This window comes from Microtus pennsylvanicus, chromosome 9 (assembly GCF_037038515.1).
Source record: "Microtus pennsylvanicus isolate mMicPen1 chromosome 9, mMicPen1.hap1, whole genome shotgun sequence".
Lineage (NCBI taxonomy): Eukaryota > Metazoa > Chordata > Mammalia > Rodentia > Cricetidae > Microtus > Microtus pennsylvanicus.
The window spans coordinates 42,899,729-43,022,001 of NC_134587.1; the positions used below are offsets into that span (position 1 = coordinate 42,899,729).

Sequence of the window (122,273 nt, forward strand, 5' to 3'; positions counted from 1 at the left end):
AACCCTGACACTGAAGGACAGATACCAGTGGGTCCCCAGGGTTCACTGGCCAGTCAGTCTCCCCAACACATCTGGCTCCAGGTTCAGTGAGGGACCCTGACCCAAAAACACACAGTGGAGAGCAAGAAAGGGAGACAGCTAATGTCAATCTCTGACTTCCACACATACACAATGGCAGAGTACAGCCTTACACATGTACACCAGGTGCAGGAGCACACATGTATTCTTTTTTTGATTTTTCGAGACCCGGTTTCTCTGTAGCTTTTTGGTTCCTGTCCTGGAACTAGCTCTTGTAGACCAGGCTGGCCTCAAACTCACAGAGATCCACCTGCTTCTGCCTCCCGAGGGCTGGGATTAAAGGTGTGCGCCACCACCGCCCGGCTGCACACGTATTTTAAAAACTAATCTGCATCAACAAGATGGCTACCAGGGTAAGGTGCTTGCTGCCAGGAAGAGCAAAAGGAAAAGCAAACGAGAGCTGGAGAGATGGCTCAGTGGCTGAAAACACGTACTACTCTTTTTTATTGTTTTTGTTGAGCTATATGTTTTTCTCCACTCCCCTCCCTTCCTCTCCCACATACTACTCTTATAAAGGACCCAAGTTCAGGTCCCAGTACCCAGATGGGACACACTTCACACCTGCTGTAGCTCCAGGAAATCTGACATCCTCTTCTGGACTCCCCAGGCATACACACACACACACACACTTTAGAAATAAAAACGTAGGGACTGGAGAGATGGCTCAAGGGTTAGGAGCACATTGGATGTTCTTGCAGAGGTTCTGAGTTCAATCCCCAGCAACCACATGGTGGTTCACAGCCATCTGTAATGAGATCTGGCGCCCTCTTCTGGCGTGCAGGCATACATGCAGATAGAACATTGTATACATAATAAATAAATCTTAGGAAGAAAGAAAGAAAGAAAGAAAGAAAGAAAGAAAGGAAGGAAGGAAGGAAGGAAGGAAGGAAGGAAGGAAGGAAGGAAGGAAGGAAGGAAGGAAAGAAAGAAAAGAAAAAAATAGAAAATGACCTGAAAGAGAGCCTTTGTATAAACTGAGCATTTCCAATCTAGGGAGCGAAGTGAGGTTAGACTGAATGGTACTTGGATGGGATACCTCCAACCTCCGCAGTTCTCATACTGGTTATCATTGTCAACCTTAGTGGGTGGCATATGTCCCTCCCTTGACCCTCACTGTGACTGGAGAGTGCTCACCTGACATTTGTTCTACCAGTTGGGGCACCCCACACTCTCTGAGGACCTTCTAGGGTCTGTGCAGACGCTAGCCTAGTATAGTCAGACACATGGCAACGGCTCTCACCAAAGACACTTTGTGGCACTCCTTGGCTCACTCTGCATTTCAGGTCAAGATTTGTGTTCCAAGCCAGGTGGTGGTGGCGCACACCTTTAATCCCAGCACTCGGGAGGCAGAGGCAGGCGGATCTCTGTGAGTTCGAGGCCAGCCTGGTCTAGAAAGAGCTAGTGCCAGGACAGGAACCAAAAGCTACGGAGAAACCCTGTCTCGAAAAATCAAAAAAAAAAAAAAAAAGATTTGTGTTCCAAGATGTGCAGTTCCCTGCTGCTCCAGGACAAATATGAGACAAGTCGGAAATTGAGGCTGTGACGACTTTTTAATAGAAAACTCAGCCATCAGCATCTTCCCTGTGTAAAATACAGAGTGAAAGACATTATGGCCCTATTCGCGTATCTTCTCCGGGAAGGAAAAGTCTTTTCTGAGAAAGCGGTGAGATCCGTTCCTGTAGAACCGGGCCCTTGTCAAGGATGGGGCAGCAATGCTCCCTACAGCCATACTGAGTCAGGAGACCCCGTCCACGGGGACTGGCATCCAGCTCCCTTAGTCGCAGATGGATGGCCTGTTGACATTGTAGCTGGGATGAAAGTTAAGGCGGTCACAGTGAGTAATGTAATTGTCAGGACCCGTCACTATGCTCTTGTCCAAGCTGACATTAAGAGTATTACTCCGGAACATTCCCGTAGCTGCAACTTGTCTGGAAAACTTATTTGAAGATGGGTAGTACGCTTTCTGGAAGTGAAACAAGAGGGTTAATGGTGCGTGACAATATTCAAGCAGCCAGACTGGTATTTCAGAAGAAGAGTAAGAGTTTCTGAGAAAATATAACCTCTATTGCTAGGAAACACAGAAACCAGAGTGGGCTTTTGCCCCAGCCTTCCTAGTTTGTGCTTAATATGTCCAATATAATTAACAGTACTGGGGGTTCAGAGGTTAAGAGCACTGGCTGCTCTTCTAGAGGTCCTGAGTTCAATTCCCAGCAAACACATGGTGGCTCACAACCATCTGTAATGAGATCTGGTGCCCTCTTCTGGTCTGCAGGCATACATGCAGATAAAACACTGTGTACATAATAAATAAATCTTTTAAAAAAATTAACAGTGCCTTATTTCCACACTACACGGACAGCAAGAGAAGTTACATGATCACCCGTGTGCAACACCTCCACATCTAGGTGTGACAACAAGCATTAACCGGGGGTCAGGCCAGAGTGACACCCCCTACACACACACATCAAGATCCACTCCTGCCAACCATGCCACACTGGGCAAGTCACTAGGCCTCTGTAAGATTCAGGTTTTTCTTTTGTGAGTATAGTCACAACACTTGCAACACTCTAACAAATACTTAAAATTAATTTAGCAAGAGAAAAAGTTAGGAGGGCATGGTAGTCCATACCTTTCTTTTTTTACTTATTTATTTATTTATTATGTATACATATGTTCTGTCTGAGTATATGCCTACAGGCCAGAAGAGGGCACCAGACCCCATTGCAGATGGTTGTGAGCCACCATGTGGTTGCTGGGAATTGAACTCAGGACCTTTGGAAGAGCAGGCAATGCTCTTAACCACTGAACCATCTCTCCAGCTCCCAGGTAGTCCATACCTTTAATCTCAACATTCTAGAGGCAGTTCTCTGCGAGTTCGAGGCCAGCGAGGTCTATAGAGAGAGTTCCAGGACAGGCATGACTATATAGAGAGACCCTATCTCAAAATGAGAGGGGTGAAGAAGGGGAGGGAAGGAAAGAGAGAAAAAGGGAGAAAGAATATCTATCTATCTATTTATTGATCGATAGATAGATATAGACATAGATATAGATATAGATGATATAGATATCTGGGCCTCACTCCTGAGTTTCGGTCCCATGAATGAGCAGTTCTGATGCTTTGGCCCTGGCTGGGTGACAGTGACCAAAGCAAACTGCTTGTCAGGAGCCATTGAAGAAGAGTAAAGAGAGGCCAGACTGGACCCATGGTCCCTCTCAAGGGCATACCTCCAGTGCCCTGAGAACCCCCAAAGAGTCCCGCATCCGAGGAGCACACACTAGTAACCCTGCCTTTAACATAGACCTTCGAGGTCCCTCCTCCAAGCTACAGCAAAGGTTCCTGTCCTGGCTGTGAGCCAAAACCCTCTGGCAAGTGCTTTAAAGACCCCAGAGCATGAACCACTGGCCCAGTGTGTGGGAAGGGGCTGCCCTGCAGAGGCCTGAAGCACTCCTTGCTGAGAGTGTGGTGAGGGGTGAGGCCACCATGAGTACAGAAACCGGGGTGAGAACCAGCCTAGCTAGACAGAATCTAGCTAGTGATAGGGAGATGGCTGACTAACCTCCACCATGTAAAGAGAAATGACTTCAAGCGTTTTTCTTTTCTTTTTCTTTATTTATCCCTTTCTTTCTTCCTTCCTTCCTTTCTTTGCTTAATATTTATTTATTTGCTTACTTACTTATTTATTTTGTTTTTTTTTGAGACAGGATTTCTTTGTGTAACATCCCTAGCTGTCCTGGAACTTGCTCTGTAGAGCAGGTTGACCTCAAACTCACAGAGATCCACCTGCCTCTGCCTTCCAAGTGACAGAATTAAAGGTGTGCTCCACTACCGCCTTGCTCAGAGCATTTTTTAAAAGGCAAGTTTGTGATCTCCAGAAAAACTAAACATAAAACACAGTGTCCGGATCCCATCCCAATGCACACAGCTCCCCCACTGTCGGCACAGTGTACTGCAGGTGCACCTGCATCTGAGCCACTACTGCCCCTTGGTGGTTAACTGACAACATTGCGCACTCAGGGGCCCCCTCTTGGCCCTGCACACTCAGTGCCATTAGACTAGTGTATAAAGACAGATATCCACCTCTGCAGTAGCATAGAGAATAATACTAGGAAGTGCTCGCAGAGTGCAGTGTACTCAACCAGAAAGCTAAACAGCTAATGCCAGAGAACAGGACTGTAAGAAGCAGGGAGTAGCCACCTCCCTCCCAACTTGCCTGATACCCTCGGCTTGTGGTCCATTGCCTGCTAATCTGAATGTCAAATGCCACTGTTGACCAGAGCAGTGACCTTTTCCAAAGGCAGAAGCAGAAACTGGGGGTAGCAGGGGAGCTCAGCTGGTAGAACATTATGTCTGACACTAGCAAGCCCCAGCCCTTCATAAAACAGGCTGTGGAAGAGCACATCTTTAACCCAGCCCTTGGGAGATGGAGGCAGAAAGTTCAGGAGTTCAAAGCCACCTTCAGCTACACGGTGAGTTCAAAACTATCTGGGGCTAGCTAGAGATCTCAAAGAAAAAGACAAAGGTACTTATTGCCAGCCTTGATGACTTGGCATGGGTGCCCAGGACTCACACAGTGAAAGAAGAACCAACTCCTACACGCTGTCCTCAGACCTACATACGTGTGCCATGGTGCACTCCCACACAAGGACAAGGAGAATGCAATTTAAGAAAGCAGAAACAGCCGGGAGTGGTGGCACATGGCCTTCATTTCCAACCTGGTCTACAAAGTGAGTTCCAGGACAGCAAGAGCTACACAGAGAAACCCTATCTCAAACAAACAAACAAAAAAATGCAGAAGCAGCAGTACCCATGTACCTAATTCCCACAAAAACACTTCTCTGATTTGGGGACACTGATTCCAGAATATCTTTTAGAATAGTCTCTTCACAGGAGTTCTGTCACACAGAATGATGACATAACTAAATGATCAACTACCAGCTCTTCAAAAAAAAAATGGCAGCTGTTTGAGTAATGACCCCCAACATCCTCATTCCAAAGTGGGAGCCCTGGCGGTATGGGGGTGCTCCCTCACTCCTTTAGTGATTTCCCTGGATCTGAGTGACTTCAGTCACAATGGCATCAGCTTGCAACCTTAGCTCTGACCAGAACTGCACCCCAATGCACAAAGCACATCTCACAGTACAGAACATGCCAGAGAACACTTGGCTTCATTGGTTTGCCTCTGGGTGCCCGTGTAAAGGTGTGTGTGCCCATGTGAAGAAGTGCACACCTATCTGAGGGTGTGACTATAGAACAGGAGAAGGACAAGGCAGAAGCCAGTTTACTTGGACTTTTCTCTTTCTACTATATATTTTGCTCCTAAATGTATCCTACCATCTCTCTGCCTTGCCCCATTCTAACAGGAGTTAAAGTGCCCCATATTTATAATGGGATCCCAATCTCTGACTCCCCCAACTCTGTTCTTCTAGATGGCACCTCATCCTGGCATGTCTGGCTTTCACGTACCGGCATCTCGTGCACTGTGGGTGCTCTGCTCCCATAGGTCTGGTTACTGGTCCTGTACATAGAGACAGCCTCATTGGTCCTGTAGAAGAGAGACACACTCTGTTTCCCACTCCTTCTAAGCCAGTCAAGTCATAACCTGAAAGAATCAGATTGATGGAGTTCTTTTGGTGATGTCCCCAGACAGGAATACCATGCCAACCCTGCGCCCACTGTGGCCACTCTCTCCCAGCAGGCCCCTGGCCTCCTCTGCTGGCCATGACCTCTGATCCTTTCAAGGCATACCCCTACAGAACACCCAGCCAGCAAATGCTGGAGTTAGGAGCCTCGGTGGAACCTTGGTACACAGACTGCTACTGCCAGGCATGTAGCTACCTCCGGAACCACATCTCAACTTCAAGACCCTGTCACCCAGCAGTCCCTACACTTCTGATCCTCAACCCTTACAGAGGCCTAGTTTCTGTCCGCTGGAGCGGAGGAAGGTTTGTGGTTTATGAAGCTGCGGTCTGTGACACAGAGGCTACGGGTGGGACGCAGTTCTGCTTCCTACTCTGAGGCCTCAGCAAGCCGTCTTCTCGCTTGGGGGAAGGGCTTGGTAGCGTGCCTGCAGGCTTCCATCGTTTGCAAGGGAGCCACACTGCCCTGTGAGGTCACTTTCAGAGGAGTTCCAAAAGCGGAGAGACCCCACACACAACCTTACATCCATACGTGGTTGCTCAGGCAGAAGGTACACGACCCTGATAGTAATGGTCACACAAGGCACAAGGGTCCACCTCTGGCTTCTTTTCACCTCAGCGGTCAGGCACTTGGGAGTTTTTACACACATGGCTAAAGTTAGGGTCACCTGAGGCACCCTGCTGCCTGCCTGGAGGAGGTGACCCCAGTCCTCACCTGTAGCCATGAAACCACCCCGGGTTGTTGAACCTGACTGGGAGCTGCTCGCTCACGCGGTAGTAGTCGCTCGTCTTCTCTGGGGCGGGCTTAGCCTTTGTCTCCACCGGCTCCGTGCACTCTTGGGGGTTTTCTTCAGACATTTAACCTCCACAGAAAAGTAGCCCCCGACCAATAGCCAAGGCTGCGGCTGCAGCGACAGAGCGTCCTGTTGCTAAGCAACGATGTCACCTGACAGGGAGGAGGGGCGGTTCTTTGTGGACTGCTTACCCCCAGAGCTGTAGGCAAATCTAGAATCTTCCAGAGGGCGAATAACAAAGGGGACAGTGAGGAGTTCTAAGCTAGAACGGTCACGCGGTCACGCGAAGGAATCCCAAGTTTTCACGCTTCGGCCCCTCGGGGGTACCGCTGGCCTTTTTCTGCGACTGTTGGGAACATCCTGGTATCATCTCAAAATGCGATAGGAAGCAGATTCTGGGCAAATGAGACCTTAGAACCTGTGGCTTAACTAGCAAATTCACAGGTGCTTCCGATCTCTCCCTGAGCAAACACTCACTGGTCTGTCATTTGCTGGACTTGCCAGGACTTCTCCTTGGCCTCTCGCCCCATGCTCCCCACAACTCAGCCTACATTTAGATGCGAGATGTTGCTAAATTTAGGCCAAATACTATTGAAATGTTCAAATATGATCTTGTGAGCGGTGCAGGTATTTATAACATGCTAGTGCATGCGGGAGGCATATCTCTGAGTTCGAGACCAGACTGATGTACATAGAGTGTTCTAGGCCAGTCAAGGGTACATAAGTGAGACCCTGTATCAATGATGATGATGATAAGCTTTAAAACCAATAATAAAAGCCACTCGGGGCATAGTGTGGTAGTGTACTCGGAGACAGAGGCAGGCAGATATCTGTGAGTTCCAGGCCAGTCAGAGAGACTTTGGTTCATTGTTGTCGTCGTTCTTTAAAATAATATGGGGCTGGAGAGATGACCCAGTGGTTAAGGGCATTTATTGCTCTTGCAGGGAACCTGAATTCAACTATCAGCACCTACAACGTGACTCGCAAACATCTTTAACTTCAGTGCCTAGGGATCAGACACCTTATGATCTCCACGGGCACCAGGCACTCACGGGGTGCATATATATGTATATACATATACATATAATATACATATATATACACATACATGTAGGCAAAGTACTCATACACAAAATAAATAAACTTAAAACAAAGTTTAAAGAAAAAATGTGCCGGGCATCGTGGTGGCATATGCCCCTAATCCCAGCACTCGGGAGGCAGAGGCAGGCGGATCTCTGAGTTCATGACCAGCCTGGTCTACAGAGCTCCAGGACAGCCAAGGATTCATAGATAAACCCTATCTCAGGAAAACAAACATAAAGACCACTTTGAACCAGAGGGTCGCCTCCTCCTGACCAACTCTGAGAGGACGCTGCAATTTTACGTGGAGGAACACGCTGTAGATGAGTGTCCCACCTCACAGCTCGGCACCGAACACCAGCCACCTCACAGACTCGCCCTGGTGGATCCCTCCTGCAAGGTAGTGCTCAGAGGGAGCCGGGGGCGGTCCTCCAGTCCTGCAGGCGGCGCTGCGACCCCACGCTCTCGGCGGAGAAGGCGCTCTGCCTGGTAGGAAGCGTCTCCGCCACGTTTCTGTCCACGCGCCAACCATGGCGCCTTCTCCGGCCGTTCTGACCCGGCTGCTGTGTGCAGGTGAGCGCGCAGGACCCCCGAGACGGGAGGGACCCTGGGATCCGAGAGAGAAGGACAGGGATGTGGTCAGGGCGCAGTCCCACCGCCTCTCTCCCCGCAGGTGTGTGGCGCTGGCCAAGTTTCCTGCAGAAGGCGACCCCGGGCCCGGCGGGGCTGAATGGTAGGACAGTGTCGGGAGCTCAAGTCCCCGTGGTCAGCGAGCCCCAGGACGACGACGGTAAAGGCCAGCGGCTGGAGCTGGGTCGGGGAGCAGAATCGTGGAGGGGTTGTCATTGCGGGATCCCCAAACGAACCCTGTGCTAATCTCTCTTAAGTGGGGGTGGACGGGAGAATTGCCCCCCTTCCCCGCTGTGGCTTAGTAGCTCCCGAGACCAGTAAAGACCAGTTTTGGATCTGTTGATCTTGCTGGTCTCTTGGCGGGGCATTTGATACGCCAGAAGTCGATGAGGTCCCTGTCTCTTTCTCTTTTATCTGTGGAGACTAAGGGAAGAGATGAACAGGCTTTCCCCACACAGAGTCCTCCTCAAACCTTGGCTCTAGCCCTTTGCCGCCGTAGAAATGCACCTGTGTCTTCCAGACCTTTCCTAACATTCTTCGTTCTCCCCCTTGAGGGCCCCACTTCTAAGGGACCCTTGAGTCTTTGGTTGGTGCCACAGTGCCTTTCCTTCCTTTTCAGATCTCCAGAGCAGGATCCTAGATGTGCCCCTGCAACATTCGGACTTCTTCAATGTCAAGGAGCTGTTTTCTGTGAAGAGCCTCTTCGAGGCCCGAGTACACCTGGGCCATAAAGCTGGTTGCCGGCATAGGTAGCTGGCATAGACAGTGTGGGCAGGGCAGTGGGATCGGGTCAGGGTTGGAAGTGGGGGAGCGTTAACAGCAACACCAAGTGCGATGCTAGTGTTGATAGACATGGTGAAAATTGAGGGTCTTTACGGGCTGGAGACCCCTGAGTTTCTGCCACCCCAGTGGAGAGGTCCTGCTATATAGAACTGGAGTGGCCATAGAGAGCAATACAAGACAGAGTGTCAGGCCTGGGTTCTTGTTTAATGTGCAGTTGGCCCTCAAATCTCCGTGGGGGAAGGTGGGACAGGTTGAGCCCCACACCCGATGCTTGCTGATCAACTCCACAGCACTGTATCCCCATCCCGTCACTCACTAGACAGAGTGTGGTGGGGAGCAGACAAATGTAAATAGTACCTCACAGCCTGCAGTGCCCTCAGTTAAGATTCTGAATTGCTGGGGAGGAGATGGTTGGGGAAGGGGTAGCTCCGTGAACACTGTTCCACTCGCCATGGGGTTTTTTTGTTTTTGGCAGGTTTATGGAGCCATATATCTTTGGGAACCGCCTGGGTCAAGACATCATCGACCTGGAACAGACAGCCTTGAACCTACAGCTGGCCTTGAACTTCACCGCTCACGTGGCCTACCGCAAGGGCATCATCCTGTTCGTGAGCAGGAATCGGCAGTTCTCTCACTTGATCGAGAAGACAGCCCAGGACTGCGGAGAGTACGCCCACACGCGTTACTTCAAGGGTGGTCTGCTGACAAACGCACACCTCCTCTTTGGGCCCACAGTCCGCCTGCCGGACCTCATCATCTTTCTGCACACGCTCAACAATGTCTTTGAGTCCCATGTGGCTGTGAGGGATGCTGCCAAGATGAACATCCCCACGGTGGGCATTGTGGACACCAACTGCAACCCGTGCCTCATCACTTACCCTATCCCTGGCAACGATGACTCGCCCCAAGCTATCCAGCTCTTCTGCAAGCTTTTCCGGACAACCATCAACAGGGCCAAGGAAAAGAGGAGGCAGATGGAGGCACTGCATCGGCTGCAGAGTTCTAGGGGGTCTGAGGGCAGTGGGACATCTGCACCTGATAAAAGCCATTCCCCATGACGGGAACCTCTGCTCCCACACTAGACAGCCAAGCCTGTTCTGAGCAGGAAACTCCTGTCCAACCCTTCCTGTATCCTCATTCCCCATCCTCAGCATCAGAGTCCTATATTCCCAGATCTGGCCACCCCAGAGTCCGATCATCCTGAGTTAAACCTGGTCTGCCTTTTTTCTGGGAGCAAACTCAAGTAAAGTACATATCCATGTGGCCTCTGGCATCCACTAAGACTTGGACATAGCTAGCCAAATGGAAGGCACTGTTTCTCTCTTGTCAAGAAGCCCTTGCTTCCACTTTGGGTGTGTATCAGGTGGGTTTTCAATTAAAATTAATACTTCATTCTCTGTCAGAAATTCCGAGCAAGACAATACTGATGTCCCTCGGGGCCCCCAATAGTCGCCTCTAGATCTATAACCAGACTTAAAGGCTAAGCAGGCTCCTAGAAGGGTAGGAAGTATAGTCCCTAAGGAGGTGTGCTGCACCATTAAAGAGCTTACTGAGTTTGCTAATCCATTCAAGCAGTCGGAAATATGTGTAGGAGTGGATTTTAAGGTGTGGGATAATAGTGAAAGGAACACAGAAGTGAATCAGGCTGAGTTTGTTGAAAAGGACCCTCTGAGTGGAGATCTAGGTTCACTACAGAAACTCGCAGTTAAAATAAAAAAGTGTCCACAGTTTGCTTGAAAGGTTGGCTGAAGCATTTGTCAAAAGATGACCTGGGAGCACGAAGGTCCTTGTGCCCACAGATCATTGGGGAAACCAGAAATATTAATCACACAGATGTCTCCTCAAAGAAGGGGTAAATACCTGCTTTCCATGAAGAAGGCTGGGAGTGGATACTGTTATGACTTGGTGACCTTTGCTATCTGTAGAACCAGACCTCACCCAAAGTCCTCAGGATGTTTACCTAGACTTCCCCTCCTTAGACCTTTTTTGGTTTTTTGATTTTCAGTTTGGTTTGTTTGGTTTTGGTTTTTCAGGACAGGCTTTCTCTGTGTAGCCTTAACTATCCTGGAACACACTCTGTACATCTCAAACTCACAGAGATCCGCCTGCCTCTGCCTCCCAGAGTGCTGGGATTAAAGACATGCCACCACTGCCCCATTAGCTTTGTTTATCAGTCAATAGAACTCATCCTTAGGGGGAGATGTCACAGGTCCTTTAAAACCTGCTGACCTCTATATAGGCTATCTGGGTCAGAGACCAGACAGATTCTAGGCCCTTAAACAACAGAACCCATCTTCATGGTCACATGTACTTTGAGCTGAGTTTCAGTGTGATTATGCCTCCCTGTGCATCAGGGATTATACTACACCAGGAAGCTTTTTTTCCCAAATTGTACCATGTTTAAATGTGCTTACAATAAACCACCTGGTGTCAGATGCTCTAGAACTTGGAACCAGCACCAACTAAGTTGGACTGAACTGGGTTTTCCTTCGAGGTTTGTTTCTCTGCAGGCCTTGACACTTGCAGGGACCCCCATAGCATACTGAAAAGGAATTGGAGTTGCCTGATACCCTTGGTTTAGTGTTGACAAAGGGTTTTTAAAGTTCAGGGAAATTGCAGTGCTGAAGTGAGTATGTTGTGTAAAACAATCCTCCACATGGGAAGGCCTAGAAGACACACCCTTCACTAATCCTGTAAGACACAAAATGGTGAGGGGCAGAAGCACATTTAAGAAAATCTGCTGTCACGTACTGGCTTTGTGGGAGCCTAGGCAGTTTGGATGCTCACCTTACTAGACCTGGATGGAGGTGGGTGGTCCTTGGACTTCCCACAGGGCAGGGAACCCTCGTCTTTGGGCTGACGAGGGAGGGGGACTTGATTGGGGGAAGGGGAGGGAAATGGGAGGCGGTGGCGGGGAAGAGACAGAAATCTTTAATAAATAAATAAATAAGAAGATCTGCTGTCTCCCTTTTCCTTGTGCCAGACCTTAGGGCTGGAGATGCTGCTGCTCAGTTAAATGAATTAAATGCAATCAATAGATTTGCCAGGTGATCTGTCTTTAATCCCAGCACTTGGGAGGCAGACAGATCTCTGAGTTTGAGGCCAGAACTCAGAGATGTACAGAGCAAGTTCCAGGACAGCCAGAGCTTCACAAAGAAACCCTGTCTTGAAGAAAGAAAAAAGTTCTGTGGCAGGGGCCAGGTGGAGCACCAAAGGCAAGATGAGCATAGTTATTGTAATGAGCAGCACAGACAAAACAGTGTCTGGCCTGTACGGTCAGCACAGGCCAAGTGAGTTCTCTGGGGGCATGATTTGTATGGATCTGTGGTACCAGCTAATTAGTTATGGTGCTTCCAAGCATTAAATAGATAAGAAACCAGAACGTTTGATCTGCACAGATGGAAAACTTCTCAAATAAATGAAAGAAAAGCTATGTTGGGTCATGGCCAAAGGGATTCTCCACCTGTGGACCAATTTCCAGAGTGAAGGGGATGGCCAGGTTCTTCCATGGAAGGATCTTGATAAAATGCCTGAAAGTTTTACTGTTAGCCTTTCCCATTCCTTCCCAGAAGGTAATGCAGCCTTTGACAGGGTAACTACACTGGGGGTAAGGAAACAATTAGACTCTCCAGACCTACTGGATACTGGTTCTGAACTGACACTGATTCCAGTAGATCCCAAGAAACACTGGCCCTCCGGTTAAAGAAGGGATTTATGGAGGTCAGGTGGTTAATGGAGTTTTGACTAAAGTCCAACTCACAGTAGGTCCAATGGGTCCCTAAACTCATCTTGTGGTTATTCCCCCAGTCTCAGATTGTATAACTGGGATAGATAGAAGTCGGCAGAATTCTCACACTGGTTCCCTGATGTGTGGAATATGGGCTATCATGGTTGGAAGGGCTGAATGGAAGCCTTTAGCGTTGCCTCTGCCAAGAAAAATAGTGAATCAAAAACAGCACCGCATCCCTGGAGGAACTGCAGAAATGAGTGCCATCAAGGACTTGAAAGATGCAGGGCTGGCGGGTGGTACCCACTACATCTCCCTTTAACTCTCCTGTCTGGCCAGTGCAGAATACAGATGGATTGTCAAGAATGACAGTTGGTTATGGAAAACTCAATACTGACTCCAGCTGCAGCTGCTGATCCAGATGTGGTGTCCTTACTTCAGCAGATTAACACATCTCCTAGTACATGGTTTGCAGCTGTTGATTCAGCAAATGCCTTGTTCTTGGTACCCATCCATAAAGACCACTAGAAGCAGTTTGGCCAGGCCAGCAGTAAATCTTTGCTGTTTTACCTCAAGGATATATTCACTCTCCAGCCCTGTGTCATAACTTAGAAGGGGTCTTGACCATTTGTCTCTTCCACAAAATATTACATGGGTGCACTATATTGATGACATTGTGCTGATTGGACCAAGCAAACTGGAGGTAGCAACTACTTTGGACTCGTTGGTGACACATACGCACATCAGAGGAGGGGAAGTAATCCAACCAAAATTCAAGGGCCTACCTCCATGAAATTCTTAGGAGTCTAGTGGTGGAGCACATGTGGAGGTACTCTTTCTAAAATATAGAAGAAGTAAATGCTCATCAGAAGGTGGCTTCAGCTGAGGAGGTGTTCACTACAGTAATCAAGTAGATAGGATGGCCCAGTCTGTGGACAGTCAGCCTCTTTGCCCAGCCATTCCTGTCATTGCCCAATGGGCCATGAACAAAGTGGCCATGGTGGCACAGATGGGGGTTATGCATGGGTTCAATAACATGGACTGTCACTCACCAAGGCTGACCTGGCTGCAGCTGCTGCTGAGTGCCAGATCTGCCAACAGCGGAGACCAACAACATGTGTAGTGAAACTTTGTGTGTGATCTAACAAAGTTTGCCTGAAGATCAGAGTGCAGAACTAAGCTACCAGTTAGCCATAGGGCCAGGCAGTGGTGGCACACACACCTTTAATCCCAGCACTCAGGAGATGGAGATTGATCTCTGGGAGTTCAAGGCCACCCTGGGCCACCCTGAATCTATCTGAATCTATCTAAAAGAGACCGAATCTATCTAAAAGAGAAACAGCTCATGCAAAGGTGATCTCAGCACTTGGGATCACATGGCTTTAATCCCAGCATTGGGAGGTGGAGACAGTAGTGATATGGCTAGGTAGAGAGAGGAATATAAGATAGGAGGAGACAGGACCTCAGAAGCAATCTGAGGTTTCCTAGAGAGAGAGTCAGTCTGAGGATTTGTAGACAGGATCGCCCCTTCAGTCTGAACATTGGTAGAGGTAAGAACTCTCTAGCGACTGGGTGCTCTGCTTCTCTGATCATTCAGCTTTAACCCCTGCATCTGACTCTGACTTTTTATTATTAAGTCCAATTGGAATGTGTTTTATAGATATGACATCATTACCCAGGGTGACCAGCCATCAACCTGGTGGTAGAATGACTTCACTGGACCACTTCCCTGTAGATTGTCCTTACTGCAGCAAATACTTATTCTGACTATGGATTTCCCTTCCCTGCACATACTGCTTCCACCAAAACCACCACCCATGGACTTACAAAGTGCCTGATCCACTGATGGTATTCCACGCAGTATTGCTTCTGACCAGGGAACTCACTTCACAGCCAGAGAAGTGCAACAGTGGACCCATGATCATGGAATCCACTGCTCTTACCATGCTCCCCACCACTCTGAAGCAGCTGGCCTGATAGAAAGATGGAATGTCGTTTTGAAGACACAGCTACAGAGCCAAGTAGGTGACAGCAGCCTGGAGAGCTAGGGCAGAGTTCTGCAGAAGGCGGTAGATGCTTTGAGTCACCGTCCAAAATATGATGCAGTTTCTCTCATAGCCAGGATCTACAGGTCTAGGAACCAAGGGGTGGAAAAGGGAATAGCTCCACCAGCAATCACTCCCAGGAAAAATTTTGCTTCCTGTTCCCACCACCTTAAGTTCTGCTGACCTAGAAGTTTTGCTCCCAGAGGGTCGTAGTGCTCCTGCCAGGAGACACAATAAACATTCCATTGAACTAGAAGCTCAGACTGCCCCATCGGGTTTTCTGTGTTGCACGGGTCTCTCAAAGAAGGGGAGTTACCCCAGAATGTAATCTAGGCTCTCTGGCAGCAGGGAGGAACAGTTTCTGTGAACTGAACCTCAAACCTCTCTCTATTCAGAAGCACATGTACTGATTATACACAAAGGCAGTGTTTGGGGTACAACAAGTTCCTTACACCAAAGCCCTTTTCATCTATATGTTCTCTGAAGGAAATCTTCACACCCTACAACCTTTAGTCCTTACTGTGTACTGTTTGCAGTCCTCACTAATGCAAGACCTCCAAGTGTGCCTGCATAGTCTTGTGATCAAAATCACATGGTGGATGGAAAACTCCCTCAGAAAACAATTCTTTAAATCATAGAAAACACTCACTGTTCTCTACTGATCCCTTCAATGTCTAGGTACCTTCAACAATCACTAATACATTCAACTGTTACCCTAGATACACTGAGAAACAACTATTACATTCTACTAGATTCCCACTACAACCTCCTAGCCACTTTGGGCTTCTGATGCCCTTAAGCCAACAGGTTAAGAAAGGAATAACCTGATGTCAACCGTGGGTTTCCAAATGCGTGCACACACACACCTATACACGTCAAAACACATTTACACTACACATACATACACAAAGATAGAAAAGATACATATGCACATTTCTGTATGCCGAGAGAGAAGCAGAGCATAAATGATAAACACATTGATCACCAGCTCACGGCTCCCTTCATCCTATATCTTGTTTTGTTCTTTTTTTTTTTTTTTTTTTTTTTTTTGGTTTTTCGAGACAGGGTTTCTCTGTGGTTTTGGAGCCTGTCCTGGAACTAGCTCTTGTAGACCAGGCTGGCCTTGAACTCACAGAGATCCGCCTGCCCCTGCCTCCCAAGTGCTGGGATTAAAGGCGTGTGCCACCACCGCCCAGCTTCTTGTTTTGTTCTTCTTGGCCCTTGTGCTGGTTTCCTTGAACACTTTCCTATCTGCCCAAGTACCCATTCAAGTCACACATGTTCCAATAAGGAGTCCAAATGCACCTGCACTTCCTCCCACTCACTTCCTAAATGCACCTGGCTTTCTCCCACTCACTTCCTAAATGCACCTGGCTTTCTCCCACTCACTTCCTAAATGCACCTGGCTTTCTCCCACTCACTTCCTAAATGCACCTGGCTTTCTCCCACCCACCTAAATGCACCTGGCTTTCTCCCACTCAGTTCCTAAATGCACCTGGCTTTCCCCCATGCACTTCCTAAATGCACCTGCACTTTGTCTCACCATGGCCTTTCCCTTTCCCTCCCAGCGCTGATACATTTTTAAATTACGGGAGTCTCTCTTGTCTTTCCTCTCCCTTGCTTATCAGCAGCCCTCTCCAGGTCGGTAACTGTTACAGCTCTGAAGGGAAAGGCATTCTGGCAGTCAGGAGCCAAGGAATACCACAAAGTCACAACAAACCTTACACAATAGATTTACGGGGAAAGACACAAGGGTAGCTGCTTCTGCTCAGGAGAAAAGCAGCAAAGAACTGAGGGGAGCCAGGCAGTGTACAGGATGTCTTGAGGGCAGAGTTTTCAAGAGTGGCAATTTCCAGGGTAGGGATTGGTGTGTTTTCAAGTCCTGAGCTTGGCTTTCTACTCAGTAGGGCAAAGTTTGGCAGTCTGAATCTCAAGGGGCTGGGTTCTGTGGGCGGAGCCTGGCAGTTGGAGGTCCTCAGGGGCAGGGCCGGGTCACTCCCATGCCTTGAGGGTCTTACATTCCCCCAACTCCTTTTATGTTTACTATTGATAAACAATTGGGTCAGGAAGGGTGCAATGTTATCTTTAGATGACTTCTTGCTGAAAGGGGACATCAAAGTCCTTGGGGCTTGATCTTCACCACCACAGGATATAATCAGGAGTTACAGGCCTCTGACTCTATATCTAGCAGCCTGTGATCCTGTAATAGTAACTGATTAAAAATTATGATTAGAGAGCTGGAGAGATGGCTCAGAGGTTAAGAGCATTGCCTGCTCTTCCAAAGGTCCTAAGTTCAATTCCCAGCAACCACATGGTGGCTCACAACCATCTGTAATGGGGTCTGGTGCCCTCTTCTGGCCTGTAGGCATACACACAAACAGAATACTGTATACATAATAAATAAATATTTGAAAAAAAATTATGATTAGAAATCTTTTGGATCTGTTATTAAAGAAACCTAAGCAAGAAGCTTAAATATTAAACAAGAAGTTTAAAACAACTTTAATATTATCCACACTCAAAAGACAGTGGATCTCTGCTAAACTGAATCTGATGGCCAGAAATCCCAGAGATGAATTCTGAACCCTCGCCATCAAAGCAGCCATGGCAAGCTGCATTAGTGACAGTGACTGGCAGCTGGCAGTGGCAGAGAAATCAAAAATAAAACCTATAAACACAGAACACAAAAGTTCACACGCTCAAAGGAGATCAGTCAGAAACAAAACCTGTAGGGGCCACCATTGTTCTCCCTCATCAAGTGAGCCTAATCCGTTTCTGTCTCAACTCCCGCATTTGCCAGAAGACTTAAGAGTACAATAAAAAAACACCCATCGAGACAGACAAAACTTTCCAAGCAACCTGGAGAGGAAGCAAGGGAAGAGGAGATGGAGATGCCCTATACATACAAGACTCAGAGCAAGCAGGGTGGAGCTGCAGCCAAGACAAGGCTATGGAACTTCCAACCTTGAAGCTGAGGACAATGTGCATGCAAACCCTTCTGTTGTTACTGCAGAATCAAAGCTCATAGCTGCAGGGTCATCAGAAGTTCATAGGGCATCACATGGTGTTGTAAGGGGTCACTTGTTTGTTCCTGGCTGCTCAGCAGTGCAGACCCAAAATAAGAACACAGAAATTATACTTAATTTAAATAAATTATTGCTTGGCCCATTAGCTCTAGCTTCTTATTGGCTAATTCTTACATCTTTTTTTTTTTTTTGGTTTTTCGAGACAGGGTTTCTCTGTGGCTTTGGAGCCTGTCCTGGAACTAGCTCTGTAGACCAGGCCAGTCTCGAACTCACAGAGATCCGCCTGCCTCTGCCTCCCGAGTGCTGGGATTAAAGGCGTGCGCCACCAACGCCCGGCTCTTACATCTTTTAAAAAAAAAAAGATTTATTTATTTATGTATACAGTATCCTGCCTGCATGTATGCTTGCAGGCCAGAAGAGGGCACCAGATCTCATTACTGATGGTTGTGAGCCACCATGTGGTTGCTGGGAATTGAACTCAGTACCTTTGGAAGAACAGGTAGTGCTCTTAACCACTAAGCCATCTCTCCAGCCCTAACTCTTACATCTTAATTTAACCCATTTCCATTAATCTGTACATCACCACGAGGTCATGGCCTACCAGCAAAGTTTCAGTGTGTCTGTCTCCAGCAGTGGCTCCATGGCTTCTCCCTGACTCTGCCTTCTTTCCCCCAGCATTCAGCTCAGTTTTCCCCGCCTAACTAAGTTCTACTTTAGTAGAACTTAGGTCCAAAGCAGTTTCTTCATTCACCAATGGTATTCACAGCATACAGAGGGGAATCCCACATCAACACAGGGACTGATCATCAGCGGAGTCACAGAAACTCTGCCCCTTGCTCCTTCTGTGATAGAAACAGGTCGGTTCTCACGACCACTTAACAGAGGTGGAGAGTCTAGAGACAGAAAGAGGACATACTGGATAACTAGCCCCATCCTAACCTCCAGTGTTTCTCATTGCCGTCTAGAGTTGAGAAGGAACCACAGGACAGACAGATAGAAAACAGTGGTGAGCCATGGGTGAGCCTCAGGAGCTCAGAGGTAGGCCGTCCAGACAGATGAAGACGACCAAATCAGATGAATTAAGAGGACAAGAAATAGAATCCCTGAAGCTTGGGGCATATCTCAAAAATCATTTTGTTACAACACTGGACACATAGATACACACACACGCACATACCCATGGCCTAATACAAAATAACATATATTCTGCTTTTACGCCACTGGTTTTCCCAGCAAGGGTTTATAAATTAGAGGTACAAAAAATAAAAGCACTGTAAGATTCATATTTCCAAACTATCGACACAGAGTTCCCAGGAGGAGGGGTTAGTGCAGGATGGGAGGGAAGGTCGTGAGATGCCCCAGCTAAGCAGATCATGCTGCAGCACACAGCTCCAACAGGCTGCCGAAGTGCTGCAGCGGTCCCCAAGTGCTGCATGGCCCTGAAGTCATCATCTCTCAGAGAACTGACACAGGAGAGACAGGAGCCGCCATGTAAGGGTCTTCTGAACCTGGATTCTACTGCACTACCAGGAGGGAGAATCAACAAACTTGATCCTGGAAAAGAGTCTGTGCAGCTCCCCACGGCCAATTTTAGGGGTGGTCTCCTTCAACTGGCCCATTTGGCCTTCCATAAGTGCCCAACGCAGGCTAAGCTTGCTGATCACCAGAGAGGTGGGGTGGCCGTCAGGGCTCATCCCTGTTGTCCTGGTGACATAAAAGGCATCTTTCCAGATGTCATTGATTTGAACCTCCGAAGTTGTCACTGTGCCAGTGGTGTTGGTCAGGTGCAGGAGGACAGACGGGAAGGCTGGGTGCAGGAGGTAAAGGTGGTAAAGGCCAGGGGCTCAGCTCCTGGGGTGTCATCAGAACTGAGAGATGCAGCAGCCAGTGCTTCTGCCCAGAAGAGGAAGACAGACTTCTGGTCTGAAGTAACTGCAGAAGTGGTTGGTGTTTCCTTCATGTGACACGGGATACTGTGACTCCAGATGATGGAGCCAGAGCCACCATCCACCACCATCATCTTTTTCATCCCAACTCCATGCTGTCTGGTCATCAGTGAAAGACCCAGGAGTGGGCTGGCTGCAAACAGACAAGGACGCAATAAAAAGCGATATACAGAAAAGAAACAGAGGGTTGGAGCTACAGCTCAGAGGTTAAAAGCACTGGCTACTCTTCTAGAGGTCCTGAGTTCAACTCCCAGCAACCACATGGGAATTGAATGAGATCAGAACCAATGAGATCTGGTGCCCTGTTGCGTCATGCAGGCACACATGCAGGCAGAACACTGTATACCTATATAATTAATTAACTAATTAATTAAAAAAGAAACAGGCACCTCCCTCCCTTCCCTTGCACCAGCCACTCGAAACAAGCAAATGTTCTAGATAATCTTTAGAGTGGGAAAGCTGCTCGGAACAGCAGCCATATGAAGGTACTCTGCAAACCTGCACAGGCCATGAAGGCTCAATTTCCAGAGCGGCATAAGATTTTGTTCCCAGAGCAGGACCAGGCCTTGTCTGGTTGCAATCGAGAGGCTGCTGCAGTTGGAATCTGGTGCCTTTACCAACTGGAGAAGCTCGACTCCATCACTGTAATTATCGAGGAGCTCCGAAAGACTGACAGATCTGTGCTTCTCCCATTCCGGCTCTTCTATCTGCAGAGAGGGTGGTGCACTGTCTCGATTTTGGGCCTGAACAAAAATGTCCCACAGGGCAACAGCTTGTATGTTTCCAAAGCCAAATATGATGTAGACAGTCCCAGTGGTGGTGATGTAAACCTGGGGACCAATCAGACACCCCACTCCCATGATGTTGTACTTCACAGGTCAATCCACAGGACTCCCTGTCCAGTCAGATACCAGCAGAAAACACAGATCTGGCTGCAGTTCTCCAGTGGCCAGCACCACCAGATCTCTGACACCATCCCCATCCAGGTCTGGCAGCACCACAACTGGGGTACCAAGGTGCCATTAGACAGATGGTTTGGGTTTACGGCCCACATGACTTTCCCTGATGCTGCATTGAATGCACTGAGCATCTTCTTTTTAAAAAATATTTTTTATGGTTTATTTAACTTTATTTTATGTGCATTGGTGTGAAGGTGTCAGATCCCCTGCAACTGGATCTTCAGACAGTTGTGAGCTGCCATGTAGGTGCTGGGAATTGAACCAGGATCCTCTGGAAGAGCAGTCAGTACTCTTAACTACTGAGCCATCCATCTCTCCAGCCCCATGCACTGAGCATCTTGAGTGTCCCCGTCATGAGGCAGATGGTCTCTCTGACTCCTGGAGCCTGCTACACCCTCTGGGGCCCTACCACATAGGTAACTCTCCAGTTACTAAGACACTTGTTCTTCGTCTATTGGAACCCTCCCTGCTTCCTTGCCCCCTCCCACTAGGAGCTGCTTGCTAAGTCCTGCAGCTTCCCTAAGCCCTTCCTGGCCTCCACAACCATGCCCCTCCCATCTCTCAGCTTCTCCATGCCCTCCTGGGCTTCTTTCTTTTAGTTTCCACTTGGAGCTTATAAAACTCCCTTTGGCGGAGTTCATTCTGCAACCCTTCCTCTCTTCCTCCACGGACTCGGATTTTATTAAAGCCTTACTGTTACTATAAGCAGCTTGGCTTCAGTACAGTTCAATGGCCAAATTGGAATTGACAATTGGCTCAACTGTCAATGGTGGCAACTTCTGCCACCACACAAACAAACTTGCTCTCTCCTCTTCTGTTTCTTCCTATCTACACCTGTCTATGGGTAGCTCCTATACATGGATGTTTATCACCCCTCTAACCAACAGCCTGTCCTAACAGGGATGAGAAACTGCCAACTGCCATAGAGCAGGCTGTCAAAGGTTGATGGGGCCGGGGGAGTGCTGGAGAGATGGCTCAGCAGTTATGAGCAGCGACTGTTCTTCCAGGGGACTTGAGTTCAATTCCCAGCACCCACATGGTAGCTAACAACTGTCTGTAACTCTAGTTCCAGAGTCTGAAACCCTCACACAGAAAAACATGCCGGCATATGAAATAAAAATAAATAAGTTTTTTTTAAAAAGGCTGATCCAGTTCCCTATAACTCCCTATTCATCTCTTCTTCACCTGGACTTACTTACCCCATGCCTCTTTTCTCTATTTTTGCGATAATTCCTGTCCTGAGAAAAAGTCATAAAAACAGGGTTTATGAAAAATAGGATTTAAAATGATGCTTGTTTAATAAAAGTATTAAAGCTGCACCTTCATGTACTCATATACAAGAATGTACTTTATGCTAGTAAGTTTGTAACGAACTTTGCAACATAAGGGTCACCTGGGTGGTATTGGTTTTAAAAGGTCACGAAAGGTCAGGGAGAGCAAAGGAGACTCAGTACCATGTGGCAGGACTGAAGGACCTCTAGAGATCCAGGAGAGGTTTTCGGGGAAAACACAGCCCACTTACAATGACAGTCTAAGAGAGTGTAGAAAGTTTAAGAATGTTCTGAAGGTCTAAGAAAGTGATTTAAGACAATGAACAAATGTTTCAGATTGTCCCCCCTCTATGCCATTGTTATATTATGATTTCAAAGGTTCAGGAAGCCTATATCACTCAGTGGTTCAGCCAGACCACCGCTGTGGTGGGTCTGAAGGCTGCTCACCAGCAGGTTGCCAGAAGGAGATACTTGTCCCTGTAATGCTTTAATGGACTTCTAAAGCACCTGCCCCCTGTGCTTGCTTTCTCTATGCTCGAACAAGAAATTACTGTCTGCATTGGCCAGAGACTTATGGAGGCTGCCCTTACTGATCCTGTAGGAAACAAGCTGCATATTCAGGTAGGCCTTCTATCTTTTATACAAAATGGGGTATCTCTTATTTCCTAATTAAGGACTCCTGGCACCCCAGATGGGAGGCAGGGGTCACTAGTGCACTTTACTATAGGATTTATCACGGCTGCCCATCAGGCGAGATCAAAATACAGAGGGTACGCACCCTACTCTCTCAACCCCTAATTATAGACACGGTAGGAGAAGTGGCCCAACATTCAAAGGTTCTTTCCTCCCTAGCATCTCCCCTCTTGGACGGCACTGACCCTACCTCTGTCCTCATAGCCACTCCATCTCTTGTTTCAGACCTTAACTTCCGCATATCAACTCCTAAATATCACCCTGCCTGACCGTTTTGGAGAGCCCCGTAGGGTCTCCCTCCTGGGTCAAACTCACACGACCACCACTCCTAACCTTACCCATTGAACTATTGGACTGTCACCTCGCTGCTCACTAAGTGCTCTGAGCTGGAGGGTTGCAGCACAGAGCCAGCGCTACAAGCTGCTTTACGATCCTGAGCAAATCCATAATCTCGTTTGAATCTGTTCTTCCTGCGCATTGTTTCTCCCTTTCTGTCCTCTCTCCTAGCAGAGTCCTCTGCATCCATCGTGTTTGGCCGATACTTGTTCAGACTTGTTAGTGGGTCCCTCCTGGGATCCTGCGGAGGACAAGGGCGGCCTTTCCTGGAACCGCTAGGTCGAAGAAGCATGGCCACACGACTGGACTGAGGACAAGACAGAGCCTCTAGGAGAGTCTGAGAGCCGCGGTCAGGTTCAGTGCTCCTGGTTCTCCTTTTCCTTGACTACCTGGAAGGAAGTTTCTCTCTAAAATCGTTTCTCACATCTCTGCGTACACGCCGCCCTGTGTACCAGGACCTGCGATCCCTGCCTATGAGCAGGACGGGATTTAGAAGGCTAGAGAAGACACTGAGTGTTTTAAGCATTCCTCTAACAGGAAGTGTAGGGCTGAGGCCTGTGGGCGGGGCTCGAGTGTGGCTCACCAGGCCGAAGGAGGGTGGGGGGCGTGAGTGGGTGGGTCTCGGCTTTGCTCCGCCCGAGAGACCAGCTTTGCCCGGCTCCACCCCTTGTAGGACAGCGGTGAGTCTGGGGAGCCGCACAGTTTCTGTTTTCCGGGTTGGGACGTATTCCTTTCTCCGTCCTAACGCCGGTCAGCCCAGAGGGAGTGATTCTGTACCTCCAGGGAGCTCTACTCTGCCCCACCCGGTCCTCACCGCACCCACCGCAGCGGCCGAGGAGGAGATCCGGGAGCCAGTCCAAGTGGGCCAAAGTGCAGGTGCGCAGCTCAGGCTCAGCCTCCTGGAATTGAATCCGCCTTGGACCGGCAGGGTTTGCTCCAGGACTTAGGTCTGCGAAGCAGTTCTGTCCAGTTTGAGCCTGAGGCTAATGTGGCGGGAAGTGGAGAGCTTGGTAGGGAAACTAATGTCACAGAGGGCAAGAGAGGGAACGGGTTTGTAGGAAAAACAGAGCGCGCGGAACCCTAGCCCCCTAGGACCCGAGACCTGGGAACTTTCTCCAATTTCCGGTCCACCACAGTCCGCTAACCCTTTGGCGGTGGAGAAACACCAGGCACCAGATCTATTAATGGAATGCAGAAGTGCTTTTTGCTGTCTCCTACAGAATCCAGGCCTCGCCTCTCCCAGGTGACCAGGAATTGTTTTGTTTGTAAACAGAGACAGGGTTTCTCTGTCTTTGGAGCCTGTCCTGGAACTCGCACGCACTGTAGACCGGGCTGGCCTGGAACTCACAGAGATCCGCCTGCCTCTGCCTCCAGAGTTTTGGGATTAAAGGCGTGCGCCACCACTGCCCAGTGGCTGGGAATTGTTTTAGGAAAAATTCCAAGAACTAAAGTCACTGGGGATGCAGTCCCAATCTGATCCTTGGTGGTCCTTACTTTTGCTGATGATGAGTCAGCCTACGGACAGACAGACCACTCACTGCCTGGAGGAGACATCCTAGCTGCCCCTGAGTACTGAGACATGGTTCCTTAGTGAGCCCGAGGTCAGCTGATGGAGGAATCTAATTGGAACCTTTCTTTACAGGAGTTGAGAGCTCAAGATCGGCAGGTTTCGAGCCTGACAGACCTGGGAGGGAAGTGCCTGATTGTCCAAAGTCCTTGGGGTCGCTAAAGGTGCCTGGCTTCTGTACAGCACCCAGTGATGGCCCGCCAAAGACTGGCCCTGGGCCTGGCATTCTGCCTGCTTGCTAGCACAAGTCTCTGGCTCCTGTGGTGAGTTCCGGTTTGGAGTCTACTCCCTCCCTCTGCATGTCACCCCTAAACCTTGAATACTCATACAGTTTTCCAGGTCCTATCAACCTTTCGAGAGTCAGAATCCTCCAGCCCCAGTCAGACTACCTAGTATTGGCTTCTGTGTTTTGCCTTGATTTGACTTCCTAGCCTTCCTTTAACTTGCCACGTTTTCTGCCTAGACTGTCCTTCAAATGATGTTGATAAGGAACCCTGTTCGTGCTCCTAAAGTCACCCTTGTTGGTCTTGTGGGGTGCTATTGGCACTGCATGTCTCCTATTTGTGCGTGGGACCTGGTGTCAAGGACATGAGCCATGAGTGAATAGCCATAAGGACAAACAGCTACACACTAGGCCCTGTGCCGGATGCAGGTGTCCTCTGCTGCCAACACAGAGTGACAGGGCTTCCTCCCAACCGCACCACTGGAGGCCTTTGCTCCTGATAAAGTGCACCAAGTCAGCCCCTGAGGCAGAGCATCATTGACGGGTACTTTTTCTTTCTAGGGGATTTGCCAGGGACTGGCTGCTGGTCTCCTATGTGCCTTTTTACCTCCCCTGCCGAGACTCGTAAGTATGGGGCTAGAGGATTTGGGGGCAGTGTGAGCTGAGTGTATTTGGAGAAACAGGAAAGCTTTTAGGATGACATTGTCTGAGATTTCAGCCTTCAAGCCTCCTTCTGCCCTCAGTGCTTGCACAGCTGTGGGTCTTGCTTCTTACCTGCTGTGCCTGTTAGATGGGATGGTAGAGATGCCTCTCCTGGATGCTGCGTATGAGTAGCCTAGTGTCCTAGTGCATAGAAGGTGGTCAGTAAACAGCCCTGTTAGGAAGGAACCTCTTGCTTCATTTGTGTGGATGCAGGAAACCTAGTACCATTGGCTAAAGCCTTCCATACACGGTGAACATATTTGACAGCTAAAAGTGAAAAGATGGACCTCGTGAACTTTTGTGTTTTATAGCAGCTAAAGAAGACCAGGCTGGCCTTGAACTCAAAGATCCACCTGCCTCTGCCTCCTGAGTGCTGGGATTAAAGATGTGCGCCACCACCTGGCATAACACATTTTATGAAAAACAAAATATAGTAGTAGTATTTTAGTCCTTATTCAGATGTTTATAACAGGATGCCACAGTTCTGGCCCAGAGTCAAGGAGCTACATGTGCTGAATTTGTTGGTGACTATCTTACTGGCAAGGTCCCAGGGCAGCACAGGGTGAGAGGCAGAATGTACCTCTGTGTATATTTTTTTGGTCTCTTTGTCTTAATCCCTACCTGTCCTCGAACTCTCTAAGTCAACAATGCTAACCTTAAATTTACAGAGATCTGGCCTCCTGAGTGCTTGGGTTAAAGGAATGTATTACCAAACCTGGCTTTTATTATTAAAATTATATTTATTATTTATTTTTGGTCTGGTTTGGTTTTTGAGATAGGGTTTCTCTGTGTAGTCCTAGCTGTCTTGGAACCCACTCTGTAGACCATCCTGGCCTCAAACTCACAGAGACCCACCTGCCTCTGCCTCCTGAGTGCTGGGATTAAAGGAATGTGTCACCACTGCCCAGCTATTATTATTTTTAATGTGTATGGGTGCTCTGCCTACATGTATATTTATGCACCATGTACTTGGTGCCCTCAGAGGCCAGAAAAGAGTGTCAGATCCCCTAAGGCTGGAGTTGCAGGTGGTTGTGAACCACCGTGTATCTGTTGTATATACTGGGACCTGAACCCAGGTCCTCCTAAGAATAGCCCTCTCTCCAGTTCCTCTACAGGGTCTTATGTAGCTAGAGTGTCTGGCTTAGTCACTGTTTTGTTGCTAGGAAGAGACACCATAACCAAGGCAACCTTGAAAGAAAGTATGAAATGGGGGGCTTGTTTACAATTTCGTAAGTTAGTCCATTATCATCATGGTGGGGAGCTTGGCAGAACGCAAGTAGACATCTACATACTGATCTGCAGAAAGAGAGACTGGGCCTGGTGTGGGATTTTGGAACCCCAAGCCCACCCCCACTGACATACTTCCTCCAACAAGGCCACACTTACATGACCCCAAGAGGGACCATTCTTATTCAAACCACCACAGTGTTCTACTTAGGTTTCTATTTATTCCTGTAATGAGACATCATGACCAACCGTGGTGGTGGCACATACCTTTAATCCCAGCACTCGGGAGGTAGAGGCAGATAGATCTCTGTGAGTTCGAGGCCAGTCTGGTCTACAAAGCAAGTTCCAGGACAGTCAGAGCTGTCACATAGAGAAATCCTGTCTTTAAAAAAAAAAAAATGAAAAACAAAACATCATGACCAAAATCAGCTTGGAGAGGAAAGGGTTTGTTGGCTTACATGTCCCCATCATAGTCCATCAGGAAAGGAAAGGCAGGAACTTGGAGTTAGAAATTGATAAAGAGGCCATGGAGGAACCTGTTTACTGGCTTGTTCTGCAGGGCTTGCTCAGCCTGCTTGCTTTTTCTTTCTTTCTTTCTTTCTTTCTTTCTTTCTTTCTTTCTTTCTTAATGTCTATTTCTTTTCGTTCTTTTTGTTGTTGTTGTTTTTGAGACAGGGTTTCTCTGTGTAGCCCTGGCTGTCCTGGAACTCGCTCTGTAGACCAGGCTGACCTTCAATTTAGAGATCCACCTGACTCTGCCTCCTGAGTGCTGGATTTAAAGGCATGCACCACCACTGCTCAGCCTGTTTTCTTAGACCATCCACAACCATCTGCCCAGTGATAAATCAGTCATTAATTAGGAAAAAGCCCCCATAGACTTACCTACAGACCAATCTGATCGAGGCATTCTCTCAACTGAAGTTCCCTGTTCCAAGATGACCCAGGTTGTGTCAAGTTAACTAAAAACCTAAGCACATTGGCCCTGAACTCTGTACGCCTGAGGATGACTTTGAGCTCCTCATTTTCTTGCCTTCACTCCTGACTGCTGAGATCACAGGCCTGTGCTTCCTTGCCAGGCTCGTCTTTCCTTTCATTTTTATTGCCTTTAGATGCTTAAAAATATGAAGTTCTTTTTTGATGAGTGTGTGCAAGGCTCAAGGCCAACCCCTTGGCCTCCTGTGTGGAAGACAGGCTATCTTCCTCTGAGCTACACTCCCAGTTTCTGCTTCTGTATTCTTGTGTGTCATTCCCCAGTGGAGCTAGAGCATGTCTGGACTTGTGGAGAAAATGAAATCACTGTCAGGCTGCACAGAATGCTGGGTCCTGGTGTGGCATCCTTTTCCTGATTCTGATCGCCTCCTCGGAACCCCAGTATTTTCTGAACAGGGACACAGTAAACGGGGTTTAGAGAGTGGCAATTAAAGAGTAGAGGCAGATCATGAAGGGACAGGTACTATGCAAGTTCCTTTAAGAGTGTTGCGAGAATCTTTCTGGACTAAGCACTCTGACACGAGCGAGAGTGGAAAGGAGAAGATATGCCTCCAGGGGACCAAAGCCAGCACCACTCCTGAAAGGTTTCCGTCCAAGAGCCGGTTTTATACTCTAAAACTGTACGGCAGGGCGGGCAAGCAAGCGAGATTTTGCAGAAGCATATGTGGCAATCAGCAGGTGGTTAAGGGCAATGACTCATTGTTCTGGTTATTTCTCCAGGTCATCCTGTTTCATTCAGGTAGCTATCCAGGTAGCGAGTGAGGTCACGCTGGGCAAACAGGCAGTACAAGCAGTGCTTTAAGTAAATGCCTACATCCATAAATCTGTATCGAATAATTGGTCTCACCAGATTCTTAGAGGCAGGAACAGGGCAGGCCCACGGGTAGCCACTGTTTGCTGGACCTGATTTTAGACTGACAAAGAAAACATCCTTGCCGGGCAGTGGTGGCACATGCCTTTAATCCCAGTACTCGGGAGGCAGAGGTAGGAGGATCTTTGTGAGTCCAAGGCCAGCCTAGTCTACAGAGTGAGTTCCAGGACAGGTTCTAAAACTACAGAGAAACCTGTCTTGAAAAAAAAAGGAAGGAAGGGAGGAAGGAAGGAAGGAAGGAAGGAAGGAAGGAAGGAAGGAAGGAAGAAAGAAAGAAAGAAAGAAAGAAAGAAAGAAAGAAAGAAAGAAAGAAAGAGAAAGAGTAAGCTAGTTCTTGGCTTCTTGGCACAGGTAATAGTGATGATTGTGCAACGTTGCCAATGAGCTGTGCACTTGTGAATGATTGACGTAGGACCCGTGAGAGGCTCAGTCAGTAAAGCACTTTCCTTGCAAGTTCAGTCTCCAGAGCCTTTGAAAACAGTGGATATGATGGTGTGGACTCCCTTACAGTCCCCACGCCGACGAGGTGGAGCCAGGTAGATAGCTAGGGCAGCTGCTAGCCAGCCTAACCTATTAGGCAGTTTCCAAGCCAGCAAGAGACCTTGTCTCAAGGAAAAGGTAAGGGAACCCTCCCTCAAGCCCACATGCATCATCTCAGGTGTTTTCCTTCTCCCCAAGTGCCTCTCTTTCTCTTAACCTTCATGTTTAAGCGTGTATTAAAATGTCCTGAACAAATGCCACTCTCTGTCTTTGTCACCAGCAACATGAAGCTGCAGTTCAGGCAGGAGAAGTTGTTCCAGCCCGTGACACAGTAAGTCTACCGTTTCTTCCTAGATTCTGGCCCCAGGAGGGGGGACTGCCTTCCCTTCCTCACACTGACCCTTCCTGGTTACAGGTTCCAGTACCCTCAGCCTAAGCTGCTAGAACACAGGTAGGTGTCAGGGAATGGCCTGGTAGCGGCAGGGAGGGGAGCCAGAGAGAGCCAATGAGGCCAGAGGATGGTGGCGGTACCGATAGTAAAGGGGACCTGGGCGCCAGAGAGTCAGGGAGCTGAGCTCCACCTGCCACGCAATGACTGTGTGACCCTAGGCAGTTGGCTGTCTGCTCTGAGCTTTACCTTTTGTGGAGATCACAATATTACCTACTTTATAGGAGGTTGGAGCAGTAGACAGGGGTACTGTGGCATATGCTTGGATACTGGCTTGTCCCCAGTGGCTTATTCTGTCACCTTATAGGTACCCCCTGGTCTGCGGTGGGAGTGCTCTAGAATAATGGTTCTCAACCTTCCTATCGCTGAGACCCTTTACTACAGTTCCTTATGTTGTGGTGATCTCCAACTGTAAAATTATCTTGTTGCTACTTCATAATTGTAATTTTGCTACTGTTAAGGATTGTAATATAAATATCCGATATGAAGCCCCCAACCCCAAAGGGGTCACAATTCACGGTTGAGAACCACTGCTTTAGACACACTGTCTGTGCCAACTCCTAGACTTCCCAGCCCTAGCAGGAGGTAACTGTTATTATCCCACTTTCGCATGGGGAAACTGAGGCCCAGTAACTGGGCCAAGAGCAACCCAGGCTTCTGAACAGGGAGGCTTCGGTGGCCTGAGCCTCCCCCATGCCAGACCCACAGAGCTACTGACGCTTACCCCCTGGTTGGCACCCATCATCTCCGAGGGAACCTTCAACCCAGAGCTTCTGCAGAATATGTACCAGCCATTGAACCTGACCATCGGAGTCACCGTGTTCGCCGTGGGGAAGTGAGTAGTGGGCTAGGCAGGGGTGGGGCTGGGTCTCCTTGAGCCACTGGGGTTTGTGGTCTAGAGAGGTCAGTGTGGCCGAGTGCTAGGCAGTGATATGGAGGAGCTTTCTTTCTTTCTTTTTTTTTTCAAGACAGGGTTTCTCTGTAGCTTTGGAGCCTGTCCTGGAACTCACTCTGTAGACCAGGCTGGCCTCGAACTCACAGAGATCCACCTGCCTCTGACTCCCAAGTGCTGGGATTAAAGGTGTGCACCACCACTGCCCGGCGTGGGGGAGCTTTCTGATGTAGGGCCTCACCTGCCATGGAGAGGGAGGCGTGAGAAGCCTGGGTGAGGAATAGTGGAGTATGGGAAGGAGACTTTGTCCTCTCTGTCTCTCCTGGTCCCTACCTTGCCTTCCCTTTAAGTCTACCCGCCCTAGGACTTAAAGTACTGGCCAGATGACAAGTGGACCTCAGAGGTCAGGTGACCCCTAAAGATGGAGCCATGTCATCCATTGTGCTATATGTCCCCCACCTTCCCTGGATTCTGTCCCATTTGCTTCTCAGTGACTGTCATCCTCCTGGTGCTCAGTATTTGTGCATGTAAAATGGTCATGTTTCTGAGCAGATTGTTAATGCTAAGATCAAAGATAACGGGAATACCTAACAGAGCAGTTTGGGTTTAGTAAATGCCCTTGTCTCTAAGCCCGATGACCTAGGTTTGATCCCCAGAACCCATTCATGGCGGAAGGAGAGAACTGATTCCTGAAAGTTGTTCTCTGACCTCCAGAGGCACACCATGGCATGCGTGCATGCATGCACAAAACAAATTAATTTTTTAAAATTTTACAGAAGACACTGGGGAGGACAGCTCAGTTGGTAAAGGGCTGTTCATGCAAACACTGCCTACATTCTATTCCCAAAACCTACATAAGAAAGCCAGACCCCACAGCGCATGCCTATAGTCCCAGCCCCGGGGAAACAGATAGGAACATCACTGAGGCTTGCTGCCTGGCCAGCCTTGCCAGATTGCTGAGGTCCAGATTCATTAAGACCCTGTCTCAAAAAAATAAGGTGGCAAGCAACTGAGGAAGATGTTCGACCTCTGGTACACATGGGTGCATAAGCACACACACACATACAGATGGTTAAGGATCTGTCTCAAATGGGTGTCATCCACTGAGTATTCCTGATTAGAAACACTTGGGCCAGCAGTCTCTCCCAGTATAGATTTTAAGATTTGTGGAGACTTTAATAATTACAAATCTTAATCTAAAACTCTGAAGCAGGGCTTTTCGATGAGGGGTATTCAGCTTTGACAAGGACTGTGGGAGTTTGACAGATGAGGACACCAAGGTAAGACCTGAATGACTCCTTGAGGTGGAGAACTAGAATCTAGACTCCAGCACGTACTGGGGACCCGGACAGTGACGGACAGCATCACTATCATCCCCAGTTGACAGAACTGTCATTCCTAGGTACACCTACTTCATTCGACCCTTCCTGGAGTCAGCTGAAGAGTTCTTTATGCGTGGGTACCAAGTACACTACTACCTCTTCACCAACGACCCTGCAGCCGTTCCCAGAGTCCTCCTGGGCCCTGGGCGCCTCCTCAGCATCGTCCCCATCCAGGGTCACTCCCGGTGGGAGGAGATCTCCATGCGCCGGATGGAGACTATCAGCAAACACATTGCCGAGAGGGCTCACAAAGAAGTGGATTACCTCTTCTGTCTTGATGTGGATATGGTCTTCCGTAACCCATGGGGCCCCGAGACTTTGGGGGATCTAGTGGCTGCCATTCACCCAGGCTATTTCGCTGTACCTCGCCAGCAGTTCCCTTATGAACGCAGGCAAGTTTCCGCTGCCTTTGTGGCAGACAGTGAGGGGGACTTCTATTATGGTGGGGCAGTCTTTGGGGGACGAGTGGCCCGGGTGTATGAGTTTACCAGGGGCTGTCACATGGCCATCCTGGCGGACAAAGCCAATGGCATAATGGCAGCCTGGCAGGAGGAGAGCCACCTGAACCGCCGTTTTATCTGGCACAAGCCATCCACAGTGCTGTCTCCAGAGTACCTCTGGGATGACTGGAAGCCCCAGCCCCCGAGCCTGAAGCTGATCCGATTCTCTACGGTGAAAAAGGATACTAACTGGCTGAGGAGCTGACAGTGGAGCTGAGACCCACCCAAAGCCCAGCCTTGCCCACCTCAGTCTACTGGAGGAGTTCAACCAGGAAGGTGACTGGAGAGGAAGTGTAAACTGTGAGGGGCTGTGCACCCACAGTCATACATTGTTCCGATACCAGTGGTTGGACAAGAGGGAGACAGGGCCTGGCAGGCCTCACAGCTACCCAAGGCATGGATGTGTCTTTCCAGGACTGGCCCTGGCATCCAGCCCTGTTCGAAGTGCCTGGTGGAATGCTTCTGCCCTCATGCTGCTTTTGAGTTGTGTTTTAATCTGTAGTCTTGGGGATCAAACAGGGGCCGTGCACACTGAAGGGAAGTGCTCCTCCCCCGAGCCCCGGCCTGCTGCCTTGAATCTGCACTGTGATATCCTCGTCCCGAGGACCATGCTGTTCCCCCAGCCACGTGTGTTCTTCACTCCGGGTCCCAGAGCTAGCTCTGAAGCGGAGCAGGCTTAGGTTCCTTCTGGTCACCTGTATCCCGTGAGGTACCTCACTCTCAGGGACTAGATGTCTGTCTGTGGTAGCTTCCAATAAAGATGGTGTGATCTAGGTCCTGATCAGGGTTTTACCTGCACAGTGGACTATTTTGCCAGTCAGGATAGTTCTGGGGGACACAAGTGGACTGAATTTCAAACAGTTCGTGTTGGGAGAGGGTGGGTTAATGGTTATTCCGGGAGACTGAGCCCAAGCTGGCTGCTTCCACAGACCTTGTTCATCCCAGTCCTGGGAGCCTGGGCGAGGTGAGGTCCTGTGGACAGATGTGCCATACCTAGAGAGCAGCGGTGCTTATCAGCTTCATTGTCCCTTCAGTTCCTGCACATATAGGAGGTGTGCTTGTGGTCTCCTCTGTATCCATGACCACTATGCCTGTGGGAGGCCACCAGTGTGTATGGGGCTTCAGGATGGTGAGATGAATAGGCTAGGTTGAGAGGGTGTTAACAGCCTGGGCCCAGAGGGCCCTCAGAGGCCCATAGAGGCCAGACAGAGATGCAATTAGACACTGATTGAGAGCTTGGTTACCTAATGCGCACTTCCCTAGGCAGCAGTATCCTCTCCATGGTAGGAAGCAACATGGTGGGTTGGGGTACACTCCGAAGTCATGGAGGCACCCTGTAACCCACCCATCCCCTGCAAAGCTGGAAGCCATCTTGAGCCTGTTTTTCTTTCTTTCTTTCTTTCTTTCTTTCTTTCTTTCTTTCTTTCTTTCTTTCTTTTGAGTTTATTATTTATTATGCATACAATGTTCAGCTTGCATATCTGCCTGCAGCCCAGCAGAGGGTACCATATTTCATTATGGATGGTTGTGAGCCATCATGTGGTTGCTGGGAATTAAACTCAGGACCTCTGGAAGAGCAGCCTGTGCTCTAAGCCGCTGAGCCATCTCTCCAGCCCCCTTGAGCCTGTTTTTCTATACTTTGTTATTGATCTGCCAAGCAGAAGAACCCTAGGGCTTCTAGACAGTGAAGCTGTAATAGACCCTGCCTCTGTCTTTGGAGGTGAGCATCTGCCTGAGGCTGCCAGGCCTGGAGTAGTCCTGAAGCAGAGCTGTGGGAAGAGGGCAGGCTCCACCTTCAAGGAATTGCTCTTTGAAGCAGGGGGTTTTGAACAGGGAAGCTAGAGAAGGCCTCTGAATGACTGAGGCCTGAGGCGGGATTAGCCAGCAGGGGAGGAGATGGTACCTGATCTCTTTCAGCCAACTGAGACCTTCAAGCAATTCCTATTCACGGCATGGTCCCAGACACTAGGTAAGAGACTGAACCCAACTTTTAGAAGCAAACCACCATCCTTGTTGCTTTCTGGAAGAGGCAAAGGGTTGGGGTGGGAGATGATCCAGATAGGAGCCTGGCCCACCGTCTCTGAAGGTGTCCAGGGGCAATCCCAGCAAGGAGCCCTAGACCTTTTTATAGAAGAATCAGATTTGAGGTTTGTGGAGTGATAAGCACACAGTTCCAGGACAGACTGAGGTTCTGTGGGCCAGAAGGTTTAAAATCACACAGCATCCTCTTCAAGAAAGGTGAGCAGGCCAAGCAGTAGTGGTATGTGCCTTTAATGTCAACATTTGGGAGGCAGAGGCAGGTGGATCTCTGTGAGTTCAAGGCTAGCCTGGTCTAACGAGGGCTACACAGAGAAACTTTGTTTCAAAACAACAAAAGAAAGGTGAGAAGCTTGGTGATAGTTCAAGGTTAGTAAAGTTCTTGCCAAGTAAGCACAAGGACCTGAGTTCAATACCCTCAATCCATTCATCTTAGTCAGGGTTACTACTGCTGTGATGAAACACAATGGCCAGATAAGTTGGGAAGGAAAGGGTTTATTTGGTTTACACTCCTATGTTACTCCTCATCATTGAAGGAAGTCAGAACAGGAACTCAAGCAGGGCAGGACCCGGGAGGCAGGAGCTGATGCAGGGGCCATGGACGGATGCTGCTTACTTGGCTATGGTGGTTTAAAATCAAATGGCCCCCAAAGGCACTATTAGGAGGTGTGGCCTTGTTGGAGGATGTAGGCTTTGAGGTCTCATATATGCTCAAGCCATGCTTAGTGTGACATACAGTCTACCTCCTGTTTCCTGCATATCAACATGTAGCAACTCCCTTTCCAGCACCGTGTCTGCCTGCACACTACCATGTTCATCAACATGATGATAATGGACTAACTCTGAAAATGTAACCAACCCCAATTAAACATTTTTCTTTTATAAGAGTTACTGTGGGGCTGGAGAGATGGCTCAGGGGTTAAGAGCACTGACTGCTCTTCCAGAGGTCCTGAGTTCAATTCCCAGCAAACACATGGTGGCTCATAGCCATCTGTAATGAGATCTGGTGCCCTCTTCTGGCCAGCAAGCATGCAGACAGGCATTTTCTTAATTGAGGTTCCCTCCTTTCCGGTGATTGTGTCAAATTGACATAAAACTATCTAGTACACCATGTTTTGCTTTGTTTAAGAAAAAGCTGGGGCTGGAGAGATGGCTCAGTGGTTAAGAGCATTGCCTGCTCTTCCAAAGGTCCTGAGTTCAATTCCCAGCAACCACATGGTGGCTCACAACCATCTGTAAAGAGGTCTGGCGCCCTCTTCTGGCCTTCAGGCATACAGACAGAATACTGTATACATAACAAATAAATAAATATTAAAAAAAGAAAAGAAAAAGCTGGCCCATTGCCTGTGGCTGGTGAGGCCACGTCATTAAACCAATAGCATTTCTGGCTGAACTCTATTTTTTTTTTGTTTTGTTTTTCGAGACAGGGTTTCTCTGTGGCTTTGGAGCCTGTCCTGTAACTAGCTCTGTAGACCAGGCTGGTCTCGAACTCACAGAGATCCGCCTGCCTCTGCCTCCTGAGTGCTGGGATTAAAGGCGTGCGCCACCATCGCCCGGCTCCTGGCTGAACTCTAAACACACATCCGGTCCCATACAGGTCCCATACAGGTATAACACGCCTTATACCCAAAGATAAGTGCAGCCCTCACCCCTCACCAGTGCTGCCTCTTTCTACAGGGGATAAAGAGCATCACAACTGGTCAAAATGCAAAGAACTTGCCAACTTTGCCCCAGTTGCTATGTCTTTAGACACAACCTCTACACCGAAGGCTCAGGGAACATCACAAAAGAGGGTGTGGAAAGACTGGAAGAGCCAGAAGACCAGGACAGCCTATGGGTGGATGTCTGCTTTGAGACAGTGTCTTTTATGTTTGACAGGGAAGCAGCACCCAGAAAAATCTCAACAATATCGTTGCCTAAACGAGACCTCAAAAACAACACCACCCTGACATGCCAACAGGATGGGGGAATTCTCACAGGCTTCACCCCTAGAAAGAGAACTAGAGGCGGTTGATGGTAGCTGGGGGAGGGCAAAGCAGGCTTCTTCAGGGATAAACTCCCTGAAAAGGTAGCCAGTCTGAGAGGTTGGCTCTAAACACATATGACAATATTAGACGAGCCCAGCAGACTGTATTTATAAACTGTGTGTGTCTGCGTGTATAACAATCCATTACAATGAAAGAATAAGCCATGGCTTTGAGCAGTGGGTCAGACATGGGAGGAATTAGAGGAAGAAGAGGGAGGGAGAAAATGACGTAATATGAAATACCCCAAAAAGTAAATTTAAAAAAAGCCGGGTGTGGTCGAACACACCACTGGCCATTCAGCCTAGCCTAATAGACAAGCTGCAGGCCAGTAAAAAAAAACTATCTTTAAAAAGGTGGATATTACCTGGGCATGGTAGTACACACCTTTAATCCCAGCACATGAGACAGAGGCAGGTGGATCTCTGTGAGTTCAAAGCCAGCCTGAACCCTGTCTCAAAAAACAAAAACAAAAAGCCAGGTGGTGGTGAAGCATGCCTTTAATCCCAGCACTTGGGAGGCAGAGGCAGGAGGATCTCTATCAGTTGGAGGCCAGCCTGGTCTACAAGAGCTAGTTCCAGGACAAGCTCCAAAGCTACAGAGAAACCCTGTCTCGAAACAACAACAACAACCCGAAAGAAAAGAAAAAGTGAATAGCTCCAAGGATAACCCCTGAGGCTGTCCTGTGAACTCCCCTCACTATTGCCCCAAACAGACAAAATGATAAATGCTGACAAAGGTCAGCCACAGAGCCCCTGCCCCAGGTTCAAACACTGTCCCTTTGTGGCCAGCAGCATCCACTATCATGGCTGAGCTTATAGGACCCGGCCACACAGCTCTGCCCATGCTGCTCCCAGGCCAGCTCTGCCAGTGGACAGAGGGGAAATTTCCTGGGAATTGTTCTTCATGGCATATCTCCTGGGAAGCCTGCCTTAATTTCTGCTGCTTTCCTGAGTGGGTGCTTTTCTGTTTTCCCACAAATTCTCAATATGCAGCACCATTTGCTGTACTTTTAAGACCCCTCCCAAGCACTGCCCCCTAGACAGCAGTTGAGTTTCCCCTGGTACCTGACTCCACGGTCTCAGTGACTAGATGAGAAAACCTGTTTAAGAATTTGTTTTAGGACCTGGGCAGGGTTGGGCAGGTCACCCACCTCTCAGAACCCCATCAATGGGATGATGCCTAGGAGACCTCTCGGCACCTGCCCTTCTTGGACTGCGACTTTGGCTGCTCCAGCCCTGGGCCATCCAGGCAGTAGACTGTACTTTGGAGGCAGCTCAACAGCTTATAGCTTCATGAGCCACCGGAGAGCAATGAAGCAGGTATCTGGGGTCCATGCTGGGCTAACAGTGTCCACTCAATCCCCCCCCCCCTCCAGTCATCCTCTTTAGGATACCTTGGCTCTGAAGAGAGTTCCTGGACAAGGCTTTGGACCTTTAGCCTGCAGTAACTCTCAACTAGTTGCCTGAAATTACCGGGCACCCTAAAACCCTAGCTCCTCAGAGTCCCAGCACATCTCCTTGGTTCCTAGACAGCACAGCCTTGGGGGCCTGTTGACCTTGGTTCAAAACCATGGTTGAGCCTCACTGTAACCTGTGGCAGGTAGGGTCATGGGTGACTCCCGAAAGCCTCTTTCTTTCATTGAAAGATGGTTAGTGGGCTGGAGTGACAGCTCAGGCTGAGTACTGGCTGCTCCACCAGAGCAAAAAATAAATAAATAAGAATAAAAGAAAGAAAAAGAAAAAAGTTCAACCTGCAGAAACCCTGGCGTGGCAGTTACTCTGAGCAGAGGTGGCTGCTATAAGGGTGGGGACGGTGAGGTTCTGAGCTGGGCCCACACTGTTGAATCCTCGTACACTGAAAATGTCAGCTGTCCCACAAGCAAGGAGGAGATCTCAGCCAGTGTGTTAGGCAAGGCTAGTCCCCAGCTGGACCTCGTGTTTGTAGCTGATTCTTGCCAGAACGTGCACCTGGGGTCTCAAGGAGAACGCAGGTTCGATTCCCAGCACCCACAAGGCAGCTCGCAACTGCCTATAATTCCAGTTCCAGGGAACCAGACACCCTCTTCTGGCTTCCTTGAACAATGCATGCACAGCTGGAAATGTATCATACATATAAAAAAAATCGTAAAACATTTTAAAAGAAAAAAAGTGGGTTAGTGATTGCCCCTGTAAGTGTGCTTCAAAATAAGACAGGGAAGTGGGGGTCCTCCAAATGGGGGGACTGACACAGAGAATATCCCGGCTGGGGCCAGTCCAACACAGGATGGAGCGGTGAGTGATGCTTCTAAGTCTCCCAGACACAGCTGGATGTGGCTGGTTAACTGTTAATGTTGGTGCCACTGCTCATTATAAATGAGGATTTTTGTTTATATATTTTATTTATCCACCAGGCATTGGTGGTGCACGCATTTAATCCGAACACTTGGGAGGCAGAGGCAGGCAGATCTCTGTGATTTCGAGGCCAGCCTGGTCTACACAGCGAGTGCCAGAACAGGTTCCAGAGCTACACAGAGAAAAAAACCTTTCTCGAAAAAAAAAAAGTATTTATCTAATTTGAGACAGGGTCTCACTCTGTAACCCTGACTGACATGAAACTCCCTACTTAGACAATGATGACCTCGAACTCAGGATGGCCTGCCTCTGCCTTCCCAGAGCTGGAATTTAAGGTGTTCATGCCTGCCGGGCGATGGTGGTGCACGCCTTTAATCCCAGCACTTGGGAGGCAGAGGCAGGCGGATCTCTGTGAGTTCGAGACCAGCCTGGGCTACAAGAGCTAGTTCCAGGACAGGCTCCAAAGAAACCCTGTCTCAAAAAACCAAAAAAAAAAAAAAAGGTGTTCATGCCTACAACCAGTAAGGTTTATTTTTATTAATGCGTATGAGTCCATGTGTCTGTGTGAATCTACGCTGGTGCCTATGGAGGCCAGAAGAGTGTTAGAGCCTCTACTTGGGTGCTGAAAACTGTACTCGGGTTCTCTGGAAGAACAGCAAGCATTCTTACCAGCTGAACCATCTCTCCGATTTCTAAAACAAGGCTTAATTCTGCGTGCCCAACAGCTCCTTAGTAGCAGTGACTCCCCACACCCCAACACCTGCTCACCCCCAGATACAAGGCGCTCCTTTTAGGCTCCCTCCTAATCCTTACACAAGCAAAGGAAAACTTGGACGTGGAAGGGATAGGAGAGATGGAGGTCCGGGGAAGGACCTGATCTTCCGGCCAGTCTCAGAGTCTATTGACACCAGCTACCCGCCGAGTTGAGTCCTGCAGGTGGTGTGGGGGTACCTGGGTGATAAAGTGTCCAGGCTCTTCATGTCCACCCAGCCTCAGCACCCGTGACGGTGATTCTAAACCCTGCCAGGAGGGGAGTACTGCGTAGGGCACAGGGCCGAGGGACGCGAGAGACCAGTCCTCCCGAGCACACGGCGCGCGGCGCGTGCGCGCGGTGAGGCGGGGTCACGTGCGCGCGCCTACCGGCACCGCGCGCGCTAGACCGACCTCCCTGCGCCTTGGTGCATTCGCGTGCCGTGCGCCCCGCGAGAAGACAGGCCGAGCGCGTCCCCGAGCTCGCGCGTCCCCGAGCTCGTGCGCCGTGGCCCGCCCCTCGCACCTGCGGGCGGGTTGGGCGGGACCGGGGCGGGGCCGCTCTCTCCCCGCCCACCCGTCCCGAGTCCCGGGAGCTCCGGCGGAACCGAGCAGCGAGGCCTCAACGGCCGGGACCGTGGCGAGGAGAGGCGCGGCGCAGACAATGGGAGCGGCATTGGCGAGGGCCGCAGAGCCCCGGGCCTGGCGGGGACCGGAGGCCGCGCCATGAGCTCCGCAGCCGGACGCCCCGCTGCGCTGCGCGCGGGCCGAGGCGAGCGGCCTCTGCGAGCCCTGGGCCGCGCCCTGGGGCTGGCGATGAGCTGCCGAGGCTGAGGATGATGGTAGATTGCCAGGTGAGTCGGCTGGGGGCCCTACAGCCGTGGGTGTGGACGAGACCGGCACACACCCTGAGAGCTAGCGGGGCCGCGTCCACGCAGAGTGTGCACTTACGCTGTTCCGCGTCCTACCTGTCTTAGTACAATCGGGAAACTGAGGTCTGGAAAGAAGCTCGCCAGGTGGGCGGGGACCAGAGGAGAAGGGAAGACTTCCGGCCTCTTTGGTCAGGGCTCAACCCTAGCGTGGGGTTTCCTTTGGGAATGAGAGTCTCCTGAAGTCCTGGGGAACACTGGCCACCCCTCCGTATGGAGCCCACCCAGGCACGAGCGCACACCTCTGCTCACTCTAAAAAGATCCTACAGACTTCCTAGGTTTCAGAGGAGGGCGGGACAGTGAAGAGGTGGTTGAGATGGAAGAAGGAAGAGGCAGGAGGCAGCTCTGTCTTAGGGCTGAGGCGTCCAGTCTCCTAGCAACATTGGGGGTGCCCATTGTACAGGAGGCGCTGATGGACAGACGATGATGCTAGGATTCCCAGGGTCTGTTTGACAGAGGCCATCCTCAGACCAGTCTGGAGGGCAGGGCGAAGACCCCTAGTGTGGAGGGGCCTGCAGAGAAGATCTCACTTTCCTCCTTTGCAGATTGGGGTGCTTGGTTTTTGTGAATCTCCCAGGATCCCACGGGCTTGTGGAGTGTCTGTTGGCTTTGGTTCTCCTTCAGTGACCCATTACCCATAAAGGCTCTAGGAAAATGCCCCCCCCCCGTGGACTTCCTGAACAGACAACAAGCAGCCCGAGGGTTTGGATGACTTAAAGGCTGGAGTAATGCAGAAGGCGGCAAAAATCTAGACCATTCCTCTAGGGTCCAAGGACAAGACCGCCCTCACTGGAGTATGTGGTCCTTATTTGGAATTGGGGTCAAGTTATTGCCTAGATTCAAAGAGGAGGCCTCCTGAGTGTGCCAGAGCCCCAAAGCCATCATAGGGAAAGAGGGGACGAAGTGAGGCTTCTGAGGTCTTTGTGGTAACTCCTGGAACCTACAGGTCCTGTTCCTCTGCCCAGCTGTGGCCTGGGAGACCTGCTACCTTGACAACATGCAAACAAAAGGTTGTGTTTTGTTTTCTGGGTTTCTTGCCTGGGGCTGTAGTGCTGGTACTGGCCACCGGGGGGCAGCAGTGTCAGTGTCCTCGATGGAGTAACTAGAACCTGGGGACAGAGTTCCCAGAGTCATTCTGTCCCACTTTTCCAGGTTTCCCCCATCACTAGCATCCTCAGGGTGAGCTGAGGGTAAGGGCTCTAGCTTCCTCTTGTCCTTTCACTCAGTGCCTTGCACGCCTGAACTCGGACCAGTGATTGCCTTGCTTCTGGGTGTGGCTCTTAAAGTGATGTCTGTAGGCCCTGCCCTCTGGGACCGCCTAAGTATGCAGGAGAAGCAGAGGTTCTGCTTGTCCTCCAAGGTGTAACAGCCTGTCCCTAACTCACAGCTAACCACCCCCAGGCCTTGGTAATAATTCATTTGGATTTGAGTTACTGCACCCCGGCTGGTTCTTCTGGGAAAAGCCACACCAGAGCTCCTTCCAATGCGATTGGCAGGATGCAGCAGGGCCTCAGGCCTCAGTTCCATGTGATCATGAGAGCCCTCTGTAGGACAGCGCATAACATCAGGACTTGTTTCCTCAGAGTCGAGCAGGGACGGTGGAGGATCAGGAGGAAGCACAAGCGAAGACAGCAGTAATTTTCTAAACAGAGCACTGGTAGTGACCTTGTAGCTGCAGTGTTTGTTGACTGGAGGTGTTGGAGTCTACTGATACATAGGCAGAGCGGAAGACTAAGCCTCTGGGAGCTTTATGCCAGCGTGGCATGATCTTATTTTGCTAGGTTGTAGACCGGCAAATGAGACTGTCCTTAGAATACTGCTCCAGGACCAGGCTTGTCTGGGTTTGTATTCCTTGCCATTTCCCATCCCCACCCATAATTCTTCTCCCTCTTAAGTTTGTGCTTTAGTCACAGATGACATCAGCCCTCAAGTGTTACGGGTGTCGTCTTATATACACACGGTCAAGTAGATGCCAGAACGAGCCCCCGTTGTGCTCACAGAGAGATTAGACTGGCCCTGAGAGGCACAGCAGCTACCCAGGAAAACGCAAGGGTGACCCACATGGCCTTAAACATCTAGAGCTTCAAGGACTAGGGCTATGGAGACACAGAGGCTGGTCGTCCCAGCATTCAGGGTGGCTGTGAGCAGCAGGATCTCCCGCTTTCACCTACCATTACTTTCCCCGTTTCCCATCACCCCTCTCCACACACACTGCTGTCACTTTTCTTTTCTTTTTCCATTTTCATGTATGTGTGTTATGCATATATGTGGAGGCACGTATTTTATTTGTTTATTTGTTTGTTTGGTTTTAGTGGGGTGTTTTGGTTTGTTTTTGAGACAGGGTCTCTCTACATAGCACTGGATATCCTGGAACTCACTATGTAGACCCCTGGCTGACTTCAAACTCAGAGATTCTTCTTCTAATTGCAGGGATTAAAAGTGTGCGCCAGTACGCCAGCTTGGACACGTGTTTGCACGTGGGTAGGCATGTGTGTATGGTAGGTGTTGTTTTCATTGAGGCAGGGTCTCCATTACTGTGGCTGGTCTTGCTAGCTAGCTTGCTCTGGAGGTCCCGCTTACACCTTTAGAGGCTGATTTATAGACAGGTTGCCATGCCCACTAGACATTTGCCTGTGTCCTGGAGGTCCAGATCCAGTCCTGGCCTGGCACTTTAACCTCTTAGCCACCTCCCCAGCTTCTGACTTTGATGGAAGTCGCAGAGGTGGAGGTCCATTCACCCATTTGCTTGTACCTCTTGCAAGCCAGGACACACCAAAGACAGGGAGAGTATAGTTTTAGTTTATTTGTTTTAATAAATAAAGCTTGCCTGAAGATAAGAGGGTAAAACTAAGCCACTAGAGGCCAGGCAGTGGTGTCACACACCTTTAATCCCAGGATTTGGGAGATAGAGGCAGGTGGATCTCTGTGAGTTCCAGGCACCCTGGGCTACACAAGATCAATACAGAAAAGATTTAGGTGGTGGCGGCTCACACCTTTAATCCCAGCACTAAAAGGGAATGTAAGATGGGAGGAGACAGAGGCTTAGCTCTGTCTGCAGTCGCCCAGCCTTGGTAGAGTTGACTTCTCTAGTGGCTTGGCTGTTTTGCTTTTCTGATCTTTAGCTTGAACCCCAGTATCTGTCTCTGGGTTTTTATTATTTGTGCTACAGAAGAGCAGTGCAGAAAGCGGTCTCCTGGGAGATGTCCCGAGGGTAGGCGTGACAGTGAAAGGAGGGTGACAGGCTTGGCTGGTATGTTGTGTTAGTGTCCTGCAGCTGCTCTAACAAGATGCCATGTACTGGATGACCCTGCACAACAGAAACCTGATCTCATGGTTCTAGAGGCCAGAAGCTTAAAATCAAGGCATCCGTACCACTGAGTCCTCTCTTAAGGCTGCAGGAAAGCGTGTCTTTCTTTTCTCGTCAGCTTCTGGCATGGCCATAGGCCTTAGCTTTAGATCCTCCTAAACATGGCACTCCAAGCCCTCTGCCTCCACAGGCTGCCTCCCTGTGTCTCTGTCTAGTTGTTGCCATTACTGTAAGGATATTGGGTTAGGATGGGCCCTGACCCTAGTGCTTGCCAGTCTAACCTCATGTTGACTGTACGTACAGGACCCAAGATCGTTAGGTAGGACAAAGCTTAACCTGTAATGAGGTCAAAGTAAAGGCCAGATTCCCTCAAGTATTAGGGGAGCAGCTGGAGGCATGAGGCTTAGAGGCTGCCAATGGTAGCACCAGCAGGTGGCGCTGTGACTTCTGGTGTCCCCACTTCCGTCCAGCATTGTATTGCATTGCGCTGCTCTGAGTTTCCACAAAGGGCTCATCTGGTTGCCAGGAGACCAAAGCAAACTGTCAAAAGGTCAGGAGTCTCATCATTGATGACACACACTGAAGGAAATCAAACTAGGCAGGTAGCTCGTAGCTGTTGAGGAGGACATCTGAGCTCACCCCACCCCCCCCCACACACACATGCACACACCTTCAGGCCAGGGCTTTGCTTCACCAGCCTCCAGACAACTCTCCTGTTACCACAGGCCACAAGCCCCAGGTCTGGAAGGCTTCAGGAAGTAGCCTTAAGAAAAGTCCTATACCCATGCAGTATAGGACTGGAAGGGATCTTGCCTCAGCAATTTCAACTGTCCCAAAAGGAGGTGTGCTCCTGGCAGGTTACAGTGTGGTCTTCTTTTTTTTTTTTTTTTTTTAAATATTTATTTATTTATTATGTATACAATATTCTGTTTGTATGCCTGAAGGCCAGAAGAGGGCGCCAGACCTCTTTACAGATGGTTGTGAGCCACTATGTGGTTGCTGGGAATTGAACTCAGGACCTTTGGAAGAGCAGGCAATGCTCTTAACCACTGAGCCATCTCTCCAGCCCCCAGTGTGGTCTTCTTAAATGCCCTTTGGTATGCAGGTTGTTAGGACAATGTGGAATGGGCTGCAGAGTGTCTGGAGTGGAGGCCATTTCTCACTTTCACCCTTCTTTGGCCGCACCCCTGTTTGAATGGTGCTGGGTCCAGGCTCAGCCCTGAGCTCGTTAACAGAGTAGTTAATGGAGAGTTGCGCACATGTGGTCTCAGGTGGAGAGTGCTGAACAGGTTATAACACAGGGCAGGTATATGGGGCCTGCAGCTGGTCTGATGGGAGAGGGTGTGACTGAGGTCTCAGTACCTGGGTTCAGCTTCAATCAGCCATCCAAAAGTATGGCGGGTGAGGATCCCATGCCAGGAAGGAACTGTGCTCTTTAGGGGCATGCTGGGAGTCCTGATACCCGCATACACTGTTGGTCCCTTGAACCTGCACTGTAGCAGCTCAGAGCTCTCTGAGGGGGAGGGTTGGCAGGGTGTGGGGACAACCCCTAGCTGGGTAATGGCAAGCCCCAGGTGACACTCCTTTGCAGACAAGCCAGGGAGGAGCCAGGCGCCCGCTGGAGCCAAGAATGCCTTTCAATTACACAGGGCTTGCAGTGGTCAGAGCCCTGGCAGGGCGGGAAGGCCCTGAGGTGGTGATTAGCAGGAATGGAGATGTAAACAAATTAAACAGTTTTTTCATTCCTCTAATGCTAATGAGAGCCTCAGCTCTGCTTTCTGTGTTTTGCTGGGGTTCAAGCCTCAAAAGAATCCTCTGTCTTAGAGGATCACAGTGGTCCTTTCCTATAACCCCAGCTGAGGCAAGAGGGTTATGAGCTCAAGGTCATCCTGAGGTACGTCGTGAGTCTTAAAATAAATAAACAATGAACTCTGAGGAGTCTTTTCTTACCCGTGAGGAGTCTTTTCTTAACGGTGTGGATAGGTGGCTTCCTCGCAGGTGGGGTGGGTTTGGGGGAGCCTCCAGGTTCCCTTACGGGTAGCTAAGCCAGCCTGAGGAGGTAGAGATGAAGGATTGTGGCATTCCCCCTAAAAATGACAAGCCCCAGAAGAAGAGAGAGTTCCCATGGCAACCTAGCACAGTTGCTTGGCAACTGCAGTCCCCCAAAATACCTGCAGGAAGACTTCCAGCTAGGGGCTTTCCCACAGTCTATGTGTGGCCCTTAGTTCTGAGTTTGCTTGGGTACCTCTCATGGTTGGTCCACCCACACCCTCTGCACAGGACCTAGCAGCCCTCGCCCCCTGGATCCTTCCTGAGGGAAACCCCAGTCTAGTCCCTCTTCCCATCACCCCAAGCTGCAGCTGCCAAGCATCAGGCCATCCCCTAGCAACAGAGGCCATTTCCTGGATACCTGAGTGACAGCTGGGCAGTGGTAGAATGTCAGTGCCAGGCATACAGGAGCTCATGTAATACAAGACTGAGGTTCTAAACCAGCTGACTAGCCAGACGACCCCCCCATACTTTTCCTTCCTGATCTGTTTCTCCATCTGTGGCTCGTCATCCCCTTTGCCTGCCAGTTCATTCTATACATAAATACTACCCCATGAGTTACATGGGGATTTACATGGGAAGTGAGATATTGGGCCCAGGGCCTTCACTTGCCTGAGTCCATCTCACCTGGAAGATTTCAGGGCTTCAGGTGAGGCTTTGGATACACTGACTGTGGAGCTGGACCCCAGGCTTGAATCCCAGCTTGAGGCTAGTACTGGATATCCTGACATGATTGCTAAGCCAGTCTGTTTTTCATTTCATTTTTTGAGAAAGGTACACCCACATAGACCAGGCTGGCCTTGAACTCACAGAGATCTGCCTCCCAAGTGCTGGGATCAAAGATGTGTGCCACCATCCTTCAGAATCCATCTGTGTCCTCTTTCTCCTTTCCTTTCTGCAAGAGAATTCCTACTCCTGCCTTCCCTGCAAGGGGCTGTGTGGCTGTGCATTCCCTTAGGTGCTGTGTTCACTTGTGGAGCCCAACCCTGTGCTTGAAGGCTGCCCAAGGACACAGCCAAAGAAGAGGCCAGCATAGCTGGAAAAGAAGAGGCCTCTGACCACCTGGAGTGGCCTCACAGCGTAGAGGAGAGGGCAGGATGGACTGGATGGGTAGGGTGAACTTTAGAATGGGGTGGATGTGAGGAGATGACCTCCAGACTTTCTGACTGGGTGTGGCAGTGAGATGTTGGTGACTCCCTGCCCCAGGAGGGAGCCCATACTCCTGCTTGATAAGCTTGGGCTGCAGCTTGTTCTTGGATCTGTTAGACCAGAGGGGTGTGTACAACTTCCACGGGTGGGAGGCTGCTGTGATGTCATCTGCTGTACGCTGGACACACTTGCTCTGTTCACAGGAGGGACAGAGGCAGAATTTGGGTAAGCCCTTGGTGGGTGTTTGCCCAAGAGGAGAGGCAAGAATGGGGTAAACAGTGGCCAGGATTGTCCTACTTATACCTTCCCAGCATGGAGGGAGTAGAAACCAGAGCCTGAAGCCCAAACCCACCTCTGTCTGGGCACCCTACCTTCTTCACAGCTCTGCCTGCTTGGCTCTGTAGCGCTGCCTCTTACAAAGGCTGCTGGGAGGGGTCCTCTCCTGGAGAGGGCAGAGATTTTTCTCTTGAGTGCCACCTGCAGTCCTTTATTACCAGAGGAGATGGGGAGAGATGGGTCTGTGTAGCCCACCTCCTCTTCCACCTCTTTGGGGATTCCGTCCTGGCCTTAGGTGGCCTGACCCAGGAGACTGGGGATGAGTGATGGCCCAGTAAAGTTCAGACTGGGGGGTGGGATGGGGTGGGGTATTGAAAGGGTATTGAAACCTTGGGTCTGCTCCCACCTGAACTGGATCCATTTTAAAAGAATTCCTGCCCCTCCCACCCATGCCTGGCTGAGGCCCAGCCTTGATTGTCTGCACCATCTCCTGTCCCCTGTCACAAGGAGGGGTGGGTGCTAGCAGGTCTCTGGAAGTCAGAAGGGAGGATCAAATTAGGTTGGTGGAAATCCTGGCTTGGACTTGAGCAGGCTCTTTAACCCCATCCTCTGTGACCTCCCTGTACACTTAGACGTGGCGTGTGTGTGTGTGTGTGTGTGTGTGTGTGTTCTACCAGACACCACACAAGCAGGCCCTCCAACGGTACAGGGAGTGTACTCAGCACTGTAGACAGATGGCTGCAGGGTTCTCCAGAAGTGATTACTCTTGGAGCAAGCAACAGGCAGGGACACTTGCAGGCCCAGAATTGACTCCACAGATTTTCCCAGAAAGACCCTGTGAAGTTGAGTCTGTTGTCTGAGCCATTTGAGGTGACCTTGCCATCATCCACTGCCTCCCCCAGGCCAATTTCAAGCCTCGGAATATCCACGCTGCAGGTTAGACTAAAGAGGCAGCTGGTTTGCCTGGCTTGAATTAAGCCCTGAGGGCCATAGAGGTGGCAGCTGGAGGCTGGAGGGAGCATGTGGGCAGGCAGTGTCTGGTGGGAAGGGGCTAAGACTCATATTCTCAAAATCTTTGCAATTCTGAGAGTATCTCCTTCCCAGCAGCCAGGGCCAGGACATCCCTTCACAGAGTGCTTGCTTCCACCACTGCTCCCAGCAGCCCTGTCAGGAACAGGTGCTGGACACAAAAGACCAGATGTAGGGGCCGAGGGAGGGAGCTACCAGGTCACACTCTCTCCTTGTGGGGAAGATGCCGGCCTCCCAAGCCTCTGGGCCTTCAAGATGGAGCAGCTGTGTCTTTGGCTGCTTTGGGAGATGTGGGATCAGTGTGTGCTCTGTGTGCACATGCGTGACTGAGGATCCTTTCCCCGCCTTTGGACGCTCAGGCCCACATTTGAGTAACTATGGGCCCTTGTCATTGTTAATCGCTGGTGTATATGTCCCCAGACATGACAGGCCTGCCGGTGGCTGAGCCTTATGTGGAAGGACAAGTATCTGTGTGGGGGCTAGTGCTGAAGGGGGAGAGGGAAATACATGATCACATCCTAGCTGTGGGGTGGGGCTGTGAGCCTTTGCCCTTAACTGCCCCAGTGTCCATTTTCCCATCTGTTCATCCGTTGATAGTCATTCCCAGACACCCAGCCTTTCAGTGGCTGGAAAGGGCTCCTCCTAGCACCTTGCAGGCATAGTTATTCTCTTACTCCATGAGGGCTTGGAGACCTCTAGCAGGCCTCAGCAGGAGGGGGTGCCTAGCCTTTGCTGTTCCCTTGTTAAGTTCCCAGATATGGACAGACAGATGCAGAGCATCTGAGTTTTGCTTTCAAGAAAAGCGCCAATGCAGATACAAAGCCTAAAGGTTGTAGAGAGCCAGCGGGTAACAGTGTCACCAGCCCTGTTTAGGGACTGCTTTGGTGGGAAAGTTCTGTGGGAAAAGAGCAGTAGGCGCTAGCCCTGCCATCTAGCAGCCTGCGGGAGTCTGGAGCCCTCTTCAGGCCAGGGCAACTCGGGAGGTCCTTCTAAAAAGGGCTTCCCAGCCCTGGGCTGCAGGCTGGTGGCAGCTCTGGGCACACAGTGTCCCTGGCTTAGTAAACAGTCCCCCGTACCACAAGGGCCCATTTGTCCTGACTCCTGCAGTTCCTGAACCCTGGGTGATCATTGCCTGCTCGGCACAAGGGCCTGGCTGTGGGTTCCCCTCACCCATAGATTCTTCAACCTCTCTGGCTATCCCTTGGTGAGGTCTTCTCCACACAGGCCAAGCTGCACCAGAAAACCCTTTACTTAGCTAGTGGCCACACACTCTCCCTAAAACTGTTTCCGGCCAGCCAGGAAGGAGGGTGATCCCTGCCCTGAACCAGAGCTGACTTGACATGCCAGGGCAGGCTGATTTCTGGGAAGGGCCCTGCTGTTGTTCTAAGGGAATGTGTGCCTGCTTCCCAGAAAGCCTGGCTGCCACCTCCTCTACCTTCCTTTGCTGGCCGGCTCCAGCCTTGGTGTTTTGCTTCATTCTCCTCTGTAGCAAAATAACACCTCCACGGGAACAGGTGGGCAGACAGTGTGCCCTTCCTCCTCCATGAAGCTCCTGATCTGGAGGAGTTCTGAATAGTCAGGAACTTGAAAACCCAGGAGCCATCGGATCACCTGTTCATGTAGGTGCTTGTGCATCCACCGTGCCGGGAGCCCCAGCTGGAAGGAGGGGCAGTTCTGGAAGGAGGGAACACTGCAGGATGTGTGCTGTGTTACGCAGGTGTGCATCCATTTACCTGCCAACACTGTGGGCAAGCACACTCTAGCTGTGGGTAAGGATGAGAAATAGGACACTTGTAACCGCTGTACCCATGAAGTGTGGGGCTTCCTGGCTGGTTGAAAATTGCAGTGACTTCCTTTGTACCCACCCTGTTCTATTTGTTTGTTTCCCTATAGCATTCTTACCTTCAAACATGTATTTTGCTCATAGTGCCCTAGGGTTGCAGGGCAGATGTGGGTTTTGGGGGGGGGGTGGATTGTGTTTTTTTGTTATTGTTGTTTTTGTTTTGAAACAAAACAAAACATGTAACTCAGGCTGGCCTCCAACTCCATATGTAGCCAAAGATGCCCTTGAAGTCCCCCAGCTCCCCAGAGCCAGGGTGGTAGGTATACACCATCCAGGGCCTCATGCATGCTGGGCAGCACTCTACCAACTGAGCAATGTCCTCCAGCTCCAAAGGTGGCTTTATGTCTCTTCTGCTTGCTGGCTTATCGCCAGCTCTTGAACAGGCACCCAATAGGTGCCAGGAGACTTCACCAGGCCGACGTGGGTGAGCTGCTATGTGGCCCAGGGCCCTGTGGTCTTAGGTGGCCAGACCTCGCTACAGATCTTGCTCCCTTCCTACTTAGGAAGAGAAACTGAAGAGGTTTAGAAACTGGCATTTGTCACCGAAGCCATGTTCAGGTTACATTTTGCAATGGAGGTGTCATACCTCTGAATTAGCAAGAATACCTGATTCTTCCCAGGGAGAACCAACCCGGGGCAGCTTTGGGCTACCATTTTTTCTGAACAAGTGGCTCATGTGAGGTCCCGTTCTTTGTCTGTTGAATATTCCTTTTGAACATACAGCATGTCTGAGGCAGAGATTAGCTCTTTTTGTGGGCCAAGACCAACAAGGAAAAGAGACCCAACAGCCATCAGGTGCTTTGGAATTCTGTCCTGACCCCAGCTCACAGCTGCCACTTGGATCCTTCCAGTTGGGCAGAGGCTGCTGGCAGGGCATCCTGGGGGCAGGCCCAGGGCGGAGGAGGCAGAACTAGCCCTAGCTGCATGGAGAGAAACTTCAATCTTGGCAATACTGAAATCTATTGGGCCCAAAGCCAGTGGGAGTGGCCAAGGGCAGGGCACAGATTCTCAGGACCTCCCCTTCTTGGCAACCCACATGAATAGGTGGTCTGGTAGAATGGCCAGCCAGCAGGCAGGCAGCCAGAGCAGGGGAGCCCTGCTGTGAGCCAGGCTCCCAGGCTTTTCCCAGCTTCCCCACTCTGGAGCAGGTGTGGCCTGTGCTTGCTGTGCTCCCAGCCTTCCTGGCCTTCCCGGTAAAGAGCAGAAGGCAACACCCCCATGGCTCTATGAACCTTCCCATAAGTCACTTGGAGGCTCTGGCCCTTCAAAAACACGGGAGCCCCTGAGATGCTCACCCTGCTCACAGATGGCACTACAAGGACAAAGGCACCCTTGGCCTTTTTTAAAAAAGGCAGGGATTGTGGGAGGGAGCGGCTGTGTGGCTGTGAGGGAGCCTTTCACATTGTGCCTGGGCACATTGTATGATCCAGTGGTATCTGCACTGGGTGGTTTTTGTAAGTGAGGACACCCTGAAATCACTGAACTGAACTGTTCTGTGGGCAGAAAAGATTTTCTCTTTGAACCTAACAGTGGTAACTTCAACCAGGTTAGGGGTAGTGGTAAGGGTACATGGAAGTCAGAATCCCAGCCCAGACTTCATCCGTACGACAGACCACCCCTCTCAGTGACACAGACCCTGCAGCCCTGCACCTGTCAATGCCACAGGCATAAATACTTTGTCATCTTTAACTTGATTCAAAGTAAAATGGGCAGCCCAGAAACTGAATGGGTCTGAGCATCCCCTTAGATGTGGTACTGTGTGACCAAGGCAGATTGTTTACTCTCGTTGGGCTTCCCTGTTCCCTGCTGTACAGTAGTGATAATGACTGTCTTTTCAGCAGCCTGGCCCAGACTGGGCAAGAAATGTTTTGTGTTCACTGAGAAGTGCTAAAGGCAGGGCCTGATGTGGGACCAGGTGACTGGGGACTGGGACTTCAGAAAGCTCCCATCTCCAGACCCTCTGTGGGTAAACATTATGTTCGGGCTGCAGGGTGCAGATGTTGGCAGTACCACTTCTGGCCATTTGGTCAGAGCCGAGAGTTAGAGGTATGCCTGCAACCCAAGGCCTACACTCTCCTTGGCCTCAGCAAAGACAGTGCGTGTACACGCAGCATGAACCACAGGAGCGAGCTGAGTGACTTGATGATGGTCCCAGTCCCCGGTGCATGTGGTGGGGTGGGGATGGAGGGCTGGGGGGCTGTCCTCTCCCTCCCTCACAGGAGTGTCAGGCCAGCAGGCTGCAGGAAAAAAGAGGAGCAGAACCAGGGCCCCAGTGAGCCTCCTGAACAGGATGTTGTACCGAGTAAACAGCTTCTGGAGGAGTCACCACTCAGCTGAGTCACAGCTCCTAGCGACAGCCACTAGCTGTTTATAAACAATGGGCTCTCACCCCTCAAGGCCTGCCCTCAACTGTGAAGGATAGGAAGACACTCCCCAGCAGTAATATCCCCAGAAAGTGCTAGCACCTAGGCCGAGACAGCACAGGCTTATGTGAGTGGTTGGGGACATAGTCCCAGGGCTACTGGTGTGGAGAACAGGACAGATGACACAGGTGTCTTTGGGGAGTGGGCATGAATTGCGTGTACACAGGCATGTAGGCAGGGGTGGTGCGCTGTCCCTGTGGCAGGGGCTAAGGAGGTACCGCCCATCCTCACAGCCCCCAAAGCCCACTCGAGGCTCTGGAAGCTCCTGTGGCCATCCTCGTTCCTGGCAGTGACAGTGACAGTAAAGTGTCACGTGGTTCCCGAGGGCCTGGAACAAAGGGCCTGCTCTCCCAGGCCAGCCTTGTGAAAGGGTGGGGCTGGGAGCATATGGATGGGAGGAGAGGCGGGAGGCCTACTGGCTCCTCCCTCCCTCCAGTCCCTCCTCCTGGAACCCCAGCTTCAGAAGCGGCAGCTGGTCCTTCTGGTCCTGTTCTTTGACCTGGCTGTGACTCAGACCCTCCAGCCCTCTCAGCCACCTCAGAGCTGCTGCCCCAGGCAGCCCTGCCCTGCAGGAATAGGAATAGCCCCAGGATCAAGCCCTGCAGCCTAAGCTAAAGGCTTCAACAGGGTCAGGAAATGGGGGTACTAGGCCTGGGAGGCTGGGAGGGATGGAGGTGTTGGGTAATAGGAAGTGTGCATCAGAGGCAGACATTGTATCTTTTTTGGTGGGGGTGGTTATTCGAGACAGGGTTTCTCTGTAGCTTTGGAGCCTATCCTGGAACTTGATCTGTAGACAAGGCTGGCCTCGAACTCACAGAGATCCGCTTGCTTCTACCTCCCAAATCCTGGGATTAAAGGCACCCCGCCGCCCAGCCAGGCATTATATCTTGCACAGGCTTGGTGGTCAGGAAGTCCATATAAGCATTTGTCCATTAGAGGTACTAGGACAATACCATTGCCCTCCTGGCCCCTTCGCACTTCCTCCGCAGGCCTCTTTGAACCTGAACAGGTTCACATCATAGGAAACCCCTGCCTCTCTGGTAAACCCGCACCAGCCAATGCCGGTGGCTAGGTGGGCAGTACAGGAGAGAGAAGGACCAACAAGGAGAACAGCCAAGCAAAGGGGAAGGGAGGGGATGGAGCAGAAAGCCATGCTGGGCACTCCAGAAGAAGAGGACCAGAGCCTGGGTGAGCCAACCTGCATTCCCCCTCAGCTGCTCTCTCCCAGGGAACAAGTTTTCCTGGAGATAGCCATTCTTCAAGTAAAAAATTTTACTTTTACATCAGTGGCTATTTCATAGTTATTGGTGGAGGCCCAGTTACAAGGCCGTCCTGAGTGCTGGACAGACCCAGACTGTCAGCTGAGGCTCCCTCTGTAGTTTGGAGTTCAGCTATGGTACTAGTGTTGCCCAGGCATTGTCAGCTCACATCTGTTCTCTCATGACCTTGCCACAGTATCCCCAGGAGTATTAATGCATCTTACACTTGAGTGCTTAATGCTCCAAGCCTGCTGGTACCAAACTCTTGTGTCATTTACCAGGGCCGCTGGTGTGTGGGGCAAAGCAGATGACACAGGTATCCTGAGAGAGTGAGGAGCTGCTCAGAGCCTAACACATGGTAGGTTTGCAGTACCTGTGCTATGGGCCCATTTCACACATGAGAAAATGAGGTCCAGAGATGCTAAGCCTTGGTCTCAGGGTCCCAGAGGCCTGAGCTGGCTGATTTACAGCCTACGGGCACTGCTTTTTCCAAAGGTCAGGGCTTAGTGTCAAAATTTGCCAGAAGCCAGAGTTGACACCTGGCCTCCCAGGGCGCAGTGACAAGGAGCAGGAAGTGTGTCTGGCACACAGAGAGGCAGCTGGAATTGTTGCTGTGTCTCAGTGGTCTAGGAAGTCTACTGAGTGGTGGGCTGCCGAGGACACAGAAGCTGTGGCTGAGGCCCCATTCAGAGCATTGTCCAGGCAAATGAGGACTTGGAGCCTCTTCTGGATGGGGCAGAAACCAACTAGTAGAAGGATTTTAGTGAAGAGATGGAGTGGGGGCAGGGAGGTATGGGCATGACAGCTTCAGGGCCCCTGTACCATCTGTCCTTGGTTCTTAAGCTCCTGTCCAGTCTGGCCTGACCCCTCCCCCTCCCCCAGAATTCCCTCTGCATTCCCAGAGAATCCCCATCCCAAGGTCCCTGAGATCCTTTCTTCCATGTTAGAGCCTTCTGGGTGAGTTTAGGGTGAAGATCTTATCACAAGACTGGGAATGGGGTGGGAGGGAGCAGCAAGAGGTTGGATTCAAGTTCGAAAGTCTCTATATGTGCCTTGCCTTCTCCCATCACAGATGGGTGGGGGTATGTGTGCCTGCAAGTCCTGCAGGAGGCGGCACCAAGCATAGACAAGAACCAGGGCTTGACCCTAACCTTCCCCAAATCTTTGAACCATCTGGTCAGTCAGTCACCCTATACGCAGGGGCCACTGGGAGAGCTGTGGTGCTGGTGGAGCTCATCCTGGAGGCTGGGGATGGATGTGCCTCTGAGGATGCTGTAGACTCACTGCACCACCCTTGCTTCCTGCCTCTGAAAGTGCTAGGGCCCAGCCTGGGTCCCAGGAGGGTGAGGAGCCTGGCCTTCATCCTGGTGTTGGTAGGCCTTGAGTCAGGTCTCAGGATGCAGATGGAAGCAGCCTGTAGGCCTGGCAGATATGAGCCAGGGAGCCCTTGGGCTAGTCTCTTCCCTGAGCCCCAGATCTGTGTGTCGGATGGCAGTGTTGAGCTTGTTTAATGACGTCTAGTGTTTGTTTTCCAGTAAAACCAGAGAGAGGGTGGTGAGTGTTTCTCAAAGCCTAATGTACTAACTTTGCTGCTGCCCCTTTCCTGATGGGTTGCTCTACCTATGGTCTCTTCTGAGATGCGGCAGTGGCAGAACTTGGTTTTCACTGCCCTACTTGATGGCATGAGCAGCAGGCAATCCTGGCTTAAAATGAAGTTCTGTGCCTGGCATGGTGGCAGCACCTGTAATCCCAACATTAGGAGTTCAAGGTCATCCTTGGCTTCATAGTAAGTTAGAGGTCATCCTGGGCTACACTACGTGACACCATCTCAAAAAAAAGTCCATATCAGGTAGAGGGGGGTGTGTGTGTTGGGGGGAGCCTTGGTTCCTGTCCCTGCTTGGTGCTGCCTCTTGTAGACTTGCAGGCACACACCTGAATCACACTTGTCTCTGGGCTTCCTTCAGTTCTGTGTAAGTCAGGAGGGCTTCCCTGCTGTCTCCCATAGACATGGCTTGCTTACTTGGTGACTCTGCTCCTGACAGGAGACTCCAGTATGGAGACTTCCAGGCCCCCCAAGGGATATCAGCAGGGATGAGGTCTTGGGGAGGGGAATTGGAGGAGAGAGCTGGGTCCACCTAAGGGATGTTAAGTTAAGGCTAGAGCTGCTGGGCCAGCCCAGAACAGAGCCCTGGCCACTCATCCTTGCCTGCCCTCTGGCCTGGTACAAGTGGGAATTCCTGGCCCTGCCCGTCACAACAGCAGGTATGACAGCCATGCAGGTGACAGCAGGCCTTGGCACTCCTGGTGCTCAACTCCATTGGGGCAGGCGGGCAACAGGCACACTATTGGAAAGGAAAGCCTGCCAAAGAGCCCACTCCCCCACTGGGCTCCCATCCTACCATGGCCCGGGAAGCAGACCGGGTCCATGCCAAGCCTACTGTGCCCAGGGGGAGGAAGGGCTCAGTGTTCTTTGCCTGTGTCTCAGTGGTGACTGCCAGGCGGTGGGCTGTTGCCCGCCACACCACTCTCCGCACTCCCACTCCACCAGCACCTTGGCTGGCACCCCTGCTGGCACCTACTACTGAGGTGAGTGTTTGCTGGGAAAGGCTGTCACAGCCAAGGCCAGGGCTGTGCTGTGGGAGATGGCACCTTAGGGCTCCTTACCCTCCTTGTCAGAACTGGTTGAAGGAGTTTGGTAAGAAGCACAGGGAAGCTCTGTCTCCTGGACCCAGTGTCAACACGGAGGTCGGGGTGTTGTGCTCATGCTACCTGTGTGAGCTCTGGCAGCTCCTCTCCCCGGCCACGGCGGGCAGCATGCCTGTGACCTCTCACATGGCAGCTTGTGTTGGATGGTGCTTCTTGGATTATATGGGCTTTGTGTCTTACCATCTGCTCCTGGAACTCTGAAAACTGGCTGGTATGTTGTGGTCATTGTTATGTTAGTGTCCCCAGTTTTCTGGGAGAGAAACAGACTCAGAGAGGTGACTCAGAAGACAGAGCAGGGAATGTGGCTCAAATCTGGTTCCAAATCCTCAGGACATTGTCCTCTTGGCACTTGGCTGAGTGTGTGAGAGGAGGGTAGAACTGGCAGCCTGCTGCCCACCCTCCAGGGAAGGGGAGAGAATGGGTGTCTGATGTCAAGGCCTCTCTGGGTGTGATGGGCCCTTTCCTGCTATGGGACGGACATGACTGCATCCTGATTACCAGGCTTGGGGACTGATAGGACTGTGGGACACATGGGGCTGTTGGTTCCTTCACCTGCCATACATGCTCAGTGACTCCCATGACTGCCCCAACAGCTTATCCCTCAGGTCTTCCCTCCATTTCTACCTGTGTGTTTCCACTGATTCTTCTCTGCCTCCATCTCCCTCAGGTGGCACTTACAGCTTTAGTGCCGTCGATGGCTCCTCAGGTGTTGGTCTACAGTGGGCATTCGTCATCAGGGTGGCCTTGGTTCTTGTTCCATGAATAACATGTCTCATGGTACCAAGCAGACTGCTCTTTGCCACCTCTGAGTGTCCCCAGCTTGGAGTTGAATTGGTGGGACAGAGAGCCACCATCTTCCAGGGGCTCTATGAGACCCAGTGAGGTTGATTCAGAATCCATGTGTCCTTACACGGGCCATTTCCATTGCCCCAGGTTTGGTGAATATTTTTTAACATTTGTTTAGTGTGTGTGTACACGTTTGTACAAACTTTTTTTTATTATTTTTAATTATATTTAAATATGTGTATCTGCATGTGGTTATGTCCATTTGACATCAGAGGTGTTAGATCCCCTGTAGCCAGAGTTACAGTTGGTTGTGCATGCAGAGAACTGAACTCAAGTCCTCTGCCAGAGTTTAACAATTGAGCCATCTTTTCGGTCCCTCTAATTAATTAATGTGTGTGTGTGTGTACGATGTATGTGGGCCCACTTGCCACAGCGCATGTGTAGAGGTGAGGGAACAACTTGCTGGAGTTGCTCTCTCCTTCAGACTCTAAGTGGGTTTTCCAGGGATCACACTGAGATGGCCAGGTCTGCACTGTCTTCCACTCACTGAGTATCAGCTGGCTTTGTTCCAGTTTCCATGTGAGGTCAGAAATGTGTGGTAATGATGTCACATCCTTCCACCCAGTGCGATCTCCTGTGAGGTTAGATACTTAAGTTCCCACCTCAATGTATGGAGAGGCCACTGGAGGCTGCAGGGGACACAGGATAGCTAGGCCTGTCCCACTGTGCTAGCCGCACCCACTCTGGCTCCGGTGCATCACTTCCCGCCAAGGTGTGTGCTCACACACCCACACAGGGCCACCCCAGAACCCAGGCAGGCCAGGAATGATGATACTCTAGTCAGGAAATGACAGACGACCTGGGCCTGGCCACACCCTATCTATGTCCTCCCTCCAAGCACTCTAAATGCAGAACAGCAGATGGGCGGGCAGGCCTTTACCTGCCAGCCAGGGGTGAAAAGTTGTCTGTTGTTCTGAGGCAGGATCTTGCTCTGTGGCCTAGGCTGGTTCCAAATCCATAATTCTCTGACCTCAGCCTCTCCAGTGCTGGGGTGACAGGCATGTGCCTAAACAAGAGACAAAAGGATTTCTACTGGTGCCCAGCCTGGCTGTTGTCCTCACTGGCTGTGGCCCAGTCCAGGTGTGAAGAAGTATTGACCCATGTCTGTGGTTGCCCTGACATTGTCTGCTGCTCAGCAATTGTGGACCTGTGCTCTGGGGAGCCAGTGCAGAGGCAGCCAAGGTCCTGAAAGGCACTAGTGACGTGTTCACTATGGTGGGTGAGGAATCATGTTTGTCCTAGTTGGGGGAAGCCCAGACTCTGGGGACCATAGACAGTTGTACAGATGGGATCTTGGAGAGGCTCGTTCATCAGGGAACCAGGGATTGTGTGAGGGCAAGGAGAAAAAAAGACAACAATTTGACCTGGACACACCTTACTCCTCAATCAGGGATTGTGTCCAAGGGTCTGTGGCAAACTCAGAGTGTGTGTGTGCCTAGTTAAGGTCACAGGTGCTACTCAGCTTCCCCTGAGCCTCTGATCCCACGCGGGGAGATCCCACGCGGGGAGATCCCACACGGGGAGGCAGCTGGTGTGAGTGGGTTACCCAGAGCTTTGGGAGAAGCTTGGAATTTAGATTTTTATGTGAAGTCACCTGACCTTTTACTGTTGACTCAAAAAATTTAAAAACACTTTGCAGTCCAAACAAAATACACATGTGAGCCACACTTGGCTTGCTCCTGGTCTCCAAAGCTTTTCTCTGTGAGGAACATCCTACTGTGGAAGGTCAGCATTGTTTGAGGGGCTCGTTATGCCCCCAGCGAGGAGCAGATGCATTTCCAGGAAGACCAGGAGCAGAGTGAGGAAAGGGGAGAGATTCCACAGAACTCACTGCAGAGGGAAGCAGAGTTCTCTAATACCCCAAGTGTTAGGGTTAATGTGAGCCTTGTATTTCAGACTCACCCAGGGTCACTGGGGCTGTCCCAGCCTTTCTCATGAACATGTGGGCATTGGAACTCAGTTTCCCGGGAGTCCACCACCTGAGCCCAAAGCAGGATCTCTTTCCTGTGGTATTGTAAGGATTGTGTGAGTGACTAGGCAGATGAAGAACATAGGAAGTGGCTCAAATCTAGCTCAGGGTCAGTATATCCACCAGGTCTATAGCTTGTGGCCTTCCTTCAGTAGCTGCTGGGAGCCCCAGGAGCCTTAGAGGGTGATTCTCCAGCCAAACCCTATTTGTTCTTTTAAATTTTATTATGGAAAATCTCAAATAGACCCAGGGTAGAAAAAATGGCATAAAGCTTTAACAAGGTCAGTTCATCCACAAATCCCAGATACATGGATTCAGCCATACAACTCATATGGTAACCCCATACCATAGTGGCAGCTAAGAAACAGTGTCCATGTCCAGCCAATGCCTTTAATCCCAGCACTTGGTGGGCAGAGGCAGGTGAATCTCTTAAGTTCCAGAGCTATGCAGTGAGACCCTATCTCTTACAACCAAATAAGAAAGGAAGGAAGGAAGGAAGGAAAGAAAGAAGCAATGTCCAGTGCCAACAATATGCAGTACTCTTCAGCTACCCGAGGTCAGCCTGCTCTGAAAATATTAAATGGACAGTTCTAGAAATAAAAATTAAATCTCTTGCTGTTCTGAGTACCTTTCATCTCTACACCCCGCCCAATGAGAAATCACCGCTTTGCCCGTCGTAGCCACACTAGACTGTACTTGCTGATCAGCCACTGGGTTACTGCACCAACCATTTTGGTATCACACAGAGTTTCCTGTTGTCCTTATTTCAGGATCCTGCTGGGCATCTTAGACTGCATTGACCTCAGGTAGGAGGGGAGTCTTTGTTAACAGTTGCTTTGTTTACAAACCCACACACTGGCTGGTGTCTCTTCTTTTTTGTGTACCCCCTCCATATTTGTTGGAAAAAGAAAAGCCTGTCTGCCTGTCCTGCAGGCTGTATTTCTGTAGGTTGTAGGCTGGCGGTCTGTCTAGTGTGTCCTTCTGACCTGTTGTTCCCCCAAGTGATGGTTAGGCTTAGGTGTGGGTTGTATTCTTTCGTGTCATGTCACATGCCGTCCTTACCCCCTCTTTTAGGATGGGCCTGCCCTTGGTAGCGTGGGGATGATCATGAGGGAAGCTTACCGGGCCTTGGGGAGTGCTTTGCATGCTGGGAAGCATCTCGCAAGTCATAGCCAGTGCTGAGGATGACAAGGATGTGATCCCTGCAGGGTCTAGGGCATCGGGCACACCGGGCACAGTGTGCTGTCTGCCAGCTTTCTTCTCTTCACAGAGGACATGAGGACATGAAAGAGAACCAGAGGAAGAAAGGGGTTGAGCTCTTGGGCCATGGGAGCTAGGTTTTCTGTGTATCTGTATGTTTGTCTGTGTGGCTATGTCTGTGTGTCTGCCTATCCATGTGTATGTTTGTATTTCTGTATCTACATGTATGGTACCCATGAGCAGGCTTTCCAAGAGGAAGGATGCAGCAGTGCAGAACAAGACAGAAAGGGAACCTGAACTTGGTAAAACAGGTGAACAGCAACCAGAAGGGCTGAGTAGATGGATGGGACCTCCACCTTTCTGTCAGTGGCCACCACATGCAATTAGTGAGACAGAAGCCAGTCCAGCTACCACGTGAGGCTGCAGTGTGATTAACTCCCAACTCCAGCCTCCTAGGGACTACCCCTTCCCTGCAACCTCTTTGAGGCTGGAAAGGTAGTGCCTCAGATCTAAGTATCAGAGAGAAGCTGTCCTTAGAAAAAGGTCAGTGGTCACAGGCAACAAAGCTGACCTGGTGCTGGGTCTTTGGCCCCAGGATTAGGGCTTAGGAGAAGCCCTCAGGAAGTCAGGCAGTTAGTGCCGCCCTGCAGGTCAGCAGCACAGCTGGTCTTCCCTGGAGGCAAGGCAAGGCCTCTGAGGCTTCTGAGCAGCCTCCATCTCAAGCCAAACCTGCTTATCTTTTTCTTAAACCAGCTTTATCACAGGACCCTGCTCATAAAAATACTTTAGGACAGTTTGAAAATTCAGAAAAATTTAAACCTTGGGGCTGGAGAGATGGCTCCAGAGTTAAGAGCACTTCCCGTTCTTCCAGAAGACCTGGGTTCAGTTACCAGCATCCATGTGGCTCACAGTGCCCCCTTTTGTTCCCCTCAGACACCAGGTACACCTGCAGTATACCCACATGAATGAAAAATAATCATACACATAAAGTAAGCTTTTTGAAAGTGTGATGGTGCATCCTTTAGTTCCAGCATTCAAGAGTTAGAAGCCGGTGGATCTCTGTGAGCTCCAGGACAGCCAGGGCTACACAGAGAGACCCTGTCCTGGAGAAAAAAAAAGTATACAGCCTCACCCAGAGGTAGCATTTCTTTTACACAGTAGGTCCCATCTAGTTTATGCATGTCTCCTCTCCCAGTAGAACTTGGGCTGGACACTCAACCCAATATTCAGGGTTACCCTTTCCCGTACTCTGGTATATGAGCACATAATCAGTGATCTCGTGACATCCTCTTGTCACACACTTGCAGGAAGTCATTTTCATTACCCATACTTTCCAGTTGAAGAAACTGAGGCTACAGAGCTAGGGGGTGTGGTAACTGGAATTCTTGGGAATTCCAGTTCTGACTTCAGCAAAACAGCATCAGGGGCACCACCCACACATCAGTCAGACAGCACGTGCACACGGTATCCGCAACTGATGACACGCCCCTTGGAGACCACGCCCCTTCCGCGGACCCCGCCCCCAGCTGACATCAGCGGGCCGGGCAGCGGGCACAGAGCGCAGGCAGCGCAGAGCTGCGCTGGGCCGGCCCTGCGCCCGCGCCGCCCTGGGTCTCGCGGCCCACCGGCCGCCCGAGCCACTGCGAGCCGTCCATGGTGCAGCGCATGTGGGCCGAGGCGGCCGGGCCCGTAGGGGGCGGCGAGTCGTTGTTTCCTGGCTCCCGGCGCAGCCGCAGCGTGTGGGACGCTGTGCGTCTAGAAGTGGGCGTCCCGGACAGCTGTCCGGTGGTGTTGCACAGCTTCACTCAGCTAGACCCGGATCTACCGCGCCTGGAGGTGGGTGAGCGGGAGTGGGGGTGGGGTTCCTTCCACAGAAATCTCCCTGCTGCACCAGCTCCGGGGCAGCAAGTTGGGCATCACAGCTTCCAGCACACCCTGAGCAGTAGTTAGCGACAAGAGCTGGATTTCCGTGTCCCCCTCAGTTCATCATGCCAGTGCCTGCTTCTACCCATCCCAAGTGTGACAGCCCCAATCTCTGCAATCAGGTTCAGGCAGACCGTTAGGCCTCTCCGCACTGTCATTGTTTACATGCCTGGTGCGTGAATGCTACAACCACAAGGGCCTGGCTTCATTTCACACCCTTGTTAATGGGACTGGGGACAAGAGGAGGCCACACAATACAGTGGGATCAGCCAATGGTTGGGTTGATATAGTCCTAGACTCCCCAGAGATGAGTGAGACCTCTGGGGCTTCTGGATAGCTACCACTGAGTCAGATATAGGTCTAATGATTCCCGAACATCAAGGCTGCTCAGAGGGGGCAGTTGAAAGAAGGGGGGGTAGGGGTGGAGACTGATCCCCAACTTGTGGAACCAGGTGTCAAGGTAGTGAGAGGACAGGGCTTCACTGAGGCCTGTGATTCATTTCTGCCTGATTAAAAAATGTGCCGACATCCTGACTTTGTAACGGAGTCTAGGCAGATTCAGAGAAAGGAGACCATTTGCCTTTATGTATGACAGGAGGTGGGGGTGATATGTGAGGGTAGGAGCTTGTTTCTAGCATGTCCTGGGCGGGGCCTCTGCCTCCCACCTCCAGTGTGCACCTGCCATCATGCCCAGAGGTAGTGCACTCCTGAGGCAGTCCCAAATCCTGCTCTGCCTAGAGAAGGCCTGGACAAAGCATACTTCTGTGCCCAACTTGGGAACTTTTGGTTAGGGAACCCCCAGGCCTGGAAGGCCTCCCAAGCTTGGCAGGTGTCCAAGCCAGGCATCTCATTCACCCAGTGGTCTCATCCTCATGGCGGCTGGGGAGGGACTCCAGGGAACATGGTGGTGGGCGGCCTGCCACAGCCCTGCGCTCATCTGGCTTTCATTATGTCTGGCAGAGCCCCAGGCTTTGTGTGCTGGAAGGGTCTGGCCTGATCACTCATGGAGGGGGCTCAGGCTTCTCTCTGGCTCTGGCTGTCTATACCCCTGAGAATTGCTTGGAGTGGCAGGGTGGAAAGTTCTGCCCCTGCACAGGTTGTTGCTATAGGTGCCTGCTCTGCCCTCCCTCTCCAGGCCTCCATGCTGTCCTGTCACTGTTTAGACATCAGAGGGGAAGCTTCTGGCTGTGGCAGGAAAACCAGGGTCCTGGCAGAAGAGGAGGCTGTAGCCGGAAACTGAACACAATGACCATTTAGCATTTGCCTGGGGGAGGGGGCAGGGAAGTCCCTCTCTGTTTTGCCAATAATTCCCTCCCATCCCCATCCTGGAGCTGATTTCCTGATGGCAGTCCCAGGTCCAGAAATGAAGCTGACCTGCTTAAGGTCTCTGGGTTCTCTGGAAAACACCAAACTGTCTCTGCTTTTCCTCTTCTGTCATTGTTTCCCCAGCCCTGGGGTTGCCAGATGTCCTCACACATCTGGGCATCTGCCTGCCATCTCAACTCTAAGTTAAGCCACTACTGACCTAGCTTGACCCTCCTCAGCCCGTGCTTTTTGGAGGTCATGAGGTCTATGCTCCTGCCACAGGCAGGCTTCGGCGCCAGCCTGGCAGGAGTGATTTGTGGCTCTGTAGCATTTACAGGCAGCAGGCCCTAGCACCATGTTCTTCCTGACTTTGACAGACCTCCAGTTTAGATGCCAGCGCCATCTGCTAAGAGTCTGGAGGGCAGAGAGGTGAAGTCCCTGACCTAGATAAGTATGCTTTCAGGAAGGGTCGTAGACAGGACTTCAGCACAAGCCGTGTTCTCTGGGATTGGGGATGGGGTGCCTGCTGCCTATAAGAGCTGGAAGCGGGACAAAGCAGAAATGGCTAGTGGACAGTAGAAGGCAGCAGAAGCTGGGGGCCCTGGTTGGGTGAGAGCTGGGAAAGCTTAGAGGAAGGTGAAAGTACTTTACATTTGGAGACCCTGAGGACAGTGGACCAGGAATTTAGAATAATAGCAGCCTAGGGCTAGGTGGAAGGGCCTGGGTTAAATAATTTGCATGCATTTTGTCCTGGGGGGGTAGGGCTATTAATAGCCCATTTGACAGATGAAACAACTAATTCGATTGCACAGAGTCAATAAGCAGTGAACTGCAGAGGCAGAGGCCAGACCGCCTTCTCACCGCGGCAGCTAGCCTGTGAAGCCTGCAGGTTGTGTGGGTTGGACACAGTGAAGTGGGGGTTCTCCTTCTGGACGGTCTGGTCTCTTGATCACACTGTGTGCAACTCTTAACTTACCCTAGGGTTCTTTTGTTCCTTTGGCACTGGAGACCCAGAGACGTAGGGAGGGGTGTGTGTGTGTATACACAAGATAATCTTTCAGAGGGACTTCCTGGCTGACTCTAAGAAGGCAGCCTCCAGGAACCTGAGGGGACTGGCCATCACTGCCGGGCCCCCAGGACCCCCGTGTCCCACTGTTGCTTTACTCAGAGACACAGTAGAGGATGAGGAGGCCCAGACCAGACTGGTACTGATCCTCTGCGCTGAGAGAGACCTGCTGGTCCGTTTCCTGGGAGTCCCAGGGCAGCTCTGGAGCAGGAGGAACCAGATTGCCAGCAGGGCAAGAATGGGGGCTGACTCTCAGTGAGGTGACCAGACAGTTTTCAGGTCTGTGGGTTGTGGAGGGGGTTCCAGAAGGCTGCACTCTGAAGGGTCTCAGTTTGCACCTGCCCTGGGGTTGAGCTTCTGTTATCCTCACAAGTGCTGTGTTATCAGGCATACACCCCAAGGAAGCCGCCCCCAGCACAGTGAGAGTGAGAGACTGAGATTGGTTGAGGCCCCGAGCAAACTCAGTTCTCTGGAGAAAGGACAGCCTGAGGGCTGCTCACTGAGCAGGGCACAGGGACCACAGAACTGCTGGGCCATGGGTGTTCTGTTAGCATTCTCCCCTCCCTTGAGTCTTTGCCTGCAGCTGTTGTCCTACCGCTGCACCTGCAGGAGTTCTGCCCTTCTAAGCCCAGAGGTGCAGAGCCTGAGCTCTGTGGTGAAGGCAGCTGTGCTCAAAGTCCCAGAGTTTCCTTCATCTGTAAATGGGCATAATGCTAGTTACTCTTGGAGTTCTGGAATGGACCAAATGGAGACAGATGACCTGACAAGTACAGTCCACAGAGCCTGGCAGTGACCACAGCTAGCTTTTCTGACCAAGCGACAAAGCCCAAGCCTTCTGGATGTCTGGGCTCCTGGGACATGTGGCCTGGCATTTGCAGCGTGGCATCACAGGCTTTTTCCCCAGGACATGAACTTAAGCCTTTGCTCAGAGGTGCAGGTGTGAAACTTGTTGTGTACCTGAGGAAGTCATTTCTGTCCCCAGTCCTCCCTATGACTAAAGCTGGACCCTGCCCTGGTGTTGTGCCTCTGATAGAAGCAGCAGCCAGCTCTGGGTGTGTCCCTCCAGGCCAGGGATCAAATCCTTGTCCTGGCTGCTGTTTCCTGGATCTGCCTGGATCTAGGCCTCTACCTGTCTCTACCTGGCTGTTCCTCTTCTTTTGGGCAGCATACTGGAAGAGTCGCATGCACTAAGTGTAAAAGGACTGGTAAAAGAGGTGCCCGAGTCAGCTGGACAGCATGGTCATGGTCTGTGGTGTGGGTCATCCCAGACCTGGCCAACAGTGGCCATTTTATGATAAGAGCCAGTTGCAAATGGACAGCAGGACCAGGTAGACAAAGCTGGGTTTACTGGGCAGAAGGGATGGATCTCCCCTCCCCATCTGAGCTTAGTTTTCTTTCCTAAAATGCTAATTTGACCAATAGCTGGATTCAGGCTGACAGGGAGGGCTCCTGGCGACTGAATCTGACTCTGGAAAAGCTCTGCACAGGCTGAACGCAGGGCTTTACAGCCTGAGGTCTTGATGCTCCCTTCCTGCCACGGCAACCAGACACCCACAGTCCCCAGCTGAGGCCGACCTCTGTGGCCTACAGGTTTGGGGATTACCTAGGGCTGCTATGAGGGTTTAGCATCTAGAGGACTCTAATACTTGATATTTTCATTATCCCTCTTCTACTGGGGCTCATGGTCTAAGAGCCAAACCAAGGCCTAGGTTTGAGGAGTCATGTACACTGTCTGTTTGGCCCCTCCCCTGGGCCTTGGTTTCTACCTCTAAAATGGGGAGAAGACAGCCTGAGATTGCTAACTAGCATGCGGACTGCTCTCTCCCTCTTCTGGAAGCTTCATTCAAGGTCCAGGACTCTGAGTGAGCTGCCATTTGGGTCCAGTAGTCCCAGGTGGGCCTCTGACAGGTGGTTCTCACAGGTCATCCGCTCAGGTGGTACACCACGTATTGTCTGCTACCCTTACTCGTCTGCAGCCCCCCCATCCTGTCACCTGTTAGCTGTTGCTGCTCTCCCAGCCCATGGCTCAGCCAAACTGGGGTTGAGATCCTTCCTGACATATGGTACATGGGTTTGGTCCTGTGGGTCCTGCGTGGCCAGAGCTATAGGAGGCCTGCAAGGGCCTGCTAGAGCCCTGAGGTGAACTAGTGACTCGGTGGCCCTGGGCAGGTGTAGAAATCACCCTGAAGGTTTAGAATCCCCCTGCACCACCAAGTAGGCTGAGCCTCTGTAAGCGCAGAGAGAAAATGTGATCCTGTGCTCTGAAATCTACCATGTCTGCCAAGGCCTGAAACAGAAGCAGCCACTGTCTGACTGGACACCCCACGACCAGCACTCTTCAGGGAGAGATGACAGGCCTGGAGTCCCCATGGGCCCCTTGCTGCTTACTGTTCTGGGCTTGGCCTGCAGCTCGCTCTCTCTTTTAGCTGGGCACACACATCCTGCTGGCTGCTACCCTGAGAACATTAATCGGGTGATACCACCCAGGCCATGTTTTCTCTCCCCATTCTGGGAGCTCTGGACTATGCTCAAGAGACAGTGATTGGGTGGGGGGCTGCTCACAGGACCCCCCAGGGATACTGTCACCCCCAAGTGACTGACCCAAGTGTATTACACATAGCTGCCAACTTTGTCCCAGGGCCCTGGGGGCCTTGCACATGCTGGGGGGAGGATGATCCTCCTTAAGGACACAGCCAACCATGTGGCATTCCTTCCTCGGAGCTCGGAGGCTTCCTGGATGCCTGCCGCAGGCGGACAGGCAGGCAAACACTTTTGCTGTATCAGCTGTTCACTAGGCCAGCTTACCCCTCTTCTCCCTGGTCTGCCTGAGTTATCCCGCCATGTGCTACAAAGGTAGCCCAAGGTCCCTGCCCTTCCAGCCTTAGGGAGGATCTTTAGACTGGGGAGAGGGGCTCTTCTCTGCTTCTTTCTAACCAGGCCGGCGGCATCTGTCTTCCCTGGGGGTCTGGCAAAGGTGCCCACATTCAGCATTGTAGGGTGGGCTGGTTCATTTCTGCTGTGGTTGCTTTAAGGAAATGGAGCAGTTCCCATCTGTGTGACAGGGTATCGACTCCCCAGAGGAAGGCGTGTAAGACTCTCGGTGCCTGTCAGCACCCCCCTCACCCAGCTGGCAGAATGTCCCCCCTCAGGTGGGGGAAGGGTACAGGGATCACATGACACTCCCACAGGGCCCAGGCCAGCTGCTGGACTGTCAGCTGGAGCCCAGGGCTGAGAAAGGACTTGCTTTTGAGCCCTGCTCGAGCATGGCCGCTGTGCTACTTGCATCCAGCTTCTTCGGGTTTGCCTGGCCAGGCAGGGTACATTTCTGTCCATTGAGCACCAATAAAAAACTTACTGTACTGGGCTCCTTGGGCTGAAGTCCAGTGTTGTGTGGTGGGAGAGGGAGTTTCATGTGTGAGACCCTGACTTCCTGCTGCTGGCCACCTGGGTGTTTAGGACACTGACACCAGATGTGGCCAGACTCCTTAGGAAAGGCAGACTCTCCCAGCCTTGACTACCAAGAACCTCTGAGGAGGCACAGTGGGTGGTGCAGGGCCACGGTCTCCTTTATGTCTTCTGAAAGACTTTCTAGATTCAGGCCAGGGGTGAGCTGATGACAATGTCGCTGGTCTCTTAAGGCTGTGGGCCAGAATTGCTGAGGTATGTGAACCTTCTTATTACATACTGACTTCCAGGAAATAGACTTGGCCTTGTTTCCAGAGAAGATAGACAGCCGTGAGCCTAGTGTGGTGGCCATGGCTTTACTCTTGGTTCAAAGCCTAGAGTAGGAGGTCAGAAGATCCAAAAGTTGTTTCCAGGCTTCCCAGAGCCTGTGAGGATGGATGGCAGACACGAGAGCTCAGGTGTAGCCCATATCACACTGGCCCCCAGAAGGGTCAGCGGTGGGACTCTGGGTAGGTAAGCACTTTGGCCAGAGTCCTCTGGGCACCACAGCGAACCTTATGGTTCACATAGGGTGTGGGGGCAGTAACTCGTACCTGCTAGCCCCTCTCTGAGCTCTGAGAGGTTGGTTTATTTACCCTCCATCCCAGCTATAGCCCTTCCCTGGACCACAGGAGTTGAAGAGATATTGGGGTATCGGGAAGCATGTTTACTTTCTGTTTGGGGCTCTGAGAAGCAGACACATGACCCCCTCCTTTCTCAACTAGACCTCATGATTTGGGCTTTTGTGGAACCCCAGCATTGTTGCTCTTCCCCATTCACGTGAGAAAGAACAGCCAGCCGGGAAGTCCCGTGTTGCCCAAGAGGTCTCAGCAGCATGAATGAGCAGAAGGGGAAGGAAGCAGTCAGATGCGGCCTGCGTTTGCACCTTCCTAGACCCGTGTTGCTGACTTTAGGGCTGAGCTAGGAGAAACTGCCTGATGCTGCCGAGTCAAGCAGGAACCTCAGACTAGACAGAGATGAGGGCGAAGGTGACCCCAGGCCTTGGGCTCTGGGGCTAGGTTTTACTGAGGGCCAATGGCACCTGTGACCATGTTAGGACTTTGGGATGGGGACTTTGCCATATGCAACAAGACAGTTTGACTTGGATCAGTTACTCCTGCCACAACCTCCCCTTACCCTTCTGCAAAATGGCTGGATAACAATACCTGTCTTAGAGGGAGAATAGGGGTGTGATCCAGGACTAGGCAGGAGCAGGTACCTGAAGTGTTGGTCTTTGGTGGGAAGGGGAGTCCTGGGCTCTCCATTAACTTCACACTGGAGGTCTCGGAGCTGCTGTCTGTGTCATCCCCCTGCATCAGACCCTGATAACCTGGTCCGGCTGCTGGCCCATGTCTTTCCAGAGCTCTACGCAGGAGATTGGGGAGGAGCTGATCAACGGGGTCATCTACTCCATCTCCCTGCGCAAGGTTCAGCTACACCAGGGAGCCACCAAAGGCCAGCGCTGGCTAGGGGTGAGTAACGAGAGGAGACCCTCCCCACCTCTCTCCTTCCCTCCCCCAACCCAAAGTCCAACCCGTGCAGAAAGGCCCTGCTGACTTACCTACCTACAAGTGAGAGACACCATTGGCGTTGTTTCGTATTTCCCATAAGGCCATGCATACTTGAATATTTTGCCTGGTTTAAATACTTGTCTCCAGATGTCAGTCCTACACCTTCCTCCTAGTCCTATAAATCCTCACATAGTAGGGCTGCCCTCTGTCCCCAGGGAATAGAAGTTCAGGCTTTGTACATTGTCTTAGCTAGGATTACTATTGCTGTGAAGAACCACCATGACCACAAACAAGCTGGGAGGAAAAGGTTTATTTGACTTATGCTTCTACATCCATATCCATTACTAAAGGAAGTCAGGGCAGCAGCTCAAACAGGGCAGGAACCTGCCATCAGGAGCTGATGCCGAGGCTATAGAGGGGCACTGCTTACTGGCTTGCTCAGCCTGCTTTCTTATAGAACCTAGGACCACCAACAGAGGGATGGCACCACCCACAGTGGACTGGGTCCTGCCACATTAATCACCAATTAAAAAAGTGTCCTACAGGGGCTGGAGAAATGGCTCAGAGGTTAAGAGCACTGCCTGCTCTTCCAAAGGTCCTGAGTTCAATTCCCAGCAACCACATGATGGCTCACAACCATCTGTAATGAAATCTGGTGCCCTCTTCTGGCCTGCAGGCATACATGCAGACAGAATATTGTAAACAAAATAAATAAATAAATTTTAAAAAAAGTGTCCTACAGGCTTGTCTATGGCACTGTTTTAGGGAGACGTTGTCTCAATAGGGTCTCCTCGTCTAAGATGACTCTAGGCTGTGTCAAGCTGACAAAATTAGCGAGCGTGTATACACTTCTGAAACTTGCTGTCTCCGAACACACCTCGTGGGCCCCCTGAGCTCAGCAGCTCGGCCTGACCTAGCCCCATAACACTCCAGAAGAAAAACCTGCTGCCACAGCTGTTGAGCGTCATTGCTGTTGTCCCAACAGGATTCTTCTCTGATCACTGAGCTTCCTCAGGGAATGCTCTAGGTCCTGATAAGGCCAATCCCTGACTCTGGAGTGAGCCTGTTTTCCCACTTCTAGGATGGGCTGTTCAGTTTGGACACCCCCCCCCTCCAGTATGTTAGATACTCTTGTCACTCACCTAAAAAACTACCCTGAAGCGCTCCACGCCTCATATTTTACTTTAAAATCTGAGACCCTGCCAGGTGGTGGTGGCACACACCTTTAATCCCAACAGAGGCAGGCGGAGTTCTGTGAGTTAGAGGCCAGCCTGGTCTACAGAGTAAGTTCCAGGACGGCCAAGGCTGTTACTCAAAGAAACCCTGTCTTGAAAAGAAAAAAGAAAAGAAAATCCAAGACCCTTTGCCAGAGACCCTCTTTTCCCAGCTTTGGCCACATTGTACTGCAGGTGTGTAGGAGGTGATCTGAGTTCCAGCCTCCAGCTTTCCTGAGACCACAGCCCTGCCTCTGACTGTGTCCTTCCCTTGTCCACCCAGTGTGAGAATGAGTCGGCCCTGAACCTCTACGAGACCTGCAAGGTGCGCACGGTGAAGGCTGGCACTCTGGAGAAGCTGGTGGAGCACCTGGTGCCTGCTTTCCAGGGCAGTGACCTCTCCTACGTCACCGTCTTCCTGTGTACCTACAGAGCCTTCACCACCACTCAGCAGGTGCTGGACCTGCTGTTCAAGAGGTGAGCACCAGCTCCAGACCCAGGGCACCCTTCCTCTTGGCTGGGTCTTGAGAATACCTTGTTGTCCCTGCGAGCCCCAGTTTGATGGTAAACATTCTCATAGACTGTTGTCAGGACTGAATTAGCTGGATCCTGGCAGTGCCACCCCAGTCTGAGCTGTCAAGGCCCGTGTGGGTCTTATATATATGGCTATCCTTTCTTCCATTGAGAAGCCATTTCACCTGAGTCTCAGACTAAACAGTTCCCCACTTAGAAAGGAGGGGAACCTTGACCTGGATATACACAGGCCCTGTGGTAACCGACTGAGAGGCCCTGGGTCTGCCGAGGTGTCCGAGTGTATAAAACATGTGCAGCCGTGTTGCCAGGCACTTGTCTGTGGCAAGAGCAGAGAGTCCCTGCCTCCCTGAGGTCCCTTCCCATCAGGGAGTTGGCCAGTAACACTAGGCATCATAAGCAGGTACGGTAGATGTGACGCCCTCACGGCCTCCTCTAGATATGGCTGCATCCTCCCGTACTCCAGTGAGGATGGTGGACCGCAGGACCAACTCAAAAAGTAAGTGGACTTTGGGTCAAGAGGGGGGAGGTTTGGGGAACAGGGCTGAGCTAACCATAGGTCCCACACTTCCGATTCATGCTGGTGGGCTGAGGTCTAAGGCTCCTCCTGCAGCAGGAAGAAGACAGAGTTCAGGGTGGAACTAAGCATTCAAGGAGCAGAGAGGACGGTGTGTGCGTGTATGTGTGTGTGTGTGTGTGTGTGTGTGTGTGTGAGAGAGAGAGAGAGAGAGAGAGAGAGAGAGAGAGAGAGAGAGAGAGAGAGAGAGAGGTGCGCATATGGGGTACCATTCAGAACCAGCTACTACGGGAATTCTTCCTAGCACAGCCTAGCTTGATAGACACTCAGCTTCACTCCTTGGTAAGGGGTTCAAAGAACAAACCATGTGCCTCAGGAAAACACAGCCCACACGTGGCTCACAAAGAATAGGTACTGAGGTAGTCCCAGTCACTGGTTAAGGTTCCTTGAATGCCGGGTAAGAGGATAAGCCCTTCCTGAATTTGCATTCAGGCAGAGTTGAACAGGAGTAGGGGCGTTCCCCTAAAGAGCCTGGAGAACTGTCATCCTGTTGATGATCAGTCTCCTATGGGAATTCTCTGTAGCCTCTATCTCGTTCCTTGGCATGCCACAGTCAGGACAGCCAAAGGAGACTTGTGGGTGGAAGCACACCACAGGGGTGCTGTGGGAGGGTGGGAGGAGAGGCCATGCCTCTGACTCTGTTGCCTGTCCCCAGTGCCATCTCCTCCATTCTGGGCACCTGGCTGGACCAATACTCAGAGGATTTCTGTCAACCTCCGGACTTTCCCTGCCTCAAGCAGCTGGTGGCTTATGTGCAGCTCAACATGCCAGGCTCAGACCTGGAGCGCCGTGCTCACCTTCTTCTGGCCCAGCTGGAGGATCTGGAGCCCAGCGAGGCTGAGCCTGAGGGTGAGGAGACGGGGGAAGCTACACAGAGCCTGGTCGGAGGGGCCAGTACTAGTTCCCACCACAGAGAGACTCCAGGACTGGTACTGGGCCAGGAGCTAGAATGCGCCTGGGACCAGCAGGCGGTGTACTGTGACCTGGGTCAACATCTTGTTGGGGGGACAGGTGCCTGTCTCTCTGACAGGCAGTGGTACTCTGTCCTTGGAAATGCTCTGGGCAAGGCACCCATGTTGGACATCTTTTCTCCTGCAGCCCTGTCCCCAGCTCCAGTGCTGTCTCTGAAACCAGCTTCCCAGCTTGAGCCAGCTCCAGCACTGCTTCTGGCATCCAGCCAGGGTTTGGCACCAGAGCCAGCGCCAGAGCCAGTACCAGCTTCTGAGCCAGATCCATCCCTAGGACTAGCACTGGCATCCAGACCGGTGGTGGCACCAGCTTCTGAGCTGGAACCAGCTCTAGTGCCACCGCTAGAGCCTGAGCTGTCCCTCGGACCTGCTCTGGAGCTGGAGCCGGCTCTGTCACAGGCCCTGGAGCTGGAGCCAGCTGCTGTGCCTGCTCCTGCACTACAGCCTTCCTGGTCTTTGCTGGGAGCCACAGAGAATGGATTAGATGAGAAGCCGCACCTCCTGCTATTCCCTCCAGATCTGGTGGCTGAGCAGTTTACGCTGATGGACGCTGTGAGTGACTCAGTGGGGTAGGGCAAGGCTGACTTCCTTTTATATTCTGCTGTCTAGACCTGTTTTCTGGTTCAGAGCCTGTGCCCCCAGGGCGAATCCCAGCTCCACTGTTAACAAACACGTGAATAGGACACATTACTTAATCCCAAGTAATTCCCCCTGCTTGGTGGTCATGAAGTACATGCATTGTGCACTTGAGCATGTGCGCACACACACTACACACTTAAGGATTTGGAGCAGATAGGAAGTGTGGTGGGCCTGACCTCTTAGGGATGGAGGCATGCTCACCAAGATACCCATAGGCCCTTGGGCCACCCCCCTGGAATCCTATCTAGCCTCAGCACTTAGGAAGTGCTACCTATGTATTGGAGACAGACAGACAGAGGACAGACTGTAACCGATGTGTTCACTGGGGAGGGGGCAGCAGATGCTCTCTGAGATGAGCAGGCATGAGCCACTGGTATGTGCCCCTGCCTTCTCCCCATCATAGTTCCTACTCTCAGAGGTGTAGTAATAGGAGCGGCGGGCTGCGTTCCCGGCACCCGGCCACCCCCACGGCTAGCTTTACCCGAAAGAATTACACGGAAACTGTATTCTTTTAAACACGCTTGGCCCATTTCTATCTAGCCTCTTCTAGGCTAGCTCTCGCATCTGGACTAGCCCATTTCTAATAATCTGCTGTAGCCCACGAGCTGGCTTACCAGGAATGATCTTAACCTGCGTCTTTCTGGAGTGGGAGAATCATGGCAACTCCCTGACTCAGCTTCTTTCTCCCAGCCTTCTGTTTTGTTTACTCAGCCTACCTAAGGGTTGGCCTATCAAATGGGTCTAGGCAGCTTCTTTATTAATAAGAAATCACTCCCACATCACAGAGGTCAGGTGGAGAGGTAAGGGTCCCACGGGGCTCATCCTCACTCTCTGAGGTCCAGCTTGGGCCTGTGGGCCGAGCATTGCACAGTGACACTCATCCTTCTCCCTAGGAACTGTTCAAGAAAGTGGTGCCCTACCACTGCCTGGGCTCCATCTGGTCGCAGCGGGACAAGAAGGGCAAGGAGCACATCGCACCTACCATTCGTGCCACTGTGGCCCAGTTCAACAACGTGGCCAACTGTGTCATTACTACCTGCCTTGGTGACCAGAGCATGAAGGCCCCAGACAGGGCCCGGGTGGTGGAACACTGGATCGAGGTGGCCAGGGTAGGCTGCAGGGGGGGGCTGGGGATCTCTTCTTTTTTCTCACAGACCTCAGGGCCACACAGCCCCCTGCCAGGTGCACACTCCCTCCTGGCACTGTGCACTTGATCAGCTGCGTGAATGAGTGCCCCTGGCATGCCCTCTGGGAGCTTCCTGGCATTCTTACGGCGGCCTCAGCCTGGGACTCCCCTCACAGACTCTTTGTCTCCAGGAGTGCAGAGCGCTCAAGAACTTCTCCTCCCTCTATGCCATCCTCTCTGCTCTACAGAGCAATGCCATCCACCGCCTAAAGAAGACATGGGAAGAGGTCTCCAGGTAGGCCTTCCTGTCCCCTGCCCCTGCTATACCCTGGGATCGCTCTACCTTCAGTGAGCCCCAGCAGCAAAGTCCAAGGGGCGGGTCCACCGGTGAGCACAGTGTAGTGTGCACACCCTGATAGAGCCGGGTGAGAGTTTCGTGCTTGCACACAGCCACAGAACTGCCCAGCTGAAAGCAACCCGTCTATAGTCCCCAGTGGAGCCATGTTTAAAACATCCTTCTCCAGCAGCTTAGGGTCTTTGGTGTAAAAGCAAATGGATTCTCCATCGTGCCTGCCCCAGTGCAGACTCTTCCCAGCTGTTGCCTTCTTTCTGTACTTCCTTCAGGGACAGCTTTCGAGTGTTCCAGAAACTGTCGGAGATTTTCTCTGATGAGAACAACTATTCCCTGAGCAGAGAGCTGCTCATCAAGGTGAGGAACCGCAGGGAACAAGGGGATGGCAAACTTCCGTGCTTGACAAAGCTTGGACAGGTGGCAGGCATAGAAGGAACAGGAGGCCCCTAGTAATCTGATGTAGTGGGGACAGCCAGCCTGGCTTCTGCAGGAGGATGAGCCAGCCAGATTAGCAGATCTACAGCTTCCTGCTGGGATTTAGCCACTGGCAGACTGATGGGCAGGCGATGGAAGGGGGTGCAACTACCTTCTTTCCTGAGGCAGTTCATTCTGTCTCTGTGATGCCAGGCCTGTCAGGGTTGGGGGTCCTTTCACCATGTAGTCCCAGGGTACAGATATGCCTGCATAATTGGCTTTCCCCTTTGCCCTGAAGCGGAAGCTGTTGGCTATCATGAGGAATGGTGTCAGGCTACCTTGTCCCTTGAAGCCACAGGAAGCACAGGCAGCTTAACATCAGGGACTGATAAACATACCTTTCTGTCTCACCCCAGAACATTCTCACCCCCACCCCCACCCCTAAAAGGCAGCATTATTCGTGGGCCCTGCCCCTGCCATATTGGTCAGGGTGAGGCAGCCCTGAGGAGCTCTGTATCCTCTGCTGAGGGCCCTGTGGAGCAGGGAAGCACTGGTCTTGGGCTCCACCTGGCTGCTGGAACAAGGAGTTTGAGACACCTTGTCCCTCTCCCATTATGACTGAGCTCAGTTAAAGATCCTGCCACATACCAAGGGGCCCCAGGACAGGACCCAGTCAGTGGGCTGCACTCCTCTGAGTCCTTGTGGGGTTCTGCACAAGTTGCTGCCAGTCTCTATGCCTGTTTTCTTGTCTGGCAAATAGAGGGTACTGAGGTTACAGGAGGCGATGCTATCTAAGGGAAGAGAATGCAAGAGATCACTGGACTTGTTTACAGGAAACAAGTCAGGATGGCACTGGGTCTGGGCTTTGAGCCCGCGTGTCTGCAGGAGGCAGGTGCAGGGTCCTCTGAACTTTGAAGGTGAGGACTCGAGTGCAGGAAGGCCAGGCCCGGGCTCTCCCTCCTCCACCATGAGTGCTAGAAAAGGAGACCGCTCCAGAAGCACCAACTGTAGCAGAAGGCATGCTGGGCTAGTACGGGACCTCCAGACCCAGGGTCAGAGCACAGACTGGAGTCGGGAGGGAGAAAATCTCATTCACTCTGCCTTCAACCCTGGTAGGAGGGAACCTCCAAGTTTGCCACGCTGGAAATGAACCCTAGGAGAGCCCAGAGGCGGCAGAAGGAGACAGTGAGTGAGCTGGAGGTTGGGAGAGAAAGGGTTCCCTTGGCCTTTATCTTCCTTGCAAGGTGACAGGCTACATCTTGGGGAACAGAACAAGACTCTGTACCATCAGAGTCAGGGCCCCAGCAGCTCTTTGGGGGAGAGTATGAGCAGGGACCACTTGATCTGTCCATTGCCAGCTTGGGATGGGAGGACCTGGGAGAGATGGGGCAAAGGCTCTCGGGCTGCTCCAAGTGCAAGGCCCTGGTGGGGTTGTGGTCAGGTGAGTAGGGGAGAGGAGCACCAAGCCTTCCTTATTTCCCACCTGATGTCCCAGGGTGTCATCCAGGGCACTGTCCCTTACCTGGGCACATTCCTCACTGACCTGGTGATGCTGGACACTGCCATGAAGGACTATCTGTATGTGAGTGAACCTAGGGCTGAGGTGGGCTGAGGGTGGGATCCTGAGGCCTTGGAGGCCCCTGCTGACCCCTGAGCTCTGGTTCTCATGAGAACTTGAAGGTTGCCCCCGTGGCGAGCCCTCCAGAGCTGTCTGACGGCAGAGCTGAGAAGTGGGTTGGCCAGACTTGATGTGTATGATCCTCAGATGGTGGCTCTCTACACTTCAAGGTCAAACTGCCTGTGGGCCAAGCAGGGCCTTCTAACTCAGAATGGGTTGGACAAAAATGTCTACAAATCTCCCCTCAGGTTTATCTGAGGTGGTGCCTAGGGCCAGGTACCCGTGCTCCCTGCCCCCTAGTGGGTGCCTGTCGTAGTGCAGAACAAAGTAGGCAGGACTTTAATGGTGGAAAGGGCTGCTTTCTTATGGATGTTGGCTGTCTGTCTTCTAGGGGAGACTTATCAACTTCGAAAAGAGAAGAAAGGTGAGGCGCTGCCACCCTCGGGATGGGGAGGGGCCAAACGTGCATTCCATCCTTGTGTTGATCTCTGGTGACATCTGGTACACCCTTCAAGGGCTGTACCAGGGGAGCTGGGAGGCGGCATCCAGGACAGCTTCCTAGGTGTGGCTGTTTGGACTGTGAAGCAGGAAGGAGCCTGAGTGGGTGTAAGTGGGGGAGTAGCCAGAGAAGACCTAGCAGCTAGCCCCTGCCCACCCTCATAGGTCCATCACCACCCTGTCTTCCTTGACCCAGGAGTTCGAAGTGATCGCCCAGATCAAGCTGCTGCAGTCCGCCTGCAACAATTACAGCATTGCTCCGGAGGAGCACTTTGGAGCCTGGTTCCGAGCCATGGACCGGCTCAGTGAGGCTGAGAGGTGAGGCTGTAGGCCCTGGGCTGTCACGCCACACTGTTGTCTGGTGATGGCTGTGTGCCCAGGCTCCAGCTTCCGGGCTAGCCCTGGTTGGGAGCTCCAGCTTAGCTTCTGGTAGCCTCACAGCCAATTCTGCCTTAGCTACAACCTTTCGTGTGAGCTGGAGCCTCCGTCCGAGTCAGCCAGCAACACCCTCAGGAGCAAGAAAAGCACAGCCATTGTCAAGCGCTGGAGCGAGTAAGTGCCTGGGCCCAGGGGCGCACAGGGACCAGAGGAGCCTCGGGGCTGTGGGCTAGGAGAGCCAACTAAGCTGGCTCTAGGGTCTTACCCTGACACTGCCAGCCCTGTCAGTCACAGAGTGAGTTGAATCAGCTCTCTGGTGCTTAGTTTACACCTCTCTGAAATGAGACGATCCCACAGATACCCAGGGAGAACCAAGCACTGGTAGACCAAGACTCCACATATTTAAGGGTGGTGTCCTTGGGAAGACCCCTTGACATAAGCCAACCTTTTCCTTCAGCCGCCAGGCTCCCAGCACTGAGCTTAGTACCAGTAGCAGTGCCCACTCCAAGTCCTGTGACCAGCTCCGGTGCGGCCCCTACCTCGGCAGCGGGGACATCACTGATGCTCTCAGCGTGCACTCAGCTGGTTCTTCCAGCTCTGATGTGGAGGAAATCAACATGAGCTTTGTCCCAGAGTCTCCTGATGGCCAGGAAAAGAAGGTGACCACCCATGTCCCCACCCCTCCTTATTGTTGTATCTCACACTGTGTCCAGCAAGGGTCCCAGAAGCCCCAAAGCTGACCTCCAGCTTTCAGGGCCCTTCATGATTCAGGCTGCTGTTGACACTGCTGTCCTCCACAGTTCTGGGAGTCAGCCTCCCAGTCATCCCCGGAGACCTCTGGCATCAGCTCGGCCTCCAGCAGCACCTCCTCTTCATCAGCCTCCACCACACCCGTGTCTACCACGCGGACCCACAAGCGCTCCGTCTCAGGGGTCTGCAGCTACAGCTCCTCACTGCCACTCTATAACCAGCAGGTGGGCGACTGCTGCATCATCCGGGTCAGCCTGGATGTGGACAACGGCAACATGTACAAGAGCATCCTGGTGAGCAGCAGCAGGGCCTCCTCACGGGGCCCAACTTAGCCAGGACGCAGACGTGCACAGACACCTGTGTGTGACTTTAGTCTTTAGCATTGACCTTCTAGGTTTGAAAAAATAGAAGTAACGGAAGACTTTGGTCAGCACTCAGGGCTTGAGAGGTGGGAAAGGAGCAGTAAGGAAACTGTGGCCTGTAGGTCATCACGTCTGAGGCAATGGACGGGAGAGAGCTCCGTTAAACTGTAAGGCCCTTGACTTTCTTTGGTGACTTGGTCTGCTGACCAAGATGGAGGCAGGCTGCTGAGAAGGCTGCTGTTGCAGTCCAAGCTCAGGGAAAGGGAGGCCAAAGCAGGCTGGTGGCTGTGGGCAGAGTCAGTAGTGTTAAAGTATGGGTGTTATTTGAATGTGGAGCCAATGGGATTGCTCACAGATTGTAGGTGGGCACACAGGGAGGCCCTTTCTCACCTGCTAGGGCTCCAGCTGCAGTGGAGCCAGCCCCTCGGCCCCAGGAGCTGCAATGCTCTTACTCACATTCACCTGGGTGACCCCGTGACTGAGTCCTGAGCCAGCCTGTGCCACCTGCCATCACAGTGTCAGGGTAGGACAGGATGTAGGTGACTAGTGGGCATTGGCTGGTTCCTCCTTAGGACTGGAGTGGAAATTATTGGCTCCCCAGGCTTGTAATCCTCTTGGGACACATGGCTCCCAAGGCAGTGTGGGAGTTGGTGGCAGGCTTCTGTAGGAAAATGGGGCTGGGGGCAGTTGGGAAATGGCCATCCTCATATTATGGGGGCCACTTTAAGGAAGCAGAAGATGGAAAGGTACCCATATGGGTCTCTGGCCACTGTGCCCTGGGAAAGCATTTATGACCTTTGTCTTGATAGCCTGTCCCCCGTTTCAGGTGACCAGCCAGGATAAGGCCCCGACTGTCATCCGAAAAGCCATGGACAAACACAACCTGGATGAGGATGAGCCAGAGGACTATGAACTAGTGCAGATCATCTCAGAAGATCACAGTAAGTCAGACGGCTGGGCTCTAGGCCAGGGCAGAGGGGCAGGTCAACACTGTCCTTTACCCAAGGCCAAAGGCCTGAGGCCCTAGAAAGCACAGTAGCAGGTAAATGTGGGCATGGCACCTACTGCGACCTGTCTCGCCCCAGCATCTGCTGGGCCTCCACACTAAGATGTAAGAGTTGAGAGAGGCTCACTCTGGGGTCTGCTGGAGGGGACATTGTCTTGCTCAACTAAGAAAGCAGGTTATCAGAAAGAATTTCCACGTGTTAAAATCCACACATGAACACAAAAAGCACACATACTGAGTCCCATGTTCTAGAAACTAGGAGAAGGATGGAATCAAGAACAGGCCTGGGTTGGAGAGTTGGCTCAGTGTTTGAGTCTGTACTGTGTGCTGAAGAGATGGCTTGGTGGTTAGGAGCAATTGCTGCTTTTCCTGAGCATCCAGGTTCAGTTCCCAGCACCCACATGGTGGCTCACAACCACCTACAACCCCAGTTCCAGGGATCCAATGCTCCCGTCTAATCTCCTTGGGTACCACATATGTCGCATACACATACGTGCAGACAGATACTCATACATAAAGTTAAACCTTAAAATCCTAAGTGTGTGTGTTCTTGCAGTTCCCAGCACACTTATCCACTGGCTGACAACCTCCTGTAGCTCCAGTTCTAGGGGATCTGATGTCTTCTTTGGGTCTCTATAGATACATGCACATAATTAAAAATAAATAAAAGAACCAACCCGCCAGGCAGTGGTGGTGCAGCGTCTTTAATCCCAGCACTTGGGTGGCAGAGGCAGGTGAATCCTGGTCTACAAAGCAAATTCCAGGACAGTCAGAGCTGTTACACAGAGAAACCCTGTTTCAAAAGCCCATTCTCAAGGAGCTTAGAGAATTCCAGTCACTCTGTGCCTATGTCCTTCTCCCCATACGGAGGCTCTGACCAGCAGGTTAGTGCTAGATAGAGATCACCAGAGAGGTCACCATGCTGCCATCACACTGCTGGTGTGAGTCTGACACCCACATCACTGCCTGCCCCAGTCAGCAGTGATGCTCATGACATCTCTTGACTTCTATCGTTTTGGTTTTATGGACTGGGTGAGGGGACCCCCTGCCTTGCAGAAAGCAGGCCTACAGAGGCAGACACAAGGTCAGTAGGAGCAGCAAGTCCAGCTCAGTAATGATGGACAGATTCTAGGCCAGAGGAGAGTGGTGGAAGTTGGACCTAGAGGAAGTTTCTGCCTCCTGCTGGTCCATAGAGCCGTTGTGAGTAGTAGGGGAGCATCAAAGAAAGCAGTCAGATTTCCAGGAAGCCTGCTCTGGCTGGAAGTCCCAACTATTAGAGACAGCCATGTGGGTGGGCGGCACAGAGAGACTCTTGGCTAGAGTCACGGGAGAGGTTCTTGTTGGTGGCCTGGCCTGGAGGAGCTCTCAAGTGGCGGGCTTATCCCATCCCCATGATCACTCATTGTTGCCCTGCTCCCCTCTCACCAGAGCTGAAGATTCCAGAAAATGCCAACGTGTTCTATGCCATGAACTCTACTGCCAACTATGACTTTATCCTAAAGAAGCGGACCTTCACTAAGGGAGCTAATAAGGTCAAGCATGGAGCCAGCTCCACCCTCCCTCGTATGAAGCAGAAAGGACTCAAGATTGCCAAAGGCATCTTCTAAGGACGTCTCCCAGGGTCTGGCTGGCTGAGGACTAAGCACTTATAGACTAGAGTGGCCCAGGCCACACAGGTACCTCTGCCTACCTGCTAGCCCAGACTACCCCCAGACTCCAGTTTCACCCTAAACCTCTCCTGCTGCCGGGATTGACACCTGCCACTGACAGGCTGACCTGGCCTCCGGGGACCACTCGCCGCCTTAGGTGCCTTCTGCTCTCTGGAACCAGAGGACTAGCTGACTTTTGCCAAGGAGTGCTGCCAACTGGGCATGGTACCTTGCCTGCCCTGGACACTACCCTCCACACTTTCCTGACACCTCCCCAGGTGCAAATCACTGCCACCCATGCCCCCGGATGCCCCAGGGCACCCACACACCCAGCAGGGCTGACCACTGCATTCTCTCCTTGTGCCCACAGGCACTGGCCTGGGACCTTCATGGAAGTCCTGGCCTTTCCTCCCATACTCTAGCCTTTCTCAGGCTGCACCAAAGATTCCACCTTCAGGGCCTACAAAGCGAGGGAGTCTCGCCCACCACGAGCCCCAGCCCTCCCTTGGATCAGAGAGAGAAGCCCTCTCATGGACCACCCGGTTGGTATCGAATCCCATACCACTGAACGTGCCATGCAGCATCACTACAGCCTGGGTCGTACGAGACTACATGAAGTGGGAGGCTGCGGGGAGGGAAAGATGACTGAATATTTGTATAAAAAGTAATAAAGTTTACTGATTGGGGTGGGGCAATATTTATTTGTTGTAAATAGAAAATGCTAGACTTGAATATTATATTAAAATCCCGTTTCTACTATGGCCTGGTCACTGTGGTTTGTTCTTTTTATTTTCTTGCTACTAGAAGGTCCTCTGGCTCTCTTTCATGGAGGGTTCTCAGTGGATTTCATGCAGGCATAGAAGAGCCAGCTGCGCTCCCCTGGCATGCTAAAGGAAACACTCCTCCAACTTGCATGTGGCAGACTGGCTAAAGAGGTGTGTCTATGCTGCTGGCCTCTCAGCACTCCTAAGCATGTTCACAGGAAGCATAGCACAACCTCCGAATTGTTGGCACCTGAAAACAAACGCTTCCAGGGTGCAGTCTCTATAGAAATGGAAGATTGGGGGGCTGAGAAACGGCTCAACAGAAAAGAGCACACACATCTCCCTTCACTGTGGAGGGCAGTGCCCAGAGACAGGCTTCCCAGCACCTATATCAGGTAGCTCACGACCACCTATAATTCCAACGCCAGGGGATCACACATGCAGCAAGTACTCATACACAAGCAAAAATAAATATTTTTTAAAAAAATACATAGAGAAGCCGGGTGGTGTGGCACACACCTTTAATTCCAGCACTCGGGAGGCAGAAGCAGGTGGATCTCTGAGTTCGAGGCCAGACTGGTCTGTAGAACAAGTGCCAGGACAAGCCCCACAGCTACACAGAAAAACCCTGTCTTGAAAAACAAAAAACAAAACAACATAAACTCTGTCTCAATAAACTAAAAAGAGAGAGAGAGAGAGAGATCGCAGATTGTGAGTGTGAGCCAGCAAGATGGCTCAGCAGGTAAAAACACTTGTCTCTAAGCCTGACAACCCAAGTCCCTGGGACCCATGTGGTGGCAAAAGAACCAACTACAGCAGAAAGAGCGATCTACCCAACCTGCCATGCGCCCTGCAAATGTCCACCCTGAGACTGTGGATCTCAGTTCCGTGTTTACTGTGAGACGGTCACAACATCTGGAAGAAAATGACTGCAACTGTTGCATCTTTGTGTTTATTACTTGATGTAATAAAGCTTATTTTCATTTTAAAAAAAAAAACCAACTCCTGTAAGTCGTCCTCTGGTCTTCACAAACACCATGTGCTCTTGCAGAGGATGCAGATTTGGTTCCCTGCGGCGGCTCACCACCACCTGTACTTCTAGGAAACCTGGCGCCCTCTTCTGGCCTCCTAGACACGTGCAGGGAAAACCTCAAACACACTGAAGTAAATCATCTCGTCTACTGTGAGGAAAGGCCCTGAGACTACAGAAGAAAACCCAGGATGCTTACCGACATCAACCTTGGGCCTCCACATGCACACCCCGATCATACACAAATATGCGTGCTCCACACACAAAAATGGGGGGAAACATGTAGCAGATAAATGGAAAACAGAATCAGGTTCTTTGAAAAGATAAGCAAAATTGACAAACCTGTAGTTAAATCAGCCAAGAATTTAAATAAAGGACCCACGTCACTCAAATTTGAAAGTGAGTGCATTGCTACCAACTTTGCAACAATCAGAGGAGTACTTAAGGTCCTGGAGCACCAGCAGCAGGCGGGGCGGGGAGCACATAGACTGGCCTTAAGGGCGTATGAAATGGCATGTCACAAGGGGCTGGGAAGGAGAGTGGAGAGCCGATGTGAAGTGGAACCAGAGTTTCTTTCTGTCTGGGGTGATAAAGAGTTTGGGAAATAGGCAGTGGTCTAGCTCCAGAGAAGCTAGGTAACAAAGAGGACCCTAGAGGGACACGTGGATTTCCCTGGGAAGGGGAATAGGTGAGATCTCCTGGGTAGCGGACACACGCGCGCTAGCACACACACACACACACACACACACACACACACGAGGGATCTGGTTGATCAAGTTGGGGCTGATACGGAGGGGGAGAATAATGAAGGAGATCTTGATAGAGGGGATCATTTTGGGGAGAGGGAGAAACCTGGTGCCAGAAAATTCCCAGGAATCTCCAAGGATGACCTTCAGCTAATGACTCCAAGCAATAGTGGAGAGGGTGCCTGAACTGGCCTTCCCCTTTAATCAGACTAGGGACTACCCTAATTGTCATCGTGGAGCCTTCTTTCAGTAGTTGATAGAAGCAGTTGTAGAGATTCACAGCCAAGCACTGGGCTGAACTCCAGGAATCTGGCTGATGAGAGGGAGGTGGGATTGTATGAGCAAGATGGGGTCGAGACCATGACAGCGAAACCACAGAGGTAGTGGGCCTGAGCTAATGGGAGCTCACGGACTCTAGACTGACAGCTAAAGAGCCTGCATGGGACCAGCCTAAACCCTCCACACATGAATGACAGTTGTGTAACTCGGTCTGTTTGTGGGACCCCTGCAATGGGACCAGAGTCTGTCCCTGCTGCGTGAGCTTGCTTTTTGGAACCTATTCCTCATGCAGGGACGCTTCCCCAGCCTTGATACAGCACCAGGAGCTTGGTCCTGCCTCAACTTGATATGACATGCTTTGTTGACTCCCATGGGAGGGCTGCCTATTTCTGAAACAGAGGAGGAGTGGATGATGGGATAGATGGAAATTGGAGGGAGGGAACAAGAAGAAGAGGGAGAGAAAACAGTGGTTGATATGTAAAATAAGTGAAAAAAAATTAAAAAAATACCAAAAGAAAGTAGTAGTGCTGGGGGTACAACAGTGTAATTCTCCTGCAAATACTTCAGTTAGCCTAAGACATAGATTTTTTTAATGTTTTATTATTTATTATGTGTACAATGGCTGCATGTACACCTGCAGGCCAGAAGAAGGCATCAGATCTCATTACAGATGGTTGTGAGCCACCATGTGGTTGCTGGGAATTGAACTCAGGACCTTTGGAAGAGCAGTTGGTGATCTTAACCTCTGAGCCATCTCTCCAGCCCCTAAGACATGTATTCTATCACAATAAATAATCTTTCAATGTGTAGGGAGTATGTGCACACCGGGGGTCAGAGGACCACTTCATGGAGTTGGTTCTCTCCTTCCACCTTTATGTGGATTCAGGCTTTTACCTGCTCAGCCATCTTGCTGTCCTGTTTATTACAATTTTAAAAATTTTACCAGCCTGAGAGATGGCTCAGCTATTAAGAGCACTAACTGTTCTTCCAGAGGATCTAGGTTCAATTCCCAGCACCCACTTGGCAGCTCACAACTGTCTGTAATTCCTGTTCGAGGGGATCCAACTCCCTTACACAGTCATACATGTAGGCAAAACACCAATGCATATAAAATACAAATAAATGATTTTTTAAAAATGTATGCTTGCAGACTGAACACAATGGTACACCCCCGTGATCGCAGCACTTGGGAGACCGAGGCAGGAAGATTATGAGCTGGAGACCAGCCTGAGATAGATAGCAAAACTTTGACTCAAAATATAATTATTTAATTTAATATAAAAAGTATTATAAGTCCTAGTTCATAATTCTAGATTCTTGGAAAGCTGATGCAGGAGGAGCCCTTGAGCCCAGCTTCGAGACCAGCCTGGACAATACAGCAAGTCCTAGGTTCGAAACAAAAGCCACTTGCAAGGATGGTTTCCTAACCAAAAGGAAGCCTTCCTACAGCTGTGGAGGAAGGGGAGCATTTGAAGCTTGCCTGAATGTTTATTGGATCACAGTAGGGACATGTAGACTTCAAAGTCATAAAAGTCTTAGGAGGGGCCAGGCCTTGGTGGCACACATCTTTAATCCCAGAATTTGGGAGGCAGAGGCAGGCGAATCTCTGAGTTCAAGGCCAGCCTGGTCTACAAAGGACAGGACAGCCAGGGATGTTACACAGAGGAAACCCTATCTCAAAAAACAAAAACCAAACCAAACAAAAAGTCTGAGGAGGGAGTGGGAGAAGAGGGGGAGGAGAAGGATTACCCACAGACAAGCAGGACCCTGGCCAACCCCTTTCTTATGGAGACACTCCCTGAGACATCAGCCTCAAGGTTCTATCCCCTGCTGGCACCACACATAGGAAAGCCAGAGTACAGTGCTTATGGCTGTAGTGTGTGTCTTCCTATTAGCATTCCTGAGGCCTGTGAGCCAGGTTCTAGCTCCCTATAGCTGCCTGTGCCCATGATGGCCCTCTCTCTCTGGCACATATGCTGCCAGGGCTGGAGAATGACCCTGATGAGTGATTTTCCAGGATCCCAGGGTGCCTGCTTCCTGCCTACAAGAGACTCCTGCCCCATGTTTAACATCTCTGGTGCTGTGTGTTTGCTCCTAAGCTAAAGATAGTCCTTTGAGACAATGAGGGCTACTGAGAACTCAAGAACAATGGCAATGGGTTTTTGATCCTACTGCATGTACTGGCTTTGTGGGAGCCTAGGCAGTTTGGATGCTCACCTTACTAGACCTGGATGGAGGTGGGTGGTCCTTGGACTTCCCACAGGTCAGGGAACCCTGATTGCTCTTCGAGCTGACAAGGGAGGGGGACTTGATTGGGGGAGGGGGAGGGAAATGGGAGGCGGTGGAGGGGAGGAGGCAGAAATCTTTAATAAATAAATTAAAAAAAAAAGATAGTCCTTTGACTTCCACAGCCTGAGGATTGGCAGGGATGAACCAAGTGTCCGTCGCTATCGACTGAGGGTCCCTCCTTCCTCCAGGCTGTTTCAGGAACAAAAACCAAATACCAGGTGGGCACAGCTAAGGCTTTATTGAGAAAGGAGAACCTAAAAAGAGGAAGACCCTGGGACCAAGGCTTACCAGACATTAGAAGCCAATAACGACAGGCATCTGAGCCTCGTCTGTTGGGGACACAGGGGCAGCCTGGGAATCATCCACAGGGGGCACAGGGACAGCTTCTGAGTCATCCTCAGGGGGAGGGAGGGTCCCCTGTTCATCAGCCACTGTGGGCAGCACCTCGTACGTCACAGCCCAGTATTTCAGGAACTTGGCTCTCAGGTGCTGCTTCATGGATGAGCTAGTTATCGACTTAGTGATGTTCAGGTAGTTGCCGTTCTCCACGGTATAAGGGTACCAGTGTGTGGGCACCTGTGAGTTGCCCATGTTGGGATCCCTACAGAATGAGAAGAGACTGAGTGGGGGCTGAGGACGACAAAGAGACCGAATGTGTGAAATGTTACTTTGACTATAGAAAGGTGCTACATTTGTTTATGTTGTGGGGTATTTAACTATGGGAAGGTGCGTTGCATTTGTTTAACTAAATGTTGTTGTTTTTTTCACCTTGCCCGCCTGGTTTGATAAAGAGCTGAACAGCCAATGGCTAGGCACTAGAGGAATAGGTGGGGGGGGCAGGCAGAGAGAATAAGTAGGAAAGAAGGAGAGAAGAGAGAGAGAGAGAGAGAGAGAGAGAGAGAGAGAGAGAGAGAGAGAGAGAAGGAAGGAGAAAGGGAGACGCCTGGGGCCAGCTAGCCAGCCAGCAATGGAGGTCACGGGAAAAGTAGGACATACAGAATGAAAGAAAGGTAAAAAGTCCCCAGGCAAACTGTAGATGAAGAGAAACAGGTTGAACTAAGTTATAAGAGCTAATAGGACAAACATAAGATAAGGCCGAGCAGTCATAATTAGTAATAAGTCTCCATGTCATGACTTGGGGGCTGGGGGTCTGAGAAAGCCTGCTACAACTGGAGACCTGTGCTCACAGACAGCTCTACACAGAGACAGGTTGGCCCTCTGAGCCAACATTTTGATGCTCAGTCATGGTGAACATGTACTTGGCCTTGGGGCTGGGTCAGCAGCTCTTCTGCCCATGTGCAAACTGGTTACCAAGGCTTGAGGATAAGAAGCTTGCCCAAATGAGGGGCTGGGCCAGAGCCCAGGCTTACAGGGCCACAGGAGTCCTCAAGTTTGCTACCCTTGGTCCTAGGCTCAACCCCACACCTTACCCACTCTTGGCAAAGTTGGTCCAGTAGGCAATCATGGCCTTGGAGACACTCCTTTCTTGGGCCCGGTAGCCCAGTGGAGTGGCGAAGGGTTTTCCGAAGACATACTGGAGGTCATCGGCATGGTCAGCCCCCATCCATTTGGGGTAGATGGGCATCCGTGAAGGGTGGGAAAACAGGTAAGAATAGGTATTGGCACTCCTGAGGGTAACAGAAACAGATAGGTTGGGGGGAGGCTCCATTGGGCGGTAGGCCCTGGAGAGAGGCCAGAAGGAGCAGGGCAGGGACTGATGGACCCCCAAGTCTCACAAATTGGGGTATGTTTGTTTGAGACAGGGTCTCTTTATGTGGCCTTGGCTAACCTGGAACTTACTATGTAGACCAGACTGGCCTTGAACTCAGAGATCTGCCTCCTGAGCTGGGATTATAAGTGTGTGCTACTGTGCCCAGTTCTCAACTGGAGTTTTTGATGCCCAGGGAAAGAAAAGCTGCAGCCATGTTCACAGATCTGCACTTTCATGGTTCATGTCTCCACTCTGCAAAATATTCAGAGGGCTCTTCCCATAATTCAAGGTTAAGGATTTGTTTCTCCCCATCTGAATTCATATGTCTCACATGATTGGACAAGGTATATGCCTCTATTACCCGTTTAATCTTGACGGATGTGTAGCCCAGAGCTAAATTCATTGCTCAGTTAGCCAAGAGGCCTTGGTCAAAAGCCACAGCGGCCTAAGCAGCCTTCTCTCAAGAGCCTCCCCCACACACCCCTTCCCAGAACCTCACTTGGCATGGGCTCTGTGCTGGGCCAGAGCCATCTCTGTGGGGATCAGGAAGAGGGCGTCAGTCTCAAAGGCCACCACTGTCTTCTTCTTATTCTCCTGGGATGGGTCCTGGGCCCAGGACTCGGTGTAGATGCCAAAGGTGGCTTGGGCACCCTTAAGCCCCTTTCTGACGGTGCTTCCACTGACTAGCCTGTAGAAGTCCTCCCTGCATGGGGATGGGGGAAACAGACACTGGACCTGCTGCTGGTGGTGGCAGGAGCATATCTGTCTGCCTTTACCCCAACACAGCACCCACCTCCTCACGCTCACCCTGTTAAGCAACCCCGCCTCCTCCCCCCACCTCGGGGCTAGCCTCCCCCTCCCCAAGCAATGCCTGTTCCTTCCCAGGTATTATCAGGTGCATCTGCCCTCCCTTGCTCACTCTGTGATATCCTGTTTGGACTTATCGACGGCTGGCATGTCAACAGTAGCAAAGAGGTGGCCGTCCATGTCGTTAGTGCCAGCCAGGTAGTCAATGTCAGCGGCATTGGCATACAGATTGATGGGGTCATCAGGGATGAAGTCTCCATCGACAACAGGGGTGAAGCCCAGGTAATACCAAATGGGGTCTGAGTGGAGAGCCAACAGGTCCTTATACTTTTAAATGCCTGCCGGGTCCTTCTCTTGACCTTTTGTACTAAGCTTGACCTCTTTCTTCCTTTATCTGACCAGACCAGGCAGGGTTCCTTAGCCCCAGCCTCAGGGACTTTTTGGGCTACTGTCAGCTTGTGATAGGGATGACTGTCCTATGTGTAGGCTGTCGAACTTGTCCCTAGCCTAACATGCTCGACATCAGTGGTACCCTTCCCTGGTTGTGATAGGTAAGAACGTCCCCAGACTTTGTCTCATGACCATGGGGAGAGTCCACTGCTCCACAGGCTGGCGCTGTCTGCTCTCCTGCTTCAGTGTCCCTGTGCCCTCCCTCTTTCTTTGTTGAACCTACACCAGGGAGGAGGTTCCAGTCTGCTGGCCACCATGTATGAGGTCTGCCTGCCCTCTAGGCTTGCCAGTTGACCTGTCCTTGGGCCCAGCACAGTGAGGCTTCCTTCAGTGGCTCCCCAAACAAAATAGTTGGTTTGAGCGGCAGAGGTGCTCACAGGTCAAGCTTTTGCCTATCACGCATAGGCTCAGGGTTTGCTCTATGATACAAGAGGGCAAGAGGAACCAAGGGCACAAACGCTAAGACCGCTGGACTTCACTTTGGAAAAGTAAGCAAAGAAAACAAATTCCATCTCCTAGGCTGACAGGCTGCTTCTTCGTGTTTGCTGGTAGCAGCTCCAGCTTGAAGGTCCAAACACCACAGGAGGCATTTGGAAATTTGCAAATGATTGACACATTAACAAGAAAGGTAGAGAGGCCCTGGGTCTGGGTCCACACATCTTCCTGAAACTATGTATGGGTTCATGCTATCATGTTTTTCCTTCCTTCCTTTCTTCCTTTTTTTAAAAATAAGATTTATTTATTTATTATGTATTCAAAGTATTCTGCCTGCATGTATCCCTGAAGGCCAGAAGAGGGCACCAGATCTCATTACAGATGGTTGTGAGCACCTGTGATTGCTGGGAATTGAACTCAGGACCTCTGCAAGAGCAGGCAAAGCTCTTAACCACTGAGCCATCTCTCCAGCCCTCTTTATTCCTTTTTATTTATTTTTAGACAGGGAGTCTCACTATGTGACTCTGGCTGGCCTCTCACTGTGTAGACCAGACTGCTGGGATTAAGGTATACACCACCACACCTGGCCGTGTTTGGCTTATTAAATGTCTCTGGAGGAATGGAAGAAAGATCAGTATAAGCCCCCTTTACCACTGGGGCCTGCTAGAGGGAAGTGACAGGAAGTTAGGGACACACTCAGCCTTGGCCCACAAGGCCTCCCACCCCCAGCAGCTCACACTTACACTCCTGCTGTTTCAAGGGCAACCTGTAGGCCAGTGTCAAGGCCCGGGGATCCGTGACCTTCAGACACCCAGCCAACTTGCTAGTGTCGTCTGTGGGGCATCCCACCTTCTCAGCAATCTAGGAGAATGCAGAGCGGGAGGTTAGAGGAAGCCGTGGCCAGGCCTGGAACAGCTAGGGGCCGCAAAGGCAAGATCCAGGACAGCATGGAAATGGGAACGGTCCCCACCCTGGCTACTCCTGCCCTGTGGCACTTACCTTTTTGGCCCAGAGAAGTGGGTTCTCCTGGATGGCCCAGGGGCTCAGCGCCACGCCACTCTGACTGATGGCTCTCCGGATGAGGCCCTTGTTGTACGGGGAGAGGGTCTGCAATACCCGGAAGCCCTATCATATCAACAGGCTGTACCTGGGCCAGAGCTCCCAGCTGCACCCCACTCTGACCATTCTCCTAGGCCCCACTGGCTCCCTCCCCTAATCTTGGGGTCAGACTCTCCACACCAGAGGGCCCCAGACCTGCAGAGAGACACTGGCACCTCCGGCAGACTCCCCAAAGATGGTGATGTTATTGGGATCCCCACCAAAGGCTGCGATGTTCCTCTTCACCCAGGCGATAGCCATGTGCTGATCTCGAAGGCCAAAGTTACCTGAGGGTATGGGGAGTATAGCCTTCATCAGGAGAGACCCTCAACTAGAGTTGGGGGAGGCTAGAGATGAGCGACCTGGGGCTTATACAGAGGGTGGCAAGTCATGTGAACAGCGGGAACCAGTCCTAACTGCAGCGATACCCTGGAAGAGTCCAGGATGGCAAACAAGGGCTCTCCAGGAGGCTGAGCAGAGGACTTGCAAGGGTGGGGAATTTCCAGGGAAATAAAGCCAGCTGGTGGCTCTGCTTGGGTCCTACACACTTCCTCCTACTGTCTGTCTGTCCTTTGATTTCCATGTCCACTCGACTCTACCTCAGCCTCCCTACCTTGCTCTCCAGGACTCAACTTGCGCCTCAGGCACTCTGTCCCTCGGCTTCTCTCATTTCCCGATGACTGCCTAGAGCTCCCAGGCTTCACAGTTCCTGTACCCCAACTCTCTGAAGAAGGTTCTGGGCCCTCCCGTAGCCATCAGGGTAGAGAGTTCTGGAGTGCATCAGTCTGTTGGCTTCAGAGTTCACAGGGTTCAGCACATTCACTGTCGCAACCTACCTGGAAGGTTGGCGTCTCCGGTGCTAAGGAAACCCAAAGGTCCCACGCGGTAGTTGAAAGTGACCACGATGACATTACCCCGAGTGGCAATCTCTTCCCCGTCATACAGGTAGTTTGAGAGGAAATTGGCCCCGTGGCCAGATCCCATAAGAAAGGCGCCTCCATAGATCCAGATCATCACAGGCAGGTCCTGGGACACTGTAACAGGGGCAGACAGGGACTTCAGACACCGGCAGGCCCTCTCCCCAGTGAACTCATTAGCCCTGTTAGAGCAGGTGCTCAGCCCAGACTGCGGGGATCCTTGAAGCTCTGGCGTAGGGATTGGGGTGGGATCTTCTGGGAAACTGGAATCCAGACCTTGTTTCCTGCCCTGGGGCACCCAGATGTTGAGGTAGAGGCAGTCTTCTTGCCCATAGGTGCTGTCCTGGGTGAGGGTAGCCTGTAGGCATCGCTTCTGGAAGCTGTTGGCCTTCAGAGTCCCTACAGTGAGAGGAGGGGCAGGCATGAAGAGGACCAGCCCGGCCAGGGTCAGGGCCAGGGCCAACCCAGCACCCAGCACCCACCTTGCCAGCCCGGGTGACGCTCGGGATTCTCTAGGGTCTTGGCGGTGGCAAAGGGGATGCCTTTGAAGATGTCAACAGAGTTACCACCCAAGAGACTAAGCTTCTTGTTGACGCCCTCCACGAAACCACCTTCTGTGTACACAGAACCCAACTGCAGGTGAAATGTGACAGGGTCAGATGGGTTTGGGCTAGCCTGAATCTAGAGTGGCTGACTGAACAGGCTCCAGGGTGCTAGCAGGTCCCCTGCCAAGTGCTGGAAGGGATGGTTCAGCCCCCACCCAATCCTGGCCCATCCTTCTGCAGCTGCCTGAAGCCACTTCAGCCCGTATTCTGCCCTTCTAGAATGAAGGTCTAGATCTCAGCTGAATCTTCATTTGTTTATTTAAAGAAGCTCTGGTAAAGTTTTATTAAAGGAAAAATTCTGTTTTACTTTTCACCGGTCTGTTCTGGCATGCTTCTAAATAATATCAGAACCACTTGGGTCAAGGATAGCCGGCGTGCATACTCTGTAGTGTTTTCCACATGCTGTACCTAACTCAATGTTATTGCCACTGTAGTGACGGACACCAGTTTTAGCCAACAAAGCATAGTATTCTATTTCAGGTTTCCTCAAAGTGGGGCAGTTGTTGGCGAGGATAACCAATTTCGCTTTGCCCTGTCTGGTCATCTTCGGAGTCTGTTTGTATACCAGCATGTACTTTTCACTTTTCGCCAACTCCAGAGACTTTTTCATCTTCTTTGCGGCCACCATCTTCCTGCCTTAGGTGCAGGATGGCCCCCAACCAAGACCAGCTGCCAAGACGGCCGGGGAGCAAGAAAGGCTCGGCTGAGTCTTGGTGTGTAAGATGGGCCACAGCAATTTCCCCAAGGTTTGATGGCTGTCAGAGGGAAGGCCTGTCCAACTGTCAACAGTGGTGGATGCACAGTTGCTGCCAGAATGTTTCCGACATAGCCGTGAGCCTCTGAAGTCCGACTCTCCTTCCTCCACCTCTCCCCACGGCCTAGCTAGCTGGGCATGGAGCTATGTCCACGTTCTCCCAGGGCCAGGCAGTACTGCCACTTGGTGACTAGTCGTTTTTTGTTTGTTTGTTTTGAGACAGGGTTTCTCTGTGTAACAGCCCTGTCTGTCCTGGAACTCAGAGATCCACCTGCCTCTGCCTCCTGAGTGCTGGGATTAAAGGTGTGCGCCACCACCGCTCAGCTGGTATGTAGTCTTACCGGGTGGCCTGGAGGCAGGTACCCATTGGCCCACTGTCCCTGCAAACTGAGGTGCAGGGGCTTCCCCATTGGGAGTCATTCTGCTGAGACAGGGCTGTCCAACCTCAGTGCCAGTGCATGCCCTCTCCCATTCTGCTTGCATCAGCCCAGGATACATGCAGGAGCAGCTCTGCTTACCTGGCAGCAGCGACAGCGTGACCTCCTGCCTCTCCCCTGTGCGTGGTTTCAGGTAGGGGGAAGTAGGTAGCCTGAAGCTGCAGGCCCAAGCTAGGACCCCAGGAGCCCTCTGAAGTTCAGGCCCATGAAGTCACTATACTGGGTGAGGAAACTGGAGAAAGAGAGGAGTTGGGGAAACTCCACAGATAACTGGGACATCTGAGGTTGCTTGTTTCAGCCTCCGGGCTACTGGGATGAGTCAGAGAGCCAGCTCGGGGACAGGGGATGTCACCTCTCAGCTCAGCGTATCTGTGTGGTTGACCTGAGTGCCTCAAGTGGGGGCCCAAGGATGCAGGGATTCTGGCCAGTGTCAGGATGGGTGTGTTGGCTGGTGGTAGATCAGTGGAAACTAAGTTCAGGTCCTTCTAACACTCCAAAAGAACTCTCTTGAGAAAGATAATTACTTCCTTCTCATGGCAGGAGCCCAGGACGAGCACCCCAACTTCCATGCTCCAGGGGAGGGAGGGTGTTCTCCAGGGCTCAAGCCAGCACAAGGGCTGGAGCATGAAGGGGGTGGGAAGTAACGTGGTGAGGATCTGGGACCCCTGTCCAGGGACCTATGCTGTCTCCTGCATCTGTTGCGCTTTCTGTGACTTGTCCACACGCAGAGAGAATGATGGTCAAAGGGCAGACTTTACAGGCGCTCCAGAACTGGTACAGCCTCCTCCGAGTACTTGGAGGGAAGCCTTGCATACAGCAGGTAGGGTTCACCCCTCTCAGGAAGAGCAAGAAACGGAGGTTACTTGGGGGACAGGCGCTGATTTGGAACAGACATTTCAGATTCCTATTCAAGAACAGGATGTGGTGCTCTGTAATGTCAGGCTAGCTGCTTCTTTCTCTATGGGGTTCCCTTAGAAAAGGGGAAAAGCCAGAAGTTGTGGGTAGGCTTGCCACTTAGGCACACCTGAAACCATGGAGCAATAGTGGGCTTTTTAGTATAAATGCTCCAAATAGTGCAAGAGATGTCCTTACACGCAAAACTATTCCTGGTGTGTGATTCCAGTACAGTTCTGCAGGCTGCACTAGGCTTCATGTGAGCAAGACAAGCTGGGTGTGGCCCAAGCAGGACCAGAACCTGGAGTGCTAGTGCTGCTGAGCTTGCTGGCCTCTTCTTCCCTTTCTGTGATCTCTCTGTCCTCCGTCCTCCAGCCCTGCCCCCAGTTTCCAGATCTTAATGCAGCAAGAGAGGGCTGCGGTCCCCCGCAGGGCTCTGACTTACCTTTGCAGCACAAGCTGCTGCCAAGCAGCAAGTGAGGCCAAAAACCAGAACCTCCAGGCGCCCCATGGTGAGTGTCTGCCCCTAGGCGCCCTTCTCTCCATTTCTCCTATATTTATGGAGTTGGAGCCAAGGTCACGTGCATACCATGGACTCAGATACACAGGTGTGGAATCATCCATTTCTCCCAGGTCAGGCAACCTGAGTGGCGCCCAGTATGTACCTGTGTGGGTAACTGCCTACCTGGGAGCGGAGGCAGGTGGCATGGATAGTGTGGGGGAGGGCATCCCAGGGCCAACCCTGGCTGGGTGCTGTCATTTTAGGGTCTAGTGTCACCTTCAGAAAAATGGGTGTGCTTCATCTCAAGGTACCTTAGTGGGGAATCCATGAGAGAGACTCTTGTGGTTGACCCTTGCTAACTCCAAGAACCTGCACTAAGTACGGGGCAGTGCAGGCTGAGCTAAGTGCAGGAGGCAGAGAGTCCTGGGAGTGCAGGACAAGAAACTAGGTGGATATGGTGGCACTGATGGAGCGGAGCTTCCAGAGCGAAACCTGGTGTGGCTCACTTACCAGGACTTGGTGGCACCTTCAGATAAAGGGGCATATTTCACCTCTGTGCCTTGCTGGAGGGTGGGGTGGGGCTTCCTGGAGAACACAAGCAAGGATTCTGGGGCATAACCAGGCAGAAAGACAAAATCTTGGCAGGAGAGGCACAGAATGAGGGAGGGAGGAGGAAAACACTGGGTTTGGAGGTGAAGGCCAGTACGAGGTTATCAGAACAGTCACCATCCTAGGGATGTGTACTTTGGCTATCAGGAAAACATTATTACTGCGACGGACACGAACCAAGTCCTAAGAGACTCCCTTTAAGGAGTGCAGCTGCCTTTTACACCTGGAGGACACAGCAGCTGGCCAGGCATAGCCAGAGTCTTCCTAGGCCAGCAGCCCCTGCAGTCCAGGAGCCCAAGTCCTCAGCTCAGATCACAGCTCTGCATGTGTGTGCCGGAGCACGGGGGAACCTACAGATCCACATGCACCACTGCGTTTACATGCTGTGCCCAATCCAGTGTGCAGGTCTCCATGGTGCACAGCAGGTGTGCACATGTGAGCGGTGGGATACAGCGGAGGTGGGGTAGCAGGAAACACGCATGTTGGGTATCATGTCAGCTACTGATTCTGAGAACAGTGCTAAAGAAAGCAATTCTGTATTGGGCAGCACAAATTGAGCAATGCACGGTAGCTTAGGAGGAAAGCGGCAGGAGGGGTAAGTAGAGGACAGGGGCGTCTCTCTAGCTTTTCGAATACTTTTCAGTTCACAGCAACACTGAGCAGGAAGGAGAGTCCTCATGTCCACTGCCCCAACATTGGAGTAGCCTACGTGTACAGTGACAGACCCACAAGGACACACCTCTGTCACAGTCCAGTAGTGCTAGCTGCTGCTGACGCTGGATGTACTTATCTGTGGCATGTGGAGTTCTTTATGGGGAGACCCTAGGGGCACATCTGGGTGCTCAGTCCACAACCTCCCCAAAGGCTGGCCTGAAAGCATCAAGGTGAGCTGACAGAGAGGACCACACAGAACACTAACCCCACTGACACAGACACATAGGGTTTAGGCATGCCATCTTATTTTATTTTTTTTTGGATTTTTCGAGACAGGGTTTCTCCGTAGCTTTTTTTTTGGTTCCTGTCCTGGAACTAGCTCTTGTAGACCAGGCTGGCCTCGAACTCACAGAGATCCGCCTGCCTCTGCCTCCCGAGTGCTGGGATTAAAGGCGTGCGCCACCACCACCCGGCTAGGCATGCCATTTTAATAGCAGTTGGTTTTCCTTTGGTGGGGGGCGGATGATAAAATGTTTCCTAAGAAGTAAAGTCCACCAACACTGGTGCCACATATATCAGAATTACAACCACAACTCAGGCCAGGCCTGTTGCTGCCACTCCACAGCTATGTGGCCTGAGCCTCAGTTTCTCTCTGACAAGGAGTTCCTGGCATGCATGGCAAGTGCAGGGTCTGCAGTTCCCTTTCCTGGTTGCAGGTGCCTCGGGAGAGGTGCTTCTACTTTGCTCTCAGGCAGGAGACATAAGCTTACAGGAGCCAGTGAGTGGCCTCACCTGGGAGAGTCCCTTCAGGCACTGGCCTGCAGAACTCACCCCAAGTACAAAGAGCAGAGAGGCTTCAATGACCCCAAGCAGCCTTCTGATTTTATCATGTTACATTGTCTAGTTTATCAACTGTTAAATGCATGTACTTCAATGATTTGTTATTTTAAATTATGTGTATGTCTGTATGGAGTATGCGCACATGAGTACAGGTGCCCCCAGAGGCCAAAGGGCTGCTGGAAAGAACTGGAAATTGTGTTAACTATGGTGATCAATGTCACATATTAACAGGGTACACAGATATTTGGTCAAGGTAGGCACGGTGTATACATCTTCAATCCCAGCACGAAGGAGGTGGAGGCAAAAGGATCTCTGAGAGTTCAATGTTAGTCTACACAGTGAGTTCCAGGACAGCCAGGGCTACATAGAGAGAGCCTGTCTCAAAACAAACAAACAAACAAACAAATAAGCCAACAAACACTAAAACACTTGGTCAAGCATTCTGATGTTTGAGGCTTTTTTCGAATGAAATGCTGTATAAATCAGTAGGCAGTGATAGGACAGCTTAGCCTCTATGTGGGTGGGCTTCATGCCCAGTCTACTGCAGGCCTGACACTGCGGGGGACGGGACAGCCAGCATGCTGCCTTTGCCGGCAGCCCTTTCACTGAATCTCCACCCTACACCATGCCCCAAGGCTGTGGACCTGTACCACAACTGTAAGCCAGCTGTTTACAATAAATTCTAATGGTTCTGTGCCAAATAGCACTGTAGTTCTGTTAGAGACAAGTATGGTCTTTTCTCAACCACACCCAGCAAAACACAAATAGAAAACAATACCAGGGTGCAATATGCACCAAGACTCAGTAACTGTGAAGTCAGAAGACTGGGAATCAGCTGCATGAAACACGAGCACTTCCGAGGGCATTTTATATTTTCATACTGAAAACACTTTTATTTACATGGGAATTCAGGAGAAGAATCACCACCCTTTGCTAGGCGTGGCTAGAGATCAGGAAGTCCTAGTTTGGCCAACATAAGGCAAGACTGCTATTGCCCTGGGCTCTGTGTAGGTAAGGCCTTCAGATGGCATGGGGTCCCTAACTCAGAACCTTCCTCAGATCTACAGTCAAGATATTCCTGGGTAGATGGGACCAGAACCTAGATAGACCTCCCCAAAGACCAGGTTGGGCAGCAGCTCAGAAGTGGGAATGCTTCTGGCTGAGGTGTCCTGGCAGCTTCTGTGAGAGAAGTTCTGTGGGGCCAGGCAAGGCTGGCCAGTCTTTAGGGAAGGATTACTTCCTGCCTCTAGGCTGAGCTTTCTTTGAAGCAACAGGGAGCAGTGTCATCAGAGGACAAGGGTCCAGCTGCTTCCCTGCAAGGCTGGGAAGTTCCCAGGGGTATCCACTTGGGCCAAATGAAACAATGGGTCCTCAATCTTGTCAGGAGGTTGAGCTGGCTCAAGGCATCTGGCTTTGGAATTGCTGTGACTTGACTGTGTGTGCCAGGCCACACGGTTCGAGGGACAGAGGCCGCACAGAGAAACAAGGCAATGGCCCATCTCTCACTCAGCATCCTTCAGGAAGTGGTGCTGTTGCCCAGGGGCTTGGGAGGCCATGCATGAGGGAACCTTCCAGGGAGGCCAGCTTGGCAGGGACATGACAGACTCTGGTTTCACAAAAGGAAGCTGTGAGACAAGAGGGTGTTTCCAGGGAACTGAAGAGCTGGTCCATTTGGCGAAGTCAGGCTGAGCCCAGTCTGAGGTTGCCCAGTGTCCTCATCTTACCACCCTGGATGGGGCACAGGCCTGTCCCAACTGTCCCATCATGGTACACCAGCATGTCCTGAATGAGTAAAGGAACAAATGAGGCGCTAAAGAGTCCCAGGCAAAAGGAAACATTCCCAGCTCTAACCCCCCAAGCTGAGACACCCAGGCACCTAGGAAAATTCATTAACAGGACAATTATGGCTAGGCCTGTCTTTTACCAACACTACCCCAGGCAGATGCTATCTAAACCAAGGGTAGCCTGGCTGTCTGTGATGGCAGACCAGGCTCCTCAGGTCATCTGTCATTATATTCACAAGACCTCTGCCAGGATGGGTGTCCCAAGCTTTGCCACATCCACTTCTGGCTTCTGCAGCTCTTGGCCTTGGGTCATCTACATGGCATTAGGGTTGTCTTCAAACACTCAGGGCAGAAGGCAGTACTGAGCAGTGGATTACAATCAGAGCCAGGGCCTGCTTATTAAGACACCAGCTTCCTTCAGAGGTGCCTCTGGGGTGACCTGGCTCTGGCTTTATGAGAATAGTTGCCAGTCTTACCTGGTTGTCTGGAGCCAGTGCTGTCACACATAGTCCAGAATCTCTGTCTCCATCTCATTTTCACTCCCATCCGAGGGCTTGAAATCTTCCTCTTCCTCCTCTTCCTCCTCCTCCTCGCCCTCCTCGCCAGACTCAAACATCAGCTGCCCTTTCCCTTGATCAGCCTTACCTGTGTCAGAGAACAGAGCTGCGCGAGAGGGAAAGAAGGCGATGTCTCCCAGTGCAGGCTTCCTAGATGACCCGGAGCTCATTTACTAGGACAGGTATTTGGGCTTGAAGAAGCTACTATGGAAAGTATGAGGGCAGGATGCAGGAAGGCAGAGCTTCACAAGGCATGGTTTCAAGCCATTTTCTCTAGAGTCATGAGCAGCCTGGGACGCTATGCACCGTGAGAAGGCACATACCAGTGTTCCCAGAAAAGGGTCACAGCCTTGACTGAACTCCCAGGAGGTTTAGCCCATGTCCCAAACTCAGGTAGGAAGCCCTGCTCTACTCAGATACCCACTACCTAGCCTGGAAGGAAGTCCTTTGCAAGAGCTTTTCACTGCTCTGTAGGTCCCCTTGTAGACGCCCTGCCCCAGTGGCTAGCTCTGGCTTTGGTTTGAAAAAGGAGCTAGGGATTTACAGTACAGGGCCATGGGCTACACAACCCCACGGGAGGAGATGGGCAGAAATGTCGTTCCTGTACAGGAAGTGTCACAGCTGAGTCCTAGCTCACAGGCCTCCCTCCACCAAGGGTGATGGACAATATGAGGGTCTCTGGAGCTTTTGTCACAACAGGTAGGTCTGAGGCCTCCCGGCACATGTGGCTCTTACCAGGCCTCTCAGAGCGGATGGTCTGCAGAATCATGAGTGACATGGTGTCCCTCAGGTGGTCTGTGGTCTTGGGAAGGCACCATCCATCTCTCTCCGTGCACACGCTCTCTGTCCCATCATTGCGGTGAACAATTTTCTGCAATCTGCGGGCAGAGTCAGGGGCAGGGCTCTATGGTGGGGAACTCAGACAGAGCCCGAGAGTGGCTCCAAGTGTGCTTCCTCGTGGGATAGAGTTCCAGCACAGCTCTATGGGCACGGGGTTTGTTGGACCAGGATGTCCATGGGGAGGCTCTTACATGGGGTCTGTGTGACAAACAGTGCTTCAGAAGGAAGTCTCAGAGGTGGTGTGTAATGAAGGTCTTGCAGGGATGGATGCTCCCAGCTAGGTTCCTTAACATTTGCAGTCTCTGGACAGAAACCCCCACCCCTACCCACCCCAGCAACAAAAGCAAAAACAAACAAAAACTAAAGAACTATGCAAAGCCGGAGGGTATATACCCAGGCCCACTTTTCTGTCAACAGTCAGGCTCTCCCTAGATTCCACATGCTGCCTGGTTCCTTTCCACACTGTGGGCCTACTCTTGTGTTTTCTAAACTTGCTTGAGAAAAATGGGCAGGTGTCCAGGATCAGGAACCATGTCAATCAAGGAGACTCTCAGGAAAATACTTCAGCAAGAGTCATTGCTATTAGCAAGCAGGGCTGTTTTCTACAGGGGACAGTGCAGCCATGATTGCTGGTCCCTGCCTTATAGCCCACATATGGCAGGACCAAGAGCAGCACCCAACTCCCAGTGGCCAAGTTTCCCTTAACGCTCACTGCAGAGAACACTGGTCTTGTTCTAGTGAGTTCTAGCCCAGAGCTCCGGGGATCATCAGTGGCACAGGACCCCTCATACATACTCTTCCACGTTCAAATCACACAGCTGGTAGAACATCTGTCGATAGGGTGGCAGAGCCCCTTCCCGGAAGATATAGACCGAATCCTGTGGACAGGAGGGAAGAGAATGGGGTGGTTATGTAGCACTCCAGGTTCTGAAAGTGCTAAGGACACCCTTGCTGTGGCTTCCATGGGAGTCTAAGGACTTGGCTTGTCCCCAGGCCCAGGGGGCCAGCAGATGTGGAGAAAGGAGGCTCTCACTCTCCAGGAGGTTCTGGAGGGTGGAGGCAGTCAGGCCCTCCTTGGACCCCTGGAAGTCTGCCACCAGCCTGTACTGGGCTCCGCCTTCTGTGCCTTCAAAGGATGGGATCTGCCCCTCACCAGCTGTCTCTAATCAGTCACTCTATATGCTGCTCATGCTCCCTTGACCGCTTTTTCCGGAGGAGGGCAGCATTTAATGAGTATCATTTTCTCTTCTTTCCACTCGGAATGCAGTCCTGAAGTCAAGGACAAGGCTCCAAGACTTTGGTGGCCAAGGCATGATGGCACTAGAGGACAGCTGTCTCGCTTGTGTCTCTGCGCTTACATTTTCTGTCATAGCCACTCAAGCAGGGACTGCAGGGTAGCGAATACAATAGCCTGGCCTCTCGCAGGACTGCAGAGGGATCAGGAGAAGTGTGGGAGTGAGCTAACCACCGTGGGGTGACACTGATGAAAATGTAAGCCCTGGAGGTCTGGGTCCATCCCATCGCACATGTCAACCCACAGCTGAGCCCCAGATGTTCTGGTCTGGCCTGTGCTCATGTCTATGTCCAAGTCCTGTCATCTCAGCAGTAGTTAGAGGCCTCAGGGGAGCCAGGCTCCCCAGGGGCAGCCACACATCTGCTGGTGTCAAATTCCCTCTCAGGACTTGTCACCACCTCTCTGCACAGATGGCCCTAGTTCCCCATGGCACTCCAAATTCTCATTTTGTTTCCAGAGGGGTCTGAGGTGGGAGTAATGAGAAGGCACTCGGAAGGCAGAGAGTTCAGTCAGTCATAGATCCTTCCCAGAATCACAAACGCCCAGCCTTGCAAAGACACTCTATCCCCACGCTTGACCCCACACTGGAGCCCGAGAACACTCACCTTGAGCTTGTACTTATTGTAGGTCAATTTGCGTGGGCCGTCTGTTCCTGATGGGCCCAGGCCCTGCTTTAGGTCACGCATGTTAACAAGCTGGTTAGCTACATGGGAGCAAGGCAGTGCTTTGGAATAGAGGAAGTGAGGACAACCCGGTCTGACCCTTTGCACCTGTCTGTAAGGAATAGCCAGCAGACCTCCCATCTTGTTGCCCACCTCCCTTGGCTATGACCTGATGCAGGCAACCCAGCCACTTACATGTCTTCTTGACAGTGATGGGGAGGCTATAGTTGTATGTGCTGCGCTTCGCTTTGACAGGCATGTCCCTGGAACCATAACCTACAGGCAAGGGCCATGTGTCAGAAGGGAAGTAGGTGCCAAACCCATCTGGGCAGCAGTCAGGGGTTCACCTTAAGGTGGTCAACTCCATCTGCCACCTACAGAGGAATGGATGCCAGCACATCTAGCAGTTCTCACATGCTGATATCCTTAAGTGGTTTCCTGGCATCCTGGACTTAAATTTTTAAAAAAAATTTTTTTTTTTTTTTAGTATTTATTTATTTTATTATGTGTACAACATTCCTTCCCTGTGTGCCCACATGCCAGAAGGGGGCGCCAGGTCTCATTACAGATGGCTGTGAGCCACCATGTGGCTGCTGGGAATTGAACTCAGGACCTCTGGAAGAGCAGTCAGTGCTCTTAACCACTGAGCCATCTCTCCAGCCCTGGACTTAAAATTTTTAAGTAGGACCTGAGCCATAGGTCCTTGTTTATAAACTAGAAAGCCACAGCCTAGTCAGCAAAGAGCTGGCACTTCTATTCCAAGATCCTTTATATTGTTCCATAGGGGCGGGAGGGCCTTGGGAGGTACAGAAATGTTTCTAGTCTCTCCACAGGAATAGACATTTTTTTTTTTTAAGATAGGCTCTCACTAGGGGCTGGGGAGATGGCTCAGAGGTTAAGAGCATTGCCTGCTCCTCCAAAGGTCTTGAGTTCAATTCCCAGCAACCACATGGTGGCTCACAACCATCTGTAATGGGGTCTGGTGCCCTCTTCTGGCCTGCAGGCATACACACGGACAGAACATTGTATACATAATAAATATTTTTTAAAAAATTTAAAAAAAAAGATAGGCTCTCACTATATAGCTTTGATTCCTCTGGAATTCACTATATAGACTATGATGGCCTTGAACTCACAGAGATCCACCTGTTTCTGCCTTGTGAATGTTAGGATTAAGGGTGTGTGCTACTATTTCTGCTGGAAATAGGCTCTTAAAGGTGTGTGTACTATTTTTAAATTATAATTTTATAAACATATATACACACCCACATATTTAATTTTAAAATTATGTGTGTGTGTGTGTGTGTGTGTATGTGTCAGTATGTGCGTGTAAGTGCAGACGCCTATGGAGCCTAGGTGTAGTATGGATTCTCTGGAACTGGAGATGCAGACAGTTGTAAGCTGTCTGACATGGTAATGGGAATTAAAGAAGGGCCCTCTTCAAGCATGCATGCTGTCACTGCTGAGCCATCCCCTATTCAGTCTCACAATAGAGGCGAGTGCTGGAGAGGTGGCTGTGTAACACCCTGCACGCATCCTATCTACCCAAGCTCTGACTACGCTACTGTGGGTTTGTGACAGAGACTGGACTGCTCAGGCTTGCTGGCTTCCAGTCAGCTCAGAAAACCTGAATTCCAGGTTCATGAAGAGATTCTGCCTCAAAGAACCAGGTGGAAAGTGACACAGATCACCTGACCTCTTTTCTGGCCTCCACGTGTGTGCACAGGAGTGCTCACCTGCATACACATGTGCTTGTGCTCACACACACAGATATGTACACATACATCTTTGTGTGCACAGGAGTGCTCACCTGCATACACATGTGCTTGTGCTCACACACACAGATATGTACACATACATCTTTTTTTTTAAGGAGTCTGCTTGAAATGGAGGACACAAAGAGACAAAGACAGAAAATAAACTTATTTTTACCGTATTTCATTCCACAGCGGATTCGAAAGTCAAGCACTTGATAAATTTTGGCATCTGGGTGTTTTCGAGGGTCATAGCCAAAACGAATCCACAAGCTTCTCCATGGACCTGTTATCTAAAGACCAAAAAGTACTGCATATGAGAAAGGGCCAAGAGTCCTTAGTACCTGGGTGGAGACCAAGCCCTGCAGTGAGGCAGCAGGAGCCCCAGCCCTGAGAGCATGGCTTTAGACCCTACCCTTTGACAAGGTTCTATGAGGATGAAGTGAGATCAGGAGTTTCTACCACTGCTCCTGGTACCCACAATGTCCTAGTGCACGGATTCCTGTCCCTGAACGGCACTGCAGTTAGAAGTCACGTTCAGGGAAAGAGGAGCTCTCCAGGCTGGAGTCCACAGTGCCCCTGCCCATCGTCAATCTCTGAGGTCGTGTTTTATGCTGGCTCCCCTTGGCAGGTAAGCAGAACCCCTTTTCTTTCGAATGTTTAGGAACTTTTGTACCACCATGCCTATCTCCATCCTCTCCTGGGAGGAATCAAGAGTAGACTTCTTCCACTAAGCCCTACTCAGTATGGGCAGCTGAGTTGAGAGATGTTGTCACTCAGGGGCCTGGGCTCTGGGCTGCAAAACCAAAACAAGACAGTCAACTCTCGGAGCCCTGCTTTTCCTCAGAGATAAAAAGGGACTCTTACTGTCACCTCCAGAAATAGGCTGACCCAGTGCTAGACACTTAGACATTTCTCACTATAAGGTCACTATGCACAGGATGCTTACCTATGACTTAGGAAATGCTTCTTCATCCAAAGTTATCCACATACAGCCAGAAACATTATTAGAAGGCTGTGGTGGACCAGGAAGTTTTGAAATCTTTCTAGCTGTTTCTTTTTTGTGTGTATGTCACTGTGCGCATGTGTGTGTACACCAAATACCAGAGGGTGTTGCTGGCTGTCTTTATCACTCTTCACCTTACTTTCTAAGATACACTTCCCCAGGATCTGCCCAACTACACCTGCTCAGCGCTGGAGTTACAGGCACATGCCACCATGCCCAGCTTTCATGTGGGTGCTGGGGGATCTTCCAGCCTGTACAGCAAGCACTTTACCTACTGAGCCATCTTCCCAGCTCTCTATCTAATTTAAACAAGTTGTCTCAGGGTGCCATGTGGCAGGGATGCTAGGAGGTATGTCTACTTTCTGTTGCCATGGCTCTAATATGTCACACGAAGGATCAAGAACCACACTGGTGGGAACCAAGGTGACTGTAAGACTAGCTGCCACTTACCATGTAATAAGCCATGTAGGGAAGTAAGATCTTGAGCTTGTCAGGGTGGACACTGACGTTAGACTTGACAGCATTTCGTGACCAGACTGGACGAATGTCAAAGAGCTAGGGAAAGTCACAGAGTCTGAGATGAACACCAACAGCTATTGGCCTTCTCACATCCTGTCCTTTGTGTCTGGGCCCCAGTGGTAGAAAGCAGGGACTCAACAAGCCTCTGAAACCCGCCACACCTACCTTATAAAAAACCCCTTCCTACTCTTAATTCCTTTAAGGCCTAGATTATACATCCTGCACATGAAAGTGGGGTCCTGAAGTGACCACACAGTGCACCGGAGCAACAAGACTGAGCAAGCTCATGCTAAAACCCCTGAGCCCTGATCTCTACTAACCTGGAACACAAGTGCTGGAGATGAGACTTCAAGAAGGTGAAGGGGATGGCCTGGTCCTGTGGAGGGCTGTGCAAGGCCACTGTGACCAGAGAATGGAGGGCCAGGGCAGAGATGAGCCACAGAAAAAGCCTCAAGTGACTACTGAGATTCAGTTAAGAGTTGTGCTTCTGAGGGACCCTGTCCTTGAACAGGGTCTGACTTCAGCTTCGACAAGGAAAGCCTCACTGAGACCCTGCTGTTTAGGCCTATGGACCCAGCAGAAACCCATATAGCCCAAAGGGACTACAGTGCCCTGTGACGTTTCTCCAGCTCAATCCAGGATGAAGGTACATGACCATATGCCATGGGCTTGCTACAAGCAATAGCTCTGCACGGGCTGCTAGACCCCAGCTCCACAGTCAGGTCACACCCAGCAATGACCCGTCTCTGGGCACCCCAACCGGGCTCTGACCCAGCAGTGTCTCCCAGCCCTCTTTCTACTTTCTGAGATAACCTAGTTTGCCAAGGCTAGCTCTGAACTCACTTTGTTGGCCAGCTGGCCTGCTCCTTGTACTACTTCCACTCCAGGGGTTATAGGCCTATGAAACCAGGCCTAGCTTCTGACAGCTTTTAGATGTAACAGCTGGAGGTAAAAATGCCAGTGTTACCAGTCAGTGCTAGAGAAAGCCTCAGCACCCTGAGCGGTGGAGTAGGAGTGGCCCAGCAGGCTGGGTGGGGCTGAGACTCACCTGCCTCAGCTCCTCCTCCACTTTCTGATCTATGGGGTTGGTGCAGGCCTTCTTCCACGTCTGTACTGCAGCCTCCAAGGGCTGTAGAGGTACCTCAGGGTCCTCAAAGTTGACAAAGATGGCATTATGGGGGCGCCGGGCTCTACTCAATCCAATCAGGTTCTCGCCCGAGATGGAGGGATTGTGGTAGCCTTCCCTGTGGAAAGAGAGAGAAGGTTAGATTACCATCCCAGCCATAGACCCGGCCAGGCAGGCAGGGAATCCAGCAGGCACGCCTCACTATAGACCACACCCGTGTGCCTTTTCCTGGATTCAGTGGAGGGAGGACCCCAGCACTGCCTGCTGGAGAAGCATATGCCGGCAGGCTGCCATCAAGGGAGAGAAGGAGCAGTGGCTCAGGGAAACTAGGGGGCCAATGGCCTTTTTTTTTTTGTTTTTTTCGAGGCAGGGTTTCTCTGTGGCTTTGGAGCCTGTCCTGGTTCTTGCTCTGTAGACCAGGCTGGTCTCGAACTCACAGAGATCCGCCTGCCTCCAGAGTGCTGGGATTAAAGGCGTGCGCCACCAGCATGGGGCCAATGGCCTTGAAGGAGGGCAAGGTCCCAAAGTCCCAGAGATTGGGGTATGGGAAAGGGCACCATGGCAAGGCTGGTGGCCTCTCACCTGCAACCGCATCGAGCCACACACAGCAAAATCCAGCCAGTGCAAAGCTGGGCACAATCCAAATGCCCATCAGCCACATATGTGGACAGTGATGTGAACTCTGCCTGTTTACATGACTCACTCAACTCTCAAAATGATTCTCCAAGGAAGAAGTTTCTGAGGAAGTAACTGAGGCCACCAAGATTAGAAAGTGTGCTCAAACAGCATCTGCTACAGGAGCTGGGCCTCAGCCCCAGGAGGCCTGGCTACAGCCATCTCTTAGTTAACTGTCCTTCTACCTAGCAGAGCATGACTTAGTTCTCAAGCATCTGGACAACACAGGTGAATGACAAGGATGCAGCCAGAGGTTAAGCTAGGGATCTACCTGACCACATCCATAGTATCTAAGAACAGGAGGGACCCATGTGAACTGTAACCTGTGGAGTGGTGTGTCCTGCCCTCTCTGCCCGGGAACACACAGACCACTTTGTTTATGTGCATGGGAGGAGTGAGAAGTGTGTGAGATGTGCTTCTCATACACAAGGGTACCTCAATCTCCATACCTTCCTCAGTGTGCCATGAACCTTTAAAACACACGCACAAACTTTGCACATGTATCAGCACAGAGCATGCCTGGGTGGGTGGCTCCTGAAGCACTCGCAGCGGTTCCCTAACTCTTTGAGGTAGACAACACAAACAGCAGACACAGAGACATCAGCATCAGGACCCCATGGATGCATCCTCAGCTTCAACAGTTACTACCACACATCGGCCTCTGCTTCCCCACACTAGCCCCACTCCCACAGCTCTTCAAAGTGCATTTTACTGGATGTCACAAGCCCATTTGCAGTCATCACCTTTTCAAACATGTTGATTTTATTTACACGTATGTGTCTGTATGTTTATGTAATATGTGTGAGGGCCAGAAGTTGTAAGCCACTTAATGTGGGTGCTGGGAACCAAACTCTGGTTCTCTGAAAGAGCAACATGTGCTCCTAACCACTGAGTTCCCTCTGCTACCCCTTTACCTTTTTTTTTTTTTTTTTTTTTTTTTGGTTTTTCGAGACAGGGTTTCTCTGTGGTTTTGGAGCCTGTCCTGGAACTAAAAAAAAAATCTCTGGCTATGTAACCCAGGCTGGTCTAGAATTCCTAGGTTCAAACAATCCTCCTCAACCTCATCCAGTTTGCACTTTACCCTACTTTTCTACATGAGTACATACCACCTGCAAACTTAAACAGTTTTCACATTAACAAATCGAATATGAATCATGGGGTCAAGTCTGTGTGTGTGTGTGTGTGTGTGTGTGTGTTTTCAAACGTACCTGTCAGGAACCATCCCAGGTAAGTACAACACTACCCTGCTTTAAAGCCCTTCTCCCTGAGTCCCCAGCACCCTCAAGAAGGAAAGTAGTGGCTGGCCTTCACTTCAGGAGCATGGAGGGGAGGCAGAGCTGCCTCTGCTGCCTGTCCACTGCCTCCGGCTAGCTCTAATGACCACTGTGATTCTAAGTCTGTGGAGAACTGCTGGGAGGAGCAGAAGGGGCTCAACACCTTGCCAGCCTACCTTCTGCTATCCCAGGCTGTAAGACACTCAACCCCTTGAGGTGGACATCCAGGCCCTCCTTCCCCAAGAAGGCCAGCCATACACAAAAATCAACAGTGCCTGGGAAGAAAGGCAGGTTCTTTCCACGTGCAGGGAAGAAAAAGGGTCATGCCTAAAGGCCCCAAGTCTGCTGGCCCTCACTCATGACTACTCCAGAGGCTTGGACAAGTTGCTGCCAGCCTGTGTGTGCAGAGTGTAGCACAGGTGTTCCACTGCTGTGGCGCGCTCTTCCTGCTACAGGTGTAAATTGCTTTGTGAGGAGATGAAAACACTCAGGAATATGCAACTTTGAAAAAGCAATGAGGCAGCCACCCATAATGGCACACACTATTAGGCCCAGAACTGGGGAGGCAGAAGCAGGTGGATTTCTGAATTTGAGGCCAGCCTGGTCTACAGAGCAAGTTTCAGGAGAGCCAAGGTTACACAGAGAAACCCAATCTTGAAAAAGCATACAACGTGTCCCCCACCCCCACCCCCACAAAAAAAGAAAAAACGAAGCAAGGTAGCTCAGTAGATAAAGGCATTTGCTGTCAAGCCTGAGTTCAAACCCCAGGACACACATAGTAGAAAGACAGAACTGACTCCTACAAGTTGTCCTCTGACTTCAATACATACACTGTGGCACAGGCATGCCCACAAGCACTCGAACACACTCTTGAGTACACACACACATACACCCCCACTCTCCCACACCCTATACTCAACTAAATAAATAGATGAATGTACTGGAAACAAGAAAACAGCAATCATACCCAAGACAGGGCTAACACTCTCGTGCCAGGCACACTGTACACGCAATATACTGTCCCTCCCCCCACAAGGGGTTTTAGCAGGGAAGGAATGGCACTTATACATATTTTTGGCTGTATCTTTTCATAATACTTGTTTCTTCTTAACAAGCACAACTTACTCTCTCTCTTTTTTTTTTTTTTTTGATTTTTCGAGACAGGGTTTCTCCGTAGCTTTTGGTTCCTGTCCTGGAACTAGCTCTTGTAGACCAGGCTGGCCTCGAACTCACAGAGATCCGCCTGCCTCTGCCTCCTGAGTGCTGGGATTAAAGGCGTGCGCCACCACCGCCCCGCACAACTTACTCTCATAATCAGAAAAACGGTAGAGGAGGGGACAGGAAAGCGACAGACGGACTCAACAACTCTGGAAGCACACAGCCTCTTACTTTTTTTTAATTTATTCTTATTTTATGTGCACTGGTGTTTTGTCTGCATGTATGTCTGTGTGAAAGTGTCAAATCCCCTGGAACTGGAGTTACAGACAGTTGTGAGCTGCCATGTAAGTTCTGGGAATTGAACTCAGGACCTCAGGAAGAGCAGCCAGTGCTCTTTACCGCTGAGCTATTCTGCCAGCCCCCACTTTGGGGGATTTTTCAAGACAGGGTTTCTCTATGTACTTCTGGGTATCCTGGAACTGACTCTGTGTTGTTGTAAGAGGCTGCTAGTTAGTTCCTGGCTGCTCAGCCCCAAAACAATCACACAAAAACCATATTATTTGCAATACTGTTTGGCCAATAGCTTAAGCATATTTCTGGCTAACTCTTATATTCTAAACTAGTCCATCTCCATTAATCTGTGTATTGCCATGTAGATGTGGCTCACCGGGTAAAGTTCTGTCCCAAGCATCTGTCTCTGGTAGGGCTACATGGCTTCTCTCTCTGACTCCCCACCTTCTTTCTCCCAGCATTCAGTTTAGTTTTCCCCACCTACCTCTGTTCTGCCCTGCTATAGGTTCAAGCCAGCTTTCTTTATTAACCAATTGTATTCACAGCATACACAGGGGAATCCCACATCAACTCTAGACCAGACTAGCCTTGAACTCAAGAGATTCTCCTGGCTCTGCCTCCTGAATGCTGGGATAAAAGGCACATGCCGCCACCACCATCTGGTTCTTTTTCATTTTTACATCTGCTCCAGGTGGCCTTAAATTTGTGACCCTCAACTTTGTGAGTGCTGGGATCACCGGCATATGAACCTATAATCCCAGCAGCTCTATTTATTTGTTTATTCATTCATTTTTATTTACTCATATTTAGTCATTTATTTATTCATTTGAAACACACTCTTTTTGTCCAAGTTGGCCCCAGGCTTTTGGGCTTATGTGAGTGTCCTCCTGTAGCTTCCTGGGTAACTGGAGTATGGCTATACACTATTCCACCTCAATTCACAGAAGTTTGTTTTTTATCCGAGAAAAGATTTCTCTGTGGAACGGCCCTGGCTGTCCTGGAACTCACTCTGTAGACTAGGCTGGCCTTGAACTCACAGAGACCCACCTGCCTCTATCTCCTGAGTTCTGCCACCACCACCACCCAGCTACAATATTCTTTTTGTGATGAGACAAAAACCTGCTGCCAGAGCAAAGAGATCTTTTTTTTTTTTGATTTTCGAGACAGGGTTTCTCCGTAGCTTTTGATTCTTGTCCTGGAACTAGCTCTTCTAGACCAGGCTGGCCTCGAACTTACAGAGATCCGCCTGCCTCTGCCTCCCGAGTGCTGGGATTAAAGGCGTGCGCCACCACCGCCCGGCTCAGAGCAAAGAGATCTTAACCCTAATCCCTGGCTTTAGATGCTGCTTCTGCATGGGCCTGAGCTTTGGTCTAGAATGTTTTCTCTGAAGCCTTTCTTGCGCTGCTGTGTTATCGTGCATTTCTGCTGCCAGCTCCTCAATGGCTTCTTGAGCCTCTCAGTCTACCCACACAATGCCTTTAATGCACCCTTCCATTTGATCACACTCTGTCCTGCTTCACAGCCCCCAGCCCCGAGCAGAGCCTCTCTGCCACGTGGTCTGCTGACACCAAGCTCCAAGCTCGGGTCACTGCAGGACTCTATCAGGACTTGGCAAGTGTTTCTGTTCTACCCTGTTCCAAAATGGCTGTCCTGGGCACACCTTCTGGAAGGTCCCAGGCTCCTGCTCTCCCTCACACGATCATTTGTTTTGTGCTACAGTATCTGTTCCAGCACCTGCCCTTTTCACAGGGCACAGAACCCACCATGTGCCACGTCAACATTCAGAGCTCAGTTTTTTGAAGGCTGTACACAGCCAGCCAGCGTCTCCTTCAGGAACACCAGAGACCAACCACAGGCCAACCACTGTTTTCATCCTCTGGCTTGTCTGGCATATTGATTGGCCTTGCTTCCCAAGGCTTCTCTCACTGGGTCCCAGCTATTGACAGCCCTTTGCTCAGGCCAGGTCCAAAGTTATAGAAGAGAACAAAGGCAGCCAAGCCACTGCTTCTGGGAAGCATACAACAAAATGAGAAATGCTGTCTTTGTGTGTGTATTATTTAAAAAAGGAACTAGGCATGGTGACTCAAGTCTATGACACAAGCACTTGGGAGGCTAAGGCCAGAGATGTTGCCAGCCTCGATGATGAAATAAGCTCTGGACCAGCCTGGGCTACAGAGACAGACTTTGTCTCTAGAGATCACAAGCGTAAAAGAACAGTGTGGGATTAAGGACCAAGCAAGGCCCAGCAATTGGGCAAAGCCAGGCTCAGAGCTCCCATGTGGCCTGGAGACCCCAAGTCTCATCTACCTCCTTTGTAAAATCAGGACGACAGGGAGCTGGCAAATTGCAGGGAGGCTGAGACCAAATGCAGGCTCAGCATTTCCCCACAGCTGGTAACTGTTAATAATCTTACACTGGGCATGTTCAAATTAATTTCTTCCATATTAGTCAGTCCTGGCTCTTATACAAAGGAACTCTTCCTTGTGTCAATGTGCAGCTGCCTCCAGAGAAAACCAACATTTCACAATGCCTAGGACCTGCCTCTCCAACAGCCGCTGGGTTCCATTCTGTCCAGACTGTGGTAAACTGAAGGACACACCCCACTTGAGTTGCATGTAGTCTTATTTGGGATTTTCACAACCCTCGGCGCAAGAGATGCCCGCCACTGATTCTCAGACTCACAGCACCCACCCTCAGAACACAGCCTCACACTCAGTAAGCGAAATTTAGGGAGGGTCATAGCTTGAAGGGAGGCACCAGCAAACAGGTAAGGGCTGGACAGTCTTGGCAGCAACCTCCAGTCAAGAGGGCAGACGGGGAGGTGGAAGTGGGACAAAGGGCTGAGGTTCTGCAGGGAGATGGCAGAAGGCTGAGTAGCAGAGCTAGCTATGAACACTTCTGACAGGAACCAGAAGGCCATGAGGCGTACAGAGGAGACAGAAAGGGGCTGGGTCAGAGTGGGATATTCACACCAGGCATTTCACAGGCAATGTCATTACTTATGACTGCAAGGTCCAGAGAGATCATCTGTTATCAGGAGCTCTCGAGTCCATAGTACACTGTCTGTTGGGAACAATGCCAGCCTGCGACCACCAGACCACTGCTTAGGACACTTGCCTTCTGAATTTAATCCTGCTGCCTCAGCCCCAGGCCCTCTGCTGCACTGGAGCGGGGTGAGGGGTGAGGGCTGCCTACCGGTGCTGTGTCTCAGGGCGATAGAAATAGTCCACTGGGGTGTCGAGCCGGGAGAAGATGGGTGGGGGGATGTAAAGTGGCAGCTCCTGGTGGAAGAACTCCTCCTTCTCGGGTTTGCGCATGAGCACTCTGTCATACATGGACACATGCTTGCCACCCGCTTCCGTGTGCACTGCCAAGTACTGAAAGTCAGACATTCCTGGAAAGACAGAAGAACAGATGGCAGACTCACTCCGGTCCTGGCACTGCTGTGCAGACACTCCAATCCTTTTAGGAAGGGGCTGTGCAGCACCCTTCTGATGGGTGCTCAAATTAGTAGAGTAAGAATGGCTTGAGGGGAGGACAGCAGGTAAAGTCCAGGGAGCTAATTCATAAAACAGTGTGCCCCTGCTGATCCAGGGTTACACAGAGCAACAGTGCGCTGGCTCATTAGAGAGAAATACAGCTGTGACCCATTAGGAGTCCCCTCCTCCTGGAAGGACAATCCTCCTGGTGAACAAGCACTACCAGGAGCCTGCATCCAGGCCCAGCCCCAGGGACTCTAGGTCTAGGTCCTGCTCTTCTTTCCCTTGTTTTATGTTTGAGACACAATCTTACTGGAATCCAGGCTGGCCTCAAACTCCTCCCCCTCCTTTTTTCTCTTTGGATTTCCGTTTTCTTTTCTTAACCATTTAGTTTCTTCAGATTCTTCCTTAGGGCAGCAGCTGTAAACAGCTGTCTAAGATGTGCTGATCATGCACCAAGCACCTCCCACATGACTCTAACAGACACCATCGCTGGCAATCTTGTCCAGGGCCCAGAGCACCGACAAGAGGCTGAGGCAAAGGGAAGCTAGGGCACCTGCCTAAAGAAACTGGTGAGTGGGGGACAGTGGATAAGAACAAATACAATGCTACAGGTGTAGGAATATGTCACAGCGAAACCCACTACTTTATATGCTAACTTAAAAACTGGACAACAAACTGTTAGGGCTCATCAGGCATAATTCCAAAGTGAATGCTCTTTGGCTCTGTCTTTCCTGCCTTCCTGCTTTCTCCTTATAGTTCCCTGGAAGGAGCAATTCTGAATGAGGATCCTACACTAGGCATCCAGTTCAAAGAAGCATGAGGTGCCAAGGGACCCACATCAGCCAGGGAAGTTTCAGAGGATGAAACTAGCAGCCGTCAAAACTTGACAGGGGAGCCAGGCAGGATCACAGGCCTATAATCTGGGGGCTAGCACAGAGGTTCATTGGCTTAGAGTTTAAGGCCAGCTTGGGAGAAGGCTCCAAAACATTGGTGTCTCAGACTGGAGAGCTGATCACTAGCCTGATCTAGCACCACACAATGGTTTATCTTAAAAATGGAAAGATTCTCACAGAACTCAATAGATACCTACCATCTCTTAAGCGGTTAAGAGCAAGGAACCAAATCTAGTTCCCACATCAATGACTCACAGCTGCCTGTAATTCCGGCTCCAGGGTATTGTACACTGTCTTTAGACATCTACAGACACTTATACACATGCGCCATATATACACATAAAAAATAGAAAATAAACACTTAAAAAGAGCCAGAAAGCCAGGTGTGGTGGCACCTGCCTTTAATCCCAGCACTCAGGAGGTAGAGGCAGGCAGATCTTTGTGAGTCCCAGGCCAGCCTGGCCTACACAGAGAGCTCCAAGACACCCAGGTCTATGCAGAGAGACCCTGTGTGCCAGTTAATACAAGTTAACTTAATACAAGTTACAGTCATCTGAGAGGAGGGAGCTTCAATTGAGAAAATGCTTCCATAAGATTGGGCTGTAAGCAGATAAGCCCACGTGGCATTTTCTTAGTTAGTGATTGATGCGGAAGGGCCCAGCCCATTGTGGGCTGGTGGTCCTGGATTCTGTAAGAGAGCACGCTGAGCAAACCATGAGGAGCAAGCCAATAAGCAGCATCACTCCCTGGCCTCTGTATCGCTCCTGCCTCCAGGTTCCTGCCCTGCTTAAGTTCCTTGCCTCACTGCTTTGGATGGAATTGTGAGTGGAAACCCTTTTCAACCCAAGTTGCTTTTGGTGATAGGGTTTCATCATAGCAATAGTAACCCTAACTAGGACACTCTGTCTGAGAGAGAGATGAATAAAAGGTTGGAAGGCAGTATATCCAAAATCTGTAAGGGGCTGCTAACTTGGAAAAGGGAAAGGCTGTCTCCACAATGGGCAACGGCTCTCCCTCAGGCATGGGCATACCCTACCCCACTTTCCATGTGGCTCCGTATCAGGCCCTGAAATCACCCGATAGCAATACAGATGTCACAGTTACCCTGGAATTTATAAATTGTGGAGATGATGCCAAGGATTTCCAAGTCGAACGTGACCTGGGGTTGGGTCTCGGCCCCCGGGGCAGTTCTCCGCCGTCTGGTCCTTTTCCTGATCCGAAGCAGCATGCTGCTGGTACTGAAACGGTTAGCGCACACAGGGTGGCAGTATGGATCCTTGGGCCGGAAGTACAGCTCAAGCCTCTTGGAAGGGTCAGTGTAGATCTGCAGCAATACCAAGGGAGACACGGGAGCGGTAAGCAGCTCAGCACCCAGCAGAGCACTGCACCTCTTCCCACAAAGCCCAGGAAGGCCAGGTGGCCCTTCTACTTCTAGCTTCCTTCCACAGAACTCATTTTTAAACCCACGTTTCTCAGTGTTTAGACAGTACAGAAAAGGAAGTCAAACAGTCTCAATAGGTTATAAAGTGCGATAATTAAGGTATCATCTATCAAGTGCAAGGCACAAAAGGACTCTCATAGCTCATCATAGGAAGGCTTACCATCCTGTTTACTTCTGAGTTGACAGAAGCTTTCATAACTGACTAGGAGGGCTACCCATGCCAAAAACTACTAGCCTGCTCCAGGATTCAATCAGCAGTCAGTCTCACAAGCAGGTGCTTCTAGATCCACAGGGGGCTACAAGAGGTTAATAATCATTCTGACAGTCACTGCTTATTACTTATAGTCCTCCAGGCCCCAGTTCTGTCTTCTTATAAAAGCAAAATAAGCAAGCAAAATACAACAACAAAAAGTCCTAAGAATAGTGTCTACTTCATGATACTGCTACACAGATTAAATTGAAATAGTTGAGCCTAACTCATGGTAAGAACCCAGCCCCTGCCACCTACATGTGAACAAATGCTTGCCCCACATTTGGTAAGAGGCACACAACGAGTGTCAGCTCTGCGTGTTTGCACCAAGAATGTGCAATGGCTTGAGGTCACCCACAAGTTCAACTCTTTAATTCCCAATACTCCGGACGGGGCGCCTTCAGGAAGTGCTCAGGAGCAACCTAGGGAAAAGATGGAAGCTACAAGCCTGGGTGCTAGAGGGATGACTTAGAGGCTAAGAGCATCTGTTGCTGTTCCGGAGGACTGGAGTTTGGTTCCCAGCACCCAGTGCACAACCACCTGTAATGAAAGCTCTAAGGGACCCAACACCCTCTTCTGGCTTTCAGCGTCACCTGCAAACACAACTGAAAATAAGGTTTAACTCTTAAAAAAGAAAAGCAGCCTCAGTCCTCAGGCATCCCCCACACACACACAAAGCCCACAGCACTGGCCTAACAGAGTAGGGATAACCCTAGACATGGCCTAGCACATCGGAGTACTCCTGAAACCCAAGCAGAAGGTATGAACAATAGAGGATGATCCCTTGCAGCTATCCCTGGGGTAAGGGAGAATAAGGATTCTGTCAAGGCCATAATGTGAATAATGGAAACGATACCAACACAACCAGCTCTTTCCAACTCTAGTTGGGCATGAATTCAAGGCCCTGTTGTAACTGTAGCGACTGTCTGGCCTAACCTTTACCCGTCCCCTTATCTGGAAAATGGAAATAAAAACAGCAGTATCTAGTTCACTAGGTTGTCGTTAGGACTCAATCACATTTTAAAAATTTTTTTCTAAAATTGGGAATTATACAGATATTAGTACACAGGTGAACAAGAGAAGTTCCCTGCTCTGCATTTACAGCTTCGGGACCACGTAATAAATAAACAGGTAATAAATGTATCAAAATGTAACAATGGAAGGGGCCAGGTACTAACTGACTGTCTAAGGTGTTCAGGGAGAACATTTCTAAAGAAATATCCCAAGATCTGGCACACACAGCATTACTCTAGTCCCCAACTTGCTGTGTGGCCTTAAACTGTCTGTTCACTTGTAAAGTGCAGGTGTCGTCAATTCCTATTCTAGGGGTTCCAAGGGCTGTGGCCTGTAAATAAAGCTAGTTCAAAGGCCCTAATGCCTGCCTACACACTCTGTTGCCAAGGAAACCGCTCTCCCGCCGGGTAGTCCCGCCCATTCGGTAGCCTTGGTTCTTTTTCCGCTGTCCCGCAGTTTCCCGGCTCCTTACTCGAGAGACGCCTTCCTCGCCGCCCAGAGTCTGTAGCATCTTGGCCTCATTACGCACGACGCCTGGGTACTCCACGCACACCAGTCGCCGTTCCCGCCGTAGGTCCACGGGGATGGCGGCCTTTGATTCCGCGTCCGGCTCCACCGCCGCCATACCTGCCAGTCCGGTCCCGGGCCGCCGTGGTCCGCTCCTCAAATGCTTCCCCGAGGCCTCACCTCAATGGTTCCGCGAAGGAATGGTTCCGGTTCTCCTTTCCGTTCTCGTCTCCCTAAATCACTGAAACTCGAAGGCCTTCCGGAACCAGCGCAGCACTGTTTATTTTGCGGTACTACAGCAGACCGGAAGTTTTTTGTTTAAAAAGAAGAGGGGCGGACTGAGGGGCGAGACGAGGGTGTATCCCACCAGCTAGCCCAACCAGCCGAAGCCGGGACTCGACCGGGTCCTTCCGGATATCCCGTCCAGTGAGAACTTGAAGGCGTGCTTAAGGGATCTTCTGGCCTGCCTCCCATCAGTGAGCCCCTTTTCGGCTGTCAAACGATAAACAGTTCACTGGGTCCTTTTAGCCTTGCTCCTGTGTAGATGAGTTTAGGGCTGATCACTTGAGATTGGATATTATGGGGTCATTCTCAGTAGCCACTGATTGCCTGTAGCTCTTTATCTAGGGGGTGGGGCTTTGCGAGTGAGATTTTCTCCTTCATGTTGATACCAACAACATGGTGTTGTTTCTATGGTATTGTTGAGATTTCATGGTACTGCTTTCCTGTCCTAGATACAGTATGCAGCCTAGATACAGTATGCACAAGGGGGATCTCTCTCTCTCTCTCTCTCTCTCTCTCTCTCTCTCTCTCTCTCTCTCTCTCTCTCTCTCTCTCTCTCTCTCTCTCAGACAGGCTCACTATTTGTAGGCTTAGCTAGCCAGTAACTCGCAATGTAGACCAAGGCTGCCCATGAACTCGGAGATCTGCCTGCCGCTGCCTCCTGAGTGCTAGAATTAAAGGCGTGCGTCCCCATGCCCCAGCGCAGGACCGGATTTCTGACAGCCCTTAGAGGGAATTCTGGGTGAATGAAAATGGTGGGCTTGAGGCATTGTGCACCAAGTCCTCTACTCGCACAGACTCAAAGGCCCGAGTTCGGGCAGGATTCAGGCGTCCTTCTTCATCCATTAGGCAGATACTAAAACCACTGTTGTGTGGAGAAATGGATCAGGTAGGCAAAAGTGGATTCATATGAAACACTAAGAGACAGACCAGTCCAGGCAGGAGATGCCTCCTGGTGGTGAGGAAATGACTATGAGAATGAGTTTCTGGAACTGCATTTGAGGATATTATGTGTAGGCACCCCAAGTTTCTGAAGTGATTTCTCAACTCGTTGTAGGTGGATTAGAAAGGCAGAATGGGGGCTGAAGATGGCTCAGTGGTTGAGAGGACTTGCTCCTCTCACAGAGGACCCAGGACAGTTTTCTAGCAGCCACACAGAGGCTCCCGGATGCTTATGACTCCAGTCCCAGGAAATCCGAAACTTACTTCTGGCATGGATGTGCTACATATAGCAGGCAAAACACTCATATCCAAAAAAAAAATTTAAATATTTAAAATTTTTGATGAAGGCAGAATAAATCACTATAGTGTTTATTTTAAAAAGAAAACATATTTTAAGAAGGAAAAGAATGAACTGATATGAATTATTTATGATTATTTTGCAATCGGAAGATCCAAACCTTTTTAATTATCTTTTAGCATGTGTGCGCGCGTGCTGTGTGTGTGTGTGTGTGTGTGTGTGTGAGAGAGAGAGAGAGAGAGAGAGAGAGAGAGAGAAGACTGAAAGAGTGTGTCTGATCTTCTATAGCTGGAGTTATAGGTGGCTGCAAGCCACCCAACAAGCCACCCGACATGGGTGCTAGGAACCGAACTTGGGTCTTCTGGAAGAGCAGCGAGCACTCTACTGCTGAGCTAGCTCTCTAACCCCTCTGAGTGCAGTGAGCTACCAGCCAACAGCAGACACTGGTGAGCTGAGAAGGAACTGAACTGAAGGAATTGTGGTTCTTGGCCTGTCCTCCCTAGTTAGGGCTTACATTCTGCCGTGAAAGATATTGTGGGTAGTGAAGCCAGGATACTTCTTCAGAATTTTTCACACACTGAGAAAAACTGGCAAAGTGTATTTTTGTTATCCCTTGTTCTCCAAACACCATCTGATGGTTTAATTTTCTAGAAAGGAGAAGCTTAACACATGTATTTGCTTCTTCTCATAGCTGTATTTAACAAATCAATGCCTCACACCATCCTGCCTCTCAGTTTGATATACAAGAGTCAGCCTCAAAGCCTTTGTCATCATCTTGCAGTGATGATATTTGGTATGTACTCACAGTGCCTGGTTAGCATATTTTGCAATATAGGTTAATCATTTGCTGGTCGTGTGAGGGTCGGATTGGGTAGGTATGCTTTTGTTTGCTGAACATGGCACCCCGACCTCTGCTGAGCAACTGGGTTCCTGAATCTACAAAGCTGCTTCTAAACTACATGGAGCCTTAGTAAACCACCATCCTATGTAGTGACGCGCTGGGTTTTCAGCTGTCACCTCTTTGCCTCGGTGATATAAGAGTGATCTTGGGAAGGGAGCTCATGCTGTTGCTGCTCTCAGTGGCTCCCTCCCCCTCTTCCTTCCTCTGCCTACCCACTACCTAACTACCAGCTCCTCAGCATGGAGGTTTATCTGTAGGCTTTACTTTCCCTGGGAATCGCCCAGGACACCTTAAGTCTAGTTTGGTGATGTCCTTGGTGTCCATGACTTAGACTCACATATCAGGAAGCCTGTCACACAGTCTTATTTACTTCATGCCAGCCTTGCTTTACTGTGTCAGCAGCCTCCTAAGAGCGAGGAATCTCAGCTGACTGCTCTACTGCAGTCCTCTCAGACCGGAACATGGGGGTGGGCACAGAGGACTCACTCAGGAAAGATGGAGAGAATGAATAAGGCCACTTCCGTGACTCCTTCAAGCTGTCAACTCAACCCAGGCTCAGGACATGGTCACAGAACACTCAGTCAGCCTCATCCCCTAGAGCAACGTCCATTAGTGCGCAGGAACCAAGGAGAGGGGCAGGAGGAGAGGGGAAGAGAAGGACCAAGCTGAGGGCATCAGTCCAAGCTTCTAAAAGACAAAAGCGTAGTCCTACCTGGGATCTGAGCCAGGGAGGGCAGGGGTGGGAACTGAGAGGAGCCAGAAGGGATCAGAAAGTCGATGAAAAGAGCAGTGTCCACACCGGGAGGCATTTAGCAAATGTGTCTCCTGCATGCCTGGGTCTTTGTGAGGCATGGATGATGAAGCAGAAAGCCTGCCCTCCTATAGCTTGCATGGAGTAGCAAGAGCAACTAGAAAGGAATTGGGCTGGGACGCAGCTCAGCGGTGCAGTGTGTGCTTACGGTCAAGGTGCTGGGTTCCACCTCTGGGCTTCCTCCTACCTATCATTACACCAGTAAAGAAAACAGCAAGGAAAACTCAAGCCCAAGGCTCTTTACCTGTTTTCTTGCACCTGGCCTTGACAGGTACAGTTTTCCAACAAGCCCTGGGGCTTGCCTCTAGGAAGTTGCAGGTGAGTTTTCCAGTAGGCCTGTACAGGCTCAGAACCTGCACAAGCAGCCGGGGCACACTAGGTGGGGGGCAGGTTTGGCGATTAACACCCTTAACGCCTCTCTGATCACTGCCCTAGGACTAAAAATGTCCTGGGCCCAGCCCTTGGCTGTCCTAATGTCCAGTAAAATCTCAGGCCCTGCCCCTGATGTACGGACTTGGAGAAGGACAGCTGTCTTATCCTCTGAGGTGACCCCATGTGATGGAAAGGGGATGCTGGCTGCCTCGCAGAGCCAAATTCCAAAGGAAAGCACTGTCAGGGAAGCAGCCTAACACTCCTCCTAGTCAGTGCTGAATACTGAATATTGTCAGCAGTGTCCTTTCTTTGGGGGAATCAGGAGTGGAACAGGTATTGACCTGTTATCAACTCGTGAAAAGGAAGGTTTTGGAAAATATTTCTTCTGAGCTTCAATAGAGATTGGGTGTAATTCAGAGTATACACGAGATCAGTCTACAGTTGAGTGCATTCTCTAACACTTCCTGCTGGGCCCAGAGTTTCCTCGGACTGCATGAGAAGTGTAATGTTTACTTTAGGCCATTAGATGGCGACAGAGCACCCACATAGGCAACCCCTCCACCTGCTGGCG

At 51.0% G+C, this 122,273-nt stretch overlaps 6 protein-coding genes and 2 pseudogenes across 13 annotated transcripts; 3 read left to right on the top strand and 5 right to left on the bottom strand.

The window, feature by feature from the left end:
* Positions 1-1,631: 1,631 nt before the first annotated feature.
* Positions 1,632-6,593, bottom strand: Pierce1 (piercer of microtubule wall 1). The gene is made up of 3 exons (XM_075985576.1): positions 6,431-6,593; positions 5,543-5,621; positions 1,632-2,041 (listed from the first exon to the last, which is right to left on the bottom strand). The coding sequence occupies exons 1-3, from the start codon at positions 6,571-6,573 to the stop codon at positions 1,853-1,855; spliced, it is 411 nt and encodes a 136-aa protein (XP_075841691.1). The 5' UTR covers positions 6,574-6,593; the 3' UTR covers positions 1,632-1,852.
* A 1,471-nt stretch (positions 6,594-8,064) lies between these two features.
* Positions 8,065-10,732, top strand: Mrps2 (mitochondrial ribosomal protein S2). Its single transcript, XM_075985574.1, has 4 exons — positions 8,065-8,162; positions 8,263-8,379; positions 8,839-8,968; positions 9,478-10,732. Exons 1-4 carry the CDS (start codon positions 8,120-8,122, stop codon positions 10,058-10,060), a joined length of 873 nt encoding a protein of 290 aa, XP_075841689.1. The 5' UTR covers positions 8,065-8,119; the 3' UTR covers positions 10,061-10,732.
* An 8,482-nt stretch (positions 10,733-19,214) lies between these two features.
* LOC142856989 (protein FAM234B-like) lies at positions 19,215-24,586 on the bottom strand (annotated as a pseudogene).
* On the top strand, positions 23,630-33,055 carry Gbgt1 (globoside alpha-1,3-N-acetylgalactosaminyltransferase 1 (FORS blood group)). Of its 3 annotated transcripts, none has more exons than XM_075985579.1 (7): positions 23,630-23,685; positions 24,648-24,835; positions 25,357-25,419; positions 29,346-29,396; positions 29,481-29,516; positions 30,214-30,348; positions 31,808-33,055. In XM_075985579.1, the coding sequence occupies exons 2-7, from the start codon at positions 24,765-24,767 to the stop codon at positions 32,490-32,492; spliced, it is 1,041 nt and encodes a 346-aa protein (XP_075841694.1). In that variant the 5' UTR covers positions 23,630-23,685; positions 24,648-24,764; the 3' UTR covers positions 32,493-33,055. The 3 variants fall into 3 exon arrangements, with proteins under 3 accessions (XP_075841694.1, XP_075841692.1, XP_075841693.1); XM_075985577.1 differs by having other exon boundaries at positions 23,675-23,881; XM_075985578.1 differs by lacking the exon at positions 23,630-23,685 and adding an exon at positions 23,906-24,015.
* Positions 33,056-40,150: 7,095 nt separating this feature from the next.
* Ralgds (ral guanine nucleotide dissociation stimulator) lies at positions 40,151-82,507 on the top strand. 5 transcript variants are annotated; one of them, XM_075985584.1, is made up of 18 exons: positions 40,151-40,285; positions 69,517-69,627; positions 71,164-71,357; positions 71,812-71,910; positions 72,644-72,837; positions 73,087-73,508; positions 74,489-74,704; positions 74,913-75,016; positions 75,346-75,430; positions 76,604-76,672; positions 76,983-77,069; positions 77,497-77,529; positions 77,800-77,921; positions 78,060-78,155; positions 78,439-78,640; positions 78,782-79,024; positions 79,920-80,034; positions 81,528-82,507. In XM_075985584.1, exons 1-18 carry the CDS (start codon positions 40,268-40,270, stop codon positions 81,704-81,706), a joined length of 2,589 nt encoding a protein of 862 aa, XP_075841699.1. In that variant the 5' UTR covers positions 40,151-40,267; the 3' UTR covers positions 81,707-82,507. The 5 variants fall into 5 exon arrangements, with proteins under 5 accessions (XP_075841699.1, XP_075841698.1, XP_075841695.1 ...); XM_075985583.1 differs by having other exon boundaries at positions 40,232-40,285; positions 71,815-71,910; XM_075985580.1 differs by lacking the exon at positions 40,151-40,285 and adding an exon at positions 61,970-62,253.
* A 4,568-nt stretch (positions 82,508-87,075) lies between these two features.
* Positions 87,076-95,485, bottom strand: Cel (carboxyl ester lipase). Its single transcript, XM_075985586.1, has 11 exons — positions 95,410-95,485; positions 92,757-92,907; positions 92,551-92,673; positions 92,194-92,391; positions 91,514-91,644; positions 91,259-91,366; positions 91,003-91,120; positions 89,487-89,673; positions 89,067-89,270; positions 88,287-88,484; positions 87,076-87,457 (listed from the first exon to the last, which is right to left on the bottom strand). Exons 1-11 carry the CDS (start codon positions 95,473-95,475, stop codon positions 87,151-87,153), a joined length of 1,791 nt encoding a protein of 596 aa, XP_075841701.1. The 5' UTR covers positions 95,476-95,485; the 3' UTR covers positions 87,076-87,150.
* LOC142857413 (large ribosomal subunit protein eL30 pseudogene) lies at positions 92,915-95,400 on the bottom strand (annotated as a pseudogene).
* A 2,949-nt stretch (positions 95,486-98,434) lies between the features above and the next one.
* On the bottom strand, positions 98,435-118,584 carry Gtf3c5 (general transcription factor IIIC subunit 5). 2 transcript variants are annotated; one of them, XM_075985587.1, is made up of 12 exons: positions 118,062-118,584; positions 115,989-116,208; positions 113,705-113,903; positions 107,034-107,229; positions 105,917-106,021; positions 104,639-104,753; positions 102,902-102,982; positions 102,650-102,747; positions 101,546-101,628; positions 100,646-100,788; positions 99,830-100,016; positions 98,435-99,351 (listed from the first exon to the last, which is right to left on the bottom strand). In XM_075985587.1, exons 1-11 carry the CDS (start codon positions 118,212-118,214, stop codon positions 99,853-99,855), a joined length of 1,557 nt encoding a protein of 518 aa, XP_075841702.1. In that variant the 5' UTR covers positions 118,215-118,584; the 3' UTR covers positions 98,435-99,351; positions 99,830-99,852. The 2 variants fall into 2 exon arrangements, with proteins under 2 accessions (XP_075841702.1, XP_075841703.1); XM_075985588.1 differs by having other exon boundaries at positions 99,830-99,998; positions 118,062-118,494.
* Positions 118,585-122,273: the final 3,689 nt, after the last annotated feature.

Coding starts and splice junctions, on each gene's coding strand:
- Pierce1 (XM_075985576.1), bottom strand. CDS start 6,573: ATGTCTGAAGAAAACCCCCAAGAGTGCACGGAGCCGGTGGAGACAAAG. Junction 5,622..6,430: donor GGGTGGTTTCATGGCTACAG/GTGAGGACTGGG, acceptor TCTCTTCTACAG/GACCAATGAGGCTGTCTCTA. Junction 2,042..5,542: donor CCACAGTGCACGAGATGCCG/GTACGTGAAAGC, acceptor TTTCACTTCCAG/AAAGCGTACTACCCATCTTC.
- Mrps2 (XM_075985574.1), top strand. CDS start 8,120: ATGGCGCCTTCTCCGGCCGTTCTGACCCGGCTGCTGTGTGCAG. Junction 8,380..8,838: donor CGAGCCCCAGGACGACGACG/GTAAAGGCCAGC, acceptor CTTCCTTTTCAG/ATCTCCAGAGCAGGATCCTA. Junction 8,969..9,477: donor AAAGCTGGTTGCCGGCATAG/GTAGCTGGCATA, acceptor TGTTTTTGGCAG/GTTTATGGAGCCATATATCT.
- Gbgt1 (XM_075985579.1), top strand. CDS start 24,765: ATGGCCCGCCAAAGACTGGCCCTGGGCCTGGCATTCTGCCTGCTTGCT. Junction 25,420..29,345: donor TACCTCCCCTGCCGAGACTC/GTAAGTATGGGG, acceptor CTTTGTCACCAG/CAACATGAAGCTGCAGTTCA. Junction 29,517..30,213: donor CCTAAGCTGCTAGAACACAG/GTAGGTGTCAGG, acceptor CCCCCATGCCAG/ACCCACAGAGCTACTGACGC.
- Ralgds (XM_075985580.1), top strand. CDS start 62,071: ATGGTGCAGCGCATGTGGGCCGAGGCGGCCGGGCCCGTAGGGGGCGGC. Junction 73,509..74,488: donor AGTTTACGCTGATGGACGCT/GTGAGTGACTCA, acceptor CCTTCTCCCTAG/GAACTGTTCAAGAAAGTGGT. Junction 77,530..77,799: donor ACTTCGAAAAGAGAAGAAAG/GTGAGGCGCTGC, acceptor TCCTTGACCCAG/GAGTTCGAAGTGATCGCCCA.
- Cel (XM_075985586.1), bottom strand. CDS start 95,475: ATGGGGCGCCTGGAGGTTCTGGTTTTTGGCCTCACTTGCTGCTTGGCA. Junction 92,392..92,550: donor GCCCCAGGGCAGGAAACAAG/GTCTGGATTCCA, acceptor CCCCTGTTACAG/TGTCCCAGGACCTGCCTGTG. Junction 91,645..92,193: donor CGGAGACGCCAACCTTCCAG/GTAGGTTGCGAC, acceptor CCATACCCTCAG/GTAACTTTGGCCTTCGAGAT.
- Gtf3c5 (XM_075985587.1), bottom strand. CDS start 118,214: ATGGCGGCGGTGGAGCCGGACGCGGAATCAAAGGCCGCCATCCCCGTG. Junction 107,230..113,704: donor CGCCCTGAGACACAGCACCG/GTAGGCAGCCCT, acceptor CTCTTTCCACAG/GGAAGGCTACCACAATCCCT. Junction 102,748..102,901: donor CATCACTGTCAAGAAGACAT/GTAAGTGGCTGG, acceptor GCTCCCATGTAG/CTAACCAGCTTGTTAACATG.